Raw genomic sequence first — 142,929 nt, 5'->3', positions numbered from 1 at the left:
CCTTCAGTCTTTCCCAACATCAGGGTCTTCCAATGAGTGCTGTCTTCTCATTATGTGGCCAAAGTATTTAAGCTTCAGCCTCAGTATTTGACCTTCCAATAAATAGTCTGAATTAATTTAGAATTCTAATGAATGAGGTCAGCTGGTATTTAATAATGAGCATGCATAGAGTGCTTTAAGTTTAGCAAAGCACTTCCCATTGCCTCCTTTGATTCTCACGAGGGCCCTGAGAGGTAGATGCTATGATCATTCCTATTTTAAATTTAAGGAAACTAAGTGACTTGTCCAGAGTCACGCAGCTAGTAAGTACCCAGGATCAGATTTGAACTCAGGTCATCTGAGGTCCAAAGCTTGGGAGGCATGGCAAGAGAGGCATGGCAGCCTGGATACAGTGGGAAGAGAGGGGAATTTGGAGTGAGAGCACCAATTCTTGTATGACTCTGGAAAAGTTATTTCACCTCTCTGGGCCTCCGTTTATTTTCTGTCACATGAGGGGGACTTGATGGTTCCTTCCAGTTCTAAATCTGTGGTCTCACGACGTGAGCAGAACTTAACGGCCAGAACACTGAAGGCCTAAAGCCTAAAGCCCGCCGTCTGCTTCTGCACAGCCGCCAGGGACCCTTTGGCTGCTGGGGGACAGGTCAAAGGGAAAGAGCCAGGCTGAGCTAGGCAGCCAGGCACTTGTTCGGTGTACTCATCTGACTAGGAAGGGTACCCCAAGAAATGGCCTTCACCTCATAGGAGCATGCCCTCCAGGGCCCCATCTGGCCCAGGGGCCAAGGAGGATTCCCTGGCCTGCTGGAGTCAGCTAGAGCTTGCTGGCCAGAACCTTTTGCTAAATCTGCAGGGTGAGCTTCACGTCTCAGAAATGGGCTACAAAGAGGGGCTCGATTAATTGTTTTATTGATTTTGGAAAGAATTATGAAAGTGAAGGAGAAATTGTCAGCAACACAGGCTAAACTTTAAAGGATGCCCTATGTCATATTTTTAAGAAAAGCACTTAAACACTTAAACACTTGCCATTACCCCCCTCCTATGCCTCAAACCCAAACTCAGTTTGACTTCCCTCCATCTCACTGAGTTAAGACTTGGTTGGCCGGGGCAGCTAGGTGGCGCAGTGGATAAAGCACTGGCCCTGGAGTCAGGAGTACCTGAGTTCAAATCCGGCCTCAGACACTTAACACTTACTAGCTGTGTGACCCTGGGCAAGTCACTTAACCCCAATTGCCTTACCGAAAAAAAAAAAAAGAAAAAAAAAGAAAAAGAAAAAAAAAAAAGACTTGGTTGGCCACTTGTGGAAAAGGGAGCCTGCCTGCTCAGAATCAAGGATGCCCTCAGACCTTAGGTCTAGAGCTGTTACAACTTCATAGGGGGCCTTTGAGGTCCAGTCTCAATGGCTAGGGGACACATACAGTGACTCCTTGCTCTTCGGCTAAAATCACTGGAGAAACAGGCACAGTAAGTCAAGGGCTAAATTCCCAGGGGCCAAATGAGTGAACAAGATCTCGAGATCCTGACTACCAGCTTCCCCTGCCCATCACCCTACTCAAGTTCATCCAGGCATCCCTGGGCGGACTCTCCTTGCCAGGCCCCTCCTACTTTTCTAGTCATCTCTATCCATTGTGCAGTCCAGCCTGACTATTCTAGTCACTGCTTCACATCTCTGGGGCTCCATAAAGTGTGAGCTATTATTCCAACAGTTCCTCTAGGAGTGAGTTACTTAGAATATTTTTGCCATAGTAGTGGTTCTCTCACTGACAGAGAGGTCCCTGGGCTAGCCTATAGTCGCTTGTTTAAACCACACAGTAGCTGAGCTCATTTCTTCATGAAAATTCCTTCTGTGTTACAGACTGAGATGCCAGGAGCACAACCACCCACCAGTGGTACCCTGGGAACAGGAAAAAGGCCCTGCCTACCTCATAAAGTAAGCCATTGCAACTGCATGGAGCCCCAGAGACTTGCAGGGGAGGATGATAAGAGGAGGAAATGTGTCTCAGGGAATGCTGACATGAATGGCAAGGGAGTCAGTGTTCTGGCCAAAACACCCAGGAGGTGAGCACCGATCTGCGTCTGAACCATTGCTTCCATGTAAAGATTTTCATAAGTCTCAGAAGCAGAATTCCATTAGAAAATACCTCAGCAGTCTCTAATCCAGCCCATACCTGAAAGGAATTCCCACTATAACCTACCCAACAAGTAGTCACTGAGCTTTTGCCAGAAGACCTCCAAGAAGAGGGAATTTACCAACTCTCAAGTCATCATTCCAGCACTGGACAGCTCTAAGTGTTAGGAAGTTGTTCTAAACACCAAGCCTAAGGACTCATTTTAATCTTCCCCATTCTCACCAGTTGCATCCTCTTGCCAAACAAGACCAATCTAATCCCCCCTCATGACAGCCCTTCAAACCAGGGGTTTCTAAGAGATGTCTCAGAAATCTCCCATAGGTCCCCTTTCTCTAAATCTTGAAACATTGTGAGTCTGCTATTGGAGCATGTGGGCAGCCCATTTAGTTATTCCCTGTTCTCATTACACAGCCAGTCTATCTCTTCTGGTCATTCATCTCTCTAATGACATTCTTTACCTGGCTTCTCATGACTACAGCTAGGTACCAAATGGAATCTGTGAAGTGGTCAAATGATTTGAATTTGTGTTGCGTTTTTCCATTGGATTGGAGCCAATGACGATATATGACATAAGAAATAAAATGCATGTGGCCACTTTGTGGGGGGTTAATCATTCACGCTAATTAAGACCTAGCTGTAATTCCTTCTTCATAAGGTAATTCAGGGGGCAGCCAGGTGGCACAGTGGATAAAGCACCAGCCCTGGATTCAGGAGGACCTGAGTTCAAATCTGGCCTCAGACACTTGACGCTTACTAGCTGTGTGACCCTGGGCAAGTCACTAATCCTCATTGCCCCACCAAAAAAAATAATAATGTAATGCAGCCATCCCACACCCACCATGGACCTCTCCATTGCCCTTTGGGTGATCTCTTTGAAGACTGTGGTACTCTATGACTCATGGCCATACAGATATCATTGAAGGCTTATTGAAATCAAATATATGTGCCTTTGTTTAGGGAGACCTTGGGGTCATTTAAAGAATGGTGCTACCTCCCAAATGCAAAGCAACCCCCTTTCCTGCCTCTGTCCCTCCTCCTCTGTCCATGTACAATGAAAAAGAAAAAAATCTCCATTCACATTTCTGAAGAGGCAGTAGGGCATAATGGAAAGAGTGGTGCTGGAGCCACAAAACCTAGATTTGAATCCTGACTTTGCCACTTAGTAGTTATGAGACCATGGGAAAAATGCTTTTTTGGCTCTTTCAGCCTCAGATTTCTCATCTGTGAAGTGAATATCAAAAAATTCATGCTACCTTCATGAAAGGATTAAAGTAGAATTATGGGAGGATGTGGTGAGTGATCAATATGCCAGAGCCCAGGCAAATACTTCCTCTCCCCTGCTTACAACTGAACCCAAACAAAGAGCATTTATGTTGCAGACCAACTTCCCAATCTCTACCTCCATCTCCCACCAAACAGGCCTTTTAAGAAGCAAGAGCACTGTGGGTCTGAGTTGTGTTCCTCCTGCTTTCTTGCCTGGACCAAACAGAAAAAGATTCAGAAAAATAATAATAATAACAACAATAATCTTTACATAGTGCTCTAAGCTTTGCAAAGTACATTGCCCATGTTATCTCACCTGATCCTCAAAACAATCCTGTGAATAAATAGTAGGTGCTATTTCTTATTCCTGTTTTACAGATGAAGAAATGGAATTTGAGAAAGGGGAAGTGATTTGGCCAGAAATGAGAGGGGGAAGATGATAGCTCTGCTCAAATGTCTGAAGGGCAGTCATAGAGAAGAAGGATGGGACTGTTCAGCTTTGGGGTCAGAATTAATCAATTGATCAATAAACAAATATTTGTATAGAATTACAGACAAAGGGCTGGACCTCTAGGCAGGAAACTTGGTTTTGAGTTCTGTGGGCACTGGGAGCTCTCTGATCGATCAATCATGGGGCAACAAGGTGGTGCAGTGGATAGAGCACCGGCCCTGAAGTTGGAAGGACCTGAGTTCCAATCTCACCTTAGACACTTACTAGCTATGTGACTCTGGGAAAGTCACTTAACTCCAGTTGCCTTAAACATCCGGTGCCATCTCCAGTCATCCCGATGTATATCTTGCCATTGGACCCAGATGGCTCTGGAGGAGTAAGTGAGGTTGGTGACTTTGCACAGCTCTCCCTCAGTTCACTGCGAGTCATGACATTACCCTGATGTCATGGTCCTCTTTGAGAATGAAAGAAAAACAACAACAACAATGATCGATCATGGATGAGTCTCTTAACTTTCAGGTCCCTAGTAAAGCAGGGACCATAAGACTCATATTCCCTATAGGTAGGACAAGTGGTTGTCCAATGCTGCTGACTTGAGCCCTCATTGGTGTATTCCCCACCCCCTAGATGATCAGTTGAGAATGATTTAGTCAACCAGCTTTAAGTAGCTTTTTTGAAAGGGATATTTACTAAAGTGGCTCTGAAACATAAATGGCACAAAGTGTTCCCCCTCCCAAATACTCTGTACATACAGAGTCCAAGGGAATGTGATTCAAGCCACTTAGAAGACACAAAGGGGTAAGACACAGTTCAAAGTCTTTTTCTTCCATTCTTGGGATGCTTGAGAAATTCCCCTTGGGCGTGGTGTAGTCTCTCTTGCTAGGTTCCTCGGAGAGCCAAGAATCCAGTCCCTTCTTGGCTCTTATTTTATAGAAACTGCAGCCAATATAGGGATGCCATTTAGAACTCTAATGAGAAGATGGGAAAAACAACATCCCCACAGACCCTTTGGAGCTGGAGGTCCTCCTGGTTCCAGGTAAGTGGGAAGACATGGAAGAGACTTTACCAAGTCCCAAAGCTGAGGTTTTTGCCCCATCTCCTTCCTTCTCCCAGGAAGTTTCTCCTTAGGGATGTTCTAGAAAGCCACACCCTCCCATTTCTGCATTTTCTTCCCATCCTAGTGAACTGGATGATCTCAAACACTCATTTCTCAATGAATGAAGTATTTATTAAGTACCTACATGTATGCAAAGCATTGTGCTAAGCACTGGAGACACATATAGAGTGCTAAGACATCCTCTGTTCTCCAGGAGCTTACATTCTAATGGGGAAAACAACATGTAGGGAAGGTTTCACTACAAGTCAAATGAAAAGGTACCAAGGCCCTGTGCAACTAAGCACAGCAGACCACCCTAGGAGTTCTGTTATTAAAAGGGGAGGAAGACAGCATGTCATCATTCAACGAGGGATGGCAGGGCTCAAGTGAAGGTTTCTCAACTAGAAATTGGATGCAAACTGAATGTGGCCACTGGGTTCAGCTCTAACTCCAGACTTTTATTAGCTCTGTGACCCCAGGCACATCCCTTAAACTCTCCGAGCCTCAGTTTCCTCATCTGTAAATTTAGAGAAATAGCAACATTTCTCTCCCAGAATGGTTTTGAGTGTCAAGGGAATTCACATAGGTAGTATTTGGCAAGCCTCAGCCATATAAATGGACTGTTACCAGCATGTGCGTCATCATCATCCCACACAATGGGTAATCCAGCAAAGAGACCGCATTTCTGAAGGAAAGATGGCTAAGAAAATGCCTTCCTCCTCCTCCCCCACAGCCCCACAGGTTTAGCTGAAGAGAAACAAGACTCAGTGCGACTAAACAAGAAGCAGCCCCTGCTTGGCTTCCCCCTCACTTCTCTACACCCTCCCCCCATCTTTTCTTAGCCATCCAGCTTTGTTCATATCCTCCCACAGACTGAGCATGAAAACCCCTTGAGGATGGGGGGAAGGGAATTTCCTGCTGCTATGGCAATGGTCACTATGGCAGCAGCTAATTAATTGTATGCTGATGAAGTGGAGGGGAAAGGAAAGAAAGTCAGCCTGAGAGAGATGATTCTTGGGGAAATCAAAGTGTGTGTGAATGATGGATAGTCCATTCAGCAAAGGTCTGGAGGTGGGGGTGGGACAGAAATGCAAATGACCCCAGGGCTGCCAGACAAAAACCCTGGGGCACTGGCGGCAGGCCACCAGGGGAGGAGGATGGTGGGGCTCGGAGGGAGAGAAGAGCTCTCCGGAGCTGCCATCTGCTTGCTTCTTCATTTAACGAATTATTCTAGTTTAGTAGGTCTTAAGCTCTGTAGTTTCCATCTGCTAAGGGCCTTCCAAGCTGTCGGCACCCACAGGGCAAAACCCAGAGCACAGTGCCCCAGGTGAGGATGCTTGACTAGCAGCAGAGGGGACCTTTTGCCCAGCCCAGAAAGGGAATTCCAGAGAATGATCACAGCTTCTGCAGAGCTTACTCCCCTCGGTGTAGTGCCTAGTTGCATTCATACAGAGCTTTAATGTGGAGAAGTGGGCATTGCAGGTAACATTCTCATTTTGTGGTAAGAAACCTGAGAGTTGAGGTGGGCTGCTTATGGCCACGGGCAGGATTAGACCTCAGGTCTTCCTGACTCCTAGTTTGGTCTTCTTTCCCTTCCATCTCTATTACCTCCTGCTACCAGGAATGTGCCATGTGTGAACTCTGCCTGTGTCTCCCCCAGCATCTCTACACTGTTAGTGATTGTCTTAAGTGTTTGCAGAATGAATGGATGGCCCCTTTTCAATGAATGACTCCTTCCTCTTGCTGCTGCCATAAATCAATAGGATAAATACAAGAAAGACCACACGGGGCAGAAGAGCCAGTGTATTTCCATTGTTGCCTCAGTCAGATGCTGAGCATGCCCCTCATTGGATTTTCTGCTTCAGATCACCCATTACTAGTTATGGCTTCCAAAAGAAAAAAGTGGGGTGGGGAGGGCAAGGATCAATGACCTGCTAACGGTCCTGGGGACCATCTGGTCTCACTTGGTTTCCTCCCATTGCCTGGTGGGTCATATGCCTTCTGTGATAGCTTCATTTGTTGTATAAGAGTGAGCCAAGGAATTGACCTCCAACCTAGCTGTGGGAGAGGAAACCTCCAGGGCTCCCCCAATTTGAGGTGATCCCCTGTATGCCAATGTGGACCCCTGAATGGGCAAGAGTAACAATGAGCCCCACTGTCTCCAAAGTGAGACCTGAGATTAAGCAGACGGGCATGGGAAGAAGTCCAGAGCATAAATAAGAGACAGCACTCCCTCCCCACTCCCCCCCTCCCAGCTTGTAAACCCAAGGCCCAAAGCTATAGTTCAGATGGGATTGTTTCCCACTCCAACAGTCAATTATTGAGAGGCTGCCATACACAAAACACTGAACTGTGTCAGGAATACGGAGATGGCAAACAAAATAGAATCTGCCCTCAGGCACCTCGAATTCTCAGTGGGGTTGAGCATCACCAGTACACAGGTAAGTAGAATATGAGATGTGATAAGAACAAAGGAGAGAACAAGGTGATGGAGTAAGATCTGAGGTAAGACAGGTCAGTTTCAACTTACATGAACTGATGCTGAGGGAGATGAGCAGAACCAGGAGAACATTGTACACAGTATCGACAACATTGTGTGATTATCAACTGTGATGGACTTAACTCTTCTCGGCAATACAATGGTCCAAGACAGTTCCAAAGGACTCATGATGGGGGCAGCTAGGTGGCACAGTGAATAAAGCACTGACCCTGGATTCAGGAGTACCTAAGTTCAAATCTGGCCTCAGACACTTGACACATACTGGCTGTGTGACCCTGGGCAAGTCACTTAACCCCCATTGCCCTGCAAAAACAAAAACAAAAACAAAAACAAAAGCAAAGGACTCATGATGGGAAATGCTCTCCACCTCCACAAAAAAAGAACTGTGGAATCTAGATGCAGATTGAACCAGACTGTTTCTACTTTTTTGGGTTTTTCTTTTGTCTTTTTTGAGGTTTTCCCCTTTTGTTTTGATTCTTCTTTCACAGTACGACTAATGCAGAAATATGTTTAATGTGGTTGTACATATACAACCTATATCAGATTGCTTGCTGTCGTGAGCAGGCCGGGAGGGAACAGAGGGAGGGAGAAAAATTCAGAACTAGAAATCTTATAAAAACAAATGTTGAAAACTATCTCTACATGTAACTAAAAAAAATAACAAAATACTTTCATGATGAAATAAAATAAAAAACCAATAAAAAAGACAGGGTCACTTTCCACTGAGCAATTATGAGGAGGTGACACTGGAGTGGAACTGTGAAAGATGAGAAGAATTTCAAAAGGCAGAGAAGAGAGATGGAGATGGTCTCTGCCAGTGGATAGAGGGAAAGGAGGTCAATGAAACCAGGGAACAAGTGACTTTAAAAAAAATTTTTTTTAACAAGTGGCATTTAAACTAATTCCTCACTTTACTCTTCTTATGATGGTATTGGGCTGGGCCCTGGATGATCTAGAAGTGCCTTCTAGTCAGTGATTAACAACCAGGGGGAAAATGAAGATGGATTTTTTTTCTTTTTTTAGTTTTTTTAAATTAAAAAATTAATTTTATTTTTTTTAGTTTTTATTTATTTATTTAGAATTTTTAGTTTCCTAAATTATATGTAAAAACAAATTTTGACATCAATTTTTTTTAATTTTGTGTTCCAAATTCTCTTCCTCCCTCCCTCCCCCCCCCCCCAAGAACTCAAGCAATTCAATATAAGTTATACATGAGGGCAGCTAGGTGGCACAGTGGATAGAGCACCAACCCTGAAGTCAGGAGTACCTGAGTTCAAATCCGGCCTCAGACACTTAACACTTACTAGCTGTGTGACCCTGGGCAAGTCACTTAACCCCAATTGCCTCACAAAAATAAAATAAAACAAAACAAAAAACAAATAAGTTATACATGAGTAATGAAGATAGAATATTTTAACATTTATTATGCATTATTACAATTTTCTTAATTGCTTTCCCAAGTCTAGACCATAAACAAAACAATAAATCAAAGTCTAATTGATGACATTTGAGATTTCTGAGGTGTAAATGCTCACACAGAAAATTTAACAATCAGCTCCAGCACATCCCTAGTTTGACCCTAGCATTCCCTCTCCTAAGGTCAGTCAGTTAATAAACACTTATTAAATGCATACAAAAGAGGACAACTAGGGGGTGCTGGCCCTGGATTCAGGAAGACCTGAGTTCAAATATGGCCTCAGACACTTGACACTTACTAGCTGTGTGACCCTGGGCAAGTTACTTAACCCTCATTGCCCTGCAAAAAAAAAAAAGACATACAAAAGACAGTCTCTGCCCATGAGGAGCTAACGATCTAATGGGAGATACAGTGTATAGACAGCTATGTACCAGCAAGCTATGTACAGGATAAATAGGAAATAATCCACAGAGGGAAGGCACTAGAATTAAGGGGGATTGGGAAAGGCTTCCTGTGGAAGGTGAGATTTGAGCTGGGACTTGAAGGACGACAGGAAAGCTGAGACAGAGGAGAAGAGTGAGAACATCCCAGATATGGGGGACAGCCGGAGGAAACATCTGAAGCCAAAAGATGGTGTTTTGTTTGGGGAGCAGCAGCCTGGGGGTCTCCCCCTCCACAGTCCATGTTCTAAGGACCCCACAACATTCTAATGCATGCTTTCAAAAGGCATGACATTCTATGTTCTATGTTCAAAGGTCATTCATTCTAACATTCTCTGTTCTAAGGGTCTTTCATAGCTCTTATGTCATCCATTCTAAGGTCATTCCCGGTTCTAACATTCCAGGTTTGAAGTCTCTCTGATGGCTCTGTGTCTAAAAAAAGGAATCAGAATTTGTACCCCCCAGTCAAGTATGTGAATATATAGGTCACAGGTGAGTCTAAGATGGCCCAAGTTTCCTGGTTTAGCACATATGAGAAGAGAAACTGGGAGGAGGAATGTGGGCAGAGGTAAGGGCTGTGTAGGAAGCTTGAAGCCACACTTCACAACGTTCCTCTCCAGTTGACAATCTTGTCCCAGATGTTTGCTGTACAAAGTTATGCAAAACTAAAGCAAGAGCATGAGTTTGAGGGCTGAGACCATTGCCACAACCTCTTCATTGGTGTTGTCCTGTTTCCTCTCTCCCTTCCTCAATCCATGTTTGAGACACCTGACAAAATGATAGTTCAAAAGAATGGACTGTGCTACTCCTTTGCTCTAAAGTTCCAATGGCTCCCTATTACTTTTAGGATAAACTACAAACTTCTATGTTTGGCATTACATTGGGGGTGCATCCTTTCTTTCCAGGTTTATTTCACATTAATCCCTGTTCTTTACTCTATATTCCAGCCAAGTCAGTTTGCTCTCTGTTGTCTGTACATAACAGTCCACCTTCCTGCCTCTGTCTGTGGCTTTGCACAGGCTGTGTTCCATGCCTGAAATGCTCTCTCCTCATAGCTTCCTCTAGGGATCTCTAGTTTCCTATTGTGCTATAAGAAATGACCAGCAAGATGATTGCAGAAAAGCTTGAAAAGACTTGTATGAACTGATGTATAGTGAAGTGAGCAGAACCAAGAGAACACTGTGCACAGAAACAGCAATATTGTTTGATGAAGAACTGTGAATGACTTAACTAATCTCAACAATAGAATGACCCAAGACAATCCCAAAGGACTAATAACGAAGCATACTATCTACCTCCAGAGAAACAACTGATATTGATGGAACACTGATTGAAGCATGTTACTTTTCACTTTCTTCTATTTTTTCTTTTATTCAAGTTTTCTTATACAAAATGAATAATATGGAAATGTTTTACAAAGTTTTTTGTTTTTGTTTTGTTTTGTGGGGCAATGAGTGTTAAATGACTTGCCCAAGCTCACACAGCTAGTAAGTGTCAAGTGTCTGAGGCCAGATTTGAACTCAAGTCCTCCTGAATCCAAGGCCGGTGCTTTATCCACTGCATCACCTAGCTGCCCCAGTGTTTTACATAATTGAAAACATATAACCTATATCTGATTGTCACCTCAGGGAGGGGAAAGGGAAGAGAGGGAAGGAGGGATAGAATTTGGAACTCAAAATTTTAAATAAAAATGTTTATTATTATTTTTTAAAAGATTCAACTCGAGAATGACTTAATATAAAAAAACTTTCCTGATTCCCCCAGTTACTAGTGTTGCCTGCCCCACATTATATGTCCAGGGACTGGACCAATGATCTCACTTGTCTAGGGAATTCTCTGGTGAGGAAACTCCTACCAATACAGGTAGGAGCCTTCTCTGCAACTTAGAGGGTCTTAAAGAGTTATCTAGGCTACAGGGAGGTGAAGTGCCCAGGGTCACATAGCCAGGATGCATCAGAATTAGAACTCAAACCCAGGTTGCTCTGACTCCAAGGCTGGTTCTCTACTCACTATGCCATATATCCCCAAAGTTGTGTGTGTGTGTGTGTGTGTGTGTGTGTGTGTGTATGAGAGTCCTTCTGACTCCAGGGCCAGTGCTCTATCCACTGTACTACCTAGCTGCCCCTAAGTCAAGTGGTAGGTTTGTGTATTGTTACCTTCCCAATAATAATAGTTAGAATTTATAAAGTGCTTTGGTATTATCTAATTTGTTATACTATTTTTGTCTGAACATAAGCTATTTCTTTTAAAAATGAGGTTTCTTTGAAAAGAAAAAGATATTCTGAACTCCTGTTGTGGGATGTTTGCCCATCTCTTGTAAGAAAATGGTGTGATGGGGGGCAGTTAGGTAGCCAAGTGGATAGAGCACCAGCCCTGGAGTCAGGAGGACCTGAGTTCAAATCCAGTGTGACCCTGGGCAAGTCACTTAACCCTAATTGCCTCACAAAAAATGGTACAAGGATAATCCCTGGACCTGTAGTCAGAGACCTGTGGTCAAGTACCAGTTGTCACTTGTGTGACCTTGGAGGTCATCTGTGTGACTTTGAACAAGTTTTTCTACTCTCTGGGTCTAAGTTTCCTCCTTTGTTTAATAAGGAGGTTGGCAATTCCTGACAAAGAGTCAGTGGGCTACAAGGCAGAATGAGACATATATTTTTTGACATGACGAACATACAGATTTGGTTTACTTGACTATGATTATTTGTTACAAGCATTGTGCTTTTTCTTTTTCATGGGGGGGGGGGTTGAAGTGGGGGGAGAACAAGGGAACTAGTGACAGTGTTGCCATAAAAAAACCAAGGAAAGAAAAGAACATCATTGGAGGATTTTTTAAAATGCACAAAAAGAGAGCAGAGGAAATTCAGAAGGAAACAGAAAGCAGGTCAGCTTTGAAAGCAATATACTTAATGTATTGTATACTTTTAAAAAAGTAATCTGTATGTAATGGAGATTTCCAGTCTCACATATAATCTCCTTTTTCAACTCTATTTTGTGTTTGGAAATTTTAGTCTTTAATGGTGTTTGTTAAATGCAAGATTTAAAAGAAAATGTAAGAAGAATGTTAGATTGGATGGTCTCTGGGATCCCTTGCAGGTCTAGACCCTCTGGTCCTATAAAAGGAATCCCCAAATCCCAAACTGAAAGGATTCAAAGTAATAAAAAAATCATACCCAATCAATGTATCAAAACCTTTCTTTCTTGTCAGGGAGTGGCCTTTGGTTTGGTTTGTACATTGATTTCAACTCAAAGAAAGTTGTTTTCTTGTTTTTAGGATTTCTGCTCTGGGCTATCCTCACTCACATTGCTCTCTTTTACCTAAAAGCCCTGCTATATGTTGTACTCTGGTCTTCTATAAACCAGATTGGAAGAAGTCCTTAGTTAAACCAATCTGCTGTCCAGGGTCCTGATGCTTAGTGAGAAGACTAAGCACCAAGGCCAGTGCTCAGGGAGCACATTGAGTCATCTACTCCAGGATCTGCTTCTCTTGGGGACTACTTGAAGCCCAGCACTGGCAGAAAATGATGGAGGATTGGGGAGAATCTGTGCCCAACTCCCAAATGCCAAGTATTTCTGTGTAGCCTCGTTCTGCATGAGCTCTGAGCTCTGACTGGGACTTACAGAATCTCCTCAGATACCTGCCCTGGACCATCCTCGGTGTCTGCAGACAGACATCATTCATCTCACCACATGGTTTTTCTGTCATGATTTGATTCCCTAATCAAGTTTTGACAGATTTGTAGCCCTTCTCTGCACCATCACCACCCTACCACCTTCACTCGCAATTCAATCAAGTCTCTGTAGATTCATTTCCTATTTTCTCTTAATAGAGTTACTCATTTTACCAGTCCCTACATAGTCATTTCCTGGCCTCCAGCATAATTAGTCACTGAAGAGCGTTGGAATGGCTCAGTTTTCTAATCTGCAACCCAATACTCCCTTTCAGACCCAGGTGGAACATAAACAGATTGAAGTATATCAATATTTTCAGCACCATTTAAAAATATGACTGCTTATCAGGATTCCTCCCTTGGTGAAACCAAAATTTGTAGGGAGTTCCCTGATTGTGCATTCACAAATAAGTCTAAAGAGGCTTATAATATTTAGAGCTGGGAGAGACTACAGAGATAATTGGTCCAACCCCTTCCTTCAACAGAGAAACTGAGTCTCAGAAAGGGAAGTCACAGAGGTATTAAAATAACAGAATATAAATTTGACTGAGTTCCTCTGACACCAAATTCAGGCCTCTTTGCACCACAATCCCCAGTTATAGAACATCATTCAGATGCTGAATAGTCATTCTAAGCATGCCTGGCTCTTTGACTCCAATTCTAAGAATCCCAAACTTCCTTCAAGGCTCATTTCCCACCTGGCTGGAACTTCTGTTAGAACTTCTGTGAAAAAAAAAAAGAAGAACTTCTGTGGCTGCTCCACTAGCCCCCAGGAACTTCATCATTGGGAAGACTCATTATCCTGAAAGACCAGATCAACCTTAGAACTCACACCTCATCACTGTCCTCGGCCCCTCTGACTCTGGAGGTGTAGCCATAAATGGCAAAACCTCCATTTAAGGGGAGAGCTCAACTCAGAACATCTACTCCTTGCTCACCTATCATGTCCCTGAGCCTTGGCTATGTTCCCCTCTTCCCCGTTTTTTAGCATCGTTTTGTGTGGTCTTCTGTCATTAGATTGGAAGCTCCCTGAAAGTAAGGGCTGTCTTTCTTTTTTACATATTTGTGTCCCCAGAGCTTAGCACAGCTCCTGTCACATAGGAGATACTCAATAAATGTTCACTGACGATGACTGTGACTATCATTCCCATGTGCCACCAAAGAGTCACCAGAGATGTGCCTTTCCAAAGTTCCCAGAATCATCGTAACCAGCATCAGTAATTACTGCTCTTTCTCTCCTCAGATTACCTTGTCTTTGTCTATCATCACACATGTTCAGTTCTTCCCTTTGTCTCATAAGAAGTAAGCTCCTGGAGAGCAGGGATTGTTTCTTTTTTTCTTTGTATCACTAGCACCAAAGAAAAGTACCTTGTATACAGTAGGTGTCTTAGACTTGCACTGAAATGAAGTCTAAGCACTCCTCAGCATGTCAGGTCCTAGTGCTCCTACCACTGACCATAGAACTCAAAAAGACTTCCACTAAGATGTTGCAGTGGGGCAGCTCGGTGGTGCAGTGGATAGAGCACTGGCCCTGGAGTCAGGAGGACCTGAGTTCAAATCCTGCCTCAGACCCTTGACACTTACTAGCTGTGTGACCCTGGGCAAGTCACTTAACCCCAATTGCCTCACCAAAACAAACAAACAAAAAAAAAGATGATGTTGCAGTAAAGAAATTCAAATACAAAATATATGTGAGACAATGTAGACACCTAAATCATGTAGCCTGAAACCGTGACTGTGTTTTTTAAAACAAAAAATACTTTTCAAAGTCTAAGAAGTCCTTGAAATATTTATCAGTAAACCCACACAATTATGGATATCACAACAAAAATCAGAGGAGAATCCCAGAATGACTGAAGGATAAATTCTCAACAAAAATATTAACACACTTTAAGTCAGTTATTACTTATCATTAAGATATTAAAATAATTGGTTATGTACACTTTAATAATTGTGATGGGAATAATCTAATTAAGAATTTTGTTTAAAACATATATTATTAATAACATAAAAATGAAAGGATTTTCCCCATTCTACTTCTCCCTTCCCTCTTCTCTCAATTCATCCCTCATTCTCATGCTTTTATTGTTTTTGGAGATAATTCCAACATAATTGACTCATATGCATTCCTTCTCTCTATGTAAACTCTTTTTAAATACCCTAATAATGAAAAAGTTCTTAGGAGTTATATGTAATTATCTTCATAGAAATGTAAATAGTTTAGCATTATTGAGATGCTTATTATTCTTTCATGTTTACTTTTTTATGCTTCTATTGAATCTTGTGTTTGAATGTAAAGCTTTTCTATTCAGCCCTGGTTTTTTCATCAGGAATGCAAGAAAATCCTCTATTTCATTAAATATCCATTTCGACCTGAAGGATTTCACTCAGTTTTTCTGGGTAAGTTATTCTTGGTTGCAATCCTAGCTTCTTTGCTTTCTGGAATATTATATTCCAAGCCCTCTGCTCCCTTAATGCGGAAGACACTAAATCTTATGTGGGGGCAGCTATATGGCACAGTGGTTAAAGCGCTGGCCCTGGATTCAGGAGTACCTGAGTTCAAATCCAGCCTCAGACACTTAACACTTACTAGCTGTGTGACCCTGGGCAAGTCACTTAACCCCCATTGCCCCGCAAAAAAAAAAAAAAATCTTATGTGATCTTAACTATTACTCCACAGTATTTGAATTGCTTCTTTCTGGCTGCTTAAATTATGTTTCCTTTGACCTGGGAGCACTGGAATTTGACTGAAATATTTCTAGGAGTGTTTACTTTGGGATCTACTTCAGGAGATGATCAGTTGATTCAATATCTATTTTATTCTCTAGAGCCGAGATATCAGGGCAGTTTTCCTCAAAAATTTATTGGAATATGACATCTACACTCTTTCCTTTATCATGGCCTTCAGACAGTCCAATAAAATGATCTCTCCTTGATCTATTTTTAGGTCAATTTTTCCGATAAGATAGTTCACATTTTCTTCTATTTTTTTCATACTTTTGACTTTGTTTTATTGTTTTTTGCTGTCTCGTGGAGATATCTTTCACTTGCCCAATTCTAATTTTTAATAAATTATTTTCTTCTATGAGATTATGTACCTCTTTTTCCATTTGGCTAATTCTGTTTTTTAGGGAATTCTTTTCTTCAGTGAATTTTTGTGCCTTTTTTTTAAACCATTAGGCCAATATGGTTTTTTAAGGTGTCATTTTCTTCAGTGTTTTTAAATTTCTCTTTCACCAAGATGTTGTCTTTTCATAATTTTCTTGTGTCACTCTCTTTTCTCTACAACATCATTTTTCTACCACTTTTATCTCTTTCTTTAACCCTTCCAGGAACTCTTGTTGGGCTTGGGTCCAATTAGCATTTTTCTTTGAGGTTTTGTAGGTGTTTCTAGGAACCAGACAACTAAATGGGACATCCGTTACTCAAGATTAAATGTTCTGATTAAATGGACATTGGGAGTAGGTTATCAAGTTATAAGAAGACTTGATATTATTTAACATTGATGATCATTATTGTATTACTTTGGCTTTTTGTTTCATGGTGTTTATGTTTACTGAGGTTTCTCAGTGACCTTGGTGTGAATATGTAAATCTTCCTTCTCAAATTAGTACATGATGAGGCTCCAAAGTGGTTTAATCTGTAACCTGACTTAGTTTACCTTTAGAGACAATTTAACAACTTTTGTCTCCTTAAGGGATATATGAGGTTATGGCTCTGCTTAACTAAGTTTGTTTAACTTTTATAGCATTGAAAGAAACTTGGGATTATGATTTTGTAATATTCATGGCTTCAGGATACTTGTCTCCTGTTGTAAATTTAAATCCTCTACCTTACAGGCACTACAGTTTACTCAAATTGATTTGGCACAAGCAGCAGAGATTAGGATAATGCAACTGAGGCTAGAGGCACAATATAGATCTGATTGTGGTACTGCACCATAAACATGATTAGCAACAAAGGAGGCATATTGTGAAAAAGCAGTCACAAATGCAGTCATTCTGAAGTGACCCAATGTTTTAGCCTTGCTTGACTTTGGGGAGGGTGGTCCTGCAGGAGAGGGCAGTCTTCACGTCCTCTAATTATATATCCTTGTTGCTAATCCCATCTGCTCATAATGAACACAGAGAGGAGCTAAGAGGGCATTAATCCATTCAAAATCCCTTACATGGAAGATGCTTACTCCTGATTATAAAAGCAGTGCTAAATTCAAATTTCATATTGTCCCCAGCAGCCTTGGTGTGTTAATAAGCTCCTTTTTAACTTTTTCTTCCTGAGTTTTGCCTCTTTAATCAGAGAGAAGGCCCAACCATAGTATCTTCCTTTTAACAGTAGCTGCAATTCTCTTTTTAGGGATATAAAGCAAAGCAAAAGACAGTCCCTACCCTCAAGGAGCTTACAGTCTAGCGAAGGATACAACAGGAAAATAACCATGTACAAATAAGTTGTCTACAGAGAGCAACAGAGTAAAGAGGTGGAAGATTCAGGGCATAGTAGGTAGAATTGGGGTGGAGAAAAAGGTTTATCCTTCCTTCTGTTTCTCTGAAAAGTCTTCAGAAATAAAGTGGACTTGTGACCTGGTCTAGAAACATAGGAGAAAGTGGATCATTAGAAGGGGCGTCTTGATTGACCCATTCCTCAGGATGGCATGGGCAAAAACCATAGAGGAAGAAGTCCATGTTCTGGATGCCTCATCTCCAACCTAGATTCCAAGCCCCTGGAGATCAGACACCATCTCTGGGATGGGGATCTATCAGCTCTCAACCTGAGCACAACCAAGGTTACTGGAGCATTGGGAATGCAGGTGGAGCTCCAAGAGAGAATCTAGTGCCCAATACAATGATTCAATTCACACCTTTATTAAGGGCCTCAATGTTACAGCACCCTACAGGAACTAACACACAGACAGCTAACCCTGGCCTTGAACACCCAGCTCTGACAGCTGTGAATCCCTCAATAAGTTACATAATTTCTAAGGATCTCAGTTTTTTTTGTCTCTAAAATGGGGACCAGATTCAAGCATGCAACAGGTATTTATTATGTTTCCTCCAATAAAATGCACAATGTCATTTGTCCAAGGTGGGAACATTTCCCAGTCTGGCTCACAACTCATCTGTAACTTATAGTCTTAGAGGGTTGGCTGGGCAACCTGGATACTAGTCATTATTTCCTAGCCTAGATAGGATCTTCCCCCAGGACTCTACCCAGGGGACTCAGGGCACCGTGTCTGCTCTATTTCCTTTAATATCCACATCTTCACTGCTATACCAGGAGAATCTGGTGTCCTGTGCAGAGCAAGCTAAATTGAATAGCCTTGGAGAGCTGTGAGCTAAAGGCCCCTGCCCCTGCCTCAGAATATTTTCTTCCTAACTCAGAAGAGGCCAAGGCAAGAAAGACATTAATCTAGCTGAGGAACAGTATCCCAGAAAGCAAAGAAACAAAAAGAGTTTTCTGCTCAACCCTCAGTTAACAAAAAATATTAGTTCATCCAAAATAGCCACAGTCTTGGTTCAGCAAGCTCTGTTCAGAGGTGTCCTCCAATGACTCCAGGCCCCCTTCTCCCTGGCAGCCCGTGCAACTTTGTCCCATAATTCTGGGCCAATTTTACTCAAGGCTGACTTCTTTCTTCTCTTCCCATCCCCTTGGGCTCCATCTCTTGAAGCCTTTAGAAGTGGTGTTTGTTGACTGACTGACTGACACTCTCATATGACATGGCCTTGAGGTTCTTCACAATGATGATTGGCCCTCTCTGGATATTTCAGTTTACCAATGTCCTTCTTAAACCATGGCATGTAGAACTAAACTGAACAAAATACTCTGTGTCTGAAGAGAGAAGAATAGAGTGGGACCACCACCTCCCTGTCCCTGGAAGCCATGTGTGCCTTTCCTAGAGAAGTTTGAGACTGAATTGGCTTCTTTTGGTCTTCTTGGGTTGTTTTTTTACATATTGCCTACCAGAATCTTGAGTGGGAAAGAATTTAATGTCCTTATTTGGAAGGCTAACAGGAGCTGCTGCCTCCCTGCTCCCACAGCTCCACTACCCTGCCTTCCCTGTTGTCCTAACTGTAACCAAGTTAGCAAAAGATGTCCTAGTTTCATACACCACTTTTCTTTTGTTGTTGTTGTTTCTTTCTTTTTTATGGGGCAATGGGGGTTAAGTGACTTGCCCAGGACCACACAGCTAGTAAGTGTCAAGTGTCTGAGGCTGGATTTGAACTTAGGTCCTCCTGAATCCAGGGCCAGTGCTTTATCCACTGTGCCACCTAACTGCCCCCGTTGTTTCTTTCTTAAATTTTTATTTATTTTATTTTTAATTTATGGAATAAAACAAGCATTTCTATAACAGTATAAAAGAAAGATTGCTCATAAAATTGCAAATCTAATATATACAACTTGCTATTCCTTTGACATCTATAAGCTTATCATGTAAATTTCTCTTTTTTCTCCTTTTTTTTCTTCCCTTTCCTGTCTTCAACCTAGAGATAGCTACCATCAGACACAAACATGTGTAAATAAAATCAGTATCTTAAGGGGCAGCTAGATGGCACAGTGGATAGAGCACCAGCCCTGGATTTAGGAGGACCTGAGTTCAAATATGGCCTCAGACACTTAACACTTACTAGCTGTGTGACCCTGGGCAAGTCACTTAACCCTAATTGCCTCACACCAAAAAAAAAATCAGTATCTTACACCATTTACCAAGATATGGTAAAAATGGATACATGACCTAAATGTAAACAGAGATACTACCAAAAAAAAGAAAAGCATTTTTCAAAGTTTGATGGTATAATATTAATTGAAAACAATCATCCATATGTCCTCACACACACACACACACACACACACACACACAATTATATATTAAGGGTGATGTCAATACCAGAAAGAGAATGAGATTCTTAGTTCAGCTGACTTCAGGTTCTATGATTCTGCCTCTTCATTCAGAGACTTAATCTGGAGTCTCTTATTCCATGATAACAGCTCATGTGTATGGGAGACTAATGACCCTGGGGAATTTATGTAGCCAAGAAGAACCAATGATGTCATTTTGTCATAAATAAAAGTCACTTTCCCCAAACAACACACAAAAAAGAAATCAGAAATCATGTAAATGATTCTTTTCCAGACAAAACCATAGATAACACTTTTAGAAAATAGCTGATTACCAAGGGTGAACCAATGAAAACCCAGAATTCCAAGAGGAATATTTCCTGAATTGAATTGAACTAAATGTAACGGAAAGGAATGAGGTGCTCTATCTATGCTGCTCATTCACCAGCTTTTGCCGGACAATATAATGTAATCCTAATGAAATTCGTTCCCTGATATTTTCCAATTATTCCCTAAAGTAGATTATCTGGCATCATTTTGAAAATAGAAAAACAGAGCTTAGCCATTGCAAGTCTGTAAATGCTTTTGTTGACATTTTAATTCAGGGTCTTGTGTCCTGGTGTGGATTATAAGGTGGCCATTTTCAGGGTGCCTCTTCCATCCTTTCTGCTTGGATAGCCACCACTCTAGTCCAAACCCTTGTCTCTCTTCCCCCAGACTAGTAAAATGGCTTCTTAAATGGCCTTTCTTCCTGTCTCCATCCTCTTACCATCCTTTACATGTCTGCCAAATGTCTTCATCATGTGCTTTTTCAATCCTGTCCTTCCCCTGCTTACAAAACTTCAGTGGTTCTCTGCTGTCCACTAAATGAAATCTAAACTCCCTAGCCAGGCATTCAAGGCTTTCTGCCCTCTGCATTCAGTTGACCTTGCCAGTCCTATCTCCCATTTCCCCTTCTATGTGCTCTGTATATGGACTAGACTTGACTAGTGACTTCCCTTAACTCACTCTCTAGATTTCTCTCCCTCTGTCTGCATGCTTGGAATGTTCTCTCCCAGATCAGTACCTTCAAGACCTAGCTCAACTGCCACTTCTTCCATCGGGCCTTCCTCTTCTAGGAGTTACTGTTCCTTCTTGGAAGGACCCTAAAGCTTTGAGAGTGGCAGCAACCTTTCGGAGGTGTTGTATCTTCATTCATTCTCTCCTCCTTAGTAAAGATAGGAGCACTGTGTGAGAGACAGGCCTCCATTTTGCTACCTAAAGGAGAGACAGGAAGCAGAATGGACCAGGAAAGCCAACCCACACCCCACCATCCACCCTCAGAAGCTGACAGAGACCTCCCAGAAGCTCTGAGAATAGCAATGCTTCCAGCCCATGCCCTCAGCCATCATGCTGGGAAGCACACCTTGGGAAGATGTAGCCCAGTCACTGCTCCTGCAGAGACTGCAGTCACAGTTCCTGAAGGCCCAGAAAAGAAAGTTGTTGCCACCACATTCCTCGGCCTTGTCAAATTGTCCAGCATCAGAGGCTGATGTGATTTTGTTTTGTTTTTGCGGGGCAATGAGGGTTAAGTGACTTGCCCAGGGTCACACAGCTAGTAAGTGTTAAGTGTCTGAGGCTGGATTTGAATTCAGGTCCTCCTGAATACAGGGCTGGTGCTTTATCCACTGCACCACCTAGCTGCCCCCTGATGTGATTTTTTTGGTGGGAATGAGATGAAAGAAAAGGCAGGACCATCAGCTCGGTGGCTGTGGCCCAGCCCCAAAGACCAAGGGATCTTTCCATCTCCCCAGGGCCATCTTTCCATTAAAATGTGTGACTCCCCAGCACTTAGCATAAGCATTTGTATATAGTAAGTATTTAATAAATGGTTGCGGGATGGATGGATGGTGATAACTGAAAGGCACACTTAGTGAGATTTGCAGAGGACTCCTCACCACCCCCAGGCCAGAGACACAAGGACCATTGTCTTCATCTTCACTGGGTTTTAGGTGCTCTATGGTTAAAGAATCCAAATGGAGGAGGGGGGATATAGGAGGGCAGCCAGTCCAATACCTTCATTTTGAATAATAAAACCTAGCATTTCTCTATCCCTTTAAAGTTTGGAAAGCATTTTCCATTGGCGATCTCATTAAATCCTCACAATGACTTTGAGAGGTGGGTGTTAACTCCATTCTGTAGAAGAGGTAACTGAGGTAGAAGGAGGTTAAATGACTTGCCCAGGATCACACAGCTAGTATATGTCTGAGGCAAGATTCAGATTCAGGTCTTCCTGCCTCCAGGCCTGGCACTCTATCCACTTTGCTATCTTTCGGCCCAAGGAAGAACAATCCAGAAGTGCACAAGTCAAAGCAATTCAACTCAAAAACATCTGTTAAGCCCCTACTATATACTAGTTGCTGGGGATGAAAAGACAAAAGTGACATAAGCCCCTTAATAAACAAGCACTTTGAGGGGATCCTAGAAGGGACCTGAGGGGCCCTCTCATCCAAACTGCTTGTTTCCCACCTGGGAAACCCACACATCAAGGATGTCCAGGATGGAAATATGATGCAGGAGCAGGCAAGCTCTCTTTCACAGGTGATTTTCATTTTTAGGCCATGTCTTAATAGGAACACAGCACATTGTAAGGAGCAGAGAATCCAAGATTTCCTGGCTTACTGTCATTACCACTCAAAATCTCATTTGACTGCTAAAGCACACCAAATATTCTCCTCCAACATGGCATCTTGAGTGTGTGTGTGTGTGTGTGTGTGTGTGTGTGTGTGTGTATTAAGGATCATAGCAGTGTCCTTGACAGAAATAATCATACTAATAATTATTCAGTGAACCTCCCTTTAATGATTAGTACCAAGCAAGGCTTACAACAAGGAGATTGTGCTTGCCAAAGGCCCTCACCCCACATCAAGGAGGATATCCAGGTCAGAGTTCAAATAGACAATGGATTCCCTGTGGGTAGTGACAACCTCTAGAGGCTCCTGGTTTGAGGTAACATTGTATTGGTTGCAGCAAGTCCCAGGAAACTCCAGTAAGATTTGCAGCCACTTAAAACAACTCAAACAAAGTGGATTGTTCTTGTCTTTTGTCCATAAAATGACATACAGTAACACACACACACACACACATCTAACTACCTGTGTAGTCTCCCTGCTAAACTGAAAACTCCTTGAGTGTTAAGGTTGTTTCACTTTGTATTTATTGGATTGTATTTTGTATACTCAAAACCAATCACTGGTATTTCGATAGATAGATAGATAGATAGATAGATAGATAGATAGATAGATAGATAGATAGATAGATAGATAGATAGATAGATAGATAGATAGGTAGATAGGTAGATAGATAGATAGATAGATAGATAGATAGATAGATAGATAGATAGATAGATAGATAGATAGATAGATAGATAGATAGATAGATATAGATAGATAGATGATAGATCAAATGCTCTGCAAACCTAAAAGCACTCACTGGATCTGGAGTCAGGCAGACTTGATTTCAAATCCAGGCACTTCCTAGATATGTGACCCTGGACAAATCACCTAGCCTCTATCTACCTTAAGAGGAATTAAATAAGAATTTATTTAACACCTACTATGTTCCAGGTACTGTGCTAAGCTCTTTTTCCCCAAATATTCTTTCATTTGATCCTTACAACAACCCTGGGATGAGGGTGAATTTCCTCAACTATAATATAGGGCTAACAGTAGCACCTACCTCCCAGGGTTATTGTGAGGATCAAATGAGAGAATATTTGTAAAGTGCTTTACCAACTTTGAAGAGCTATTTAAATGTTAGCTATTATTATTATTATTATTAAATAATTATAACTATGGATGAATTAATTAATTAGAGTGACTGTAAGGAAAAGAGTAACTTGGACTACATTTGGGAAATTATCCAATCCTTTCCTACGAAGGAGACATCAACCACTCTCCAGAATTGAGGTACATCTATCCCTCTGTAAGCAGTCAAGTCACTCTATGGTTGTTTGCTTCAACAGACAAAAGTAATCGATAGCCCCATTTCACTACATGGACTACTGTTCTTCAGCATGGCTAAATTCCTTATTATAGAAGACATGAGACACACATACAGAGATTTTGTAATATATATTTTCAACTCGGGAGAGTTTTTACAGAACAAATTGCATCTGTAGAGCAAAGGATGGATTCATTTTCCTTGTGTTATTGCAGTCTTCTTCCTCATTGGAGTCCTTAAGCTCAGCAACAGGCTGCTCTAGGGGGAGAAACACCTCCTCAGACCACTCATCATGCCAGAGTCAGACACCTGGAAATATTTCCAGTAATGAAGCCTTCTTCCTGGGGTCATTAAACCTCCACTCCATCAGGCCACAGGAAGCTTCTGGTGTTCCTTTGTTACTTCATGACTTCTCAGGGAATCAAAAGGAAGCAAACAGCTGTAACTCATGTCACCCATCCCATTGTACCCATCAATTAACTAAATGCTCCCAATTAAATTTGTGGAGGATTGATTACTTAATTCAAGTTACAAATCATAAGCTATTAGTGGTGCTCCCATTAAGCTGTACTAGGTTCACAGCACTTCACTCAGCTCTTAATTAGTACCTGATGAATTTCTGTTAAAGTACTTTGTCCTCCTATTTGTTTTATGGGCAGAATTCGCTGTGCATCTTTCTGCTCTTCTTATTTCTTTCCCAAATGGTAAAAAGAGCTTAGGGCTTGGACTCAGATTGTAGCTGAAATCCCAGCTCTTTGACCTTGGATAAATCACTGAATGACTGGAAGCCTCAGTGTTCTCATCTATAAAATGAGGATGATTGTACTAATTCTACCTACTGTTGTGAGGAAAGCACAAGGTGAAGGTTTTTTGGGGTGGGACAATGAGAGTTAAGTGACTTGCCCAGGGTCACACAGCTATTAAGTGTCAAGTGTCTGAGGCCAGATTTGAACTCAGGTCCTCCTGTATCCAGGGCTACTGCTTTATCCACTGCACCATCTAGCTGTCCCCTACAAGGTGAATCTTTTTTTTTCATAAAAGTATTTTATTATTTTCCAGTTACATGTAGATATAGTTTTAAATATTTGTTTTTATAAGATTTCTAGTTTAAAATTTTTCTCCCTACCTCCCTCCTCCCTCCCCAAGACAGCAAGTTATCTGATATATGTATAAATACATTAAACGTATTTCTGCATTAGTCATGCTGAGAGAAGAATCAGAGCAAAAAGAAAAAACCTCAGAAAAGAAAAACAAAAAAATAGAAATAATATGGTTCAATCTGCACAGGTTTTTTTTTCTGGATTTGGAGAGCATTTGCCATCATGAGTCCTTTGGAACTATCTTGGACCATTGTATTGCTGAGAAGAGTCAAGTCTATCATAGTTGATCAACATACAATGTTGTTGATACTGTGTACAATGTTCTCCTGGTTCTGCTCATCTCACTCAGCATAAATCCACTTAAGTCTTTCCAGGTTTCTCTGAAATCCACCTGCTCATCATTTCTTACAGCACAATAGAATTCCATTACATTCATATACCACAACTCGTTCAGCCATTCCCCAATTGATGGGCATCCCTTCGATTTCCAATTCCTTGCCACCACAAAAAGAGCACCTATAAATATTTTTGCACATGTGGATCCTTTCCCCTTTGTTATGATCTCTTTGGGAAAAAGACCCAATAGTGGTAATGCTGGGTCAAAGGGCATGCACAGCTTTATAGCCCTTTGGGCATAGTTCCAAATTGCTCTCCAGAATGGTTGAATCAGTTCATAGCTCCACCAACAATGCATTTGTGTTCCAATTTTTCCACAGCTTCTCCAACATTTATTATTTTCCTTTTTTTGTCCTATTAGCCAATATGATAGGTGTCAGATGGTACCTCAGAGTTGTTTTAAATTTGCATCTCTCTAATCAATTGTGATTTAGAGCATTTTTTCCATATAGCAACAGATAGCTTTGATTTCTTCATCAGAAAACTGCCTTGTTCATATCCTTTGACCATTTCTCAATTGGGGAATGATTTGGATTCTTATAAATTTGATTTGGTTCCTGATATATTTTAGAAATGAGACCTTTATCTGAAACACTGGCTGTGAAAATAATTTCCCAGCTTTCTGCCTCCCTTCTAATTTTGGATGCATTGCTTCTGTTTGTACAAAAACTTTTAATTTGATATAATCAAAATCATCCATTTTGCATTTCATAATATTCTCTATCTCTCTACAAGGTAAATCTTAAAGAGCTTTATAAATGTGAGTTCTTGTTATTGATAGCATTTCCTATTTGGTAGCAACAGGAAGTCTTCATTTTGTTCTTTCATAGGTCTATTCATCCAAGGATTTCAAAGCAGACAATCCTGGGCCAGCTGTCCCTCCAGCTCTACCAGGAAACCCTTCTTAAGATTCTTTAAATTTCCAAAGCTTCTCAAAAGGAGATCGGAGACAGTGACTCTTAAGGGGATTCCATTCAGCACCATGGTCAGCGGGCAGCAGAGAAGGTAGGCACGCCACTGGGTCAGCACCTTAGCCCTGGAAAGCAACCATTATCAATCACTCAACAATAATGTGCGCCAGGCACCATGCTGGACACTCAAGTTAGAAAGATGAAATGGAATAGTCTGTGCCCTCAAGGAATTTACATTCTGTCAGGGGAGACAATATATCCATATACAGGGTGTCCCAAAAGTCTTAGTGCAGTTTAAAGCTATTAAAGTTTTCAGTATGAGTTAGTAAAACTAGAGGCAATCAGGTGGTTGACAGGAAGACCTGAGCTCAAATCCAGCCCTGGAAAAGTCAATTACTTTCTGTCTGCCTCAGTTTCCTCCGGTGCAAAATGAGGACAAAAACAGTACCAACTTCCCACAGTTGTTTCGGGGGTCAAATGAGGTAACATTTGTAAAGTGCTTAATGCTTGGCAATAGATATATTTACATACACATATATTTGTGCATATATTCAGATATGTATACATACATATATAAATACTTATTCCTTTCCCCAAGCCACATATATACACATATACACATGGATATATATGATATATATCTCTGTATATATGTATATATACAGAGTATTCCCTTCCCCCTAAACTACACTAGGATTTTTGGGGTGCCCTATAGAAGAATTAAGGACCGGACCTGTGCTTTTAGTTATAGAGGGAACTCTCAGGTTATGAACAACCCTCTTCCAATGGAGTTTGCTACCTGCTCTAAAACTTAGTCTTGGAAAGTTGCCTATAGCATTGGAGGTTAAGTGACTTGGCCAAGGTTACACAGTCAGCATTCGTCAGAGACTTGCCCCAACTCCCTAGTGACTATTCCTTGCTGCCTCGCTGTATATAAATATGTGCAAATCAATATCAGTAAATTGGGGGGGGTGCCAGCTGTCAGAGGAGGGGATATGGAAAGGTTTTGTGATGCTGGAGTAGAGTTTTGAAGGAAGCAAGGGATCTAAGAGATAGGAACACATTCCAGACATGAGAGACAGCCAATGGAAAAGCTCAGAGATGGGAGACAGGATCATGTATGAGAAACAGCAAGAAGGATGGCTGGACTGAACAATGTAGGAAGGGGAGTAAAGTATAACAAGTCTGGAAAGGTAGGTTAGGTCCAGATTGTGAAGAGCTCAGAAAGTGATGGTGCATAGCTTATATTTGATCCTAGAGGCAATAGGGAGCCATTGGAGTTTATTGAGTAGGAGAGTGACATGATCAAACCTGAGCCACTGTAGGAGGAAAAGACTGGAAAAGGAAGAGACTTAGGAAAGGGAGCCCATTGCAATAATCTAAGCAAGAGATAAGTGCTTGAACTAGGCTGGCAACTGTGTGAGTAAAGAGAATGGGATAGTGAGTGGGAGAGATCCTATAGGAGAGATATTTTGTAAGAGTGGAGGAAAAGAGACTTTGGGTTTAAGGTTGTGGATACTGGTATTCCAGAGGTTAAGGTCACTCATATAGTAACCAAATTAGTTTTAGCATTCAGGTCATGTGGCTTTAGAGCCAAAAAGTACCTAAAATCATTTGGTTCCATCTTTTTGCAGATGAAGGAATGAGGACCCAGAGAGGCAAAGAGACTTGTGCAAGGTTAAACAGGAAGTAAGAGCCAGTCCCTACTGTAGCTCCATACCCAGTGTTCTTCCCCTTAGATTCAGCACTTCACCAAAAAAGATGATAAATATTGCAAACCAATGAGCAGGCCCCTCGGCGTGAGGGTTTTTCCAGGGAAAGCAAAAAGAGGAAGCTTCATCTTGTCAAGATCATGTTCAGAGCACAACAGCCAATAGCTGAGACTCATTAAGTCAGGATGTGGGCAAGGGAACCATGCAGCTCACTGCTGAGGGAGTAACATGTAAAGCTTGCAAGGTGAAATGTACCTTCTGCAGCACCAGGTTCAAGTCTCTAATCTGCGTCCCCATAGCCCCCAGTTAGAAGCCCCAGAAGTCAACTCTGCTCTGCTCAGTCACTCACCCAAGGACAGCCAACCCCAGCCTGATCTTAGAAATGGTTCCTGCCTTCAAGGTTCCAGGCTCTCCTTCTGCTCTTCCCTCTAGAGATCCCATCTCCTTGGCCAGCTACAAGAGCAGCTCCTGGAACCAACTCCCTTGGCTCTTGGCTCTGATACAGGATAGCCATGCAACCCAACTCAGTTTCACCATCTGTACAATGGGCGGGTTGGACTAGATGAACCCTAAGGTCCCTCCTACCTCCAAGTCCTATGATTCTAAGAAGTAAAGTTCTTTTTTTCCATTTTAACCTATAAATGAGACAGATCTAGCTATTAACCAACACAAGAACAATATGACCACTTCAAACAGCAATGACTGTCTACAAATTTCAAGTTTATGAGCACACTTTCTACAAGCACAGATTGCAACTCATCTTCCTTTTAGTAAACAATTCCATCCATGAATTACTGTGGATAAAGAAATGCCTCCACCAGGTGATAAACCAAGGAGTGTGCTGGAGCCAGTTCTCCTACATGTGGCTTACAAGAGGCCCTTGTTAAATATTCAGTGTGAGCATTTACACTTCAGAAATCAGCAAATGTTGCAAATCAGGGCTTGGGTTATTGTTTTGTTAATTGTCTAAACTTAAGAAAGTGAAGAATCAAAATGTTAATAACGCATATTAAACTTAAAAGTATGTTTCTTGGGGCAGCTAGGTGGCCCAGTGAATAGAGCACCACCCCTGGATTTAGGAGGACCTGAGTTCAAATCCAACCTCAGACACTTGACACTTACTAGTGATGTGACCTTGGGCAAGTCACTCAACCCCTCATTGCCCCACCAAAAAAAAAAAAAAACACAAAAACATGTTGCTCTTTTTTTTGAAAGCTGGTTGTTAGACATTTATCAGTACATCTCTGTGATTAACCCTCTGAAGATGAACTGCTTTATGCTTAGCTGGTCTGCTTTTTAGTCAATGAGACATCATTGGTTCCTGGGAACTGCATAAAAAGACCCAGATCTGCAACCAGAGGACTTGGGTTCAAATTTCAGTCCTGCCACTCACTTAACATAAAAATCTGGGCAAAACACTTAAACCTCCCTGAGCCTCAGTTCCTCCTCTGTAAAATGAAGAGATTAGACTAGATAGCTTCTGAGGTCCCTTTAAGCTGCTCACTCTAATCCTAGCTTGATAACACCTGACAGTCTGAATTCCATTGATACAGTCTTCTAGAGTCCCAGGTCAGGCCACTACCATGATGAGGCATCAGAGGACTTTCATTGAGGAAAAAGACAAAATGTTTTGGGGGGAAATCTCTTTTTCATGAAAAATATCTTCCTTTGAGACACATGCTATTCATCTCTACCACCCAATCAAAATCCTGATCACAGTGTCTACAGACCTCCAGTTTACTCCCCTTCCTTCCTCAATGAGTTCAATGCCTGATTTGGGGCAGCTAGGTGGCACAGTGAATCTGCCTTCATATACTTACTAGCTGTGTGACCCTGGGCAAGTCACTTAATCCCAATTGCCTTAAAAATCCAGGGCCAGGGGCAGCTAGGTGGCACAGTGGATAGAACACCAGACCTGGAGTCAGGAGGACCTGAGTTCAAATCCGGCCTCAGACACTTGACAAATTACTAGCTGTGTGACCCTGGGCAAGTCACTTAACCCCAATTGCCTCACCAAAAAAAAAAAATCCAGGGCCATCTCCAGTCATCCTGATGTACATCTTGCCACCGGACCCAGATGGCTCTGGAGGAGAGAGTGAGGTTGGTAACTTTGCACAGCCCTGCCTCACTTAAATCCAATTCACTGCAAGTCATAACATCACCTCCCGATGTCGTGGTCCTCTTCAAGAACAAAGGACAAACAACAACACTTGGCTCCTGAGTTGCTTCTCCACTTAACCTCAGCCACACACAAAGATGTTCTTGATCTTTCCATCTTTCCAAATGTTGAAGAATTCTGAAATCCCCTCTCCAATCGCAATTGGGTTTTTTTCTCCTCTCTCTAGGCCTTGCCTTATAAAACCCTTCTCCATCCACACCATGACCTCCAATCCCTTAATTCTTCAGTCCTCCCCTAGGTCATCTCCCCTACACTAGCTACTCTCTCCTCTTCTCCCCATATTGACCCCTTGGTGAACAAATTCAACTCTACATTGTCCTCCCCTCTAGAATCCCCAGCCCCCTTATCATCTTGCAATTATACCCAGCCAAGCCTCAGCCTTAGTCACTGCCCCACTCATCACCTTCATGCTCACACAAATGCTCCTGAATGAAGGTGGAAAAAATTACACAGCCATTCTGACTGGGTCCATGACAAATTTATGTTACTAACCTCAACTGGGCCCTCACTGCTGCTTGACGATCCTACTATACTTCACATCATCTCTCATTGCCTCTCACCCTCCACAGCAGCTCTTCCAAACCTTTTCATCCCTCTTCGAATCTCCCATAGCTTCCTCTCCCCAATTCTCTCAGCCGAGAACCCAGACTGATCTTTTACAGAAAAATTGAGGCCAGCCACCAAGAACTCCCTTTTCCTCATCTCCTATCAACCATATCCCTCATGCCACTGTTTCTTCCTTCACCCCTGTCTCACATGACGAGGTGCCCTTACTCCTTATAAAGGCTAATTCCTCTACTTGTTCAAGTGATCCCATTCCATCCTGTCTCCTCCAACTGATTGGCTCTTTTGTCATCCCCACTCTCTCACTTAATTTCTCCCTGTCCACTGGCTAATTTCCTAGTCCCTACGAACATGCGTATGTCTCACCCATTCTGAAAAAAACCCTCACTTGATCCATCTTTGTTAAGTATTATCCTATATTTCTCCTGCTTTTGTAACCAAATTCCTCAAAAAATCGACTATACTAGGTGCCTCCACTTTCTCTCCTCTCACTGTCTTCTCAGTTCCTTAGAATCTCACTTCCAACTTTATCATTCCATCAAAACTGCTCTCTCCAAACTTACCAATGATCTCTTAGTTGCTAAATCCAGGGGCCTTTCCTCAGTCCTCATTCTCCTTAACCTCTCTGCAGCCTTGGACACTGTTGATCACTCTCTTCTCCCTGATAGTCTCCTCTCTCTAGGTTTTTGAGACACCCTCTCTCCTGGTTGTCCCCCTTCTCTGTATCTCTTGCTGGATCTTCTTCCTGATCATGCCCTTTAACTGTAGGTATTCTTCAGGATTTTGTCCTGGGTCCTCTTTTTCCTCTATACTGCTTCACTTGGTGATCTCATCAGCCCCCATGGATTTAATTATCATTATGCTGATGGTACTCAAATATATCTATCCTGTCCCAATCTCTCTGCTGACCTCCAATCTCACATCTCCAACTGTCCTTCAGACACCTCAAACTGTATGTCCAGTAGACATTTTAAACTCAATATGTCCAAAACAAAATTCATTATCTTTTCCCCAAACTCCATCTCCTACTTTCCCTGCTTATTGTAGAGTGCAACACCATCTTCCCATTCCCTCAGGCTCAAAAGCTAGGAGTCATCCTGGATTCCTCACTATCTCTTACCCACCCCACCCCCAAGGCAGGAAAGTAGAGATAATGATGAGGGAAAACATCCCAAAGGTTGTTCTGAGACTCTCTGGTTCTCTGATTCTCCTGCTTTCAAATTCTGAGTACCGTGGAGGGAGAAAAAGAGCCTTCCAGCACAAGATCCAGACCTTGGGTCCTTTTTCCCCTACAAGGTGCTCAGTGAAAGTTCCTGAGGCTATAGATTATTTCTCTGCAGGATCCTTTAAAAAAACATTAAGCTCACTTACTCTCTTCACAACGTAAAAACCTCTTTGAACCCTCTGCCCCCAAATCCTCAACACTATGATTCTTCACAACTCTGAAGCCCAAAGCCTAAAGCTTAACTTCAACTGGCCCACATCCCTCCTTGGGGTTTTGGGTTCACCCCAGCTGAAGCCTCGGATAAAAATCCTTTGTTCTCCAAAGCTTGTAGGCATGCCACCCTTCTGCACTGAATTACCTAAAAGGAAAATGACATACAAGTCTTTAGAATGTAAACCCTGATCCACTGAGGGGATGTGCATAACACATAGACCATTTTTATTTGACAGCAACAGGCCTATGGGGCTGCTTCAGGCTTTCTTGAAAGATATAGTCCTCACAAAAGTGGCAAAAAAAGATAGGGTGAGCAAGAGTAGCCCTGCAGCTCAGTGGCCAGTAGCCCTGCCTCCTCCCTAGACATTGTTGCCTTGACGATGTGCATGTCAACACATCTCTACAGCATCTGTACTGCAGGACTCATTGACGTGACAAGCACCTATGCAGAACCTGGCTGTAGATCACATGTTCAGAGTGAAGAGAAGAGGATGTGGCCCTATAGATAGGGGTTTATTTCTAAAGATGACTGGTGAGGCTCACTGTAGCCTCACTTTCCTAAGCTTCCCATCACCGGGGAGCTGGAGCACAGGTCCATGGGAAGCTTGGCTGGCAGACCAAGCCGGCTGGTAGCAGTGTTCTTGGACCTGGCCATCCTTGGCCTTGTCATGATTTGGCTACTATCTGGCCTTGGACATGTGGCTCGAGGAAAGTAGATGAGCTCAAGATTTTATTTCTGAAAGTTGAAATTAACCTAATTAACTTATTAAGCTTCCTTATGTCCATCACTTACATATGTTGCAAACCCAAACTGGAAGGAAAGCTGGAAAATGGTTAGGCAAAAAGTTGGCTTTGGGGCAGCTTGGTGGCACAGTGGGTAGAGCACTGGCCCTGGAGTCAGGAGGACCTGAGTTCAAATCCAGCCTCAGATATTTGACATGTACTAGCTGTGTGACCCTGGGCAAGTCACTTAACCCCAATTGCCTCACCAAAAAAAAAAAAAAAAGTTGGCTTAGATCAACATCTCACACAATATACCATCACAAGCTCCAAATGGATATGTGACTTCAATTTAAAAGGTCACACAACAAACAAAATAGAAGAGCAAAGGAGGAGATAGCATTTCACAAATATGGGTAGAGGAAGAGTTACTGACCCAACAAGAGATAGAGGGGCTCACAGGAGACAAAACAGATCATATTTGTATGAAGTTGAAAAGGGTTTGCACAAATGAACAAAAAATTTAGCTATAATTAGAATAGAAAGTTAACTAGGGAAAATATTGGCATAAAAATTCAAAGAAAAAAATCACTAAATTCACTGTAAAAGATCAGGAGAAAGTGATAAAGAGATTGCCAATATGAAAAATATAGTCACTTTTTTTTATAAGTGAGACAATTGGGGTTAAATGACTTGCCCAGGGTCACACAGCTAGTAAGTGTTAAGTGTCTGAGGCCGGATTTGAACTCAGGTACTCCTGACTTCAGGGCTGGTGCTCTATCCACTGCGCCACCTAGCTGCCCCCCAATATGGAAAATAACAGAAAACCTTGATGAATTAACAGAAACAGGTAATAACAATTTGATTATACCAAATAACAGACTTGCCAATGGACACCAAGTCAAAATAAAGTCTCCATAAATCACTGAATTATTGAAAGAACTGGCAAACTTGAAGAGTCAGATAACAATCCTAGGAGACAGGCTATAGGGAAACCTTGGGATTACTGACCTCCCAGAAAATCAGGGAAAAATAAAAGAATCTTAATCATCTATTCAAGAAAACTTTCTAGAATTAATACACAAAATAGAGTCTGGATTTTTTTTGTTTTAAAATAAGTTTTTATTGATATCCTCTGTTTTCTATATTATCATAGCTATGCCCAATATCCTTCCCACTTCATGTGTCTGAAAGCCATTCAATAAAACCAATAGTACTTTTTTGTTGTTTAATTTTTTTTTTTTTGGTGAGGCAATTGGGGTTAACTGACTTGCCCAGGGTCACACAGCTAGTGTCAAGTGTCTGAGGTCAGATTTTAACTCGGGTCCTCCTAAATCCAGGACTGGTGCTCTATCCACTGTGCCACCTGGCCGTCCCAACAAATAGTACTTTTAAAGAGAAAAAAAACAGCTCAAATTATTGATATGTTGAAAAATTCCGAAAACATGTGTAATGTGTAACATCTGTGATCTCCCACCTCCACAAAGGGGTGGGTTCAGGGTGTCTTGTCCCAGCTCTTCATTCAAGTTATGCTTGATCTCTACACTTTTACTACATTCACCTTGGATTTCCTGGTATGTGGTTGTTCTTTCCATTTAAATTGTTGTAGTCACAAGACACTCACTAACTCCACGACCCCAGGCATGCCACTCAATCCTGACCACCCCAGAAAAAATACTATAAACAAAAAATAAATGCTTTACAGATATTATCCCTTCATAATCAACTCCCACCTGTGCCCTCTGTCTAAATTTATTCCTATCATCTGCCCTAATACCGAGAAAGTTCTTATGAGTTAGACAAGAAAGCATCTTCTTCTTCTTCATTTGTGTGTTTGTTTGTTTATCTATTTTTTTTTTGCAGGGCTATAAGGGTTAAGTGACTTGCCCAGGGTCACACAGCTAGTAAGTGTCAAGTGTCTGAGGCTGGATTTGAACTCAGGTCCTCCTGAATCTAGGGCAGCTGCTTTGTCTACTATGTCACCAAGCTGCCCCATGATGACATCTTTAGTGTAAAATTGAGGGGGGAGAGGATTGCAGAGGGGGAGGAGGGGGAGAGGTAGAATGGGGTGAAATCTCACATGAAAGAAGCAGGAAAGGGCTTATGGGGTGGGGGAGAGATGAGGGAGGAGTGGAGCAGTGAATGAACCTTCCTCTAATCAGAGTTGGTTCAAGGAGGGAACAACATACACACTCAATTGGGTGGAGTAATCTCTCTAACCCTGCAGGAAAGTAGGAGGGAAGGGATAAGGTGGGAGGGATGAAAGAAGGGAGGGCAGAGTGGGGGAGGGGGCAGTCAGAGGCAAAACACTTTTGAGGAGGGAGAGGGTGAAAGGGGGAGGGAAACAGTTAACAAAAGTAACTGAAAAAAATTTTGAAACAGAGACAAGAGTAATGTAAGAGGAGGAGGAGGAGGAGGATTGATGGATGGATTAATGATGACTGGATGAAGAGGACGATTGATTGATGATGGTGGCAAAATATATGGTACTTACTTTGGGTTCACATCCAAGTCTTTTGCCATTTCAGTTCACTAGCCCAGTCCATCATGGTTCTGGATGTCAAAGAAGAAGGGGACAAACTAGTGAGTAAAGTAGAGAATGAGGTCGGGACGGGAGGGAGAGATGGCTAGAGTTAAGGGGGTGGATTCAAACCCACAGGCAAGTTAAAGCACCTATCGTGTGTCTTGGTTCTAGACACTGGGGATCAAGATAGTCCCTGACTTCAAAAGGCTTCCAGTCTAGTCAGAGGATAAAACATGCACAAAATAATCATGATCTAAGTTAGAAAATGTTCATCTGTCTGCACGGGAGAAACCAAGGATGCAAGAGGATTCTTCTAGTCATGCAATAAGGGAAAGGGATAGGGCTGAAGACTCAATTGCCAAAGCCCACCAAGGTCATATCTGCTGTTGGTGCCCCAGTCTCCGGTCTGAAGGTTTCACCATCACCTTTCCAGCCAGTCAAGGCCCCTCTAGAGAGAGAAGTTCAGGGAGTTGGCTCTTGGCCACCTGGCTGCCTCAGTCTCTCTCATTCAGTTGCCCCTCCCCTTGTTTCTTGGTTCTGCCAAGGCCCAGAAAGAGGGGCCAGGAATTTAGTTTGGCAGCTGTCCTTTCACAGTACACCCTGGTCCCATTTCCTTCCTTTTCGTGTGTGTTTGGCACCTCCTGGGCCTTTCTGGGCCAGCTCCCCAAAGAATTTTGCCTTTGTGTCTGCCCAGTGCGTGTCTGGGAATGAAGGCAGTGTAGATGTGCCAGTCACCAGACAACCATATCAGTTACATGTTTTCTAGGTCAGGGAACGGAAAACTCTCAGGATGGTCATCGTCTCATTCTGTAGCTTGCAGAGACAGTGTGCAGAGTGCCAGGATAGGAGGAGGCAGCGCCAGGCAGCCAAGCCTGGGGGATCTGACCCATTTGGGAGCACCTGGAGCCCCCCACACACACACACAGGGTGATGTTGGGTTCAAGGCACTTGGTCAATCTGTATCAACTCAAAACGTGACTTCTGAGCCCCAACCAATGGCTGCAGCCAGAGCACATGTGAATTCAAAGTAAATGACATCTAACCAAAAAGCATCTCCCCACATACCATGAGCACAGGGAGAACACTCTCCCAAGTTGCCCATCATCAGTGGAGAAGGGCACAAACATGATCCATGTGACCAGAAAGTGTACACGAAGAGAAGCCACACATGGAGGGATTGTGTGGACAGTTGAAGGCTGTCAGTCATTCCCATCTCCAACACCACAGAGCTGCTGGTCTCCTCTAGTGTTCTGTCAGGTGTGCTGGATGCTGAACTCCCACCATGTTGTCTCCTCTGCTGGGTCAGGGTCACTACTCTCTGCTACCATCTGCTGGGCTTCACCTCTCCAAGACTGCCCTCCCAGACCAGAGCAGGCTAATGCCCTTTGAGGGCATCAAAGAGACTATAGACCACTACACTCAGCAGCAGAATGTTCCAGACTAAGATAGTCTGACATCTTTCTGACTACATTTGTCTTGGACTGAGACAAGATCCTTGGTCCCAAACAATTATCTGACTTAGTTTTAGGAATTTTCATGAAACAGACACTAGGTGTCTGAGCACAAGCCTCAATCCTAGAAATCTATTCAGGGGCTTCTACCCCCACCAAAAACCTCGCAGGTGCTGTGTGGATGCCTGGTACTGAGGTGGGCCTCCATTATAAGGTCCCCTCAAGTCTCTTCTAGCTCTAAATATGGGAATCTGCCAATGGAGGACAGAGGGAAGCTCTGATTATCCAGAGAGTACGTCATGCTGAAGGATTCCTGCCCTGGAAGTGAGACTCCAAATGGCCCTATGGCCCTGGGGTGCTGGGGAGTGTGCCGTCCCATGTGCCCTGCTCTGGCATTCAGAAATGCCTCTTCTATGATGCTGGAGGGACATCATAGCCTGGAAGGACTCATCATATCCCATTAGGCAGCAGGTCTGTCTCTGACTGTGATCTACAGCAGGTCCTTCTCTCTGGGACTCAGTTTTCTTGTCTGTAAGGCCAAGGGCTAGGCCTACATGTTCCCCAATGTGCCTCCTAGCCCTAACTCCCAAGCACCTATGCAGTGGTTACAGGATGTCATTCTGTATTGCAGAGGGCTCTCCAAGCACAATGGGTAAAACTTTCTATTATCTGTACTTTATATTTAACTGAGATGGTTGAATATTCCTTTCAAAAGCCTGTTTCTTCCCCTCTAATGTCCTGCTTGAAAGATGCCCTGAATTCATTTATAGAGGACTCTCAACAATCAGTTAATCAACCAGGATTTATGAAATGCCTCCAATGCCCCCAGCACTGTGCATGGGTACACCGGCACACAGGTACAAAGACTGACCCAACCCTGCAAAGACTTTGCACATGGATGGGCCCACAGGCATGGAGGGCAGGAGTTACTGGTGTTGTCTCGGTCACCTCTGGGGGCATTTACCGGGTCCAAGACTCCTTCTCCACCTCTGGTACCTTCCCCTCCTTCAGATACCTGATGCCCCAGCACTGTCTCTGCCCCAGCATGGACCGTGTCCATGCATCCTCCTTCTCTCGTCTGGAGCACAGGAGGACAGATCCAGAGGGGATGCTAAGGGGCTTTGAGATGTGGAGGAGGGAAGAGGAAGCTCATAGTAAAGGCCAGCTGAAGATGAGGGCACAACGTGGTAGCCCCAGGAGCCCAAGGGCCTCCCTCCTTTAAGAGCCTTTAACACCATGCTCTGGTCAAGGCCCTGCTGCACCAGCTCTCTGGGAAAATCTGCATGACCATCGCCACCTCTCTGGGCCTGCAGTGCTCTGTGCCCCACCCCACCCCATTACTTCACCCCCAAAGCTAAGGGGAGAGCCTTGCAGTGAGAGTCTTTTAAAGGGCTCAGAGAAGGCCTTGGCATCAAGGATGCAGTTCTGGCCACTCCCAGAGTTCGGCCGTGGAGTCTTGTTGCCCTCTAGTGATTAAAAAAGACAATGGACATAGAAAAAATGGATTGGGCAGGAGGACCCTCAATCTCACAGTCAGAGAAGATGCCCAGAGCAGTTCTGTATCCTTCAAGTTGTAAAACACTGACCACTGGAGATGGTAGGCTCTTCAGAGACCTTCCTCACTCTGGGCTCAGAGCTCCATCCATGCACCCACCCCCAGCTACCTCTAATAACAGAGAGGACAATGGGAAGGGTGTATATTAAGGTCCAAAACATCAATTACAGGCCTGATGGTAGTTCATGAGGAAGACACCCCAGATCCCTTTTTTCAGAACTCAGCGGCCTCAAACCCCCAAAACACTAGAGTGTAATCTCAAGCCCTTTCCAGGTTCCTCATCCTCAGCCAGCCTTTAGTCAGGGCTACAGAGCCAGCCTCAGAGCCTGAGGAGACAGCTCCAGCCCTGCCTCTTGATGCATCCTGGCTGTGGGACCCAGCCCTCAGCTGTGTGCCAGGCACACAGTGGGTGCTTAATAAATGTTTATTGAATCGAATTGAGTTCAGTTCACCTCTCAGGGATGTAGGCCACTTTCTAGGACTCCACGTAGTGACCTGCATTGGAAGGCGTGGCTTCTTCTGGGAGACCCCTAAACCAGTGAAGTCCCTGTCCGAGACTTATCTCTATAGAACCAATAAAGGGAAAGCACACCCTTGATTGACTTTGCCACAATCCAGAACTCTGAAGTGCCTTTATTGGACTGTAACCACTGGTCCTTCCAGCCCTCCCTGTGCTTCACCTCCACATAGATCTATTCTCTGTCCTGACTGCACCCAAAGGTCCCTCCAGGGCCTCTCTTCTCTTCAAAATCTCAATCCTTTAGTTATCTGGGTAAACGTGGGAGTCCCCCATGCTTTCGTCTCCTATAACTGCTCATCCCTTTCCAGACCCCACCCCTGTATTACTTCTAAATCTACCTACTCTACTCTAGGTCACATGGAGCAGGATGGAGCAGGTGGAAGTTATTCTACGATGACCACCCATTCTCAGCTGGGTCCTCACCACTGTAGGGAAATCCTTTTATTCATCCCTGATCAACTCTCTCGCAGCTCCACAGGAGCACTTCTAAATCTCTTCTCTTTTTTACTTTATTAAACAAATTCATTATTTAATTATTTTAAACTCATTTTGGGGAAAATTTTGAGTTCTGAATTCTCTCCATCTCTCCCACCCCTCCTTCACTCATTGAGAAGGCAAGCAATGTGATATCAATTATATTTGTGATATCATGGAAAACATTTCTATATTAGTCACAATGTAAAAAAATAAAGAAAGTGGGGGCAGCTAGGTGGCGCAGTGGATAAAACACCGGCCCTGGATTCAGGAGTTCCTGAGTTCAAATCTGGCCTCAGACACTTGACACTTACTAGCTGTGTGACCCTGGGCAAGTCACTTAACCCCCATTGCCCTGCAAAAAAAAAATTTTAAAATTAAAAAAAATAAAGAAAGTGAAAAAACATATATTTCAATCTGCACTCAGAGTTCATCAGTTCTTTCCCTGAAAGTGGGTAGCATTTTTTATCATGAGTCCTTCAGAGTTTTCTTGAATATTACACTGATCAGAGTTTCTAGGTTTTTCATATTGTTGTTACTGTGTACAATGTTCTCCTGATTCTGCTCATTTCACTTGGCATCAGTTCATATATCTTTACAGGTTTTTCTGAAACCATCCTGCTTATCATTTCTTGTAGCACAATATATTCCATCACAACCAAATACCACAATTTGTTCAGCCATTCCCCAATAGATGGACAATTCCTTCAATTTCCAATTCTTTGCCACCACAAAAAGTGGTACCAATATCTCTGATAAAGGCCTCATTTCTCAAATGTATAGAAAACTGAGTCAAATTTATAAAAATACAAGTCATTTCCCAATTGATAAATGGTCAAAGGATATGAACTGGCAGTTTTCAAACAAAGAAATCAAAGCTATCTATAATCATATGAAAAAATGCTCTAGATCACTATCGATCAGAGAAATGCACATTAAAACAACTCTGAGGTATTACCTCACACATATCAGAGTGGCAAATATAACAACAACGGAAAATATTGGATGTTGGAGGGGACGTGGGAAAGCTGGGATGCTAATCCACTGTTGGTAGAATTGTGAAAAGATCCAACCATTCTGGAAAGCAATTTGGAACTATACCCAAAGGGCTATAGAACTGTGCATACCCTTTGATCCAGCAATACCACTGCTAGGTTTATATCCCAAAGACATCCCCAAAAAGAGAAAAAGACCTATTTGTACAAAAACATTTATAGCAGCTCTTTTGTGGTGGCTAAAAATTGGAAATCAAAAGAAAGCCCATCAACTGGGGAATGGCTAAACAAACTATAGTATATGATGGTGATGGAATATTATTGTGCTATAAGAAATGACAAGCAGGATGACTTCAAAAAGGCCTGGAAATACTTTATTAACTGATATACAGTGAAGTGAGCAGAACCAAAAAAGTTGTGCACAGAGACAGCAATATTGTTTGATGAAGAACTGTGAAAGACAACTATTCTCAACAATACAATGATCCAAGACAATCCCAAAGGACTAATGATGAAGCATACTATCCACCTCCAAAGAAAGAACCGATATTGATGGAACACAGACTGAAGCATGCTATTTTTCACTCTCTTTCATTTTTTTTCTTTTAATCAAGTTTTCTGCGGGCAGCTAGGTGGCGCAGTGGATAGAGCACCGGCCCTGGATTCAGGAGTACCTGAGTTCAAATCCGGCCTTAGACACTTAACACTTACTAGCTGTGTGACCCTGGGCAAGTCACTTAACCCCAATTGCCTCACTAAAAAAAAATAAAAATAAAATCAAGTTTTCTTGTACAAAATGACAAATATGGTGATGTTTTATATAATAATACATGTATGATCCATATCTGATTGCTTACCATCTTAGGGAGGGGAGGAAAGAGGGATTAAAAACTGGAACCCAAAACTATAAATAAAAGTGTTTATTACAAAAAAGAAAAAAAATTAACTGGAAAAAATAAGAGGTGCCATAAATATTTTTGTGCACACGAGTCCTTTTCCTTTTTCTTTGATCTCTTTAGGTATGGACCTAGTAGTGGTACTGCTGGGCCAAAGGGTATGGGCGGTTTTGTAGCCCTTTGGGCAGTTTCAAATTGTTCTCCACATCGCTACAACCCTTCTCTTGTCAAGTTACCTACCCCACCTCTTTCCCCTTCCTATTTCACTCCAAAAAGACCATCTGGGGCAAGCTCTCCCTCCTTCACAGTCCCACACTTGAAATCACCTCAACACCATCCCCCCTTCTCCTCTGGTCCAGCCTCAGAGGATGAGGTGACCCTTCTCCTTGAAAGCACTAACCCCTCAAATAGATCCCATCCCCACCAAGATCTTGCCTTCTCAAAGTCATCCCTTCCTCTGTAATTTTCAGCCTCTCTTTAGCCCCTGGTTCCTAGCATGCTTTCTACAAACAGAGCGTCATAGTATTAGGGGTGGAAGGGATTTCAGACGCCCTAGAGTCCTACTGTTTCATTTTACAAATGAGGAATCTGAACGCAGGAGGACTACGTAAGTTACCCATAGACAGTAAACCTCAGAAATGGGATGCCTGGCTTTCGCCCATCCTTAAAAAAACCTTTGTGTGACCCCACCACCCCCTCAAGTTCTCGTCCTATATCTCTCTTCCCTCTCACAGCCAAACTCCTGGTCAAAGCCATTTGTCCTCATTGCCTCCACCTTTTCACTTCCCAACCCTCTGCAATCTGACTTCTGTCCCCACCACTCCACTGAAACTGCTCTCTCCAAGGAGGCTAATAATCCTTCATTGCTAAATAGGATGCTCCTTTCTAGTTCCGCATCCAGTCTGCTGTCTTTAATGCTCTTCAATAACTTCTTCCTTCAGATACTTTTTCTTCCCTCAGTTTTCATGACACTGCTCCAGAGCTATTTTATTCCTAGGAACCCTTCCTCTGTATGTGGGTGTATCCTAGGGCTCAGTCGGTCAGGCAGTCAATCTGTCTATTTGACTGTCTGCCTCTCTCCTCCCCCTTCCCCTCCCCCTCCTCCTCCTTCTCTCCCCCTCTCTGTGATTTTATCAACTCCTATGGTTTCAGCTATCATCACTATACAGATAATCCATAATAATAATTTATGTAGCACTTGAAGGTTTGCAAAGCACTTTAATGTGCTATTTCACTTGATCCTCACAACACTACAATGATATAGATGTTGTTGCTATTTTACAGATGAGGGAAGTAAGGCTGACAGAAGTTATGAGTTCAAATCTAATCCCTCTCCCTAATTTCCAGTCCACCAGACATCTCAAGCTCAATACCCCAAAGAAAACTCATTATCTCCCTAACTAAATCCACTCTTCCTCCCTTTCTGATTTCTCACCACTCTTTGAGTCACCCCCTTAGGAGTCATCCCTCTCCCTCAGACACCATTATTAGCTCAGTTGCCAAGTTTTTTGGCTTCTACCTCCTCAGAATAATTGCCATTGATTCCCCTCTCCCTCATCACTTTTATCTCATCCAGACCTCCAATTTGGTCTCCCTGAATCAGTCTATGACTCTCTCCAAACCAATCTGCTCCCATCTACTACATTGATATTCCTAAAGCACTCATCTGACCATGCCCCCTGGGGCTTCTTGCTTCCTTTGGAATGAAATTCAGGCTCCTCTGGCACTTACAACTCTTCACCAGTTTGATTCCAGTCTATTTTTCCAAGCTGATTATAGATCACTCCACCTTACACCCCTGATGCCTGGCCCATTTGGTTTTGCCTGTGCATATTATTCCATCTCCTACTTCCATACCTTTGCAGAGGCTGTACCTGCCTATGCCCCTGCCTAAAATGCCCTACCACCTCCCCTCTGCCTCTTGGAACTCCTAGCCCCCTATGTGCTCAGCTCAAGGACCATCTCCTTGACTGTGCCCTTCCTGATTCTCCTCCTCAAAATAACTACAAGAAAACCACTGCTTTTACTTTGTAGGAGAAGCTGAACTCTTGGAGGGCAGGGATGGCCTCATTCTCACTTGTGTATCTCCAGTGTCTTACATGCTGCTGCCAAGTAACAGGTACTAAATAAATGTTCACTGACAGATGGGGTAATACATCCACTAGACTCTGCCCTGGCCAACCAAAGTCAGGGGCACCAGGCACTATTCTGGATACCACTATCAACAAGGGGCATTAAGAAACAGCATTCTGTGCAGAGGTCACACTCTAATGAGGAGGGTCTGGAAGCCTCCCCTGAGCAGCAGCTGAGGGAGGTTGGCTACAGGTGAATATGGAAGTTATCTTCAAATATTGATAGGGAAGATGGGCTCAAAATGGGTTACCCTGGTTCTGTGTGGCTTCTGAAGGCAGGACCAAGACCAATGGGTGAAGATGAAATGTACATCCACATTGGCTTTAATGGCGATAATTGTCCAACAACGGAATGGACTTGCCTCACCAATAGGGAGCTTCCAGAGGCCAAGGCACGCCAGCTTTGTGGAGGAGTTTGGGCAACATGGCCACAAAGGTCTCTTTCACGCTCAAGAGTCTCTGCTTGAAGATGTATCCTATAAAAATTATGGATAAATTGTTTTTATAAATGAGATCATCAAGTAGAAAAACTCATCCGAAGGAATCCTTTTGTGAAATGAGAGATCATCCCCTAACCACAAGGCCTCCCTCTGATGTCCCATGGTGACATGAAGGCAACCTGAGCTCACAATGAGTTTGCCAATGGGGACCAGCTTGGATAGGTTCTGCTGGGCCAGAAAGTGTGCAATCCTGCCAACATGGTATGTGTGTGTGTGTGTGGGGGGGGTCTTCTTTCTGAGGACCAAGGCCTCATCACCAGCAGGCTGGCCACTTAGCAATGCCTCCTTTGCATACGGTGATCCATGAAACATAATTAAATATTAAATTTAAAATGAAAATTTAAAATCTCTCACTCTGACACAGTCTTTTTACTTATAAGGTGACTGTAGCAGAAAAGGCAGCTCAAAGTGTTCAACGGGCAGTTTTCAGATCACCAATAGCCCTGACTTAACTGCGGGTCCTCTTAGTGTGAGATCTCTGCCTAGCAACCAAGGAATTGGCATATTATTAGATTAACTATACAGTTTAGATAGACAGAGAGGACTGAGTCAAATATATAAAAATACAAGTCATTCCCCAACTGATAAATGGCCAGTTTTCAGACAAAGAAATCAAAGCTATCTATAATCATATGAAAAAAAATGCTCCATCACCATTGATCAGAGAAATGCAAATTAAATGAACTGAGCCATGACCTGTCTGAACCAAGACAAATGAAACCAGAAGCCCAGGGGGAGTTGTGGCTTGGAAAGGACGGCTCGTAGGTTCTCCCGGGAGACAGAAACAAAGGAGTTGGTTCCATCAAGCACCCAGAGAACAATTTCTATTTGACAGTAAATGTTTACTCCTTTCTCCCTCCCCATGACAAAAGGATTTGATTAGGAGATCATAACATTCCTTCCACCATGGAATCTCATACGTGTTATTCCATGATTCCCTGACAAAGGTAACCACATGGAACTTTTCAGTGGCCCTCTGTGATCAAGAAGGACATAAAAATGGTAGCCAACAGTTATGGAGGATGTCTTGAACAAGGGCCTAATAATGGAAGAGTCTTTACATCTGGAGAGGGTCTTCAGATGCTCATTTGTGGAAGATACAAGACCTCCCCAATGAGATCATGAACACTCAAGATTAGCCTAATGGCTAAAACTAAATGAAGAGTACCCACCATCTAGATCAGTGGTTTTTTGTGTCATGGATCCCTGCACGGGCAGGGTGGTGAAGCCTGTGATTTCTTCTCAGAATTCAGTAGGTGAATATTCATGACTGGATCACCAGATTCCAAGTTCTTCCTAGACAACTGTCTGATTTGTAGGACATTATATATAGCTAGAGCTGCTTAGTGGCTCTGGGAGGAAAGGTAGGAGCAATTTACCCTGCCGCTCACCCCCTGCACTGTGGGTCCTTATTCAGATTCTGAGGGCCTGTCAAGCAGGGCTGCCTGGTCCCAGCCGCCAGGAAAGCGGGGCCAGTCCCATGACTGGCACAGGTCACTGCTTTAGGGGACACCTCCTCTTCTATCACCCTGAGGCCTGCAGAGCATTTCCCTTCACCTCTATTGTACAAGTTGGGGAAACAGATCATAGATTTACAGCAGAGCTACTTCATTTCTCGGCATCCATCTGAGGCCCTGGGAAGTCAGTGATCTGTTCAGGGTAACAAACAGTAGGCACCAGGTGTCTGCCAACTAATCCTGTTTCTTCCCCAGGACCCCAGGAAGCATTGATATTTGTGGTTTCATGGACCCCATCAGACTATCAGCTGCACGAGGGCAGGCTTCGATCTCACGGCCATCAGGACCAGGACTGTTGGCCTCTAGGGATCCACAAAGTTCGGTGTAAACTGAGGCGGCGTCCCACCTCCCAACTTCCCTCCCGGCCATAAACAACAGATACCAGTGGGGATCGACGGGAACAAAGGAGCCAGGCACTCTCCCTTGGGGCCAAGCTTAATTTATTGAAGTTCAAGAAAGGGAAAAAGAGCAAAGATATGTCTTACAGAACACAACACGAACAGAACAAGCACAAGCAGCTGTGGGCACCACCAGCAAAGACACAGATTTAGAAGGGAATAAACATCCGAAACACCCTCGACACCAAGCCAACCAGAGCAACAGCAGCAGCAGTGGGAGGCGCTTCGTCCCCACCCCCTCCAGCCCTCCCCTGGGGCAGAGCAGCCTTCCCTGATGGCCCCTCCCCCTGCCAGCGCCCACCCGCCCATCCCTCCCTCCCTCCCTCCAGTAATCCTTTTCATCGTCCACACTTATGCTATGTACAAGCTGCCTCCTGTTGGAATGAATGTAAGCCCAGCGAGGGCACCCAGCACAGTGCCTGGCACAGATATGCTAGATTGATCTATTGATTGGTTGGAGCCCTCAAGTTTCCTGAATAGCACCGTGGACAGCGGTGGTGCATTAGGAGGACTGGGCTTCTGAGGGCAGAGGTGGGAAGCATGCAATTTCCAGACTTAGCAGGTCCCCAGTCACCCCTCACCTAGTACATGCTCACAACAAGCCAAGGACTCCTACTCTACCTCCTCACACAAGCAAACATGGACCCCAACGAGCTCCTCACTCTTCTCACCTGAAAGACAGCTGCCTAAGACCAAAGAATCCCCCGTGCTTGAAAAACAAAACAAAGCACACACTCCCTGCTCCTCAGGGACTGAACAAGCTCACTCCAGCAAAGGAAGGAGGGCTCTTCCGGATTCCAGCTCTGCCAGGGAGGCTGAGATCCTCCTAGGTACACTCCCCAGCGACCCGCCTCCGCTCACACTTAAACAAGGGAAGTCCTTGAGAAGTAAGTAGGGCTGCTGACGGAGGTCTGACTCGGCTGTCATGCTTGCCCTGTCTCTCTGGACAGCCCAGGGAGGTCGGTCCAGAGGAGACAGCAAGCATGGGCCTGTCAGAGGCTGTGAGCACACCACCTTTCAGAGCCTCCTGCTCCCAGGCTGCGGCCTGAGAAACTGTCTTATAATGTGGTGGGGGACAAATGGCTGAAGGAAGCAGGCCTGGGGCGGGGAACAGTCCAAAAGGGACTCTTGAGAAAGAAAATGGGGATCGTAATCCACTTCTCAGCGGCTCAAATGGGACAACACACTTCCCCCGGGCGAGGGGCTTCATCCCTTCAGCTGACGCGGGCTGCCCTCAAAAATCCCCCTTTCTAAGGTTTGCTGTTGGCACCCCCACCCCCAACACACCTACCAGCTTCCCTCTGTACAGACAAGCCCCAAGCTCTCGAAGTGCTTGGAAAGCCTGCCCCCGTCACCCAACCCTACGGGGCAAAGGAAGAAAGCTGTCTACTGGGGAGATGGGGTCTTGGGGCCAGTTTCCCATCGACCGTTTAGAGTAGCCCCTGGCTGTGGAAGCTGAGCTGGAGAAAAAGCGTCCCCCCAGCCCGCACCTCGTCAGGGGCTCAGTGGTCCTCTCTGTGGCAGGGATGCACACAGGAAGAGGGGCAGGTGGAACGCAGACATTCAAGGGGCCAGGGCAGTGCGCATCCTTCAGAAGCTGCCAAAAAACCGCTTGCCCGTGGCGGCCAAAGGTCGCCAAATCTACCTCCAGCCCACTGACTCTTAGCTATATTACAGAACTGATGACGAAGAGTGTTACGAGCAACCATCCGCCTCTAAACTTGAAGACGTTTTCTTCCCACAGTTCTTAGTACATAGCTTTTTAAAGAGAAAATGACCCCAAAATAAGAAATTTGCGTCTGAAGGTTTTATTCATCCACCTTGTCTTCTTAACGTCTTTTGGTGGTGGCAAACCCTAGAAGGGGAAGAACAAAAACTCCATTAGGTTTATCCCAACCACTTCGGGCAACAGCTCAGCAAACCAGAGGCAGGATGTAGGGACGGGGCCAGCTCCAAATGGTGCAGAGGTGGCAGGCATACCACACCACCTCGGGTCAAATTATTTTTTCCCAAGGTCAGCACCTTCGGGCTTCTATCAAGTACTCCACAGAAGGCAGAACTTCAATTTTCTATTCCTCATTAACTTGCTCCTCATCAGACCCGAGTCTGAGACTTGGTTCTGGTCACTTCTACCTGTGTGAGCCTGGACAGGAGGGTGCCCACCTCCATCGGTGGGAGGGGATCGGACACCATTTCCTAGACCAGTCATGGGAGTGGCGATCCCAGACCCACTCAGTCCGAAATAAAAAGGAAGGTGGAGGCAGGAAGAAGGGTCTGGGCTGACTCTGGTGACCCGTGCTCTAAGGACCACCACTGGGGAGGGCCAGGCACAGAAGGACGGCTGACCACCAAGGCTCCAAACTCACCTGACGTGGTCCTCGTCCCCGTTTTGGAGCTCGAGGGAGACCCAGAGCTCCGGGAGTTAGCGGCAGCGGACGGGGGCACCGGATTGTTCCACGTGTTGAAGTACGGGGGAGGATACGCAGGATGAGTCCAGGTGTTTGACAGGGGCGTGGCCCTGGAAAGCAAGAAGGGGCAAGAGAGAAGGCTCAGCTCTGGAGGTTTGGCCTCTAGTGAGTCATTCAGGCCCCATTTCAGAAACAGCACAGGTTTTAGATTTCACACGAAGATCACCGGCAGGGGAGGTGACCCAATGTTTACTCAAGAGCAGGTTCAGAAATAAAATCCAAGCCCAACAGCCTTGGGGCCCTGCTGCGGCTCATTCTGTTTTCCCTGAGATCCTAGATCTCTGAAGCTCCTGCAGATGGACTTCACGGTGACTGTGTCTAGTGTCCTCAGGGCTCCACCCTGCGGTCCTACCGACACGGCATAACTCCGCTGTTATTTGAGTCATTTGGTATTTCCTTGTTGGGTCTGTTTGGAGACCAGGTTTAGCAGCCAATCCCAGGCCTGACCTCACTGCCCATCGGCACACCTGCTCCACTGCCAACATGGGCCAGCCTTGGTGGCCCCCTGGCTACTGGGGGCTCACCATACTGGTGCCCAACATGGTGTAAATGCCTGACGGCTTAGCCCACTGCCACCAGAGCTCCCCAGCTCAAGCAATCCACCAACCTCAGCCTCCCTAGAAGCCAGGATTACAGGAGCGCACGCCTTCCTGGCTTAAGGAGCCTTCTGTAATATAGCTAAACAGGCACCAAGTGTGCCTGGTAGAGACCGACTCCCACAAATCTGAGGCATTTGGAATTATTCTGAATAATTGGGCTTCCTTCTGTATTCCGCTATCATGTCAAAATACTGCTGGTTTTCATGTGTTTTGATCGCAGTGCTATGTTCAAGTCAACCAACTTAGCTGCCTCTCCGTGCCAGGCACTGTGCTATTAATGCCTGCCAATTCCTAGCCTCAGCGATCCCGAGGTTTCTTCAGCTATTGCATTTGAAGCAAAGAAAGGCAATGTGCTCATCTCTTAGCCCACCTGCAGCCTTTATTTCTTTCTCTTGTCTTAGCGCTCCTGTCAGCATTTTTACAACTATGTCAAGTAACCAAGAACAGGAGCCTCACACCTATATTTATAGGGAGAGTCTGACCCCAAATCCTAAGCTTTCTGCAGTACCAATTCTGTTACCTTCATGAAACGAGATGAATACAGTTCAATTCACTCCCATTAAAATCCTGAGATGGGGGCAGTGGATAGAGCACCAGCCCTGGATTCAGGAGGACCTGAGTTCAAATCTGGCCTCAGACACTTGACACTTACTAGCTGTGTGACCCTGGGCAAATCACTTAACCCCAATTGCCTCACCAAAAAAAAAAAAAATCCTAAGATGGAGTCAAAAGCTAAAAATGAGTCCCAGACACACAGCCCAAAGGGAAGGGGAGGAAGGAACGAACACCGGGTGGTGAAGCATACCTGCTGTTTCCGAACAAGTAGCCTAAAAGGCCACCAGTCCCCAATCCAGTCCAGAATCCAGGGCCAGATTGGCCAAACGCTTGGGGACCCGTGAAAGAGTTGCCAAAGCCCCATCCGGGGGTACCCGATGCTAATGCAAACAGCAGAGACGAGTGTTAGCGCAGAATCCCCTTCCCAGGGGAGGCCACCCCAGGCCAGGCCAAGCCCCCCAGCTCAGGAGGAGGCTGCCTCCACACATTGCCTAGCCAATCAGCTCTTAGAACCTCCCCCCCCCCCCACCCTCCAGAGCCAAGGTTCTCCATGAAAACCAGGCTCTCAGGACAAGACTCAAAGGCAGGCCCTCTGACTTCCCATCCCCTGGTCTTTCCCCTACAGTAGTACACAGTCCCGAAGAGGCCAGTTCTCCCCTCTCCAAGACCCAAAGGAGAAATTTCCAAGTAAAACCCAACGTGTCTTGGTTCTCCCTGTGTCCCCTTGCCCCCATTTCTCTACCCCTCTTCACCAAGTCCCCCCAATCAGTGGCCTCCTATGCAGGTCTTCCGGACCATCAAATTCTCTAACTCGGCAGAGTGAATTAAGCTGGGCCTCAGTTTCTTGATCAGCAAAATGAGGGGTTTGGACAAAACCATCTGCAAGGTCACTCCCCTTTGGATTTCACAGGATCATGGGGTTACTGCTGTACCTACTTTACAGATGAGAAAAACAATCACCACTCTGGCGTGGCAACCTTTGTTGTCGTTCAGTTGTCTCCGCCTCTTCACGGCCCCATTTGGGGCTTTCTTGGCAGAGACACTGGCGGGGTTCGCCATTTCCTTCTCCAGCTCATTTGACAGATGAGGAAACTGAGGCAAACAGGGTTAGATGACTTGCCCAGGGTCACACAGCTAGAAGTGTCTGAGGCTGGATTTGAACTCAGGAAGAGAAGTCTTCCTGACTCCCGGCCCAGTGCTCTATGCACCTCACCACTGGTGTGACAACACAGCCAAGCCATATAAACACCCTAAGTCATGGCCAAGGTTTCAACCTCCCTACAGTCCTGCTTTTAACCCTAAGCTTTGTGGGGTCTTCAAAATGCCCTAGAACCCACCCCAACCCAGCAAGCTCTGGGGGGATGGTGACAGGGACACAGCAGCAGTCACCACACTCACAAGAGACACCGGAAGCCATCCCTTGGGGGAGAGTAGCCATAGCAACATACCTGTGAAATAGGACTTGAAGCCTGGGGGAGGAGGAGGCGGGGGTGGGGACGCCTGGAAGAACCTCTGGTGGTCCTGGGGATGCTCAGTGTAGGGCGGGGGGAGATCCTCATTCTGGGCTTTCAGAAAGAGCTTATAAACGCCCAAGGCCAGCACCAGCAGGACGACGACGGCCAACAGGCCCCTGGTGCTAGAGGGCACGGGGGAATCCATCTTCTCAACGTACCCAGGGAAGTAATTGGAGCCGTAGGTGTTCCCGTGGCTGCTGGTGCCGCTGCCGCCGGCCTCTTTGTATTTCTTCCGGCCTTGCTCGGTCAGCTCCAGGTTGAATTCCAAGCCGCAGGAGCCGCGGAGCACGTAGGGGTCGTCGGGGTAATCGTAACCTTCGCAGCTCACGGCGGTCTTGCCGAATCGGTAGGACGTGTCGAGCTCGGCTTTACATTCCCACTGCAGAGGGCACAGAAGAGGCAGCTGCCTGCTGTCATCCCACGGAGGGGACAAGCAAGCAGCTGCGTGCAGGGCCGCCCTCTGGGCCCCCAGGCCTGCCCCTCCACGGATGGAGGGAACACCCTGGACTCAAGGATCTCTCAAGGCCAACGATCCTGGCACTTCCTCGAGGGAGAAGCAGCCCAAACGGCCTGATTCTGCAGTATATGAAATCTAGTCTGCCTTTTTCTTGGGGGAAGGGAGGGAGGGAAACCAGACCCGGTGATCCCAGGGAGGAAAAGGGGGCACCACCAAGAAGTCCCATGACCTCCCCAGGGTCACACCACAGTACATATGGGTATCACGGCTCGAACCCAGGTCTGAGGGACCTCATCCAAAGAAGACTGACTGCTAGGATGTGTTCTTTCTCCTGACGGCAAATGAGGTCAGGTCATCTCAGGCTGAATGGTCACAGTACATCAAGGCAAGGAAGGGACTCCCTGCACGACCTTGAGTAAGTCACTGCCCTTGAGACCTGAATTTCTGCCTCTGTGAAATCAGGCAGTCTCTCCTAAAGGAGCCCGCCCAGACTCCTGGACAGGGTCCCTACCAATGCCGGTACCTGAACGTCAAAGCCATCCCAGCCCTTGTTGCGGCACTGCACGACTTCGGGGATGTGGGCAGGACACCCAGCAGAGCCGCCGAGGCACTGCAGCTGAGGGATGGGCGCAGTCCTCCGGGCAGTGGTGAAGCGGTCCCGGTGGAGGGTCAAAGCCTGGATGTCCCGTAGCAGAATTTTCTCTACAGAGCAAAAGAGATAATATCAGCATGATACAGACAGAGGACAAGAGATCGCCAGCCTGGCTGCCGCCTGGAGCAGCTTCTCAGTCACCACTGGCTGCCTCCCTGCGGCCCAGACCGGTTGCCAGGCTGAAATGAAGCTTGTGGACATAACCTTACCAGGTCAGGAAGGCAGAGGAGCTCCACTACAGGTACGGGAAAGGACGTGGGGAGCCACAGACCTTATAAGGGCCCAGACCAAGGAAGATGGACAACAATGAGGCCAGGCCAGCTGGAAACCCACGGACCTGGGCAGCTAGGTCAGGTTACAAGCAGGGACTGGGAGAGGCCACCCCAGAAGCTGCGGACCAGCACAGGCACTCACCTGACTTGACCTCACACAAAATAAAGCATGGGGTAGAATGTTCTGACATGAAAAATGTGCCTTTAAAGAAAGTGTGATAAAAAGTGTCTCCTGAAAAGAAATGTAAAAACTACCTATGAGCAAGGTTCCCTTCCAAAGGAGAACAAAAGTTCAAATGAGGCTTTGTGAATGGGATGCAATAACGTTATGCTGTGAGAAAGGACAAAGGCTGGAAAGCCCTGTGTGAGCCGATGCAGAGGGCAGAGAGCAGCCCCACAATGGGGAACTCTAATCCACACGGTGACCAAGGACTGCTCCAGAGGGCTCAGGAGACAGCATGTACTCACCTCCTGACAGAGATGGGAAGGCTCAGGGTGCAGAAAGAGACCAGTGGCCAGGGCAGGCATTTGTTTTGCTTAACTATATTTATCACAAAAGTTTTGTCTTTTTTTTTCTATTAGGGAAGCAAGAGGTAGAAAGGAAAGAAAATAAATGCTTATGGACAGAAAAAAAAAATTAGCTTCAGAAAAGAAAGAAAAAAAAGAAATGATTGATGGGGTAGAAATTATGGGAACTCTCTGGGGAAGTAACCACTCCAGCCTATAGTCTGAACAAGGAGAACAGCACAATCTAAAATGATACCAAACTCTGGGCAAACAGGGAAGAGCCCATGGACCAAGATGCTTCAGAAGGAGATGCTCAAGCATAAAATGCTGGAGACACAAAAGGATACAATTTCAATGAGGAAGAAAAACGCAATTTGTTTACAGAGGCTGATGTGGATACACAGGGAACTCACCAGCCAGCAGATTTTAAAAAGAAATGTACAGAAGATGGAAGCAAGGCCAGGAACAGGAGAGGAATGTGAAAGTCTGGCACAGTCCTGCAAGAATGTTCTCAGGACAACTAATGGCTTTGACAAAGTTACAGGCTACAAAACATACCCTCAAAAAATCAACAGCATTGGGGCAGCTGGGTGGTGCAGTGAATAGAGCAGGAGCCCTGGAGTCAGGAGGACCTGAGTTCAAATCCGGCCTCAGACACTTGACACTTACTAGCTGTGTGATCCTGGGCAAGTCACTTAACCCCAATTGCCTCAACCCCCCCCCCCCAATCAACAGAATTTTTATAGAACGATAACAAAATCCAAGATACAATAATAAAAAAGAAAAATCCCATTCAAAATAACTACAATTTACATAAAGCAGCTAGGGGACTGATCTAACAAAGCACGTCTTCTGTACAGATTCAAGTATAAAGTGCTTCTTAATAAAAATCAAGTACAACTTATTAAACAGTTGGAGAACTATTATCCAGGGCTCATGGGGCTGGGCCAATGTAAAATTTGTCAAAAGTACCAAAGTTAATTTATGCTTTTAATACATCAATCAAATTACGAAAGGGATATTTTATAAAATTTGATGAAATAATAAAAAAATTCATGTAAAAAAAATAAAGAGATGTAGAGTATCATGTGAAATGATAAAAAGCGGTAGGGATTGGGGGTGGGGTGGGGGAGGGAGAGAATAATAGCACTCCCGGACTTCAAGTTATACTATAAAGGCGTCATCAAAACCATCTGGGGCTGGTTAGAAAAGAGAGGCAGCTCAGCTGAACAAGCTACACAAGAGAGAACCAGAAACAAGAGAACTAAATAATTCAGTGTTTAATAAACTGGAAAACGGACTAGTTAGGAAAGAACTCCTTATTTGTTTAAGAAAAAAATCTCCTGGGAAAATGAAAACAAATATGGCAGAAATCAAGCTTAGATTAACACCTTATAAACCAGATTCCACATTCTAAATGTATATGTGACCTTAAAGATCAGACCATTTTTTTAAAAAGCTTGAAGAACGGATCATATGCTTTTCACAGTTCCCTTAAACAAGAGATGGAAATAATTATAAAAGAAAACTGATAATTCTGATTATATCAAAATGAAAAGCTTCTATACAAACAAAATTAACACACAGAATAAGGAAAGGGGTCAAATGGGGGAAAAACATTGTATCAAATACTTGCTTGTTTGGTTTTTGTTTTGGGGTTTCTTTTTGCAGGGCAATGGGGGTTAAGTGACTTGCCCAGGGTCACACAGCTAGTGTCAAGTGTCTGAGACTGTATTTGAACTCAGGTCCTCCTGAATCCAGGGCCAGTGCTCTATCCACTGTACCACCTAGCTGCCCCTATGTTTTGTTTTGTTTTGTTTGTACCAAATACTTGCAATAAGGGTTGGTTCATAAAACAAAGACAAATAATTCCATTTCAAAAGAAGAAACCTGAAGCTATTAACAGCCATAGGAAAATGCTCCAACTTACTAACAGTGACAGAATTGCAAACTTAAACACCTCTGAGGTTCCACCTCACACCCGTGCATTGACAAAGATGACCAAAAAAATGAAAAAGGACAAATTTCTGGAAGAGCTGTGGAAAAACAGGGACCATGATGTAGTTCAGCTACTCTGGAAGTCAATTTATAATTATGTCCCCCAAAATCAAATGTGCGCAGCCTTTGACTCCTCAATTTCACTATTGCATATCCCAAAAGAAAGAGGTAAATACAAAGATATTTATAGCAGCTTTTTGTTAAAGCAAATGATTGGAAACAAAGTGGGTCCCCAACAGAGGAATGGATGACCAAATGATGCATATGATCATAATGGAATATTACTGCACCCCAAGAAATGATGGAAGGGTTGGTGGGAAGACTTGCATGAACTGATGCAAGGTGAAAAAAGCAGATCCAGAACAATTCACACAATGACTACAGTAATGTAAATTCCAAAGGCCCAACAGCAGAGCATACAGCCCACCTCCTGAGAGAAAGGTGGTGGACTGGAGGTGCACACTAGTACTTACCTTCCCAGATATGGCCAAGTAGCGAGCAGAAGGAAGTTCAGGAGAGGACACAGACAAGCACTGCCATTATGCTGTTACATTTAATACACACTTTAAAAAACCAAGCTGTATCCAGCAGAAGTTCCTGTTTCCACAAGCACTGTGAACACAATCATCTTTCCCTTTTTTCTTTTTCAAACACGACACTTTTTCTGTTCTTTTTAAATAGAAATGTTGGTGTTTGTGGGTGTTTGTTTTGTATGTGTTCACCTGCCCCTGTCATCTCTCCTAGAATATAATCTCCTTGAGGGCAGCATCAATCTCATTTTTCATTTGGGTATCCCCAGCACCTAGCACAATGCCTGGCATGTAGTAGACACTGATAAGCACTTGATTGCTAAGTTCACTGGACATTTACGAGCTATGTGACCCTAGATGATCCCCTGGACTTCTTGATTTCCTCATCAGTAAAATGAGGGGGTTAGCCTCCTTTACAACTCTAAATTTATGAACCTCTAAGCCTCAGGAAGGTGCTTTGTAAATCTTGAAACGGAAATGACAGTGCTTGAAAACAGGCATACATATCTATTCAGACTTCTTCTATGTGGGGTTGTTATTAAAAAAAGAAAATCTTCCTATAATAACAACAATAATAATTGCTACAGAGAGCTTTGAGGTCTGTAAAGCATTTTAATTATTATCTCATTGTTTCCCAACAACAACCCTGAGAAGTACTAGCTATTATCATCTCCAACTTACAAATAAGCAAACTGAAAAAGGGAGTGGGTAATTGCCCACGGTCACATGGCTAGAAGTATCGAGTCCAGCTTAGAACTCAGGTCTCCCTGACCTGAGGAAGTGGCTCTACCCACTACACTACATGAGAAGGTGCTGGATTTGAAATGAGAGGGCTACTGAGAGCACTGAGAAGATGGTGACCCAGAATGACTTTTGAACACAGGAGGCTGCCAGATTCCTGGTCAGAAAAGGAACACACCAAACAAAAACTAACAAAAAATGTATTTGCCAAATTTACTTAAAAGGACCTTAAACCAAAAAGGATGGAGCCAAAGGAGAGGAATGTCTGTATGTCTCTCCCTCCAAGTGAGATACTATAGAAAGTAGCCACACGAAGGAGGAAAAATAACCCTGAGCCACTCAGAAATTCACAGAAGACAAAACGCAAGAAAGGAGTGGTAGAGTAAATGCAAATGTCCAAAGTTTAGGCAAAAACAGACAAGAGTCCTCACAAAAGGGGACACATGTGATCTCATAAGCATTACTTATTTGATATGACAAGGTAGATAAAAGCAGGGGTAAGATAGGAAGATGTACTCATGGGAGGAAATTCAGGAACCAGAAGGAAGAGGGAGCATGGTGGAGATGATTTGGGGAAAGGTCAAAGGAGAAAAAGGACTTAATATGACACTGGAGTATGCCAGAGACCACCTGGCCAAAAGGAAGAACTAGATGAAGAGACTGCAACAGATCCCAAGCCTGATACAAAGGCATCACAGAGGAGTGATGGGGGACCATCTGTTGGAACTGAAAAAAGGTGAGCCACAATCACCTTCTTGGGTTGCCTTAGTGATTATTTCATCCTTCAAAAGGGGAAGGAACCAAAAAAGGGGAAATGATTCTTGATCTGGTTCTCACACATAGGGAGGAACTGATTGCTGAGATAGAACAGGGGGGGGGGGGGAGTGACCACACAGCAAGACATAAATCTCAAATCAAGAGAAAACAGATTTCAAAGAGTTCAGAGGGAATATAGGCAGATAAGGAGGATCCCATGGATTAAGATGCCACAGTGAAAGTCAGTCCAGGAGGGTTGGGAGAGTCTCACAGATAAAATTTTAAAGATACATGGAAACAATTCCAAACAGGAAGAATAACAACTAGCATTTATACAGCACTTTAAAGTTTGCAAAGCCCTAACATCTCATTTGATCCTCATGACACCCTTCAGAGGTAGCTGCTATTATTATCCTCATTTTACAGCTGAGGAAAATGGGCTTGCCCAGGGTCACAAAGCTAAAAGACCTAAACCCCAAATGCTGGAAGCTGGGTTTGAACTCAGGTCTTCTTGAGTCCAAGTATAGTGCTCTCTCCATTATGCCACCTCAAACTGAGATTTGTCTGAGAATGATGTGGATGCAAAGGGAACTCCCAAGCTAACTTACATATTAATAATAAGAAGAAACATAAAGAAGCTGAAACCAAGGTCAGGTAACAGAATAACTACAAGAGTATAGTATGGGGGCAGCTAGGTGGCGCAGTGGATAGAGCACCGGCCCTGTAGTCAGGAGTACCTGAGTTCAAATCCGACCTCAGACACTTAACACTTACTAGCTGTGTGACCCTGGGCAAGGCTCTTAACCCCAATTGCCTCACTAAAAAAAAAAAAAAAAAAGAGTATAGTATGGGGGAAGCTAGGTGGTACAGTGGATAAAAGCACTGGCCTGGGGTTCAGGAGGTTCTGAGTTCAAATCCAGCCTCAGACACTTGACATTTACTAGCTGTGTGACTTTGGGCAAGTCACTTAACCCTCATTGCCCCGCCCTCCCCTCCAAAAAGAATACAGTATGGTCTCATAAAAAAATAGTATCATTAGGGTGATGCAGTTACATTTCTAATTCTACTTACTGATGCTAAAGCACAGAATGTGCAGAGGCTAGCAAAGAAAGCTAAGGTCAATAAAAAAGGATTTTAGGTATACTGAGAGAAATGAGAGGATTGGAGACAGGCCCCTTGCATGGAGTGGAGAGGATGACAACTGGCAAGAGAGAGCAAGCATTCTTATTTTGTTTGCTTTTCCCACAAAAAGGACTGGCCTGGACACTGTGAATGACAGAATAAAAATGACTAATGAAGAGGAGATGCTCAAGATAAGTAAGGAGATGGAAGAAAACAGTCAGCTGCCCTGGGTGAATTTAAATCACTTAGCTCTGAAAGAGCAGCTGACATGGTGGCTGAATCACTGTCAGTGACAGTTCAAAGAACATGGAAAATAGAACAGGTGCCAAAGGACTGCAAAAGGGCAGGCATCGTCCTCATTTTCCACAAAGGGAAGGCAATAGTCATCAGACTATAGGGCCAGTGAGCTTGGCCCTAATGATCCATTCTAGGGTTGTCCTAGGAATCAAAAAGATGGCTGCTGCATACCTAGAGAGGGAAGCAGTCACTCCAGAGAGCCCCCCTGGTGTGTCATCAGGTACAAGTCATGCCAGACCAACCTCACTTTCTTTTTGGGACAGGATTACTAAATTGGGTGGATTGCAAACTTTTGAGAAAGTATCCCCTCCTATGCTTGGGGACCAAATGGAGAGGCATTAATTACATATAATACAAAGTAGGCCAAAAGTCATGAAGGGTTTTCAATATTAATGACTCCTTTATTTTTTGTTTTTCATTTACAATACCATAGCATCATATACTGTATATATAGTAAATGAATTTATATTATGTGTGAAAAGTTAAATCTCATAAATAGGAAAACTTAATTTTCAAAAAGTTGTTAAACCATGGTGACTTTGGGCCCATCCTGTACAAACAAGTGAGATGGCAGGATACAAAGAGCAGCTGTTAATGGTTCAATGTTAGGGTGGCAGGAATGGCCAGTAGAGTAGTAGTCCAGCAGGCTGTGCTTGGCCCCGTATAATGTGCCATCTTTAACAACTTGGATAAAAGCATCAAGTGTGCCAATGACACCAAGTTGGGGGAGATGGGATGGCTAACACATCTGATGGTAGATTCAGGATTCTAAAGGCCCCTGACCACTTGGAATACCGGGCTAAGGCTAATGAAGGGAAATTCAAGAGCGATCAATGTAAAGTCTTGCACCTGGACTCAAAAAAACCCCAATTTCACAAATATAAGATGGGGGAGGAGTGGATAAAGGACAGTGGTTCTGAAAGAGCTGGGGAGTTTTAGGGGTCTGCAAGCTCAATGAGTCAGCAGTGTGATGTGGTGGCCAAAAAAGCTAATGGGAGCACAGCAGAGTTGTCAGGAAGAGGGAGATGATCATTCCCTTTTGCACCCAACTCATGTAAGCCCTCATCTCAAGGAAAACATTCTCGTTCTGGGCACCACAAATTTAAAAGGGTGTGAATAAGCTAGCGGGTACTCAGGGAAGGGCAATATGAAGGCCTCCAGTCTGTGTCATGAAAAGTAGCTGAGGAACTGCTGAAGAGAAGCCTGGGGAGAAGAGATGAGCCCTAAAGACAGGATCAGCAGCAGTGGGTAGACAGAAATTGCAAAGAAGCCAGTTTAGGCTTGCTCTCCAGCTTTCCCACTCAAAGCAGAATGGCATGCTACCAACCAGAAGTGGTGAGTGAGTCAGAAATCTGTCGATGCCCCTTGTCATACTGGGGGTTCCTCCAACACTCGCATTCTGTGACCCAGGTTCACATGCCTAGTTCTCCCATTGGTGGAGGGAGGCTCCTCAGCCAATCAAATCGAAGGTCCAGCCTGACCCGGGCCCTCTTCCAGCTGTATACCTTTCTCACTTGGCAAGCTCATCAGTGTTCATCTCTTCCATGCAGATTGACATCCAGCTCGAGCCTGTCTCCTGAGCGACAAACCAGCAACTGCCTCATGGGACACGGGTCCCACAGACAGCACAAACTCCAAGAACTCATTCTCCTTCCCCCCAAACCAACCCCTGTTCTAAACTACCAAGGGTACCACCATCCTCCCAGTCACCTGGACTCCTAGTCAACCAGCTGCCACATCTTGTCTTTGGGTTTCAGAATACCTCTTTTATGCATCTCCTCTCTACTCACGTCAAAATCCCAGCTCAAGACTTCATCACCTCTTGTAATAACCTTCTAATTGGTTTTCCTTCCTTGAGTTTCTCCCCTCTCCAACTCATCCTCCACTCGGCTAGCAATGTGATTTTTCTTGGTGATTTACTGACTGGCCTATAGGCTTCTCACCAACCACAGCCATCCTTGGACCACCACAGAAGGTAGAGGCCCAGGCTCAAGAAAGGTTCTGGGCTACGAGTGAGCAAATGACCAAGCACTGTGACCCAAAAGCCACAACGTGTTGGCCCAGACAGGCCACATCAAGCTGTCACCCAGCAGGAATGTCTGTCTAGGGGCCACTCAAGCCAACATGGCCTACAAATTTTGCAAAAACAGCAAACTTCCACACTGCACACACAGACTTTCCTGCCAAGAGCCCCAAGCCAACTCTGTTAAAGAGGTACTGAAGGTGTTTTTATCCCCATTCGACAGGTGAAAAAACTGAGGCACACAGAAGTGAGGTGAGTGGTCCAGGATCACTCACATAAGAGTATGAAAGATAAAGGGGGCTTAGTCATCCCTAGTAACCCTTTAATGGGTAGTGGTAATTCATTGTGAAAAACCAAATAATCACTCTACCTTCAATTTAGGTGACATTAGAGGGTAAGTACCCTGAGGACAGGGACTCTATTTGTTTTTTCTGTGCAATCCCAGTGGTTAACAGTTTCTGGCATCTAGTTAACGCTTAAAAAATGCTTGTTGCCCAATTGAATTTCATTCTGGACACAAGTGGGGGGGCCACAAAAGCTTCTGAAGAAAAATATTCTATCAGCTTTGTGGAGGATGGATAGAGAGCAAAGTTCATTCAATCAGGAGGACCTGAGTTCAAATCTAGCCTCAGACCCTTACAAGGGGTGTGCCCCCGCTCAAGTAAATCACTTGGGCTGTCAGCCTCAGTTTCCTCACCTGTAAAATAAAATAACACCTACTTCACAGGGCTGTTGTGAGGATTTAAAAATGACATCATATCTGTAAAGCAGGAGCCACTATCACCCAGTGCATCCAGGAGCAGCAGTCATTCCAATGAGCCTTTACACTAGGCAGGGGAACAAAGACAAAGCGCCCCTCAGGGAAGTCCCGGGATGTGCCCGTTCCCTCCAGTGTAAAATGAGATAAGGAGACCGGGTTCAGGCAGGACCAGGTGAAACGCAGTTTTAAAAAGAAAAGGCTCCGTGAATCCAGTCCGCAGGCGTCCCCGCCAGGCTGCGCCCCCACTCGCCCTCCCCTCCCCCCTTTCTCAGACAAAGGGTTTCTGGCTGGTTTCATCAGCCAGCCAGAGACAGGTGAACCCCCGAGGGGCCGAGCCACGAGATGCCGCCCGGGGGGCTCACGGCTCGTGGGGGACGGGGGGAGAGGGGGTTAGGACGGGAACATGGAGGATCAGAAGAATGCGCATTATGGCAACGGAGGACGAGACCCCACCCCCCTTCACCCGCAGTGGGGGGGCGGGATTAGGGAGGAGGGCGAAGGGATGGAAGAGAGGGCGGCAGCCACAGGGGAGGGGGCCCAAAGAGGAGGGGATGGGGATGCTGGCAAGGGAGGAGGAAGAGAGGGGGAGGGGGACAGACTAAAGACGTGGGAGGATGGAGAGAGGAGGGGAGGAGGGAGAAGGGAGGGGGTGACAGGGAGGATGGAGAGAGGAGGGGAGGGAGAAGGGAGGGGGTGAGAGGGAGACAGGGAGGACGGAGAGAGATGGGGAGGAGGGAGAAGGGAGGGGGTGACAGGGAGGACGGAGAGAGATGGGGAGGAGGGAGAAGGGAGGGGGTGACAGGGAGGACGGAGAGAGATGGGGAGGAGGGAGAAGGGAGGGGGTGACAGGGAGGATGGAGAGAGATGGGGAGGAGGGAGAAGGGAGGGGGTGACAGGGAGGATGGAGAGAGGAGGGGAGAAGGGAGGGGGTGACAAGGCGAGGGGGGCGAAAGCAGAAGAGGGGGTCGCCTCGAGAGGAGGGATGCAGCGGCCTCCCTAAGAAGAGGCCGGGGGTGGGGGCAGGGATGGAGGGGAGCCTTCGAGAACAGGGGGTGAGGAAGGGGCAGGCGTGACGGGGCTCCTCGGGGGAGGAGGGGGCCGGGCCGGGGGCCTCACCCGACTGGTCCCAGGCGAGGGCGGGGCTGGGCCGGGGCAGCAGCAGCAGCAGGAAGAGCGCGCCGAGCAGGGCCAGGCAGCGGCGGCCGCCCCAGAGCGCTGGGGCCGGGGCCGCGGGCGCCATGGAGGCGGCGCGCGGGGGTCGGCGGGCGGGCGAAGGCCGGGCGGGAACGCAGCGAGCTCGGACGTTCGGGAGCTGCAGACCTTCTAGACGGCTGCAGCGGACGGACTGCGGAGACGGGCGACGGGAGCGCGCTGCGCTCGTCTCCGTCCCGAGGCCTGCGGCACTGGGGCGGTGCCACGTTGAGGCCGCTGACTGGCTGCTCCCGCCACTCGCCCCGCCCTCGCCCCGCCCCTGCGCTTCGCGCCTGCGTCCGAGAGGAACGAGGCCTAGCCAGAGCGCTCCGCAGCTACGCGAGCCGGCGGCCACTGCGCAGGCGCATAGGGAAGCGGCCGTGCTCTCCACCCCGCCCCTCTCCACCTCCCACCATTCACCCCCCCCACCTTCCCCGCTCCTGTACTCCCCCGGCTCCTACGCCCACACGCTGAGCATCCTCAGGGCCGGCTGAGCCCAGTAACGGGAAGCTCCCAGCCCTCATTTCAGGGGCGTTCTTGGACCCACCCCCATCCTTCTCCGATCTTTCTGTTGATCCATCCCTACGCGCAGGCACCAGCATTTATCTATTAACCACAGCCAGCGTCAGTAGAGACGGCGCTTTGGGGCTGCGGCTGCTAACATCGCCCAGTTTTACTGATAATACTCATAACGTCAGCTAGCATTTCTAGAGCTCTTTGCGAAACGCCTTACGAATATTATCTTATTTGAGCCCTGGGAAGTAGGAACTAGTGTTGTCTACTTTTTACAGATGTAGAAACTGAGGCAGGCAGTGGTTAAGGGTCTTGCCCAGGATCACACAGCTAGTAAGCGTCTGAGGCAGGATTTGAACCCGGGTCTTTGTGTACTCTACCATCCGTACCTGCCTTACTTAGCGCCTACTATGTGCAGGGCAACTATGTATCCAAAGACAAAGTGAAACCATTACTGCCTAGAGTCTTGTTAACTGGTGGTCCCCAAAGTCTTACTACAGTTTTGAACTATTAAAGCTTAAATAGTAATTAATTATGAATAAATGTATAATTATATCAATGGAATTTATTTTACATTATTTTAGAATATATATAATAGATTATTATATTGTATATTGTTGTTGGACCATGGCATCATGACTTACACTGAATTGGATTTAAGTGAGGGAGGGCTGTGCAAGGTCACCAACCTCAGTCTCTCTTCCAGAGCCACCTGGGTCCAGTGGCAAGATATATATCAGGACGATTGGAGATGGATGTTTGAGGCAATCAGACTTAAGTAACTTGCTGCAGGGTCACACAGTTAGAAATATGTCATGAGGGAAATAGGTGGTGGGGGTCCTTAGGTATTCCTCTGTAAAGAACTCCACTCTTGAAAAAGTCCAGTTAGAATAAAATGGTCTTTTATTTGGATGCTAGAGAAAGTGACCTAGAGGGGAAGGAGATGGCTGAAAAACATTCTCCTCCTCAACAGAAGAAAAGCCAAAGCTTTTTTTTTTTTTGCAACAAACATTTATTTTATTTTCTAATTACATGTAAGGGCGGTTTTCAATATTCATTTTCATAAGATTTAGAGTTCCAAATTTTTCTCCCTCCCTTTCCTCCCCCCTCCACAAGATCACAATCAGGTTATATATGCACAATCCACAAGTGTTCTTTTTATCAGTTCTTTCTATAGGGGTGCATAGTAAGCTTCCTCATTAGTTCCTTGGGATTGTCTTGCATCATTGCACTGCTGAGAGTAGTTAAGTCATTCACAATTACTCATTGAACAATACTGCTGTCACTATGCACAATGTCCTCTCAGCTCTGCTCACTTCACCATACATCGATGTTCATTAGTCTTTCCAGGTTTTTCAGGGATCATCCTGTTTGTCATTCCACTACAATCATATAACACAGCTTTTTCCATCATTCCTCAATTGATGGACATTCCCTTGATTCTCAATTCTTAGCCTCCACCAAGAGTTGCTATCAATATTTTTTGTACAATTTTCCCCTCTTTTCTCTTTTTCATGATTACTATTGTTACCTGTTTCCCTTCCATCCTATTCCCTTCCCCATGATATTTATTCTATCATCCATCTTCTTTCATCCTATCACTCTTCAAAAGGGATTTGTCCCCTCCCCCACTCTGCCCTTCCTTCTTTTGCCCCTCTCTCTTTATCCCCTTCCCCTCCTATTTTCCTGCAGGGTTAGAGAGAATTCTAATGAGATTGAGGTCTTTGAGTCAATTCTGCTGAGTGTTAGGCTCATTTACTGCCCAGGTTAAACAGATTACTCCACCCAGTTGGGTGTGTCTATTAGTCCCTCCTTGAGACAGCTCTGATGAGTTTAAGGTCTTTGAGCCTTTTCTGATGAGTGTAAAATTCATTTACTGCCCTGCTCCTCTCCCATCTCTTCCCCCACTCCATAAGCCTTTTCCTGTTTCTTTCCTGTAAGATTTCACCTCTGCCCTTCCCCCTCCCCCAGTGAATTCCCTTCACCCCTCAATTGAACCCTAAAGATGTTATCATCTAGTTAAGTGACACAGTGGACAAATCATCACCCCTGGACCCAGGGGGATCCCAGCCAAAACCCTGCCTCAGACACAAGATAGTCGCCCACTGTACAACCCCAGGTATGTCCCCCAGCTCCAATTTTTTTATGGTTCTCTAGGGTCTTGTATTTGAAAGTCAAATTTGCCATTCAGTTCAGATCTTTTCATCACAGATATCTGAAAGTCTTCTTTTTCATTAAAGTTCCATTTTTTCTGCTGAAAGATTATGCTGTTTTGCTGGGTAGGTGATTCTTGGTTGCAATCCCATTTCCTTTGCCCTTTGGAATATCATATTCCATGCCTTCCGGTCCTTTAATGTGGAAGCTGATAGATCTTGTGCTGTTCTGACTGGGGCTCCACAGTACTTGAATTCTTTCTTTTTGACAGCTTGCAACATTTTCTCCTTGACCTGAGAGCTCTGGAATTTGGCTATAATATTCCTAGGAGTTTTCCTTTGGGGATCTCTTTCTGGAGGTGATCAATGGATTCTTTCAATTTCTATTTTAGCTTCTTCTTCTAGAATTTCAGGGCAATTTTCCCTGAGAATATCTTGGAAGATGGTGTCTAAGCTCTTTCCTTGATCATGGTTTTCAGGTAGACCAATAATTGTCAAATGATCTTTCCTGGACCTATTTTCCAGTTCAGCAGTTTTTCCCAGAAGATATTTCACATTGCCCTCTATTTTTTTATTCATTTGGATTTGCTTTATTCTGTCTTGATTTCTCATAAAGTCACTGGCTTCCATTTGTTCAATCCTAATTCTTAAGCAATTATTTTCATCAGAGAGCTTTTGTACCTTCTTTTTTCCATTTGGCCAATTTGACTTTTCAAGCTGTTGACTTTTTCCTCATGTCTTTCCTGCATCACCCTCATTTCTCTTTCCATTTTTTCCTCTACCTCTCTAACTTTATCTTCAAAGTCCATTTTGAGCACCTCTATGGCCTGAGACCAATTCATATTTTTCTTGGAAGCTTTAGATATAGGGGCACTGATGCTGACATCTTCCTCTGAGGGTGCCCCTTGGTCTTCCTTGTTACCGAAGAAACTTTCTATGGTCCTCACCTTTCTTTGTCAGCTCATCTTGCCTTTCTTTTACTTGACTTTTAGCTTCTTAAAGTGGGGCACTGTTTCCAGGCTGCAGTATCCCAAGCTTCAGAAGTCCCAGGTGGTATCATTTAAGGAGGATCAGGTTCTTCCCTCGCCCGGCCTGTTTCCTGGTCCTTAGATGACCCCAGACCAACTTGCTAATCAACCAGCTTTGTGTGTTAGCTCCAATGAGCCTGTGCCCCATCCCCACCTGGGCCTCTGCTACTCGAGCCTACCTCCTGGTTCTCAGCAGGGTTGTAAAATCCAAGTTCTGCCTTAGCACCAGCATAGACCCCTGTAGTCTTCCCCCTGCCCAGGGCTCAGCCCACTCACCAGACTGTGAGCTTAGTTCCAGATAACACTGGTGCTTCAGCTGATTTAGAGGCTCTGTGGGTCTGCTTCTCTGGTGAGGCCTTCCTGGGACTGGATCTGTGTCAGGGTGACTGTGGGGTTGGTCCCAACTCCTGTATCAGCACAGCAGCTCCCTCCTTCTGACCTTCCAAGCCATTCTTGGTTAGAAGATGATTTCAGCACATTCTTCTGTGAGTTTTGCTGCTACGGACATTTTCCTATGGCTTATTTGGATGTTTTTTGGAGCGATGGTGTCATGAGTTCAGGAACTCACTGCCTTTCCTCTGCCATCTTGGCTCCAGCAGTTTTCTTAATGCTGGGAATCACAGATACCAACCTCAGTTCCTCTAGACTACATAGGCTTCTTGTCCCAATCTCTTCATACTGACATGAGAACTGTATGTTGACATGCAGACTACATGGGATATAATCTAGAGCATGGAATATTCTGCCGAGGGGACTTGGCCTTCCATTCTGCTGTCCACGGGATAGAAGATCAAGGCCAAAACTTTTTATAGAGGATAGGTGGGGATCACCACCTTACAATGGAAAGTTCTTTTTGGAGGTGGGGTGGGGGGGAAGCTTGAATGAGGGGTCCTGGTCCTGGCTTCTGGAGTTCTCTTTATCCCCTGGCTCTGCAGAGCTACACCTGACACTCTGCCCTGATTAATGACCTTATTTTCTCCTATATTGTTTCCTTCATTTCCAGGTTAACAATAAGATACAAATTAAATAAGGGAACAATGGGGAGAAGTCACCTAATGGCTAGAAGAGGGACATCCAGGGCCATCTCCAGTTGTCCTGATGCATGCATGCACACGCGTGTGCGTGCGCATGCACACATACTCACACACACACAACCTTTCAATGCCATGGTTCTCTTGGAGAACCAAAGGACAAGCAATAGAAGACAGAAAGCTTCCCTTAAAAGTGGTGCTTGAACTGAGCCCTGAGTGAAACTAGAGATTCTTAAGTGATATTTCCTTTCACTCCTTCCTCTCTGGCTACATCCCACAACAACATAAGACCTAAGAGCACACCACACCCTTTCCTCTACCCTATCTCCTCCAGTTCTAGAATCTAAAACTAGAAGTAAATCAATTCTGCCAGGGGCAGCTAGGTGGCACAGTGGGTAAAAACACTCGTCCTGGATTCAGGAGGACCTGAGTTCAAATCCAGCCTCAGACACTTGACACTTACTAGCTGTGTAACCCTGGGCAAGTCACACGTTGCCCTGCCAAAAAAAAAAAAAAATCAATTCTGCCATTGTTCCTGGATGAGGCTTGTTAACCTATTCAACTCTTTTTTGGTCCCTCTCAAGATCCCTTTAAATTCTAGAATCAGATTACCCACTCCTTGGACACTACTTACCTATGTATATTGTTTCTCCATTAGAATGCAGACCCCTTAAAAAAAAAAGAATACAGACCCCTTAATTGGCATTATAGGACTTGTCTCTAGCACTTAGTATGATGCTTAGAACACAGAAAATGCTTTAAAAATACTGTCTCAGGGCAGCTAGGTGGCATAGTGGATAGAGCACTGGCCCTGGAGTCAGGAGTACCTGAGTTCAAATCTGGCCTCAGACACTTAACACTTACTAGCTGTGTGACCCTGGGCAAGTCATTTAACCCCAATTGCCTCACTAAAAAAAAAAAAAAAAAAAAAAGAAAGAAAGAAAGAAAAATACTCTTTCAGGGCAGCTAGGTGACACAGTGTATAAAACACCAGGGCCTGGATTCAGGAGGACCTGAGTTCAAATCCAGCCTCAGACACTTAACACTTACTATCTGTGTGACCTTGGGCAAGTCACTTAACCCTCATTACCCCACCCCCAAAAACTAACTAAATAAATACTTTCTCATTCATTCTGATGGAGGTGAAGACAGAGTGTATTCCTGGCACAGGGTAACAGCCAAAACAAAGGCAAACAGGCAGAGATGGAGTGCCACCTGTAAGGAATCCTAAGGTCAGTTTGATCGGACTTCTGTGTGTGTGTTAAAGCAGCTAGTATGTTGGAGCCAGGTTGCAAAGGGCCTTAAATGCCAAAGGAATTTACATTTGATCCTAGAAATTTTGGGAAGGCCCTTGGATTTACTGAGGAAGGGAGTACCATGGTCAGAGCTGTGTTTTAGAAAAATCCACTCTTTCAGCTGTGTGAAGGATGTACTGGGAGAAGAGGGACTTGGGAAAGGATTGTTGTGTCAGTGTTCTATCATGCCTGACTCTCTGTGACCCTATTTGTGGCTTTCTTGGCAAAGATATTGAAGTGGGTTTGCCGTTTCCTTCTCCAGCTCATTTTTATAGATGCAGGAACTGAGGCAAACTGGATAAAGTGACTTGTCCAGGCTTACACAGCTAATAAGAGTCTGAGGTCAGATTTCAATTCAAATCTTCCTGACTCCAGGCCTGGTGAGCTATTCTCAGAACTTGTACAATGCCTGATCCTTAGTAAGCACTTACTAAATACTTCTTGATTTGGTTTGTCATAATGGGGAAATAGCTTCCCCAAGCCTCAGTTTGTTTATCTGTCAAGTGGGGCTAATGATTTCACAAAGTGACTTGCCCAGGATCACACAGCCAGTAAGTATCAGAGACCATATTTGAACTCAGAAAGATGAGTCTTCCTGACTCCAGGCCCAGTACTCTATCCACTGTACTACCTTTCACTCCTTCCCTTGGGGAGGGATGGCCAATTCTACTTAGGCTACTGCATTAGTCCAAGAGTGAAGGCCTATACTGGGGTGGCGGCTGTGAGAACAGAGAGAAGGGAGGTGTACTTATAAGAGAGCTGTTAGGAAAGTCGCCAAACAAGATTAGGCAAGTGATTGGATATGGGAGAGGGGGTGAATAAGAGTGAGGAGTCAAGAATGACACCTGGGTGACTGGAAGCATGGAAGCATGCTTGGCAGTAACTGGGAAGTTCAGAAGGGAAATGGTGATGAGTTTGAGCCCTGTCAACCCTGTGAGGGAGGGAAGAGAGCCCTAGAGTACCATGGCCAGCATCTCTTCATCACCAAATGGGAGATGGGAAGAAGGAGTGGAGAAGCACCAGAAAATCCTGGGGGGACAGTGCAATAAAAACAAGCATAATTCCAAAAGCACACACCCCAGCCTCAGCACACAAATGCCTAGCTCTAGTAAGAGTTGTACATAGCCCTTGTATCAGGATCCACACACCCAAATGATTGTGGGAACTGTCCTTCAAACACACAGAGTATTGGCACCAACTCCTCATATACACTAGAAGAACCAGAATGTAAGAATCGCTTGAAGCACCAAGCTAGGCCAATTGGCACAGCACATTTTCATATATATACTAGAAATAGTAGGATGAAAATGCTTTTGTTGCAAAGTAAATGTATAACATATGCTTGTATTTGCATTTAAAGTGCATTGTACAAATAGGAGAAGTTATTAATAATGATTCTTTAAAATTCTTGGTTATTTTGACACAATTGATGTGTTTTGTCCTTCTATTAGCACATAGACTCATGGGGCTCAAAATATAAACAAGTTTATTCAGGGGCTAAAGGAAACCAGAGACAATAGAAAGGCATACAGCAATTAGAGTCAGAAAGCCATTGACAGCTATTGGAAATAACTCTGCTGCAGCGGCTTGTGGCAGCAACAAATCAAAGTGGAGGGTCACAATCTCAGAGCTGGAAAGGGCATCAGGAGCATCTGGTCTTGCATGGGATTAAACAGAAATACCCTCTTTAATGTATCCAAACAGTGGTCCTCCAGCCTCGACTAAAAGACAGCATGTGAGGGCTTCTGGATTTAAAGTTGGGATCTCAGAAGTTATTGGCTCAGAATCCTAGATCTAGAGCTGAAATGTCATCTAGTCCAGCCCCTTATTTTACAGAAGAAGAAACTGAAGCCCAGAAAGAGTAACTCCTCCAAGGTCACACAAATAATAAGAGGCATAATCCAGACTTAGGTGACAGTCTTCTGACCCTGAATCCAAGCAGTTCACATCTACTTTGGGACAGTTCTACTTGTTAGGGGGTTGTTCCTTATAGATGCTAACTCTGCCTCTCTACAACATTCACCCAGTACACTTAACTCTGCCTTCTAGGGCCATACAGGACAAAGCTTATCCTTCTGCTGGACAGCTCTTTGAATACTTGAAGTCAGCTATCCTGAGGGACTTGGTGGCAGCACTTTCACCTGGGTGACAAAGACTGGGAAAGTTGGTCTAAAAAGCAAACCAATCCACCTATATGGTCCCCGCTACGTTTTCTCTTTTCCTGTTTCTTCAGCCAAGGCAATGCTTAAACATTCTTCTTACCCTTTTCTGCATGTCATCTAACTTCCTAAAATGTGGTATACAGACCACATCTGGTATTCTAGATATCGGCTGAGCAGGACAGAATGCAAAAGAACTATGACCTCACCCTCATTCTGAATATGACTCCTTGCCTCTCTTCATGAATGAAGGAGAGGGGGATGAGATACCTTGAGGTCAACCCAATGAGACTTAGCAACTGAGAGTGCAAAGGGTGAATGAATGGGTTCTAGAAGGCAAAGGAGCTAGGATTACAACCCAACAAAACTGCATATAACCCTTCAGGGGAATAAATGGATATTTAATGAAATTGAGGACTTCCAAGCTTTCCTAAGAAAAAGACCTGAGCCAAACAGAAAACTTGGCATGCAAAAACAAAACTCAAGAGAAGCATAAAAAGGTAAAAATGAAAGAAGAATCATAAGGCATTCAATATGGTTAAACTGTTTATATTCCTATATGAGATGATGATACATGTAACTCCCAAGAATTTATTATTATTATTATTATTATTATTATTATTATTATTATTATTATTATTGAGGCACTTCAAAAGAGTCTACAAAGCCCAGAGAGCATAGGTGGGAGTCAATTATGTTGGAATGACCTCAACAACAAAAAGTGAGAAAGAATGCACCTGGGAAAGGGTAGGGGAGAGGAATAATGAGGAAAATTATCTCACATAAAAAGGCATGCAAGAAAAAAAGGCATGCAAGGAAAAACTTTTATAGTGTGGGGGGGGGGGCAGGGAGGTAGCTGGCAATGCTTGAACCTACTCCTCATCTGAACTAGTTCAAAAGGGAAGAATATACATATACATTATGAAAATCTATCTTACCTAACACGGAACTAGGAGAAGAAGGGGATACAAGAAAGGAGGGGGTGATAAAAGGGAAGGTAGATTAAGGGAGGATGCGGTCAAAAATAAAACAGATTGAAGAAGAAGGACAGGTTTAAAAAGAGAAAGAGAAGGATAAATGAAATAAAATAGGATGGAGGGAAACACACAGTTAGTAATCATGGCAGAATGAATTAGAAACCAGAATCCGACAATATGTTTACGAGAAACACACATGAAACAGAAAAACACAGAGTTAAAACAAGAAGCCACAGCAGAATCTATTGTGCTTAATCTGAGATTAAAAAAAGACATGAGTAACAGTCATGATCTCAGACAAAGCAAAAGCTAAAGCTAAAGCTAATTGAAGGAGATAACATGAAAACTACATTTTCCCTAAAAGGTATCATAGACAATGAAGAATTATCAATACTCATTATATATATGCACCAAATGACAGGGCAATATAATAAAAATAACAATTTTATCTAAATTAATTTACTTAATTCAGTGCAATACCAATCAAACTATCAAAGAATTATTTTATAGAGCTAGAAAAAATTATGATAATTTATCTGGGAAAATAAAAGGTCAAGAATATTAAGGGAATCAATGAAAAAACATTAAGGAAGGTTACCTAGCAATACCAGATTTAAAATTATATTACCAAATGATAATCATCAAAACAATCTGCTACCAGCTAAGAAATAGAATGGTATATCAGTGGAATAGCTTAGGTACGCAATATACAGGGGTAAATGACTATTGTGTGGTTGTGTTTGATAAAACCAAAGACCCAAGCTTTGGGGGCAAGAACTCACTATTTGACAAAACTTTCTGAGAAAATTGGAAAGCAGTCTGGCATAAAATAGGCATAGAGCAACGTTTCATATCATGTACCAAGATAAGGTAAAAATGGTTACATGATTTAGACATAAAGGGTAATATCATAAGCTGTGGAAAATTTTACCTGTCAGATCTATGGACAAGGAAAGAGTTTATGACCAAACAAGAGATCGACTCACAGGAAGATAATTTTAAACAGATCATTTTAAACAAAAGCAATGCAGCCAAAATTAGAAGAAAAGTAGGAAACTAGGAATTAATTTTACAGCAAGTTTCTCTGACAAAGATCTCACTTCTCAAATATATAATTGAGTCAAATTTATTTTAAAAAAGAGCCATTCCCCAATTGATCAATGGTCAACGGATATGAAGTTTTCAGAAAAAAAAATCAAAGCTATCAATAATCACATGAAAAATGCTCTAAACCCTTATTGATTAGAAAAATGAAACTTAAAACAACTCTGAGATACCACTTCACACCTATCAGGTTGGCTAATGTGACAAAAAAAGAAAATGGCAAATGCTAGAGAAGGTGTAGAAATATAGGTACACTAATGCACTGTTGGTGGAGTTGTGAATTGATTCGATCATTCTAGAGAACAATTTAGAACTATGGCCAGAGGGCTCTTTTTGTGGTGGCATAGAATTGGAAATGGAGGGGATGCCCATCAATTGGGAAATGGCTGAACAAGTTGTGGTATATGAATGTAATAGAACACTATTGTGCTGTAAGAAATGATGAGGGGACAGATTTCAGAAAAACCTGAAAAAGACTAACATGATGCAAAGAACCAGGTGACCATTGTACACAGTAACAGCAACACTGTACAATGATCGATGGTGAATGACTTAGCTGTTCTCAGCAATACAGTGATCCAAGACAATTCTGAAGGACTTAGGACAAAAAAAAAAATGGTACCTACTTTCAGAGAGAGAGAGAGCTGATGTTAAAGGATGTAATGGATGGACATTTTGAAAGTTAATGCTTACCAAAAAAGCACGTTTTTCTATGCACTGCTGATGTGTGTGTATGGAGAAATACACCTTTTAGATGCGATTTAGGACAGTTTTGGAGAGAAAATTATTTCTGGTGCGCATTAGAGAGCTGGGGCTGCTGGGACAGTTAGAAGCAGTCTACTCAGAAAAGGCTTCAGTTGAGTGATTCCTGATTGGTCAAAAAGAGCCCCAGTAATATTTCCCTCCGGCTCCCCCTAGAGTTGCAGAAGGGTAACGCTTTGCCTAAGAGCTTGTTGCTCTCTGCTTGTTGCCTCTGGGAGGGCTGTGAGCTTCCTTCTGATCCCATGAAGCAACAAGCAGGTGAATGAATCACTGACTGGGCATAGCTGGTCCGATGAGCCTGGCATTTCTTTAGCTAAAAGAGAACTTGTATTCATATTCATAGCTAATGCCTTCTAAAATTCATTTTAAGGGTGATAGTCGAAAGTGCTTATTCAGGCTGCATTTGAGGAATGAAGAGATTTCCCTGGGCTGAAGACGGGTGAGCGTCAACAATCAGTAATAAGCAGAGAAGCACCAACGACATTCCAGCCAACAGCCCAGAGTTGTGACTTACATGAGTTTTCCTCCCCTCCTGTGTTTCCCTGTTGGGTTCTTTATAAATAGCTATCGAGGGGCAGCTAGGTGGTATAGTGGATGGCCCTGGAGTCAGGAGTACCTGAGTTCAAATCCGCCCTTAGACACTTAACATTTAACTAGCTGTGTGACCCTGGGCAAGTCACTTAACCCCAATTTCCTCACTAAAAAAAAAATTTAAAAAAAAAATAAATAAATAAATAGCTATCGAGTGCATTGATGAAAGGATGCGGTCTGGGTTTATAGTATATGGTCATGTCTTTATTACTTATTCATTTGCTTTGATATTTTAGTATCTATGATATTATTGCTCCTTTTGCATTATTATTAAGTAAATGGTTATGTTATAGACTTTTAAATGACATTATTGTGAGTGGCTGGTTGTATGACAGAAAACCTATTGGGCCTGACATAGAATGATCCCAGCTATTGGAGAGGCTGAAGGGCTAAATCTGGTCCAATGTCATTGTCAATAGGGTGAGCCTTTGGGAGCAGTGGGCCACCAGGCTACCTAAGGGAGGTCAAACTAGCCCGGGTTGGGAACAGAGTGGGTTAAAGCTTCCTTGTTGATCAATAGTGGTATTGGGCCTGTGAATGAATGCCTGCTGCACCTTCCACCTGGGTAAGATAAGGAGATCCCACTGAAAAAAAAAGGGAAGGGAGGAAGGAAGGAAGGAAAGAAAGAAGGAAAGAAAGAAAAATGGATTTGGGTTCAAGAGCTAGAATGGTGGGTGTGGGGAGTATATTTCTTCTCAATAGTGTTACCCCTAGAACCCTGAAAGAGTTTGAATGTAATAGTGCTGTAGTAGTGGTCAATCACTGTAGATTTAGACCTGCTAATGGTTGAGAAGTGAGCTAAACCCAGAGAAAAGTGGTCTGTACACCTGGGTGAGATAGATGCAGCTCCCAAGTACTATGCATTATGAGTGTTGATTATACCCTACTGTAGTACCCCATTTGCCTTTTTACATTTTGGGAGCACTGGAATCACCACAGTAGCAAAGAATTGGAAAGTGAGGGGGTGCCCCTGAAATGGGGAATGGCTGAACAAGTAATTCTATATGGATGTGTTGAAATACTATTGTACCATATGAATGATGAAGGGGATGGTTTCAAGGAAACATTGAAAGATTCATATGAACTGATGCAGAGTGAAATGACTAGAACAAAGCATAATTTATGCAACAACTTGTTATTGTATATTGTAAAGACAGACATTTTGGAAAGACTTGAGAACTCTGATGAACACAATGAATGAACATAATTTCAGAGAATTCATGATGAAACATGCTGCCCATCTTCAGTTAGAGAGGTGAAGGACTCATAGTAAGAAAGATTGAAATTAAGACAACTGTTATTTTGTTTTGCTTTTTGATGTGGCCAATGAAGGAATTTGTTTTGCTTGACAATGCATGTTTATAACGGGGATTATGTTTTTCTTCCTTTCTCAATGGAGGTTGAGAGGCAGGAAAGTTAGGAAGGGAGAATGTGGTCTTGAAAATAAAATAAAATTGAATTGTTAAACCTGACTTCTTTCTCATCGTGGACTCTGATCCCTTCTTTTTCTCCCAGCCTGTCTCTTCTACTCTAGTTTCGATTTCCTTCCTTCATAGTCTTGACATTAATCGGTATCTTCTACTCTAGTTTCACTTTCCTACCTTCATAGTCTTGACAATCATATTTTTTAAGTGTTGTTCTCGGGACAGCTAGGTGGCACAGTGGATAAAGTATCGGCCCTGGATTCAGGAGGACCTGAGTTCAAATCTGAATTCAGACACTTGACACTTACTAGCTGTGTGACCCTGGGCAAGTCACTTAACCCTCATTGTTCCACCCCACCCCCCAAAAAAGAAAAGAAAACAGTATCAAAAATTAATATTTAAAATTGTTTTTACATATAATTGGGGAAAAAATACTAAATAATTTTTAAAATCTTGTACCAGAATGGCTAAGCCAAATAAAGATTTTTTAAAAGGATTGTTCTCCACCCCCAATCCTTCGCTCCCTACTGCTCATGCTCTGCCAATCCTCAACCTTGGGTCACCCCTAGCCTCCAACTTCTGTGGTAGCTAACAGAGCTGACCATAGTGACTGAGACCCCACATTGGGCCTTCCCTGCTGCACAACAACCCTTCTTTCAGCTTTCATTGACTATCGAATTCCTTGCTGCATGGCCAGGCCTTACTTCATCTCTGCTTGACTATCACACTCCAAGCAATAGCTGTTCTGAACTTATTGCCCATTCCCTCTGTCCTTCTACTCAGCAGGTGATGTTGCTTTGCTGCAAAAACCAAGTTCATCTCCTGATGAATTAGCTGCCTTCTCCAGACCTCAAACCCCACCTACAACTTCATGAATTTTCTCCTCCTTCCAGCCTTTGAGGAAGAGGTGGCTCTTCTCCTTGAACCTTCCCCACTTCCCCTGTCCTTTGGGACCTTGCCCATCAATCCATCTCTATCTCCAGACTTTCCCGATACACTGAGGCCAACACATTCAGTCCATTACCAGGTGCATCCCGCTTTTCCAGTCTGGCAGGGACTTGTGTTTCATTGGTACAGCTTTGGGAAATCCTGCTGAGGATTTTGGGTAGGCAGGGTACCCTCAGTCTTAAAAACCTGCCACCAGATGCTGTTGTTGTTGGCCATTATCGAGGACCAATGACACCAGGAGGGCAATGTCTTGACTGGCAAGTGAACTGGATTTAAATGAGGCAGGGCTGTGCCAAGTCCTCAGCCTCACTCTCCTCCAGGGTCGTCAGAGTCCAGGGCAAGACATAAGTCAAGATGATTGCTGATGGCTCAGCTGCTAGTCATTCAAACTACCTTTTCCCATCATTCTTCCTCCCTTGAGACCTCAAGGTTGTCCACAGTCACTGCCTCTACTTCCTTGATAATTTACATTTCAAGCTTAATTTCTAGTTTCACTTGGGTGGGGCAATGAACCAGGCAGATGAGACAGTTGTGAAGTCTATCAGGGCTCTTCTTCTCAGGGTCTCCATCTCTGCCACAAAGGCACTCCATTGCTAACCCTAATGGTCATTTCCCAGCCCTCATCTCCTTTCACCTTTCTGAAACTCTGCCTTGCTGACCACACTTTATTCCTACCTTGACTTCCCCAACTCTCTCCTGGTTCTCCTCCTGCCTGCCTATCATATTGCTCCTTCTCTATTATTAGGTCATCATTGATCTCCCCCTCCGTAAGGATGTGACTCCCCAAGGCTCTGTCCTGGACTCTCTTTTCTTCCTTCTCTAGCCCTTTTCCCTGGGCAATATTAATACATATGCATTGATGAATACTAATGTATTGCTAATACATGCTTATTGAGGAATACTAATACATATTGATTGATCTCATCAGCTTGCTAGGATTTAATTATCATCTCTACACAGAAGACTTTTCTTTCCTGAAATCCTGAACCTTTTGGACATCTCCACTTGAATGTACTATTGACATGATGAGCTCAGCAAAGAATGCAAGCTTCCAGTGGATGTAGGCTGTTTCTATCTTTAATAATATGCTCTCTAAGGGGCAGCTAGGTGGATAAAGCACCAGCCCTGGATTCAGAAGGATCTGAGTTCAAATCCGGCCTCAGACACTTGACACTTACTAGCTGTGTGACCCTGGCAAATCACTTAACCCTCATTGCCCCGCATAATAATAATAATAATAATAATAATATCTCTAGTGCTACACCCCAAATTTGCATTCCTAGGTTGTGTACCCACAGGGACAAATGCTACCTAATATTCCAGGAGTAATCATACTGGTAGCTACTTCTAATATTATAGCTCTTTAGCCCCTGTGGTATTCTCTCTATCAAAAATCGGCCAGTAGGGGGCATCTAGGTGGCACAGTGGATAAAGCACTGGCCCTGGATTCAGGAGGACCTGAGTTCAAATCCGACCTCAGACACTTGACGCTAGCTGTGTGACCCTGGGCAAGTCACTGCCCTGCCCCCCCCCCAAAAAATCAGTCGGTAAACAATTAGCTTTTAGCATAGCTAAAGGTGGTATAGTAAGGTAGTATCACTGTTAACATAGTAAAAATAGTAGGTACAACCCCACCAAAAGCCCTCTAAGGCACACTGTCTGGCAAACACACACAGGTCCATGGGAATGATGGGCTTAACAGAGAGTAAAATGGCAGTGAGACACCAACATGGCAAAGTGATCCCTTACAACTCCTGGCACTGGAAGTCCTTTTCTTTCTTTGGAGAGTCCTCACAGAGACTTCTTGGGATGTTGCTCTCCATTAGGCAAACAGCTCAGCTAGGATCCGATGATTTATGCTTTTCTTTGAGTTTTTTTTGAGGCACTTGTCTCTGCCACAAGGAGTCATGTTCCCTCAAGATGCTTTTCTCTACTGGCATCTCTCCATGGTTCTTCAGTATGTCTCTCCACTCCTCATGTGGGTGATTCCCCAGCCACCAGCCACTGCTCCCCTGGTGACATCACAGCTACTGCTTTGCAGGCTTCCCAAGATCACCAACCCTTTCAGCATTCCCAAGATCCCTTGCCAATTCCAACGTAAATAACAGTTTACCTAAAAAAATTAAAGAATAAACACAAATAAACAGAGGTTGCCGTGTGTTCGTGGACACATGGTGGTTAGGAAGGGGAATCGGACTAGCTGCCTTTTTCTCACTAGTCTGTTGGGAGGCAGCTCACAGCAGCCCTGATGCTTCAAAGCTAAAAGGAAAAGAGTGAATGGAGGGGCACACCACTCCTTTACCATATACCCTGAGTTCTAGCTCGGCAGCCAATTAGAGACTTTTTCGTCACCGAGTGGCAAACCCCTGAATCATCCATCCCTGGTCAGAAATAGGCTCCCCTCGGTATTTCCACGCAGTGGCCCGACAAGCAGAAATCATCTTCCAAAGTTCCACCCAATCCACCAGGAACAACAAATCCAAGAGTGCCCCATGAGCCCCCGTTGCACTATGAGCTCTGGTATGTCACAAAGTATCTGACACCCTCTTCTCCCAGGCATTGGAAGGCGCTTATTTGCCATCTTTACCGTTCAGAATCCTTCAGCTCAAATCCTTTCTCCGTGAAGCCTTCTCTGAAAATACTTTCTCCCTCCTCAAATATTGTTTGTGGAACCTTTCCTTTGCCCCCTCTTACTCCCTAATCAATTTATCTACATACGGGTCCCCCCTCAGGAGTGGTGTCTTCCAGAAGTTGGCACGCCTGTCTTCCTAGGCTTTGTCCTTCCTCCCCTTTGGGGGGAACCAGTTAAATTGGGGTCTTAACCTGGGGCTTGAGAACTTGCTTTTGAAAAATATTTTGATAACTATTTCAATGTACTCGGTCTCCTTTGGAATTCTTTGTATTTCATTTCATCATCTTAAAACAGGATTCTGAGGAGGGGGCAGCAGCTAAAGGGCGCTCCGACACGAAGAAGGGCGCGCACCCCGAGTTCAGTGATTGCTAGGACTACTGAAAAGGACTCCGCAGTTTATCGAGCGCACGCGCCCTCGTTTCAGAGAATAGCAAGGCGCCTATATGCATGCGGTAATTGTCGGGTTCCCAGGGCAGAGATGTCACACACGCGGTCCCCTCGCTCGATCCGCACGGCGGTTCTAGGGGGCGGGTGCTCTCGCGTCCTCCTGCAGATGACGAAGCTGGACTCAGAGCAGTGGGGAGACTCGTCCCGGGTCACTCCTCTCGCCAGTGTCCGGGGCTGGGTTTGAACGGGAGTCTTCCCGACACCCAGGCCAGCCCTCTCTCCTTTCTGGCCAGAGAGGGGGCGTGACCCGGCCCGAGTCACACTCGAGTAAGGATCTCGGGTGGGCTTCGAAGCCAACTCTTCTCCTACCAAGGCTGGAAGCGCTTTTCTCCGGCACCACTGAGGATGGATGGACGAAGGAAGGAGTGGGAGAGTGAGTGAGCCAAGGCACGGAACAGCGAGGGGTCCCGCTCCGTCGGGACAGACTGACGGCCCAAGATTAAAGCTGCGGAGGGCCGGCCGAGCCAGCCCGAGCCTGCGTGAGAGTGCGGGGAGCGCAGAGGACCCCAGGCTTTCCCGCGGCCCCTTTAAGAACAGGTGCTGCCCCTAAGGCGGGGAGGAGCGAGGGGCGGGTCTGAAGGCGGGGCCCTGGAGGGGTTGACCAATCACAACGTGAGCTCGAGGAGGCCGCAGGGAGAGGGCGGGCTCGAGGCGGAGCGCGCCGCTCTGACGTCAGCGCGCCCCACCGCCCCTCTCCCACCCGGCCGGCGGAAGTGCTGTGTCGGGCACTTCCGCTTGTTGTCTGGCTGGTCGTGCGGTGACTGCGTGGAGGCTCTCGGGGCGTCGGCGCCGCCATGGCCGGCATCAAAGGTGAGGGGGCCGGCAAGCGGCTCTGCCGGGCGGGCGGCGGAGGGGCCGCGGGCTCGGGGCGACAGGACAGGCGGGAGGGGCCGGGGCCTCGGCCTCCTCCAAGCCCACTTCGTTTCTCTCCCTCCCTCCCCCCCGCCTTACGTCGCTGCCCACCCATGTCCGTCCCCCCCCCGCTTAGTGTCGCCCCCCCTCCTGAAGTCCATGCCCCCCCCGCTTCATGTCGCACCCCCCTCCCCCGCTTCACGTCGCGCCCCCCCTCCCCGTCGCTCCTTTCCCTCATTTCTCTTCTCTAAATGAGACCGTCTTTGTAAAGCCCCTGGCACACAGTAGGTGCCTAATCAATGCTCGCCCCCCCCTTGCCCTCATTTCCCCATCCCCCTCGGCTAGCCGGTCGCCGCCCCCATTCCACGGCTGAAGTTCAGGGAACTTGAGGGATCCTGAGATTTCTCTTTTTAAAGTGACTCCGCGGGGCGGGCGCCTGCCCCCCACCCCAGCCTCTGGGGTCACCCTGCCGGCCTCAGTCTCCTCCTCCGCCCTCCCTCCTTGAGGGCCGGCCCCGGTCCGCCTGCACCTTGACCCCTGCGCCCGGAGCCCCCGAGTGAAAGGGCCGGGGGTCCCCCCCAAGCAAGGGTTCCAGGGTGGGGTGTCCCCGAACAGAAGGGGCTCACCCCGCCTCTGGACGGCTCTTACGCCCATACTGCTCCCCCTGCCCAGGCGCCGAATTGGCGCCGCGGGGGGTCGGTGTCGGTCCGGCTCGGCCTCCCGGACACTGAGTGACTCAGCTCGTGGCCCGCGGGCAGAAGCCTCCGATTCCCGGGTCCTCTCCCAGCTCTTCGGGTTCTGGGTTCCAGGGTCGGTAGCGATCATTAGGGGCGAGCGCCCCACCCCCTGGGGAGGGGAGGCGTCCCCGCCCGGCCAAAGTTAGTTGGCACTTTCCTTCTATGGTAGGGTGACAGCCGGCCCGAGGACGTCCGCGACGGGCGGCTTGGTCCCCTGCTGGAGCTGCTGTCCGGGGGAGGGGGAGGCCGGCACTCGGGAGTGGAGGCTCGCTCTTTGGCGGGTCTTACACGGGCTTTCGGGGCTTTCGCCCAGGCCTGGTTACGCGTCTTTGCCGAGGTTTAAGAACCCCAGTGCCCACTTTGAAGGGGGCTTGGGGCAAGGGCTTGGAGGCAGGAAAGCGTTTGAAGCCTGCCTCTGACTCTTCGCATGCGAGCAACTGGACTAGCCGCCTAACCTCTCCCAGCCTCAGTGTCCTCATCTGTAGAATGGGCTTAATAACAGTAGCACCTACTTCACAGGGCACTGGTGAGGATCTAAAGAGCCATCGTGCAGACCATGCGCGTGCTCCCTGTTGTTAGAAGAGGGCAGTGACTTTTGTATCCTCTGATTTCCGATTTTGATAAGTAAACAAATTATCATTTGGTACTCGTATAATCAGTGTCTCGTCTGTAGATACTTAGTGTTTAAATTTTCTGTTCCAGCCGTCACCGAGATAGAGGCTTTGGAAGTAAACCAATCACATCTGCATTTGTGCATCGTTGAGTTGTAATAATGCATTGTTAGTGTTCTAGTATTATCGAGGCAACGGTTTTACCTATCAGTGTTGCTTCAGCGTCAGCCGGGTTATCTAGTTCGGGATGACCGTTTTGCCAATCTTGAGAGGAACTACAATTCGGACAAACCTCTGGCATTTTTACAGGAACCTGTTATTTACCTGATAAAACGGAGATCTTGGGTTTAGATAGTGAATTTATTCCAGTTTACTGTTGAATTTGCTAAAACTTGAGGTACTTCCCATGGAACTATTGCTTAATGGGTCACATGCTTCTCTGACTTCTTAAACATAGTGTATACCTATGTTTGATGTTATTGTGTATATTTAATGTATATCAGATTGCCTGTTGTCTAGGGGAGGGGGGGAGGGAGGGAGAAAAATTTGAAATTTGAAATCTTATATAAGCAAATCTTGAAAACTAGTTCTATGTGTAACTAGAAAATAATAAAATACTTTTATTTAAATAAAAAAATAAATAAAAATAAAAAGAATTAAAAAAAACATAGTGTATACCTAGCAGAATTTAACCTTGTACTGTATTAGAATATGTTGGTGTTTGTAGCTTTTAAAAGAGAGAGGGAGATTTGTGTTGTCATTCTTTCACTGTATTTTGGATTTGACTCAGCAAACATTTCATTCCCTAAAGGAAAACAAACAAAAAGGTCTACCCAGAACTGTGGCCTTGGGTTCTATGAAATGGAGTCCGTACAATCCAACAAGGTGGAAGTGAGGCTTATGGTTAGTTGTTTGTGTCCCTTTCAGAACTTCTGTGTCCATATGCTAACTTGGCTCCAGATTGCTTCGCTTTTTGAGTGTTGTGTCCTGGCCAGCTTGTAAGTCACCGAGTCTTGAGGGACTACTTTGTGCCAGGCACTGCTGTGCCCTACCAATACACGTACAAATGAGAGTCAGCCTCAACCCTCCACCAGCTTCCAAGGACTGCTACGACATGCTCCCAGTGGAGAAAATATACAACCTGCAGAATAGACAGGGAATGCCGGGGGTGGAGAGGGGCATGTCAGGAGGAAGACTCCCGGTGCTAATCAGGAAAGGCCCCTGACCTTAGCCTAGAAGGGAGTGATAGGGATTCCAGAAAGGGAAGGGGAAGAGGGAGAAGAATGCAGGTGTGGGGACAACCTGCAAAGTAATGGGGGCAGGAAGATGGAATGAAACTCCTTGGACAGGTTTTATTGTTTTATAACATCGACACACCCTCAGTTTCACACTCATGATCTTTGATATCATGCCTAAGCTTTTTAGATTTTATTTTTTACTTTTGTAAAGTAACATGATATAAGGAATATAATTGGAGCTATTTTCAAAATTGTGTAACTTAGAAATAAACATAATGTGGCTGTACTGTGGGTTGTATGGGGAAGAGCAAGTGGGCCATACAGATGGGAGCACAGTGAGGTGCTGGTAACCGTCTAGTTAGCCCCAAACGACAAGCCAGAGCCAGATTGTGAAGCTTGTGTTTTATTCTAAAGGCAGGAGGGAGCCACTGAAACTTCGTGAGCAAAGCAGTGACACGGTCAGACCAGTGGCAGCCGTGGGCAGGCTGGAATGAAGAGGAGGGAGCGTAGATTCTAGGAGGCCATCACAGATAGCCCAGGAGAGAGCTGATGAGGGCAGGTGGTGGTTATGATTGGAATGGTGATAGGAATAGAGGTGAGAGATGTGGGAAAAGAAGAATTGACAAGACTTTGCAATTCTGGGCTATGGGGAAATGAGGGAAGATTCGGGATCAACCTGTTGGTTTACCAGCCTGGATGATAGGAACGGACAGTCTAGGGAAGTTAGGAGGAAGGATGGGTTTAGGTGGAAAGATAATGACATACAGAGTTTGAGATACCTGTAGGACATCCAGCTGGCTGTGGTAAGCAGGCAGCTGGCAGTGGGGGCTAGCACTTAAGAGGCATGAGGGCTGGACGTGGTCATTTGGGAGTCCTCTGAGTAAAGGTTATATAGAAAATAGGAGAGGTACCATAAGATTGGAGAAGTGCAAACATCCAGATTTTCCTCAGAAAAGTATGTACTGGTGAGCTTGATTTCAATTTAGAGGAAATTCTAAAGCAGATGGTTAGTGAACTTCTCGAAATGGGAGTAGTGATCACAGAGAGCCATCTCGGCCTCATCAAGAACATACTATTGCAGACTAAGTTCATTTCCTATTTTGACAGGATCACTAGATTAGTAAATGAGGGCAGCCATGTGGATATAGTTTTTTATCTATATTTTAGCAAAGTGTTTGATAAAACGATGTTGTTCAGTGGTGTCCAACCCTTTATGACCCCAATTTTCTTTCCATCTCTGGCTCATTTTACAGATGAGGAAATTGAGGCAAATAAGGTTAAGTGACTTGCCCAATGTCACACAGCTAGTATGTATCTTAGGCCAGATTTGAACCCAGGAAAAAGAATTCCTGACTCCAGCCTGGTACTCTGGTACCACCTAGCTGCCTATTTGATAAAATTTGTTGTATGTCTTCTGCCAGTCTGATGGAGAAGATGAAGATCATTGGGTTAGATACTAATACGATTAAATAGTCAGAACTGTTTGATTAACTGGACTCAAAGAGTTATTGTTTCAGTATGAAGTGGCAAGGAGTCCCCAGTGGAGTGCCTCAGGGCTCTGTGTTTGGTCCTGAGCTGGTTGATCATGGCAGAGATGGGACACTCCTCAAATTTGTAGTTGACACAAAGCCGAGAGGGATCACTGGCACTGGATGTGACATCTAGGGTTCAAAAAAAAAGGGAGCATTGGGCTGAATCTCACAAGATGAAATTCAGTGGGAGTTTGAGTCCAAGAAATCAATTTCACACGTATGGGGGGCGGCACTATGCCTAGAGTCTGTGGGGTTTTCTTATTTTTTGGAGTTGGGTTTTTTAAGTCTTTGCCCTCAAGGAGCTTATGTTATGATGAGGAACAACAACCCATGTAGGGGAGTGATGACCTGAAAGAGGGGTATTGTTTTCTGGAGAAGTTGGAAGATGGGGTGCATGGTGAGCAGAGACCTAATGAGGTGGAAGTGGCCTGGGTAGATGAATGCAACGTTTCCAAACAGAGGGAGGTTAGAGTCCCACTCCACTTTGGTCTTCTTCTCAGACCGCATCTGGAGTATTGTTTGGGATCCATGCTTTCAGAAGGTGTGCAGAGAAGAGCCGCCATGATGGGGGGAGCCTTGAGCTTATATCATATGACTGTCAGTTGGAAAAACTGAGTGAGCTTCTACTGGAAAGGGGGAAAGGAGAAAGGAAGGGAATAAGCATTTGTGGATATAGTGCCTACGTTGTGCTAAGCAGGCACTGTGTTAGGTACTTTACAGATATTTCATTTAATCCTCACAACAACCCTACAAGTTAAGTGCCATTATTATTTCCACTTTACACTTGAAGAAACTGAGACAGATAGATGTTAAATGACTTTCTCAAGGTCACACAGCTGGTAAGTATTTGAGACCACATTTGAATCAGGTCTTCCTGACTCCAGGCCTAGCACTCTCTCTACCCACCTTGGAGAGGAAACAACCAAAAGGGTCATAAGATCTGTGTTCAAATGTTTAAAGATCTGTCGTGTAGAGCAGAGATTAGGGTTATTGGACAAGAACAGCAGATGAAAAGCAAATTTAAACCTTGCTACTGATTACTACTGTCCCACAGGGGAATGAGCTACCTCTGAAGGTGGTGGATATGTTAGTGCCAATTTCTTTCATGTATAGGCTGAACTGTATGGTCCCTGCTGGCCTTCCATGGCTGAAACTCTGTGATTCTGTGAATCTGTGGGAACAAATGAGATGGCAGGAGAGTGTGGAGGGAGAAGAGGCAGGAAGGGACCCATGACAGCTTGGGATCATAGCTGCCCTAAATCTTGACACAGAGGCCTTTGTGTGATATGGGGCAAGTCTATGCACTTTGACCCTGTTCCCATATGTACCGCTCTCAGTGCAGTGCCACCTCACAAAGCTGCTGAGAGGAAAACACCTGGTATACCTTAACAATGCTCCCTACATTGAAATTGTGGAGAGGTCACAGACTTGTAGAATGGTGGGGCCAGAAGATGCATCAAACACCTCCTAGTCCAGTGCCTTCATGTTATGGTTTGTTTGGTCAGTGGAATCCTGACAAGAGCAAGAGACAACCAGCGAGTAGCCCAAGTGTGGGGAAGGCCCCAAGTGTTGGCTCACCTGGGGCAGCACAAGTGGAACATGTGGAGGAGAGTGATCTTGGATGGCCAAGCGGATGCGTCTCAGGCAGCATCAGTGAAGGGAATGCCACATCCATGAAGTCACAGATCCATCCATTGGAGGTCATGGTGCCGACTTCTGTATCTCTGGAGCCACCTGGAACACTGAGCTACAAGAGCAGCATGAAGGCCCAAAAGGATGGGAAAAACCAGAAATGAGAGATTCCTGAGCCACCTCTGGCTCCCAGTCCAGTCTAATCCAGCCAGCGGCTGCCAGGTACTGGGGGCAGGAAAGAGCCCTGCTGAGGGCCAGGAGCACAACTCATTCGACAAGTGAGTGTTTATTGTTCAGTGCAACCAGTGATGGAAATAAAATTGAGGATCATTCAGACTGATGTAAGCCTGCGCGTGCACACACACACACACACATACATACATACACACACACACACACACACACCCCACCACCACCACCACCACCACCCAGCATTTCAGGTTGATTTTGCTCCATTCTCATGAAGCTGATTTTTCCACCTCCCTTGCCCCCTCCCCCTCCCCCAGCAGAAACCTTGCTGAGGTGGTCGTGGTCAGCCCGCTCCAGCTGCAAGGAATCCTTGGTGAGTTGGGCCATCGGAAGCATTGTCAGTTTTCACCATTGTGGGTAAGGGAAAGGGAGATTAAATAGGGTGTGTCTGGGTGCTGGCTTTGGGAAAACTCAGTGGTCAGATAACCTCTGTTAAGTCCTTACTTTGCTGCAGGTTCGGTGCGGTGTTGTTCAAGGACGCTTGAGGGAAATCAAGAGATTCCTTGTTAAAACACCTCTTTAAAGGGGGCTCCCTAGATCCTGAGGCAGCAGTGGTTATGGGGACAGTGAGTGACGTGGAGGCAGGAGAGCTGGCTTCCTGTTTGAGCTCTACAACACGCTAGGCCACTCAAGCCTTCCAAGCCTCAGTTTCCTCCTTAACTCCATGCAGAAATTAAGAACTTGTCCTACCTGCTTGACCTAGTTCTTGTAGGGAGAATATTTTGTAAACCCTGCCTTGAGGCCAGGGACTGTCTTTGTGCCCTAGTTGCCTAGCACTTTGCCCAGTATGTAATAGGCAAATGCATATTGAATTCTGTATTAAACAGGTTAATTTATTATGCATGTCTGTATTCTGTACAAAACTATTTATAAGTCCTTAGTTAAATTTCCTTCTTAGTGTAATGGAATGCCATCCACCTCCTGACAGAAGCAGTACATGTGCAGACACATTTCTGAACATGACCAGACATGGAGATTTGGTTTTCCTGACTATACTTTTGTGTTATGTGGCTTTTGTTTATCTTCTCTAATATTTAGTGGAGGTAGGAAAATGGGCGGAAGAAAAAAATGTTTTATAATTTAAAAAAATAAAATTTAAGTAAAATAATCTGTTCTTCATATCCCTCAATCCAAGGATGACCCTGCTAGACATAGGCTCCAGGTAGGTCGAGGAAAGAAAGCTAGATGCCACGCATGCCCCAGACTGTTTAGAGTAGGAAAGTGGAAATAGTCGACCAGAGATAAACAAGACAGCTTTGTAAATGGCGTGTTGGATTTGTGGTGTGCCTGAAGAGAGAAGAGAGTCAGATACAGCAGTGCAGATTTGCATGAGATGAAAAATGCATATCTTAATTGGTCCTTGTGACACAGAATGATGAGGCCACGTGAATACCAGTTGATTGGAGCACGTCTGAGCAAAGCATGATCCAACAATGTAATGACATTTGATTGTGCTGTAAGAAAGTGAATAGGAAGAATTCACAGGAACATGGGGCATTGTGCAGACCGATGTGCACAGGGAAGTAAACAGAACCAGAGAACGGAACTAGACGATGACGACAATGACATAAAGGGAAGGGAAGTGAAAATAAACTATGAACTTCCAATGACCAGGCTTGTCTCCAGAAAGGAAATGAGAGTGCACCTCTCCTCCTTTCATTAGAAAGTTAGGCACTTAGACTGGCAGGCTCTGCTGGTATATTGCCAGGCTGCTTTTTTCTTCTCTTGTTACAAGGTACGGATAGCTAGCTAGTTGGTGGGAGCAGGGAGAGAATATATTTGGAGATGAAGGTGATGTGTGGGAGATATCAATAAGGGATTAGGACCCCAGAAATATGTTGGACTCTAAAATATGAAATGAAAAGTTTTAGTGCTGGAGGGAATTCGGACATCATTTGCTCCCTTCATTTCACAAAATTGGAAACTTCATAACCCAGGAGTTGAGCAGCTTGTAAGGTTACATGGGAATGCACAGCCGGGAGTCAAAGGCACGTCTCTTGGTTCAGCATTCTGTCCATTCGTTCTACTGAGCAATTTGGAAATGTTAATGTTTCAACCTCATCTAAATTCTTACTTTAAGTAACCCTACATTGGGGAATGAAGATGACCTTGGGTTCTAAGGCTATGCCGGTGATACGCAAGCTCAGCAGACTTTGAGAATGGCGTGAGGCAAAGCTGTCTAGTTCCCAGAAAGGCTCATGACCCCCTTTGATGGTTTTTGTTGTTGAGGTTAGCTTGGCATATAGTAGGTGCCTAATAAATACTTGTTGACTTGCTATTTTTAAAACCATGGTAGACCGAATTCACATTCAGCTTCCTTAGCGATAGTGGCCAAATGACAACAAAGGAGACATGAGTGGAGAGACCATCCAGACGGATGGAGTCAGGCACTCAAAGCAGTTTTTTCAGACCCATTTTCATTAATGAATATGGTGATTGAGGAAAGTACAGGCTATGATGAAGCTTGTTTAACTGGCCAAGTCTTGTATCACTACTCTTATAGCACACTATTAAGCATTTGCTTTACATTTAAGAGGTGAATAGTATAGTACTCATCATTGGGAAGGGAAATTCCTCAGCAATAAGAATAATTGGATTTTGTTGAATTTATAACGATGCTAAAATTCAAATTTAGTGAGTGAAAATATTGATTTTTTTAAAATGTAGATTATGGTGTGAAATTTGTCTAAATGCATAATATTGGGTTCATAACTCAAACTATGGGTATGAGATAACAGGAGACATGGATAGATGTTTCCTGTGAAAATGATTTGAGGGGTTGAGGAGACTTGAAATTCACTGTGGGTTATCTATGGGACATAACAGGCAGATAGAGACAGTTAATGATCTTGGGTTGTATGAACAGAGGTCTGACATCCAGAATAAACAAAGTCTCCCCTTGTCCAACACCACTTCTGGAGAATTGTGTTTGGTTCAGCTGTCCCATTTAAAGAACATTGACAAGCTGGAGGGTGACTAGCAACCAGGTGGGGAAGAGTCCTTGAGAGTATTCTATCCAAGGATAAGTGGATAGAATAGAAAAGAACTGGGAAGGTTCAGTCTGTAGAAGAGACTATTTAAGGCATGGATCAAATTTATAATAACAAGAGCCATTCCCCAAGGAGAGAAGTGGTCAGAGGATAAGAACAGGCAGTTGTCAGAGGAAGAAATCCATGCGACCAATAACCACATGAAAACAAAACGCTCCAAATCCCTAGTATCCAGAGACATGCAAATTAAGGCAACTCTGAAGTAACACCTCAAACTCTTAGATTGGCGGAGTGACAAAAAAGCAAGATGGCGGTTGTTAGGAGGGCAGTGGGAGGACGGGCGGCACTGTGGGTGGAGCTGGGAATTGGTCCAGCTGCTCTAGAAAACTACTTGGAACGGTGCCCCAAATGTCACCAAGCTGTGCACATGCCCTTTGATGCAGAGACACCACTGCTGGGTCTGTGGCCCAGAGAGGTCAAAGGCAGCTCTTTTTGTAGTAGCAAAGAACAGGAAAGTAAAGGGGGGCCCATCCGATCCCCTTGGGAAAGGTGGAACAAGTTATGCTGTAGGATGGGAGGGAATGCTTTGGTATCGTAGCAAATGACAGAAAGGTCACTTGCAGAGAAAACTGGGAAGACTTGTATGAGCTGATAAACAGGAGGAAAGGAATAAGCATTTATTAAGCATCTGCTATGTGCTTAGTGCTTTACAAAAATTCTCTCATCAACACAATAGCTGTTGTCACCTGTCATCAGCGGTTGCCTTGCTCCAAAGGACACAATTAGGGACCAGAGGTAGGAGTTACAGAGATTTCAGACGGGTCCATAATTATAATGGGTGCTGTCTCAGCAGGAGGTCTTTGCCCTATCACTGGAAGTTTTGAAGTACTTGCTCAATTATCACCTTGTAAAGAAGATTCAAAAATTAATTAATAATTTCAGCAAAGTTGCAGTATATAAAATAACTCCACATAAATCAGCTTTCTGTATGTTGACAAAATTTAGCAAGAGGAGATCAATTCTAACTACTGAATTATATAAAATACTTGCAAATTTCCTTAGCATGACATACACAGGAGCTATATAAACACGACAAATCATTCTTTATGGAAATAAAGGCAAACCTCAGATGGGTAATATTAATTTTCAATTTATTAAGGCACTTAGGAACAATATGAAATACTACAAGACACTTAGAGAAATATTCATTCTCATAAATAGGCCAAGTCAATATAATAAAAAATAACACTACTTAAATATACTTATTCAGTGCCATACCAATGAAACTACCAAATGATTACTTAGAGCTAGAAAAAAGTAATGGTGAAATTCGTTTGGGAACACAAAGAGTCCAGGCATCTCAAGGGATTTTTTTTTTCAGTGTGAAGGAAAAAGGTCTAATAATACTACATCTCAAACTGTAATACACAGCATTAATCATCAGAAATATTTGGTACTGATGAAAAACATCAATCAATAGCATAGATAAGGAATCCAACATATCAAAGTGAATAAAAAATATCGTAATGTTTGACCAACCTAAAAAATCCCAACTCCTGGGGTAAGGACTCATTCGACAAAGACTTCTGAGAAAAGTAGAAAGTGGTCTGGTAAAAATTAGTTTTAGACCTACCACTTCTATACTATGTCCCAAGGCAAGCTCCAAATGGATACATAATAATGGCATTTATGTAACACTTGAACATTTGCAGAGTGCTTTGTAAAGTTCTCATTTTATCAATATGATATTCCTAGAAAATAGGTGCTATTATTTTCACTTTACAGGTAGGGAAACTGAGGCAAATAGGCTAAGGGGCTTGTCCAAGGTTAGGCCCATACGCATCTGAAGCTGGATTTTATAAACAGGCAGTTTTCAGAGGAAGAAGTACAAGCTTTTTATAGCCATCTGGAAAAAATGCTCCAAATCACTAATAATTAAGGAAATGCAAATTCAAGTCATTCTAAGGCTCTACTTCATACCCATCAAATTGTCAAATATTCCTCCCAGAACGGAAGATGACAATTGTGGGAAGAACTATGGGGAGAGAGCTACGATGTTGGACTGTTGGTAGAAGTCTGTGGTTACAGAAAGCGAATTGAACCATGGACAGACTGTACACCCTTCAACCCAGGAAAAGAGATCACACAAAAAAGGGAAAAGAACCCATACATACAAACAATTCTATACCAGCCCTTTTTGAAGTGGCAAAGATCATCAAGTAAGGGATAATTGACTGTCACACGAGTATAATGGAATATTATTTCATAATAAGAAACCACAGAAAGGTGGTCAGAGAAACCTGGGGACACATGTCAACTAGTACAAGTGAAATGAGCAAAAGAACAACATTGTACAAACAACTTTAAACAACTTCAGAACTTTTTTAAAAAATTATAAATGTTATATTTTTTCCTTCTGATTAACACAATGAGCAACCACGATTTCAGAAGACGAATGGAGCATTCTACCCACCTCCTGACAGAGAATGCACTCATGGTGCATGGTCCACTAATAGTGGAGTGAGAAAAAATCCATGTTAATAGAAGATTCAGATTGAACCCTAGGGCCTGTGAAGTTACTTCTCACTTTGATTCTATGTAATTTAGGATTAAGAAGAGCTTGATTTTTAACACGCTGTGCATAGTTTTGTTTTTTGTTTGTTTTGTTTTTGTTTTTTGCAGGCAATGGGGGTTAAGTGACTTGCCCAGGGTCACACAGCTAGTAAGTGTCAAGTGTCTGAGGCCAGATTTGAACTCAGGTACTCCTGAATCTAGGGCAGGTGCTTTAAGCACTGCGCCATCTAGCTGCCCCATTGTTTTGTTTTAATATTTCTTGCCTAGCATGATTGGGTTTTGGACTTTAGTGATGAAATGTTCATTGTAATACTAGTCTCTGGGGGCAGCTAGGTGGTGCAGTGGATAAAGTACCAGCCCTGGATTCAGGAGGACCTGAGTTCAAATCTTACCTCAGACACTTGACACTTACTAGCTGTGTGATCCTGGGCAAGTCACTTAACCCTCATTGCCCCATGTCTCTTACGTGCAAACATCAAATGATAAGGAGTTGGACCTCTACTCTCTGACCTTGCTTCCTTGAGAAAGAAAATAAGCTACAGTGTTATGTTACTGATAAGAGACTCATTAAACTGCAGCTAACCCTTACTCAAGCAGATGGGCTAACTCTAAATCAGATAGGATACTTGTTACTTATTAAATAACCAGGAAATCTTTTAAAGGTCATTGTGAGTTTATGGATCATCCTAGGGGGGAAACACCAATGTAAGTTAGGAGAACTAGTTTTTTTGGTCTTACCTTGAATGCTCATTTGATTCCTAACCTTTGGGGCAAATATTTTAACCTGTTTGTTGTGTTTCATTGGCTGCCCTTTGGGAATGTTGTTGAGGGGAACATGACCATTAGTATTATGGGACTTTTCTTCCTTGGTAGATAAGATGCTATAAAAGCTCAGGGTGATGTAGTAATAATAAAATAAATGCCATGGGGGTGGGTTTTTCCCAAATATTTTATTTTTTCCCAATTACATATAAAACTTAATATTTTTTTTTTAAATTTTGAGTTCCAAATTCTCTTCCTCCCCTCTCCACCTCATCGAGAAGGCAAGCAATTTGATATAGTTTATACATGTGCAGTCATGCAAAACATTTCCATATTAGTCATGTTGTAAAAGAAAACAGACACCCCTCCCCACCAAAAAAAACCCAAGAAAAATAACATTTAAAATGTCTCTATCAGCATTTAGACTAATCAGTTCTTTCTCTGAAGGTAGATGGTATTTTTCATCATAAGTCCATCAGAATTGTCTTGGATCATTATATTACTGATAATAGCTAAGTCATTCATAGTTGATCATCATAAAATGCTACTGTTACTGTGTACAATGTTCTCCTGGTTCTGCTCGCTTCTCTTTGCATCAGTTCATGTAAGTCTGTCCAGATTTTCCTAAAGGCATCCTGCCCATCATTTCTTTTATATAGATATATAGATATCATCATTTATTTTATACAATATTATTCCATCACAATCATATACCATGGTTTCTGTAGTTATTCACCAGTTTATGGGCATCCCCTCAATTTCCAATTCTTTGCCACCACAAAAAGAGCTGCTATAAATATTATTTGTACAAATAGGTACTTTTCCTTTTTCTTTGAGGTACAGACCTGGTAGTAATGTTGCTGGGTCAAAGGGCATACACAGTTTTATGGCCTTTTGGGCATAATTCCAAATTGCTCTCCAGAATGATTGGATGAGTTCACAACTCCACCAGCACTGTATTAGTGTCCCAATTTTCCCACATCCCCTCCAAGGTTTGTCCTTTTCTGTCATATTAGTCAGTCTGATAAGTGTGAGGTGCTTGGAGTCAGGAAGACCTGAGTTCAAATCCAGATTCAGAAACTTCCTAGCTGTGTGACTTTGACCAAGTCACCTAACTTCTATTTGCCACTGGAGAAGGAAATGGCAAACCACTCCAGGATCTTTGCCAAGAAAATCCCAAGGACATAGGATCACAAAGAATCAGACATGACTGCAATGACTGAACAAGAGGACAAAATCTTAATGATACAGTTCTCTCTTTTCTTGAGACTTGTGGAAAGGATGGAAATGTTAAGTAAAACATTCTTTATCGTGGCACAGTTTGATTATATCACTGTTACTTACATGCAGTATTATCTCAGTGGCCCAGTAATTTTTAGATGTTAAAAATATTACCAGTTTGGGGGGCAGCTAGCTGGTGCAGTGGATAGAGCACCAGCCCTGGATTCAGGACGACCTGAGTTCAAATCCGACCTCAGACACTTGACAGGTACTAGCTGTGTGGCTCTGGGCAAGTCACTTAACCCTCATTGCCCCACCAAAATATATATATATCGCAGTGGGTAGAGCACTGGCCCTGGATTCAGGAGTACCTGAGTTCAAATTTGGCCTCAGACACTTGACACTTACTAGCTGTGTGACCCTGGGCAAGTCACTTAACCCCCATTGCCCCACCCAAAAAAAAAATTACCAGTTTTCAGTTTTCTCCTAGGCTAGTTGGCCAAGTTTATAAGAAGACAAACAGATCTACGCCCCCTTGCTATTGTGGTTATCAGGTATCACTTATATTTCCCCACCCCATATCCAATTTATTGCCAAGGCCTGTTGATTTCACCTTGTAATACTGCTAGAATGTGCCCCCTTCTCTCCTATGACAGCCACCACCCTGATGCAGGCCCTCATCACCTCATGCCATGATTATTGCAATAGCCACTGGTGGGTCAGCCTGCCTCAAGTCTCTCCCCACTCCATTCCATCCTTCATTCTGCCACAAAAGTGATTTTCCTAAAGCACAGGTCTGACCATGTCATCCCCTCTTCCCTTGTATGATAGTCTCCAGTGTCTCCCTGTTGCCTCCAGCATCAAATAAAAAACGCTTTGTTTGGCATTCAAAGTCCTTAATAATCTAGTCTCCAACCTTTGCAGTCTTCTCACACCTTACTCCCCCAAACACTCTTCCATCCAGTGACACTGGCCTCCTTGCTGTGGGCATTCTCACTGGCTGTCCCCTATGCCTGAATGCCCTTTTCCCTCAGCTCTACCTGCTAACTACCCTGGATTCCTTTAAGTCCCAACTAAAATCCCATCTTCTACTAGAAGCCTTCCCCAACCCCTCTTAATTCTAGTGCCTTCCCTCTGTTGGTTATCTCCTATTTGTCCTGTCAATAGCTTGTTTATAACTAGAAGTTTGCATGTTGTTTCTCCCTTTCGCCCCATTAGATTGTAAGCTCTTTGAGGGCAGGGACTATCTTTTCACCTCAGCATCAGTCATTTCCATTGCTGTAATCAACATGTCATAGCCAAAGCCTTGGCTAATTTTCTGTTATATAAGAATGTCAATAAAGAACTTTATAGCCATTGTAGATTCATTTTGCCGAACAGGCTTTCATAAAACCAATGAGGAACATCAGGTGTGATATGCCTGTGTAAAAATTGCACATTTTTAAGCCTTAAGTACATTGTCGATGTTATGCTATTATATTTCAAGAAATATGCTGATGCTCAGTATTGTCCACAAAACGATTGTGGATGCAAGACGTTTTCCACCTTGAGACACTTGTTAATTCTCCTTTTATCTTCAGACAGTATAATCTGGTGGTTTGGGAACTACATTTCCTTTTTTTTTTGGCGGGCACTGAGGGTTGAGTGACTTGCCCAGGGTCACACAGCTAGTAAGTGTCAAGTGTCTGAGGTCTGATTTGAATCAGGTCCTCCTGAATCCAGGGCCGGTGCTTTATGCACTGCACCACCTAGCTGCCCCTGAGAACTACATTTCCAACCACCATTAGCCATCACGTGATGAGGGTACATCCTGCAGAGTTCAGTCTATATTCTATTAAAGAAACTAAGTGTCTTGTTGAGCTGCATGTGTGATTACACATGTAAAAGCCATTGGATTGCTGTCTTCATGACTTCAGAGAGCCTCCTGACATTACTTTTTTTTTTGTTTTTGAAGGTAAGTTAAGTGACTTGCACAGGGTCACACAGTTAGTAAGTGTCAGGCTGTATTTGAACTCAGGTCTTCCTGACTCCAGGGCCCGTACTCTATCCACTGTGGCACCTAGCTGCCCCTGACATTACTTTTCAGAGGATTTTTTTTCATGTATTGATTCAGTCAAAGTCAATTCTTTAACCTTGGGTCAAAGTTGGGGAGTGGAAAGGCCATCAGGGAAGGCTTTTTTTTCTCTTAGGATTGGGGAGACTTGATCATATTTGAAGGCAGGGGAGAAGAAGTGGGAAGAGCCAATGGAGAAAGGATCAAAGGCCACTGAAAGAAATCAGTTGACTGCCAGAAGAGAATCTTGAAAAGGAAGCAGGAAAAAAATGCTGTCTAAGCCACATAGAGAGGAATTATCTTTAGTGAGAAATAATCATTGTTGGCAGGGTTAATGTTAGTGATGTAGGGCAACTAGGTGGCACAGTGGATAGAGCACCGGTCCTGGAGTCAGGAATGCCTGAGTTCAAATCCGGCCTCAGACACTTAACACTTACTAGCCCTGTAACCCTGGGCAAGTCACTTAACCCCAATTGCCCCGCAAAAAAGAAAAAAAATATATATATATATATATTAATGATGTTAATTGTTTTCCTAATGTTGAACCAGTCCTAAGAAAAATCCAACCCACTCCTCATGAATACTTTTGGAGATATATATTATATATAGTATTATAGGGGTTTTGTGGGAATTTTATTTACAATTTTTTCATTAATATTCATTAGTCACATTTGTTTATATTTCTCTTTCAAGTACCCCCCAAAGAACATTTCTATATATCTAGTAGAATAGAAAAATTATTCTCTGCCTGTTTTTATAAAAAAGTCCAATTAAGTCTCCATTACTTTAAAAACTCTCCTTCTTGTCCAGGCTTCTCTCCGAATCTTCTGCTTTTTTCTGTGCATTCCTAGAAAAGTTCCTTTTTGGCAATCACTCTTGCTAAACCTGCTTCCCCTAGAACCTTTCTCCTCCCCCACTCCCTTGAACTCCAGTTAACCATCCGTCAAGTAACCTCAGTATAGAACATTGAGATTTGTTATGCTCTGATACAGTTTAATAGTTTGGAATAGAATACCAAAATTGAAGAATGTGGTGCTATGCTGTGAATGTTTTGAAAATCAATACCACTTTATCTTTCAAAATACTGCAAGAGACCATTATTTGGAGACTAGATGATTGAGATACTCAATTCCATATTTGGCTTAGTTTTCATGCTGTGTGACCCTGTGCAAGTCACTCCCCTTTTAAAAACAGATTTTTTTTTGCTTACAGAATTACAAACTATACCTTTTATAATAAAGCTCAGTATGTTCAATCATCGAATAGTACTGTTGAAGCTGTGATTTCATTTTGAGAATGAATATTTCTATTTTGTGTGTTTTCCTTGCAGCTCTAATCAGTTTGTCCTTTGGGGGAGCAATTGGGCTCATGTTTTTGATGCTCGGATGTGCCCTTCCATTATACAAGTATGTATGAACATTTTCTTTTGGGTTGTGTTTTTAGGGATCTGATGTTGGGATCAGAACCTCTGCTTTTCCATGCCAGCCATTGTGCCAATTAAAATACGGGTGCCTGGGTTCCAAGTCACCAAACTGAGCTAAGTCCCCAAGCGTTTGGAAGACAAGTCTCCCTGCAGGAACCTTTTGATAGAGACAGATGATACACTTATTAAAGACACTGTGCCAGTCCCTGGGAGTACAAATAGAAGCTGCCCACAAGGAGATTACATGCTGACATGGGGTGGAGAAGGGAGGGGCCTTCATGGAGTCAGGGAGGCAGAGTAGTCTGGAGGCGGGTGAAAGGATGGCTGGGCTGGGGGCACCTCTGGGGCACAAGCAGGGGCTGCCCTTCATTAGAGTGATGAGAAGCCCGCCCCTCTGCTTTTAAACGGCTCCTCATTGTTCAGAAAATTTTTTTCAACCTGAAATCGGCCTCTGCAACTAACCTTCATCGCGCCAGCACGAAACAGAACGAGTCTGATCACTCCTGCATGTGACGTCCCTTTGCCAGACACTTGGAGGAGAGCTTCTTGGGTGCCATGTCCCTCTAAGCCTTCTCTTATCTGGGCCCAACATCTCGTCTTCCTGGTAAACTCTTTCCTAACACGTGGGACCGGCCGGTGCTCAGCACTTGAGAGATGACCCCGTTAGGGCCAAGGGCAAGGAGGAGGACCCTCTCTGTCTTCCTGGATGTGGTGTTTCTCATTATGGCCGAAAATCACACCGGCTTGTGGCTGATGGATCACTCCTGTGACAGCTTGCAATCCCCTCAAACCTTTTTTGAAACCAAGTAGAAGATTTTACATTTATCCCCAGGAAAAATACACTCAGATTCCTTGAGATGCTGCCCCCCTCTCTGGCACGTTAGCTCTCCCACTCAGCTTTGTGTCAGATAGGCCAGCTGCGCCTTTATCAAAAGCATTGGTGCTGATCATGACTAGGTTAGGCTCAAAGGCAGATTTCTGAGGGGCTTCAGAGTGGCATTCCTAGGCTTGGCCAGGTAATCACGACTTGGGGTCTCCTCACCCAGCCATTCTCTGAATCAGAGATGGGACGGGGACTCGCTGGAATGCTTTTTTAGGACTGGCAAGACCTGATCTTGTGGGCTGTCCTAGGGAGGGTACTTTGGGGGCTGGAGGGAGGACTGAATGGCTGCGAGGCCCGATGGATTCTCTGTTGGGAGGATAAGAAGTGTTGGGATGGGTGGGCTCAGAGAAGGGATGAGGGCAGAAAATGTTTCCAACAGTTAGCCTTGGGAAAGAAGAGAAGGGGTAGGGGTAGGCTAGAGGGATCAGCAAGGAGCAGTGAGGGCCTAGCAGACGTCTATAGCTGGACAGGGGGACGAGGAATGCTGTGTGTGAGGCCTTAGAATGACTGGTGGCCACAAGTGGAGAGTCAGCCTCCCGGAACTGGAATGGGACCTTCAGGAGAGTCTATAAACATGATGCTTCTCCCACTGTCGAAGCTAAATAAGGTATCACCCATCCTCAGCACCTTACTTGCTCATAATCAGAAGTGGTGCTGATATGGAAAGGGGTGGGGGGGGCAGTGCATAGGAAGGGCATGCAACCTTATTTGCACAGGAATTTACAGTGATTAGATCCATTCAATCAGTTATTGATTGGGTGCCTGTTAGGTGCTTGGGAATTGTCAGTGAGGTCTCCATCCACGGATAGAGCTTAGTACCTGCCCCAGGACTTGATGTGAGATTGTTTCTGGGGCACCCAGAGCTGAAATGACTGGCCACGGTCACACAGCTCAAGGTGAACTTTGGTTCCAGGTCTTGCCCCCACCCCCCAGCCAGCAGCCTCCTAGACCTGTTGGCTAGACGGTGCCAGGCCCTGTGAGCACTCTTGACATGTATAGAAGTATGGAGAGGGGAGAACTCCCTGGGAGCTGGAGAAGTTCCGGGAGACTGGAGAGACAAGTGAGCCCTGCAGTCTGAAGAATCACAGGGGGAGGCAGGGGGAGCCCTGCAGAGACACAGAGGCTGGGTGTGAGGGGAAGGTGGGAGCACAGAAAGGACACTGGCTGGACTGGAACAGACCCTTTTCTGTGCTGGGTGGTGGGAAGTCAAGCCAGCAGCAAATCGGGGCCAGATCAGGGGAGTTCCTACTCCATGGAGCAGGAAGCCCCAAGGCCCTGTTGTGGTGGAGCCCAGCGGGGCAGTGGGAATGGGTCTGGCTCTAGAGCAGCACTTCTTCAACTTTTCACACCTGTGACCCCGGGCATATGGGTGTATAAAATAGCTAAACATAACCTTTCTTGGCCCTCACATTCAGTTACGTGACCCCATGTGGGGTCGCAACCCACAGTTTAAGAAGCTCTGCTCTAGTGTATGATCCATAGAAGAATTAGCCCACTGGGAGCTTTGTCCAACACCCTGTGCTGAGATGAGCTAGGTGTGTGGGCCTTCAGGGGCAGAGATCTAGATTCTAATGCGATGTCAGATGTTTGGGAGCCCTCAGTTCCCTCATCTGTAAGATGGACTTAATACCTGGTGCTTTGACTCTTCCACAGGCCTCTTGGCAGACCTTAAAACTGCTAGATGAACATGAGCCACTATTAGAAGGATCTAGGTAGGAGGGTAGCTGGGGAAGAAGAAGAAAACAATGAAAAAATGCCCAGATGCTCAGGTATCAAGAAAACTGTCCTGGGGGGTACCCCTAAAGTGGTTAATTAGGGCCTGGAGACCAGGCCTTGTGAAGATCCATGAAGGGAACTGAAAGTTAGTGACCATGGAGAAAAGGTGTTGTAGTTCACAGGGCATGGATCCCTGGGGATCCCTGTGCTCTGTGAACTTAGGTTTGCTTTGGGTTTTTAAATGCTTTGATAATGATCTTTCCTTGTTTCCTTTGTAATCTGAGTAGGGTCTCTGGGATTTATCAGTGCTGGGCAGGAGCAGCCTGAAAAACACCATGGAGGATTCAAACACCAACTTAGACACTAGATCTGTGATCATAGGCAAGACAGTTTTCCTACCCGTGAGATGGGGGTGATCCTTATCCTACTGGATCCCACAGGGTTGCTCATAGGAAAGCGCCTTACAAACCCTCAAGCATTATTTAGATGGGAGGTATTTGACAGGCTTCGGAGAACAGGCCTGGAAGCTATGGCTCCTGTCTGGGAGAAGCTTCTTCTGCAAAGCTGAAGACAAGGAAGAACTAATCAGGGACCTTCACCTACTCTGTTGTTACTGTAAAAGTTCCCTTGTCTTATTCACCTTGTCATTTGTGACTTCACACGGAGGATAAAGACATGGAGTCTTGGTCGTTGAGATTGTAAAACCTCCCTGTTTTTAGCAAGAAGCCACCTCCTTGACTGTGATCCAGGGTGTGGGGCGTTGAAAAAGTTAAATAGGCTCACCTAGTGTGTGCAGCGCGCCAGGCCCTCTCTTAAGGAAAGCCAGTGTCCTGTTGTGTTTGAAAGATACATGTTATTCTACAGTTAGAGTAATGAATGACTCGGATGGCAGAAGCTTGAGTGATAGCCTCATTTTCCCTCTCTCTCTTTTTTTACAGCCAATACTGGCCTCTGTTTGTTCTGTTTTTTTATATCCTTTCTCCTATCCCATATTGCATTGCAAGAAGATTAGTGGATGACACAGACGCTATGAGCAATGCTTGTAAGGAACTAGCCATCTTTCTCACAACTGGCATTGTTGTCTCTGCTTTTGGACTTCCTATAGTATTTGCCAGGGCACATCTGGTAAGTGTGTAGTACATAGCTTTATTTGAATGTGTGTGTGTGTGTGTGCGTGCGTGCGTGTGTGCGTGCGTGCGTGTGTGTGTGTGTGTGTGTGTGTGTGTGTGTGTGTGTGTGTGAGAGAGAGACGGGGATACAGAGACAGTGGGAGAGAGAGAGGGATGGATACATGGGTGGACAGATGGATGGCTGCGTGCATGGCCAGTACTCCAGGGTTGCCACAACCAAAGACTTCATCCCTTGGTGCTGGCCCGCTGCTGGTGGGCCTGTTGCCAGGACCATCCTTGAGGCTTTTCCAGCTCAGTGAGACCCGCCCAAGCTTGGGCCCCAGCAGCCCATCTGCTTTGATGAGGCATCAGAGAAGCACGTGGTGAGGAGAAGCCATCTTTCGGGGAAGACTAAATGCTATCATTGGTGTTCCGGTTAATGATGCCCGGCGTAGTCTCTTCTTCTCTCCTCCCCCGGCTGATACCTTCCCCATAGCATGAGGCTTCCAAAGTGCTTTAAAGCATGGTCACTTGTGAGCCACACAGTCCTCTTATAAGACAGGCACTGCAGATGGTATTCTCCCCATTTTACAGATGAAGAAATGAAGGCTGGGAGAGCTTAAGTCACTCCCACAAGGTCACTCGGGATGGGTCAGCAGAATTTGAACTCAGGTCTGTCCTGACTCCCAAGACTTCCCACTGCACATTCCTTGTCCCAACCATCCCAGACTCCTCTCATCTGCCCTCATTGAAGCTTGGATACATTGTGTTTTTCTTGTTAATTAAACATGATTTAAGGTCCATGCCTTTAGAAGCAGACAGGAGGTCTCATCCCATTCTCCATCACTGAGGGACCAAAATTAGGTGAGATCAGCCACCAAACCAGAACCTCTGGTTTCCGACATCTACGGGGTGTGTGTGTGTGTGTGTGTGTGTGTGTGTGTGTGTGTGTGTGTGTGTGTGTGTGTGTCTGAACTGGCCCGGTCTGAGGGCCAGGGAGCAGTTGCGGCCAAGGGCATCAGAGCTTGCTGCCTTCTGGCTGAAGTAACTCAGTGCTCTTTCCTTATCTCCCTAGATCGAGTGGGGGGCTTGTGCCCTGGTTCTCACAGGCAACACAGTCATCTTTGCAACCATCCTTGGGTTTTTCTTGGTCTTTGGCAGCAACGATGACTTCAGCTGGCAGCAGTGGTAAGAAGGAACTCAGTTACCGGACTCTCCTAATGCGGACCTCTTGTCATTTGATGACCATCCGTGCCACCCAGAAGCTGGCCGAGAAGAGGAGATGGTCAAGCAGGCCCCGGGCGGCTGGTCTTCTGGGGACAGACTCTTCTCCCTGCTGCTGGGTGGACTTGCTAAGGGGCTCACAGACTTTTGTTTTTTTCAAAGCTAGGGTGGATTCCTTGCTTCTCTGCTTTTCCCAGGGGCTTTGCTGAGGTGGGGCATCCATCTTAAGGTGTGGTCCCTATTCAGCATAGCTCCCTAGGTTATGCCCTGCCCCCTTTTTAATGGAATAAGTACCATTTGAGTACACCAAGGTAAAATCTGTCCTCCAATAGGCCTCCAGAAATCATCTCTGATTCCCAGCCTGGCTCCCGCATTCTATAAGTGATGCACTTGTTCAGACAGGATGACAGTTCCCATTGCCAAGCAGCTGTGTTGATGGTGACATATGTGGAAGAAAACATGGCAGATGCCAAAGAATCTGCAGCTGGCCATACCTCAAGGGGACTGGTGAGCTTTAGGGCCCATGAAACATCATTTGTGGAGTCACTGGGAAGGAGTGTTTGTCGCTCTGTTCATACTTTCCTTGTTGAACTTCTCTGCTGGACTGCAAGATGCGAGAAAAGAGATCTTTTCTGCCTGGTTTTTGTGGGTGTTTCTTGTGCTTACAAATGGATTGAGCTACATTGTGGGGAGCAACTGATGTTGCGATTCCATTTTTAAAGGCCTGTTTCTATTTATATGTAAGATTTTTGATCTTGTCAACAGCCTTTCATGTTTAACTCTAGGTAAGGTGGACATTTCTGGCACTACTGATGAGGAGAAGCTTTGTGTTTGCAGCATCTAGAAAAGAAAGCCTTCTCTCCCCCATGTCCCTTTTACAATTTATTTTATACATAGTGTATCTTAACTAAAATAACTTTTCAGATGTAGTTAAATAATACTGAATGACCAGCATTGCTGTCCTGTGCAGTCAAAGCATTACATTTTTTTTCTCCTTGCAAGTCTTGAAATGATTTCCCAAGTGATTTGTTCATCTCACAGCTCTCGTGTTAATAATCTTCGCGTTTAGTCAATGACCACTGTAGTTAGTGTTCTGTAACCTTAGGTCACATGTAACTTAATCTTTAAGACAAGTCTCCTGCATCCCTCTCAGTGGTCTGATGGCCATCCTGCCCGACCTGCCCTTTCCTTAGGCATTCGTTTTGATATGGATTCAATTCATGTAACGTCATTGGCGGCCTCTGCTGCCACTTGAGACACCAACCTGACCCACAGAATGCTCAGCTGCATATCTCGCCCTTAACTGAGCACGATCCAATTGTGTGTGTGTGTGTGTGTGTGTGTGTGTGTGTGTGTGTGTCTCATTTATACCTTTGGGTGTACCTGATGCCTTGGTACTAGGCACATCATAGTCACTGTTAAATCAAACTCGAAAACTTCCAGTTCGTCTGACTATTCTGTTAGGCCTTTGTTTGTTTTGTTTACTCAGTGTACTGATGTATATACATAAAAATGGGTTCATTCTTAGACAATGGTGAATGATCATGATAGTTACTATTTGCTTTTTTATCAATTTTACTCCTAAACGAAGTGGGAACAGATGTTGGACACGTCCAACTTATTCTTATAGATGTGTAAAATCACCCTACATTGTTTTTCTGGCGAGGATCGTAGGGACAGCTGATGGGAGGTAGACTATGTACCTAGCAAGTTTTCATGTGGCTTCCTGCACCTTCCATATCGTGTCCCCCTCCCCTTCAGTGGGGCTGAAAATGACCTGCAATGTTAAAATGCCTCTGACCCATACTAGTCCCAGTATGCTGAGTAAATATGCATTAGACAACTGTGGATGTTATTGAAACCTTGCCTTGCCTGTGACACCCTCCCCCCTCCCCCTCCAGTCTGTTAGGTCGTGGCCCTTGCCCATTTTCTGTTGTTCTTCCTCTTAGGTGAGGTCAGGGCAGCTTCTTATTCCCCCCTGTTTATTTCCTTGTCCAAACATTCTTTTTTCTACCTGCTGCACACACTTGTCATATTCTAATTGCGGCAGCAGTGGCATCATTGTGTCTCAGAGCTTGCCCACTAGTCTTGACAGAGTGCCGCTGCTGCACTCTAGTTTCTGGCTAAGATACTTAACATGTGGCTTTTCCATAGAATATGCATTGATAAAGCATTGCTGTCCAAGAGAGGGAAAACATTTGATGACAAAACAATAAAGATTTTAAGTTCTTGTTTTTGCTTGAGATACTCTTCTTTTTAGTTAACACATAAGACATCTCGTCTTTTGTTTCTGAGGCACTTCTAGTCTTGAGGAAATCCAAGAGTTAAAGAAGCACTTGACACATTGATAGCATGACTGCCTGGTTAATGGTAACCTTGCAGTGCAGTTTTGTTTCCAAAATTAAGATGGAAACCATGGTAACAAATGTCCCTTTCTCCATGGTTGAGACTCCCTGATTTGAAGCATTAGTGAATGGAGCTGATGAGGTTGGGAAATGACATTTCGCCTCCTGTGTTTATCCATGAGTCACAAAAGGCAGGTCTCGGAACCATCTCAGAGCTCAAGCTCAAGGCCTTTTTGCCGTAAAATGGCTGCAAATATAGTTCATGGTCCTATTTTTGTGGCACAGTGCTCCTGGTACTGTCACTTCAGTTGGCTCTGTTTAAGCAAACATCAAAGGCTATTTCTCTCTCTATGCTAAAAAGGTCTATGTATTGGCATTATAACTATAAGTACTGCACTCGTGCTCTGGCCAAGTATGCATTTTGTTGCAAAATAATCTGAACGATACATGAAACTCCATGTTTTCAGTACTGATTGTTTTCTCTACACCTGCTGTTTCAGTTTTTGTTGGGAATATTCCAGAAGGTCAGACTGTAAAGGTCACATGTTTGGCATTCCCTTTGAGGCCCCCTGGGTGACAAGATCTGACCACTTAGATAACTTCATCAGGGCACCTTAATTTAACATCTAGTCGTGCACTTTATCTTGGGATACAAAGGGTCTCAGAACAGACCATAAGCCAAACACGAGAAAAGCAACATATAGGAATAAAGTTGGACGAAAATTGGTGTCTTCCTCTACAAAAGAACAAACCTTCCTTTTAAAAAATCTTATAACAAAACTTTCTAGAGGGGGAAAAGTAGTTCAGTATTATCAACTAATATTGAACGTATCTCACAGTCTATGCAATATTTTTCACCCATAATCCCCCACCTCCTCAATGAAAGGAAAGAGTTAAATTTTCTCAACTTAATTGTGGGGTGGGCTTCATCCTTATAATTAAAACAGGGTTCATTCGTTGGTTCTTTCCTCTTAACTTTGTTGTCATTTTAAAAAATATTTTTATTTATTTTGTTAAATATCTCCCAATTACATGTAAAAGTTTTCAGTGATTATTTTTTAAAGTTTCAGAATTTCTCCTTCCCTCCCATTCCTCCTTGAGAAGGCAAGCAATATGATACCAATTAATACTTGTGAAGTCATGTAAAATGTTTCCTTATCAGCCATGTTGTAAAAGAAAATGCAGACAAACCCCAAGAAAAATAAATTAAATAAATAAGGTATGCTTCAATCTGCATTGGGAATTTATCAGTTCTCTCTCTGGAAGTGGATAGAATTTTTCATCATGAAGCCTTTCAGATTGCTTTGAATCATTCATTGTCTTGATCAGAGTAGCTGAGACTTTCACAGTTGATTATTATGACAGCATCCCTGTTACTGTGTCCAATGTTCTCCTGGTTCTTCTTCACTTTACATCAATTCATCCAAGTCTTCCCAGGATTTTCTGAAACCATTTTGTTTGTTATGTTGTCTTTGTGTGTATTGTTTATTTCCACTTATTTGGCTGCTTCAATACAGAAAGTCTTCTCATGCTTCTCTGAATTCTTCATATCATTGTTTCTTACCCTGCAGTAATGTTTGATTTATTTAGATATCCCTCACTTTTAAAAAGACCCACAGATGGTTCAGTGAATAAAGCACCAGCCCTGGATTCAGGAGGACCTGAGTTCAAATCCGGCCTCAGACACTTGACACTTAATACCTGTGTGACCCTGGGTAAGTCACTTAACCCTCATTGCCCCCCCCCCAAAGACCCACAGAAATGAAAACTTCCAAAACAAAGGGCCCCGAGTTATGAAAACTCTCTTTCATAATGAAGTAGAGTGTTTGGAATTTGTAACACATCTTTCCATAGAATCGGCATTACTAGTGATTGTCGGGAGCCCAGACAGGCCCTGTCATATCACCAAACATTGTTGGTACTGGTTCTTATAACTTGTCTTTTTTTTGGTAGAAGTACACTCGGGCTCCTAAACTGATGAAACCATGGGTCCTGGAATGATGAAAGACATTGGGAAACACTGCTGTTTTTTTATGCAAAAATCTCATATTTTTTTAAATGATATAATATTCAAAGTTGTCATATGATGAACATTTTAGAGGTGGGAAGACCCTCAGAGATCACCTAGTCAGAAACTACACCAACTCAAAAGATCAAGGAAAAATTCAGGTCTCCTGTCTGTGAGAAAAGGTTGAGTCAGGAGGGCTCCATTCCAAGGACAGTCAGACCCTAGGGTGGTCCCATCTCGGCCCTTGTAATCCCACCAAAGCCCACCACCTCCACAAGTCGGGAAGCTCTCAAAGATGCCGGCAAGGAGTGAGGCTGGGAGGTGATGTGAGTGCACAAGGTAGCAGAGTGTCCTGCAGGCCGTGAGAATGGGGAAGGACTGAAATCTGGACACACCTTCCTCCCTTCAGCGGCAAGCCCACCACGATCTCGGGCAGCTCTGCCCCAACTCAGCTGGCCAGCACACCTCGCTTCCCTCTTCTTGGCTTTTTTCGATGGCCTGTGCTTGCTTCCCTGGTCTCTCTTCCAGGTCTGCCTCCATTCATCCCCACTCAGCCCACCAAAGTAGCTCCCCCTTTGACACTGTCTTGTCACTTGTCTCTGAGGAGAAGGTCATAAACGGTCCCCAGTGAGACCATAAGGCCCCCTCCGGGGGCAGGGACACCAGGACAAGGCCCCTTTATTGGGTGAAAGTGGCTGGTGAGGCTCCTCGCTTTCTTCTCCTTGCTAACAGAACCAGGCACACACAGTACACCAGGGGGAAGAGACTGTTGTAGGAAGCCCCCAGCAGCCTGAGAGCGGAGAGGCTCCTGAGCTCCACAGCCAGTAGGATGTAGGCGATGATGAGCTGTGTGTGGGCCCAGCTGACAGCCCTATAGAGCAGCCTCCCCGGCCAGGAGCTAATCAGCTCCTTGGCGCGGCCATGAATCAGGTAGTCGGCTTCCACCATCATCGCCCAGCACAGGAAGCCGAAGACCTGGCCCGGATGGAGCCCGTGCCACCAGGCAGAGAAGGCAAATGTCTGCATCAGCGGCCAGGCCGTGGCCCTCGAAAACACGAGCCTCCGGAGCCACCTCGTAGTGCTCTGATTCCAAGTCCTGGTGAACAGGGAGATCCTGTGAGTTGTCTCCAAGGTCCAGATGTCTGCATCTGAGACATCCCCCTCCCCACGGAGGGGAGGTCCAGAGTCCAGCCCGAAGCCCGCTGCCCAGAGCAGGGACTCATCCAGGATCCAGTGAGAGTAATAGGTCAGTTTGTAGAGCACAGCAGCGGTCCACATGACAGAGATGCAGCCAAGTCGGTGGCAGCTGGCCAAGCCGGGGCCTGCCCCGAGCATCCCCCTCACCAAGGTTTTCAGCAGCTCCAGCCCCAGGAGGAGCAGACCCTTCCTGGCGGCAGGGCCCAGGGACAGCGGCCTCCAAAGTGACTCTGGCCTGTTCACTTGAGCCTGAAACCTCTGGAAGGAGCACAAAGGGCCACCGAGAAGTGCCGGGAAGAAGAGGAGGTAGCTACAGAAGGACAGGACGCAGGGGCCTCCCCAGGCCTCCTTCACCACCACTTGACCTTCGCAGATGTCTAGAGAGAGCCAAGTGACTCTCTGGGTCAGGAGCATGAGGGAGGAAAGGGTGATGCAGAACCTGAAAGAGAAGGAGAAAGCAGGCCTGGGCAAAGTCTGGCCCATTTTTCTCATCACTGCCTCCAAGCGTAGACTGATTATCTTTGAAGAGGTGAGATGAGGCCTGACCAGCACAGACCCAGCCGCCCCATCTGCTGAGAAGAGCAGACAGCTGAGAGCAGGGAGAACGTCCGAAATGCTCAGCTTTCACTCACTTCCTGTTTGTTAGCAGGACATAGGGCAAACCCTCTGTGACCGAGGCTGAAAAATCAGCCCTAACTCCCTCCAGAATAACTGGCCCCATAGCAGGTGGGATCTCTAGTATTCAGGGCCAGATGCTGACTGCTCAAGATGAGGCAGAAGTGAATCAGGCCTTTGGAGAGTTCTTGCCCAGCACCTGGCATCAGAATGACCCTCCAGGCGCTTCAAGTTGGACAAGATAGGAGTAAAACTCTATTCATGTCCTGTGATTCCCCTCCCTCCTGGATTGTGGTAACCACATACATCCAGAAATAGATTTTTATTTAGAATAGATTTAGGAAACAGCTAAGATTTCTAGACACAATTCGAACCATCGGTAAACAACTTGGATAGATGTTGTATGACACCATAAAAAAATCACTGGGTTCAGTAGATCGAAAGTGTGTCCTCTCCCAGGTTCTCATCCCAGAAATGAAAACGTAGCTGAAAATTGGTTAGATGCGCTTTACTATAAAGTATGTCTTGACTATAATTATGGTTTGGGATTTACATCTGATATTCTAGCACACTGCTAGGCATGTACTAAATGCTTGTTGACTGACTTATTGATGCCTTCTATGCTGGCAGACTCAGTGGGCTGAATGTGATAGAGGCTCTAGGACTGGGAGTATAACCAGCAGTCAGTCAGTTCCTGGGCATGTGACCGAGCTCCTCCTGTTCTAGTTTCATAATCTCTAGAATAGGCCCATCTCCCTGCCTTAGTTGTTGCCAGGGTAATTAGAGGACATTACAGTTATTCATTCTGAAAATGGGAAGGTCAGGCCGTCCCAAGACTAGAGCAATGAATGTTGGTTCCCCGGCCCCTTTGGCGTTCCCATCTGTGTGCATGTGGATTGAGCTCCAAAAGTCTAGCTCTTTCTCTTCACTTCCTTCACCAAATGTCATCCATGGCTGTTCTCTTCATCTTCCTCCATCAACCCTAGCTCCAGCCTCTAGTCCTTGTCCTTCCTGTTTGTTTTTCTGCCCCCTACTCGGCTCATTCTTCTGATAACAGCTCTGACACACTCCCCTCCTCCCCCTCCCTGCAGCAGTCACTACATAGTACCTACTTCCTGGAGCCGGGAGTGGGGCAGGGCAGTGTGGTCCTTGTCCCCAGCTCCATCCCAGAGTGTGCTTGCTTCTCCCCACAGCTGTCACACCCCTGGCTTCTGGCCAACCTTCTCTGCACCACCCTTCCCCACACCCCTGCCCCCAGCCCTTCATTAGCAGGTGTTATGGGCCCCGGGTACCTCAGAAGTTTTCCCCAGAAATTTATCCATAAATCAAAGAACCTTCTTCTTGAGAAACTAAACCAAAGAACAGACACACCTAGAGATAAGTGTCACCAAATGGGGACTGGGTTAGCTCCAGGACCACCACCCTTCATTCGAGTCTCCCCCACCCCTCCAGGAGATAAGATTAGGTGTGGCTGCTGCCTTTATGACAGTGAAGGGGAGAGATCTGGAGCCACCCCTCACCCAACTTCCTCCAACTACTACCAGTGGGGGATGGTCCTCCCCCAATAAGGGAACTTTCCATAGTCAGATGATCGATCACCTCATCAGACCACCATCAGACCTCTATAGAAGTATCTGCCTGTCTCCTGCTCAGGGAGATAGGTATCTCAGAGCCACACTCTGTGCCATGCCTTCTCCCCATGAGAAGAAGTCCAAGGATTTCTCTCTTGGTTTCCTTTCCCTAGCACCTAAATACATTATTTTACTCCAATTGGATTTGTGTGCAAGAGTGTGTGACTCTTTAAAGAGGAATTCCCAAGGACCCCTATCCCAAACCCCAAAACAGCAGGGAAATCTCAGGATGTCTTGGGACAGGCTTCCTTCACTTTCTCCCCACCACAAGCCCTCCTCCTGGCCTCTCCTGCACCCGTGCCAGGAAAGATTTCCCATTCGTGGCTCTGCTGCCCCCACTGCCCATCCCAGCTAGCAGCACTGTTCTTTAGGTAAGATGGCCTCCCTGGAGGATTGGCGGAGAACAGGCAGTAGTAACAAAGGAGGTGTCTGGCTCTGGAAAGATCACCGGGAAGGCTCTAAAGACAGTCCCTGTAAATGCCACTGCCGGACGGGCCAGGTGGGGCCCCTCTTTACCTCACACAGGGAGGTTCTTGAAGGTAGTACTCAGTGTAGTGAAGACCCAGGTGGCAAAGGGTTTGCCAAGTCATCTGGAAAGAGAATGTCCAGCGGTGAACCTTCTCTGGGCTGACAGACTGGAAGAGAGCCACAGCACAGAAAGCAGGGATGAAGACCAGCACTGCATACTGGGCCATGGCCATCCAGGCGAGCAGGCAGCCTCCCAGGAGGAGGAAGGTGTGTCTGGAAGAAGAGAGAGGTCTGCAGAAGCCTTGTGAAGGTAGGGCCTGGGACCCCACTCAAGATGGGCATTGAGGCACAGCGGAGAGAGTGCTGGAGTTGGAGGCAGGAAGACCAGAGTTCAAATCCTGTCTCAGACACCAGCTGTATGGTCCTGGACAAGTCACCTAACAACAAGAATGATTTTGAAAAATAGCATTTGTATAGCACTTCAGATTTACAAAGCACTCTACAAATAACTCATTGATCCTCACAACCTGGGAAGTAGACACTTATTATTCCTGGTTTACAGATGAAGAAACTAAGGCAGAAGGGGGAATTTAAGTGACTTGCCCAGTGTCACACAATTGGGCATATCTGATCTCAGAAAGATGAGTCATCTTGACTCCAGGCCTGGCACTCTCCACTGCAGTGCCACCTAGCCACCCCACTAAGGATCTACTGGCATTTTTAAAGTAGAGAAGTGGCATGGTCAGCTCTGTGCTTTAGGGAAAATCTCTGACAGCTGAGCAGAAGAGAGAGATGATGCTGGGACACCAACCCAAAGCCTGTTGCAGGAGTCCAAGCCTGACTTATGGTGGTTGGGGGCATAGAAAGGCAGGTCTGCCCAGCTTGCTGACATAGAAACAAGGCAAATGGATACCTAGGGTTGAGGGAGAGTGAGGAGATGGGGATGTCTGAGGTTACAAACCTGGGTGATGGGAAAAATGGGGCTGCTCTTGGAAGAAACAGGGCAGGTTTAGAAGAGAGGTGGGCTTGGGAGGAAAGAGAATTTCTCTTTTGAATGAGTTTGAGATACCAAGAAAACATGACATGGTGATTTCTTCAATATACTCTTATATGGCTCTTTAAGGTTTGCAAAGTGCTCTATAAAAATTATTTAATTTAGTCAACACAACAACCCTGGGAGGGAGGGGCTATTATCATCCCCATTTTCCAGATAAGAAAACTGAGGCAGACATATTAAAGAATTTATCCAGGGTCCCACAGTTAGTGCTTGAGGTCAGATGAAGATATGAGCTTGAAGCTGAGGAGAGAACTTTAGTGAACTTGCATTAACTTGCATAAATAGTATGGTGTGATGGCCAAAAATATTCAGGTACATTAAGAGAAGCATAGCAACAAGCATTTTTTTTGGGGGGGGGGGAGGCAATTGGAGTTAAGTGACTTGCCCAGGGTCACACAGCTAGTAAGTGTCAAATGTCTGAGGCCGGATTTGAACTCAGGTACTCCTGACTCCAGGGCTGGTGCTCTATCCTCTGCGCCATCTAGCTGCCCCACAACAAGTATTTATTAACCATCTTTTATATACCCAGCATGGGGATACAAAGAGTGAAACAATTTCTTTTTGTTAAGGAGCTTATATTCAATATAAACAAGATGGAGGAACAGGGGAGAAAATACCTCCCACTACTATAGACAGGAGAAGAGTCCTTAACCAAACGAGATTTTTTAAAATCACAGGAGATACAACAGATAACTCTTATTACATCAAGTTGAAAAATTTCTGTACAAACAAAATACAACTAGAAGGGAAGCAGTGAGCTGAGGGGGGAATCTTTGCAGCATATTTCTCCTATAAAGAACTTGTATCCAAGATATGTAAGGAATTGAAATCTATAAAAACAAGAGCCCTTCACCAGTAGATAAATGGTCTGAGGAGATGAATAGCCAGTTCTCAAAAGAAAGCTATCAACAATAATGTGGAAAATGCTCCAAATCATTCAAAATTAAAGAACTGCAAATTAAAAAAACTTTCAGCTTCTACTTCATACCCATCATATGGGAAACAATAAGAAAAAGGGAAAATGGCAATTGAGGGAGAGCAGTTACAATAATGCACTGTTAGTGGCAGTTGTCCAGCCATCATGAAAAGCAATTTGGGGGGCGGCTAGGTGGCGCAGTGGATAAAGCACCGGCCCTGGATTCAGGAGTCCCTGAGTTCAAATCCGGCCTCAGACACTTGACACTTACTAGCTGTGTGACCCTGGGCAAGTCACTTAACCCCCATTGCCCTGCAAAAAAAAAAGAAAGAAAGAAAAAAAATGTAACTATGAAAAGAATATTGTATAATGCCTGAAAAACTGTGTCCCCACACACCTGAAAGAGGAATTAAAATAGCATGTAGATTTTTAAGGGGCAGCTAGGTGGCACAGTGGATAGAGCAGGAGGACCTGAGTTCAAATTCAGCCTCAGACACTTACTAGCTGTGTGACCCTGGGCAAGTCACTTAACCCCAATTGCCTCACCAAAAAAAATTTAAATTTAAATTTTTTTTTAAAAGCAATTTCGAAGTACGCTTCCATAGTCACTAAACCATGTAACCTTTTTAACCTGGCCATCTCAGTAATAGATTCATACCCGAAAGATATAAAAGAAAGGACCAATTGTACAAAAAAAATTATAGAAATATTTTTTGTTGTAGCAAAGAAACAAAGTAGGTGCCCATCAAATAAGGAAGACAACAAATTATGAAATATAAATATAATGGAATATTGTTACACCATAAAAAAATGACCAAAGGGATGAATTCAAAGTAACCTAGAAGACTCATATAAATTGAGGCAGAGTAAAGTGAGCAAAACCAAGGTAACCACTGTGTACCTTGACTACTACATTGTAAAGGAAACCATCCTTGAAAAACATAAGAACTGGTTAATGAAATGATTCCAAAAGACTGCTGTCTACCTCTTGGTGGAGAGAAGATGGATGAGAGTAGTAGTGCTTTCACAATGAGGGTTTAGATAGTTCCACTATGTCTCCCCACCCACCCTTTTGTTACACATCACTTCTGGAATACCACGTCCTGGTCTTGGCACTACATTTTCAGGACATGGATTAATTGGAGAGTATATTGAAGAAATCACCATCAAACTTCCAATAGGGCAGAGCCAAGATGGCAGAGTGAACCCAGGAAGCTGCCTGAGCTCTCCCAAATTTCCCTCAGAAACAATATTAAATTAAGCCTCTCAACAGATTCTGGAGCTGTAAAACCTGCCAATAAAAAATAGAGTGAAACAATCTTCTGACTTAAAATAACCTAGAAAATCTTCAGGAAAGGTCTTTTTCATCTGTGTAAAAAGGGAGCCCAGTTGAGCACAAAGGGTGTCTGGGTGAGCCAGCAAAAGGCTCTTAGTCACAGCACAGATCAGCAGCTCAGGAACTGAGGTTCTAGCTTAGCAAGCTGGTGGCACAGCAGGCCAGTTGTAAGGCCTCCAGCCTTGTTTGGTGCTGATGTCTCAGAGCAGAAAGCTGGTGACTCAGCCCCCGATCCCCAGCAAAAGAAGCTCTGGCCAGTGCATGCTGTACCCCAGGAGCAGAACTCAACCTTAAAAGGCACAAAGGAGGCTAAAATAAAAATATGAATAAAAAACAAAAAAGAATCTCACCATTGACAGTTACTATGGTGACTGGGAGGATCAAAACATAAACTCAGAGAAAGACAACAATGATAAAACTGCTACATGTGAAGCCTTAAAGGGGAAGAGGAATTGGTCTTGAAACCAAAAAGCCCTCCTGGAAGAACTCAGAAAGGATTTTATAAACCAAATAAGAGAAGTAGAAGAAAAATTGGGAAAAGAAATGAGAGTTATGCAAGAGAAAGGCAATAGCTTCAAAAAGAAAATAATGCCTTAAAAAATACAATTGGAAATTTGGAAAAGGAGAATAACTCCCTAAGAATCAGAATTGAGGGGGCAGCTAGGTGGCACAGTGGATAAAACACCAGCCCTGGATTCAGGAGGACCCGAGTTCAAATCTGGCCTCAGACACTTGACACTTACTAGCTGTGTGACCTTTGGCAAGTCACTTAACCCTCATTGCCCCGCAAAAAAAAAAAAAAAAATCAGATGAGTAGATGGAAGCTAATGACTCAATGAGACAACAGGAAGAAGTAAAGCAGAATAAAAAGAATTTAAAGTAGAAGAAAATGTAAAATACCTTTTCAGAAAATCAATAGACCTGGAAAATAGATACAGGAGGGACAATATAAGAATAATCGGACTATGTGAGGGCCATGATCAAAGAAAGAGCCTAGACAGCATATTTCAGGACATTGTCAAGAAGAATTGTCCCAATGTCTTACAATCAGAAGAAAAATTAGTCATTGAAAGAATCCACCAATCACCTCCTGAAAGAGACCCTAAAAAGAAAAGGCCAAGGAATATCATAACTAAATTCCAGAACTATCAAGTACAGGCGAAAATACTGCAACCAGCCAGAAAGAAACAATTTAAATATCAAAGAACAACAGTAAGAATTATACAACATTAAAGGATCAAAGGGCTTAGAATATGATATTCCAGAGGGCAAAGGAACTGGGATTACAACCAAGAATGTAATACCCAGCAAAATTTATCATATTCTTTCAGGGGAAAACATGGATATTCAATGAAATAGGACACTTTAAAACTTTCCTAATGAAAAGCCCAGAACTGAACAGAAAATTTAATCTATAAAAACAAGACTCAAGAGACACATGAAAAGGTAAAAAGGGGCAGGGGGAACATGTTATTCAATAAGGTCAAAATGTTTGCATCCCTACATGGGAAGAAGATATGTGTAACTCTTGAGAACTGTATCTTCATAAGGCAGATAGGAGGAGTATACACAGACAGAAGGTGTAGGTATAAGTGGATTCTGATGTGATGATATTTTTTTTAAAAAAAGACCTTAAGGGGAAACAAAAAGGATTATACTGGGAGAAGAGGAAAGGGAAGGCAAAATGGGGTAAATCACATCACATAAAGAGGCACAAAAGACCTATTACAATAGAGGGGAAAGTAGGGAGGTGTGAGTATTGTTTTTACCTTACTTTAATCTGATTTGGCTCAAAGAGGGAATAACATACATACTCAATTGGGTATAGAATTTTATCTTAACCTATAAGGCAGTAAAAGGGGAAAGCAAAGGGTAGACTGCTGATAAAAGGGAGGGTAAAACTAGGAGGGTAAAGGGGAAAAGACAAGAAAGGAGGTGGTGTTGATAGAAAGGAGGGCAAAACTAAAGGAACTGAAAGGGGAAAGGAAAAAAGGGAGTTGGGGATGATAGAAGGGAGGGTAAACTGAGGTGGCCAGAAGAAGTCACCATAAAGGATGGTAAGGAGTCTCCAGCCATGCCAAACAAGGATTGGTTGGACTGGGGATAATAAGCCTGAAACAGAGACGGAGGAGGTACATGACAGCCTTTAAGGGCTAGTCTGTGGAAAAGGGAACTCAATCTGATGATCTTGGTGCCAGAACCAGGAATGGTGGGTGGAAGTTACAGAAAAGGGGCCTTGGACTGTTATTAAACAAGAAGAACTTATAATGACCCAAGCTGTCCCAATGTGGAATTGGGCTGTGCCAGGAAATATGGGCAGTAGTGAACTCCTTCACCACAATCAGGTGCTTCACTAGGAGACTGCATAACTAACCTTTGGGAATATGGGTCAGATCAGATGGCTGTGGAAACCCCTTCAAGCTCTTCAATCAGTGATTTGTGACTTATTGATGGAGGAGGCTGAAAAGGGTTAACAGATAACCTAAGATCTGAGCTCTAATCAATAGTAGCTAAAAGCATTAAAAGAGAAACTAAAGTTTGTGTTCTTATCAACAGTACATTCTAACGTGGAAATGTTTTGCATGACTGCACAAGTATAACTTAAATTGAATGGCTTGAGTTTTTAAGGAGGGGTGGGGCAGGAGGGCAGAAGAGAATTTGGAACAAAGTTTTTTTAAAAATCAATGTGAAAATTTGGTTTTACATGTAACTTTGGGAAAATTCTAAAAAAATAAATAAAATTTATTTTAAAAAACCAACAACACAGTACAGTAACAGAGGGTTTGAGTCCCTGTCAACCAATATGCTCAGCAGAAGCCTAAGAACACAGTAACTAAGGACTGTTAATCATTACTAGCCATCAATTCCTAGATGACAGGAAACAGAGCCTGCACCTAGAAACCAGTTCTTAAAGAGATCTCCTAAACAGAGAGACCCTCTGGCTCTTACAAGCTTAAGCATGTCTATGAATATGCACAGAAAGACCAAATGTGTCCTTAGGTTCACCTTAGGATGTTTAAACCCCCAAAACACAACCCTAGGCAAAAAGGACATCTTAGGACCCCAGGAAGTCCAAAATAGGATATGAACCTCCCACAAGGAGTAGATTAAGATAATGAAAAAGTAACCCACATTTTTCACTATAAATATAACCATTTTCCTCTCCCTATTTGAGATACCTTCTGGTGTTCTCCTTGCGTCCACCAGTCTTTTAATAAAACTTGGAAACTGAGTCACTGAATCTTGTAATTCTTTGGGACACCTCTTGGTCAGTTTGATCAATTAAATCCATCCCCACTTCACTATGATGTCACATGTAGCATCAAGAAATCCCACCTGACTCAAGGTGGTGGGTGAGGTATCTACATGCAAGACCCCATGTCATTTCTACAAGTCCCTCCTGTGACTATTGTCTCCCACCCTCGTGTCCTTTGGCCAGTGAATGCGGCCCCACTCAGTGCCCGTGGGGAGCAGACCCGGGATGGGACCCTGCAGGAGGGGAAGCCCGATGCACTGCCACTGAGGCCAGGCCAGTCCTACCTTGGCAGCTTCCCAGCTTGGGTACTTCAGCAGAGCTTCCAAAGACACCTAGGTGGCGCCACCCAGACCTCATGCCTTTCCATGTTAATTGCTGACTTTAACCATGGAAGATGCAATCTAGGGCAAAACAAGATCCTAGCTTGTCAGCTTTTTAATCTTTATTATGGCATTTTGTACTATGTACATTCATGGAAATTTGGAACAAAAGAAGTTTTAGTCAAACTCGCCGTCTTCCTCCAGCCTAGAATGCTGGGCCTGGGGTCAGGAAGAACTGAGTTCAAATCCAGATTCAGGTATTTCCAAGCTGGGTGACCCTGGGCAAGTCACTCCACCTGTCTGCCTCAGTTTTCTTATTTGTAAAATGGGAATAACAGCACCTGCCTCCCAGGGTTGTTGTGAAGATCAAATTAGTACATACACACACACACACACACACACGTATATTTTGTTGTTTTCAGGCGTGTCTGACTCTTTATGACCCCATTTAGGATTTTCTCGCAAAAATCCTGGAGTGGTTTGCCATTTCCTTCTTGGGGGGGGGGGGTGCATTGCAAACCTTGAAGTGCTACATAGATGCTAGCTATTGTTATTGTTATAATACATATAATTATATATTTTATAATGTAATAACTATATATGGTTATAATATTATTATCCCTCCCCCACCAATTATCACCCTGAAAAACAAGAGGTCATCCCCAACACAGGCCAGAGATGAGCCCTTTCATGTGCAGGAGGGCAGGCTGGAAAGGCCACTGCATGCATATGACCTGCCATCCCCTCACTCCAAACTGGGTAGGCTTGGAGAGTCCCAGCAGCACCCCTCCCCCCGCAGCTGGCTATAAAGAGTGGCCCTTAATAAACACATTTGGACACACTAAGTCTTGCGCTGGGTCTTCTCCTTTGCCTTCTCTGTGCAAATGCTCATTTACTACAAAATCACTCACTTGGACAGTCCTGTCTTTGTCTCCAAATGTAGGAGTTGAAAAGGGGTGGAAGAAACTGATGAAGTCTCATGTTTGAATTCCCAGGACTTGGTACAGAGCCCCTATTCAAACTGCTGTTGGGAGTGGCCCCAGCACTGGGAGGGGGGAGGGGCGTTGTGTCGCAACAACTCTTGAAGACTGTCTCCTAAGGCTGTCAGAGGGAGGGAGGTTGGAAGCAGGTCACAGCACAGGCAAGACAAAGTTCCGGGTCCTTGGGAGTCATAGGCAACAAGCTGGGCTGCAATTAAGAGCAAGCCTGAGCACGTCTCAGAAAGCCAAAGACAAAGGTCCTTGACTCTCCAAAGAGATCAACTAGGGAGTGAAGATGTGCAGAACAGAAGGGCTGTGGGCTTCCTTAGGGGATCCATCACAGCGCCCTGAAATCTGTTTAAATTATGATCCAATTGAGAAAAACATGGGGGGGGGGCATGTGCACCTCATAAAGGTACCCTTTCTGGGCATTCCTCAACTTCATTTGTCATTAGGGATCTCTGACCTTGACCAAGTAACTTTCCCTTTCTGGATCTCCCTTTCTTTATCTCTAAAATGGGGCTGATTTGATGGCATCCAAGGTCTCTTCCAGTTCTAAATCTCAGAGCCCATGATCTTTTCCCTAAGCATGTTCAACAAGTCAACAAGCATTTATGGAGCACCTACTGTGCACCAGGCACTAGGCTGTGACAGGAATAGCAAAGAGAAGCAAAAATAGCCCCTGCCCTCAAGGAGCTCACAGTCTAATAATGTTTTTAGCTCTTCTGCACACAATACTCTTGGCAATTTACTTCAACACACATTTATGAAATCACCTACTGTGTGCAAGGCAAACTAAATGGATGAAAAAAGACAACCTGTTGCCTAGACTGATGGCCAGTGGGAAGGCCAATCCATTAAGATAGCATGTCTGGGGGCAGCTAGATGGTGCAGTGGATAAAGCACTGGCCTTGGATTCAGGAGTACCTGAGTTCAAATCCAGCCTCAGACACTTAACTAGCTGTGTGACCCTGGGCAAGTCAGTTAACCCTCATTGCCCTGCAAAAACAAACAAACAAACAAAAAGATAGTGTGTCTGGGCAGCTAGGTGGAGCAGTGGATAAAGCACTGGCCTTGGATTCAGGAGGACTTGAGTTCAAATCCAGCCTCAGACACTTGACACTTACTAGCTGTGTGACCTTGGGCAAGTCACTTAACCCTCATTGCCCCACAAAAATAAAAATTTTTTAAAAAGATAGTGCGTCTGTATGGGACAGACCCTTTGAATGGCAATGAGTTGAGCCCAGGATGGAGTAGGAGGTAGAAAGCAGGTACGGTGGCATTTAGGAAATTGCACAATGAATATCATGTTCCCCACCTGCTACAAAAGCTCACCAGCTTCCTTGTCAACACAGAAGTTCCCCTGCCATCGCTGCTAGGTGGTTCCAACTCTCAAAGCACCACAATCCACTGTATAGCTGGAAGAGACCTCAGAGCTCACCCAGTCCAACTCCCTTATTTTACAGAGGAGGAAACTGAGGCCCAGGGAAAAGGGATTTACTTAAGGTTACACAGCCAGTTGGTGTTAAAGTCCTCACAAAGATGTAAGGAAAAGACTCCCAAACTTACCTGGCTGTGATGGAGAAAGAATCCATGGCACAGAGGAAATTAAACAGAAGAGCAAAGGGAAAAGCGACCCCTTGGTAAAAAGTTACAGGGTAAAAGTAAAAGAGTGGTACCCCATCCATTGGGAGTTGGGGGAAATGGCCAGGTCCTTCTTGAAGTCTCTTCTCTACAATTGAGCAGTCCCTAGTCTGGGTCTCTGGGCTTTTTATATGGTCCATGTGCCAGGCTGGAGGATTGGAGATAAACAGCCTCAGTGGGATTCTCTGCACTTGGAGACTGAGACATTTGAGGAACTTCCCTGCTTAGCAATGGGGGAAGAGGGGAAAAGCACCTGGCTATTTTCAGTAGCCGCCAGCTGGGCTCATTGCAAGCACAGCTTTATTTGCCTTTCCTACAAGCACATGGCCATATTTCCCTCACTAGGTTAATATAAAAGTGTTTGCCCTGTATTTAAAATAAAATGGGGGAGGGGGCAGCTAGATGGCGCAGTGGTTAAAGCGCTGGCCCTGGATTCAGGAGTACCTGAGTTCAGATCCGGCCTCAGACACTTGACACTTACTAGCTGTGTGACCCTGGGCAAGTCACTTAACCCCCATTGCCCTGCAAAAAATAAATAAAATAAAATAAAATGGGGGAAAAAACCCTTCCTACAGAGACACAATTCCTAGGATATGGAATTTGGACAGGGAAGGTGGCCTGGGAACAAGGTGGGGCAGTGGTGCAACAAGAGGAACATGAAGATCCGTGACATGGAAACAAACAAGTGGGCAAGCACTTTCCCTTGTCCAGAATCGTTTCCTCACTGGCTCTGGCCACGAAGAAGTTAGGGAAGCGGGGTCCGAGGTGTGGCGTCAGGACCAAGGCTAGCTCTGCACCGGGCCCTGGGAGCCTCACTCTCACAAAGGGGACGTGCCTCGTCCAGATCACTTAAGGGGCAAAGAGCGAACCACGATTAAACCCCAGTCCTGAGTCTAGGTCCAGGGCTGCTAACTACAGCGAGCGGTGACAGCTTCTTCTACAATCTGTACCATCCTTGGAGGATGTTGTGGGTAACCGAAAAGATCCCAGTTCCCCTTAGCTCTACCCTTGCACGAGCGCTGCCACCTGAGTCCATTTCCCCATCTGGGTGGGGGCGGTGTATCCCAAACAATAAGGCTCTTTTACTGCAGTCCCCCCTATTGATTGGCTCCCCATTCCTTCTGTCCCTTGGCTCATGAAAGCAGTAGAGAACCGAAAGCCAAGGCCTTGCGCTTCTCCGAGGCAGAGAAGCCTCTGAGGTTGGCATCCTCCGCAGCCGAGGGCGGGGTAAGCGCCTCGGTTCCCCGCAGACCTCGGGGCGATGCGGGGGCTCACTCAGCGGGCTGGGGGCACTAGGGTTGCAGGGGCGCGGACAAGGAGGAGGGCAGATCGCTATTGGGAGCGCCCGGGGCGCCGGTTCCTCATCGATCCGCTCTCTCCTGGGAAATGGACCCGTGATTGTGCCCCCGTGTTCCTCCACCCTTCAGACTGAGAGGGACACAGGATAACGGGGTTCTAGGCCTGGAAGGGACCCCGGGGACCAACGAGCCGACCCTTTCACTTGAAATAGGAAGCTGCGGCCTAGAGAAGGGCAGGGCTCCCGGGAGAGGGGGGGCAGCCACCATCAAGGCTCCCAGAGCTCCCTCGTCAGTTGCGCAGTGCCCCCTGATGGGGGGGGGCAGAGGGGAAACTGAGGCACACAGTAATCTGGCCGGCCGCTAGTGCCTCCCGAGGGTCTCGAGAGAAGAGCCAGAGGGACCACGAGCTGCTGGAGGAGGAGGGAAACTGAGGTACCGAGGGAGGGGCCCAGCTCAAACTTTGGGCGGCCCTAGGGAAAACTGCCCGCACATGCGCATTTCTCTCCGCGCACCCGGCAGCACCAGGCCGCACCCCGCCCCGCCGAGCATGCGCTCTTGCACGCTGCCTGTCAGTCTAAACAATAGAGCTAGGAGCCCACTGCATCCACCGCGCACGCGCCCTCCTCCCCACCCGAGGCTGACTAATCGAGCGTGGAGCTGACCCCACCCACACTGGATGCAACTGCTGTATCTGCCCCGGGAGTGAGGGAAAATGACTGAGAAGATCTCGAAGAGGTGAGTCCTCTCAGCGTTGCCCTCCCTCCTCATTCCGCCTTCTCCCTAGTGCCCCACTGGCTGTGGCAGAGCCAGGCGGAAGATCGGCCTGAGACCCCTGCTAACCCTCCCCCTGCCGCAGGCTGGGAAGGCCGGGAGCTGGCGCAGGGCGGGCCCTCGTCTGTGCGCATGCACCTGCCCAGGGAGGCCGGCCTGAGTGTGCGTGCGGAATCCAAGGGCTGGGCGGGGCCCGGGAGGGAGCGGTGCGTCACGTGGTCCTGGTGGCTCCTCCCCCTTGGACTGAGTGACGGCCCGGTCCTGATGGGGGGGGAAGGGTACCCCGGGAGGATGGAGAGGAGGGGCGTGGGGCCCTGGGGAGCCACAGGAGACGGGGGAGGAAGGACCCCAGGGACCAGGGCACCTTGAGAAAGGGAGCCCCCAAATATCGTTGTGTTACCCTTTCAAGAGCTGTGCTCAGTATCCAGGGGAGACAAAGGCTTGAAACAGACAAAGCGGGCCCGCCCTTATCGAGGTGTCTGCCGGAAGACCTCGGACGTCGCTAGCTGGGTCCCGTCACCCCTGCGTCTCTGAAATGGGGCTCACGCTCGCAAGCGTGCTTGGAGATGGAGGGGGAGCTTGCGTGGGGGGCGCTCCCTAAATGTGGGCTCCAGAGGTGGGTGACGCCCCGACGTGGGGTGCCTGCTTACTCCCGCATTCCATAGCCCCGGCCAGCGAGGCCAACTAGAGCCTGCTGCAGAGGGGTAAAAGCATCCCCCCCGTTAGCTCCGGGGGATGCCCGCGGGCTACGAGCTAGGCTGATGTTCAGTTGTTTCAGTCCAGTCCCACTCTCTGTGACCCCATTCGGGGTTTCCTTGACGTGGTTTGCCATCTCCTTCTATTTTGACGGGCGGGGAAACTGAGGCAGACAAGGCTAAGTGACTTGCCAGTAAGCGTCTGAAGGTGGATTTGAACTCAGGGAGATGAGTCTTCTTGACTCCAGGCTCTGTGCACTGTGCTGCTACCCTGCCTTAGGGTAAGGAATGTGAACTTGCCATTTCTTAGATAAGACCTCCCTGGTGCTTTGTGCCTGAAGCATTGATTCAGCTGACAGGCCTGGGAAGGTGTCCCCTGCTTCCAGCTCCACCCTCTCCTGGAACCCTAACAGAGGTCACTGTGGCCCAGAGGTGCCTGGCAGCCCTCCAGCCTGTGCCACCAGCGCTGTGGGGCTGGCCTGCCACCCAAGGGCGCCCCATGTGGTTGTCATACCAGAAACCCCAGACCTCAAAGCCCCCAGTCAGCTCCATCACTTGTGCCCTCTTTTTTTTTCTCCTTCCCTTGCTTTATTTTTTTAATTAATAAAGTATTTTATTTTTTTTCTCATTACATGTAAAGATAGTTCTCAACTTTTGTTTATACAAGCTTTCCAATTTCAGATTTTTCTCCCTCCCTCCCCTCCCCTAGACAGCAGGTAATCTGACATAGGTTATATACACACATAATAACATTAAACATATTTCTGCATTAGTCATGTTATAAGAGAAAAATCAGAGCAATGACCACAAACCTCAAAATAGAAAAACATCAGCACCAAAAACAAAAGAAATAGTATGGTTCATTCAGCATCTATACTCCACAGTTCTTTTGTTTTTCCTGGATTTGGAGATCCTCTTCTATCATGAGTTCCCTGGAACTCTTCTGTACCATTGCGTTGGTGAGAAGAATATAGTCCATCACAGTAGATCAACACTCAATGTTGATGATACTGTGTACAGTGTTCTTCTGGTTCTGCTCATCTCACTCATCATCAGCTCACGCAAGACCCTCCAGGTTTCTCTGAACTCCTCCTGCTCATCATTTCTTACAGCACAATAGTATTCCATTACATTCATACCACAACTTGTCCAGCCATTCCCCAATGGATGGGCATCCCCTCATCTTCCACTTCCTTGCCACCATGTAAAGAGCAGCTATAAATATTTTTCCCTTTCCATGATTTCTTTGGGAAAAATACCCAAAAGTGGTATTGCTGGGTCAAAGGGTATGGACAGCTTTATCGCCCTTTGGGCATAATTCCAAATTGCTCTCCAGAATGGTTGGATCAGTTCACAGCTCCACCAACAATGCATTAGTGTTCCAATTTCTCCACAGCTTCTCCAACATTTATTATTTTCCTTTTTTGTAATTTTAGCCAATCTGATAGGTGTCAGGTGGTACCTCAGAGTTGTTTTAATTTGCATCTTTCTAATCAATAGTGATTTAGAGCATTTTTTCATATGGGAATAGATAGCTTTGGTTTCTTCATCAGAAAACTGCCTGTTCATATCCTTTGACCATTTCTCAATTGGGGAATGACTTGGATTCTTATAAATTTCATTTAGTTCCCTATATATTTTAGAAATGAGGCCTTTATCAGAAGTACTGGCCATAAAAATTGTTTCCCAGCTTTCTTCCTCCCTTCTAATTTTGGATGCATTGCTTCTGTTTGTACAAAAATGTTTTAATTTAATGTAATCAAAATCATCCATTTTGCATTTTATAATATACTCTATCTCTTGTTTGGTCATAAATGTGCCCTCTCTTATAGTGTGAAGATCGCCCCAGGAGCAGTCGTGTGTGTGGAGAGTGAGATCAGGGGAGATGTCACCATTGGTAAGAGGCTGGCATGGGGAGGGGACGCTGTGGCACGTTTGTTATGGCCCTCTTCTCTAGCATTGGCAATTCCAGGGGCTGACTCGGGGCTTCAGGAGACCCAACCCATCCATTTTAGGGATTAGAAGGAGACTGGGGCCTAGGAGAAGAAGTGCCCAAGGTCATATGTGGCAGCGCCAGGATCAGGGCCCGGGTCTGCTGACTCCAGACTGACCGGTGTCAGACTGAGGTCCGGCTCCCTTTTCTTGGGGAGGGGGGAGGCGAGATGAACGGCCCAGGGAAGAGCCCTCACCTGGTGTGTCTCCTCATGGGCCCTTTTCCGGTCTCAGGGCATCAGTCAGCTGTCCTCATGGCCTTCAGTATTCTTATGCCATTTCCTTGTTTGGTCTTAACCTTTGCTGTGCTCATGGGCAGATGGTCCGATGCCTCCAGGAATTTCCTGTTGCTGATGATATAGTCAGTTTCAGAGCCATGGAAGTGCCGCCAGGGAGGGTTGTGTCATGGAGTCTGGTGCCAGCCTAGGCTCCCCCTGCCTGACTGCCGCCACAGCCCCTCCACCCCAGTGTACCGTGACCACCAAAGACGGGGAGCAGGCCTGACTCTTAAAGTTGTCCTTACCAGGGACTCTGGCACAGGAAAGAGGCATTTTTCTGCCTGGTTTCACTGAAAAGGAGTTCAATCTACAAAGGCCCAAAACTTGGTGCTTCTTCCCTTTGTCCCAGAGGCCAGTACCTTATCTTCATTTGAAGCCCTTTGGCCTTAGTTTAATCAAGTGGCTGTCTGGATTCTTCACTTATCACTCACTTTCCACCAGCCAGGCCTGTGGCGCTTGTGGGCCTGACCAGATACAACAAAGAGCACTTTAGCAAGGCACTAAAATACCCTGCTCCAGAGCAGCTTGTAAACAATTTATCCATCTCCCTGCTCTCCATATCTGGAAAGCAGCCTACAGCAGAGAGAGTGGAATTTAAGAGCTTCAGAAATAGCCACTGTTTGGAAGACAGTTTCTAAGACAGGCCTGTGTGATGGGATCGATGTCCTTTATGGGGGGGGAGAAAGAGAAGAGTCCCGAACATTTCCGGACCTGAGGATTCATTTGGTTGTTCCTCCGGCTCGGTGCCCAGGGGGTGGGGGGGGACCCCCTTGAGGAGCCTCCTTGCAGCAGGACCAGGCAGCTGGAGCCGTCACACCACTTAGCACTTAGGCAGTGATGTGTACAGTGCTGGGAGGGGTGGGCGGTCCTCACCCTCGGCCTCAGTTTTCCTCATCCGTACCTGAGGGTGATATAGCTCCTGCCTCCCAGGCTTATGAGACTCATATGAGATGTGTGTAAAGTGTCTGGTATATAGTAGGTGCTGAATAAATGCTTTTCCCTTGCCCTCTAAGGGAAGGCCAGCTGTTTCCATTCATTAGCGTGGGGTGTATGTTTCTGACCTGTTGCTACAGAACTGGCATCCTTCAACGAGAAACAGTGCTCTTCCTCACTCTCTGCTTGGATGAACAGTTTTAAGAGGAGGCAGAGGGCAAAGTGGACTGGGAAGGGGCGTCGGGGCCCAGAGGAGGCGCCGCTGTCAGGATGCACTGCCTGTGCCCCGTGACTTGGGCACAGATCCCTGCTGGGGTGCTGCCCAGTCACTGAGCACTCTGGGTGTTTTACTGGTATCTAGACAACTCAGGGATCTTTCCATTGCCCGTGATGCGTTTGTTTAAAAGGAAGAAAGATTTGTTTACAACATTCCTCAGCAACCTAGCACCTGGCATGGGCCAGCCAGATGTTTGCAGCAGAGGACGGGCAGAAGGCCCCAGCTGGGTAGATCCCAATCCTTGGGGGGGGGGAAGGGCAGTAGGCATTTTGCATTGTTTCCTGAAGCTTACTGGATGGCGGAGCTGCTGGGCATGGGGAGGGTCTTGTGGGCCTGCCCGAGGATTTGCCTAGTGAAGAAACGCAGGCCCAGAATGCATTTGTCTGGGGTCAAACAGCCACTGAGTGGCACCGTGATACCCCAAGTGTCCAGAGCCTCCCCCACTCCACCCTGTGAAATGGTCTTTTTGAAATGATCATTTCATTTTCCTTTGTTTGTGAACTTTGCAGCACAAAATTCTGGTAAACAACAGAGCAAAGAGATGCAGGCTCTTGTGTTCCACACAGCCCAAGGTATTTCCTTGGCTGTGGTCAGTGAGTGGGACTCCCTGCTTTCTGTTCAGCCCCCTCTGGCCCTGGGGCACAGCTGATCCCCATCTGCCCTTTGCACCCAGTGGTCCGTCCTTCAGTCAGCGTTACGGTCCTGTGTCTCTGGCTCCATCTCCCCCATGTTCTCTTGCATCAACGTGGCCAGGACGTCGTATTGTCCTGGGGCCTCTCTCAGGCCATGGTGGTTTCTTCTCTTTAGTCCTGTCTGTGGGCTTGGTTTCTGTATTGGGGCTTTGTGCCAGCCCTCACGCTGCCCCCTTCTTTCTCTTGGATGGTGAGCAGACCGGCCCTGCTGGGTTCTCAATGAACAGCTCAGACCAGCTTCTGCCTGGGGCAGAATTCCTGGGTTTGGGCTCAAGCTTGCTTCCACCCTTGTTTGCCTCTTCTGTGCCCGGCCCCACTCGGAGCTGGCTTTTGATCTTGTTGCCATGCGCTAACAGGCCTGCCTATGCTGGAGGCCTCGATGCCCCAGGGACTGCCCAGACACTTCCTCTGCTGGGGCTCGGGCAGGAGGTGCCCGGGTGCTGGGCTTTCCAGGCTCTGGGCCGGCCCTGTTCCCTGCTGTCTCCGGCATGGGTTGCCCGGTGTCTGGGCTGGTCCTATCTCCTGCTGTGGCTCCTGATGTGGGCAGAGGCGGCCTAACTTGGGGCCCTTCCCTCCCCCAGCCCTCCTTAATGCTGCAGGTCATCCTGACACTGTGACCCGAGGCATTCACAGCCCACACAGAGCACTTCTCTTGGGCCGTCCTTGCTGCCCCGTGTGCCCAGATGCCCAGGGAAGTCTTTATTGCAGCAGTGGATCGGAAGCCTTTGAGCTCTTGGCCAGTAATTTCCAACATATACCATGCCACTGTGGCCAGGCAGAAGGAGACCGGCTCTTTACCTAATATAGGCAGTGGGAAGTTGCTTGTCAGCAATGCCAAGGCCTGCTATCTCAGCAAAAGGTGCCAGCTTACTTCAGCATATTTGGGAAGAAAACAGATCCACTCTCCTGCATGTCCATGCACGGGTGGGGCCGACTCCCCCTGGCAGACTTCACCAGGATGTTACCCTGGTTCTTGAAGCTGGCTTCTGCCCCCCCACACACACCCTTGGGATCTGGACCTGGCCTAGAATCAGCATAGGCCAGGCCCTCTTAGCCACGGTCTGGGAGCCTTTTATAAATAACTTCCATGACCACCTCAGTAGAGTTGGTTCCCCTGTAATTCTCTGTAATTTATTTCATGCATTTAAAAACAGGATTCTGATAAGGCCTCACGAGATGCGCCATGGCGTCCAGGATTGAAGAAAGGTTAAGAATCTCTGGGGTCAGTGGTTGTCCAGTGCCGGCAAGGATCGATGGCCAACCTCCCTGGGCCCAAGGAGGAGCACAAACCTGACCCTCTCTAATAGCGGGCAGAATTGGAGGGTGCTGGGTGCGGATCCAGTCATGGAGAATGCTCAGGGAGGGGAAGCGGCCAGGCAGGCCAGGGGCTGATAAATACGGACAGAAAGAAAGATAGAGCCTGCCCACCCTCCCATTCTACCCCGGGAGCCGAGAAGCAGGGTGCAGACCCGGGACAGGCGGGCTTGGCCTGGTAGCTGTGCCTGTCTTCTGGTACCCCTCCCCCACAGCGCCCAGCGGCCCTGGACAAAGAAGGCCCGGCCATCCCCCACCCAGGAGCCCACTGGCGGGTACATCCCCAGGGAAATGGCGGTGATGAGAGCCACTGTGTGGCAGGGGTGAGGGCCGGCGCTTCTGCCGGATGTGGAGGAAGCCCTCTGTTTGACAGGGGTCCTTTGTGTTCAGCCCTCTGGTCGCCATGGTGACCCACCCTGACATCCCTCCCAGGGATGCTCCTTTCATCTCACTGTGTGTGGAGGGGGGATCTCAAGGCCCAGCGGGATCGGGCCTCCCTTGCTCATTCAACCTTTTTCTTCCATTCTTTTGGCATCTTAGCTGGGGGCCCGGAGTCCCCAGCCCTTCTTAGGGGGTCTGTGTGTGTGTGGGAGTGTGTGTGTGTGTGTGTGTGTGTGTGTGTGTGTGTGTGTGTGTGTGTCTATGCACGTGAGTGTGTGTGTTTGTGTCTCCTTTCAAACAGATTTAGCTTCAGAGTGCTACAGCAACTCCAGGGTCTGGGGCTGCCTCTCTTTTCTCTGCCCCATCCCAGCAGGGCTGTCTGAGCTGGCCAATCTTCCTTGGATCTGGTCTCTCATTTCCTTTCCTCCTTGGCACAATGCACCTCTCAGCTCCAGTGGGATCCCCAGAGGTGCCCCTGGGTCTGATTTCCTGATTCTGAAGGAGGCATTTCCTGCCCCTTGAGGAAGGGAGGAACAAGGCCTCTGGGCTTATTTACTAGAATAGGGACCGACCTGATTCAACTCTTTTGTTGTTTGGGTTTGGGGGATTTTATTGTTTTTTTATTCTGAAGCTAACAGATAATGTAAGCATTTTCATTAGCATAGGAGAACAGGAGAATTATACAGGAAACTGTTCAGCTCCATTGTGTCCACCGGGCCTTTGGGAATATAACAATAAATGCAGTGTGTGCCTTCCAGAGCTACTTCTCTGTGATTCTTTCCGGCCTTCCTTCCATTTCCTCCTGTGCCTTTAGAGAGAGCTTCAATCATGACCTTCTTTTCTTTTTCTGTCTTTTATTTTTGAAGAAAGGTGCCTACCCTATCCCTGGCTTCCCTCTCCTCCCCGACCCCAATAAAAAGAAAAAGAAAGTCTCTGTGGCAAATATGCATAGTCAAGCAAAACGAATTTCCACATGACCCACATCCAAAAATGTCTGTCCCATTCTGCCCCGGGGGCCCCTCACCTAAGATCAGAGTGCCGAGTCTCTCAGAGTAGTTGTACAATATTCTCCTGGTTCCACTCACTTCACTTGGCATCAGTTCATGCAGATTTTCCCAGGTTTCCCTGAAAATCATCCCTTTTGTTGTTTCTTATGATATCATATTATTCTCTTATTCAACAATTCAGTCAACAAGCATTTATTAAGTGCTCACTATGAACCAGACGTGTTAAAGGCTGGGAATACAATTATCAGCACAAAGAAGGATAATCCCTGCCCTCCAGAGCCTCTGTTCTATAGGAGGAAGACAACGAAGAAAAGGAAGATGAAAAGGGGCAGCTGGGGGTAGAGTAGGGAGATGGAGGTGCCCAGGGAGAGGGCCTGGAAGGGAAGGTTGGGAACAAAGCCTGCAGGGAAAAAGACCTTGCTGGCCCGCTGTGGGGCCCACCTTCCGTGCAGGTCCCTCAGAGGGAGGAGCCACAGGGACCAGGATGCTCCCAGTGCATGTGGGGGGGGGCCTGGGAGAGCAGCCGGGAGAGGATGGAGGACAAATCACTTGGTTAAGGCCCGAGGACCCCAGAAGATGCAAACACTTCCCGAGTCCTGTTCACAGAAGGGCTGCTCTTGGCTGATGCCTAGGCAGCTGTGGTGCCATGGTGGAGAGAGCTTGGGCATTTTGTGGGGGTGATGGGACACTGATCTAGAGCCGCGGGGACCTCGGAGCCCATCTACTCCAGGTCCCCCATTTTACAGAGGAGTAAACTGAGGGCCAGAAGGGTAAGGGACTCGTCCAAGGTCACACAGAGTAAACTGTAGAGATTTGGGAATGGGGATTTGAACCCAGGTCCCTTGCCTTCCCCTGAGAATGGTCTCTCCCTGATTTATCTTTTGTATCAGTGCCCCAGCTCTGCCCTGCAGGGCTATTATTAATAAAAGGGCATTGTTGCTAAACATGCTTTTCCCCCTTCACAGGGATGCTGGTGGTCCTGTCAGCACCACGGCCAGCGTGCGCCCCCATCAGGGAAGCCTGGTCATGCTCACTGATACTTGAGCACATTGGCCTTTCTTGTCTTATTCCCTCCTTCATCAGAGGCTGTATCCTGAAAAATACATTTCCATTTGTCTGAAGGGCCTGCACCTTGTCTCTCCCCAAAGCCTACGTGTTCCTGTCTGAAGCCCCAGAACCTCAGCTGGTAATAACCTCCTGTCCTCCTTCTTCCCCAGGCCCTCGGACAGTGATTCACCCCAAGGCCCGGATCATTGCAGAAGCTGGCCCCATAGTGATTGGGGAGGGCAACCTCATTGAGGAGCAGGCCCTGATCCTCAATGGGTGAGTACAGGTGAGGGGGACGGGGGTCAGGCTGAGGGCACCTTTGCCCAGGTAGAGGGGGAACTTTGAGGAGAATCCGAGGAGGGGTGGGATGCGTTCAAAGGTGATTCTGGGCAGAGATTGTCCACGTTGGGTGGGTCTCTGCCGCTTTGGATTTGTCAACACAAATGCTGGCATTTAAAGAACAAAGGAACTGGTCCTCAAAACTTGGCCTTGGGCCCGAAGCACAGAGACTGACTTTATTCCTCCATCCTTGAACCCAGGACTTCAGGGCCCGATCCTCTACATCTTGCTGTCTCTCAATGCTTGCCTCATGATGGTGGGATAGAGAGCCATGCTTAGAGCTTCCCCCACTGCTCCACCCTGTCTCTCCCAGGCTCCTAGTGGGGAAGTTTAATTCTAAGTTCATTTATACCCTTGCCAGCTCTTAAAACTGTGTTTCAATGGCTTGGGGATCCCTATGAAAAATCATTCATGTTTGGACAGAGGGAGGCCCTCTTCACTAGGATATATGCGAAAGCTCTGTGATCTTGTCAGAATGGGGCAGCGCCCTCCCTGAGGCAGATAGCCATCTCTCTGTGATGCCACCAAGCCGTCCTGGCATCCCTGGTCAAGATCCAGGCTCAGAGAGGTCACCTCTGGGGCATCCACTCCACCTAGTGTCAGAAGAGGGATGGAGCCCCAACGTCCTCCTGTCTGCTCTGCTCTACCAGGTGGCCTCCCGTGTTTGTTGGTGTCTGCTTGTGCACAGATGTGTGATTTATTCACAACCAGATTTTGTGTGCTTAATGTTGAGTCCAGGCAGGGCGGGGGCCACTGGGCTTGGAGCTGGGTGGCCTGCAATTACTCCTGGCTCTGCCATTGATGGAGCCCTTGGCCATGGGCTGGCCTTCTCCTTGATAGCGGTGGCACATGGCACGTGTGCCCCCGAGCCTGGAGAGATGTCCAGCCGGGATGCTCAGGGTGCCACTTGTCATTTGGTTTTCCCTGGCATTTCTCAGGGTAGGAAGCAGCGTGTTTATATCTTGGACAGCTTTCATGCAGTCCAGTTAACAGTAGCCCGTTAATCAGTGACACACAGCTAGCCTGCCTTCAGAAAACAGGCTCTTTGTCTTAGGACCACAGACTTCTCATCTACCAATCAGCACTCTTTGTACTGAGCTCATTGTTTCCATCTTGTTTACCCAGAGAGCTATTATTTCTTTACTTTTTCCCAACATCCTTTTTTAAATTTTGAGTTCTGACTTCTCTCCCTCCTTCCCTCCCTCCCTCCCACCTCTCCAGCCTGTTGAGAAGACAAGAAATAGGATATCTTCCCTACCTGTGGAGTCATGCAGAACACCATGTTAGCCAGATTGCTAAAAATAAAGAAAATGAAAAACAACCAGCTCCAGTCTGCACTCAGAGTTCACTAGTTCTCTCTGGAGGTGAAGAGCATTTTCCATCCTGAGTCCTTTGACAGGGTCTTGGATCATTGTATTGCTGAGAATGCCTACGTCATTCACAACTGATCACCACACTGTGTTCCTGTTAGTGTGTACAGTGTTCTCCTGGTTCTGTTCACTTCGCTTTGCATCCGTTTGTGCAGGTCCGCCCGGGGTTTTTCTAAAATTACCCCCTCGTCATTTCTTACACCATAACCGTTTTCCGTCACAATTGTACACCACAGCTCGATGGGTGTCCCCTCCATTTCCAGCTCTGGGCTACCACAGAGAGAGCTGCTGTCAACATTTTTGTACAGATGGGCCCTTTCTCCTTTTCTTGGATCTCTTTGGGACACAGAGCCAGGAGTGGGATTGCTGGGCCAAAGGCTAGGCTCAGTCTGATCACCCTCCTCTCCCTTCACTTCCTACCTGTCCTGTCCCATGCATCCTCCCCGGGGTGTTTTCTGAAGACTCGTTCCATCCTCACTTACCTGGAGTCTCAACAACAGCTTCCTTCCTGCCTCTTCATTTGAAAATTGGAAACACCTGGATCCAGAATCGACCATTTGTGTGATTGGAGTTTACTGTGGGGAAACATTTGGGATTCAGTGAATTGGGGGGAAAGTGTGTTCAGTTAAAGCTTTTTGAAAACGTGTTTGTCCTTCCCGCAGTTACCCTGAAAACATCATTCCTGATTCGGAGGATGTGGAGCCCAAGCCCATGATCATCGGCACCAACAACGTGTTTGAAGTTGGCTGCTGTATCCTTTGTGGTGAGGACGCCGCCCTGAGGGTGGCCACCTCTCTCCTCTGACGCTCACGCCTGCCACAGTAATGTTTACACAGCACATGGGTCTGGGGCTCCTTCCTAGTCATCAGCCAGGCCTGACATTCTCCTCTAAGTCCTGGTGGCCCAGGGGAGGGGGCTGCCGGGGTCTCAGAGCCTGTGTCTGGCAGGCTGGGCTCACGGTGAGCGCCTGGGATGGGCATGGGTGGGTGGCAGCCCCACACTCCCGCTCTGAGCCTGAGCTCCCGGCCTGATTGCAGGATGCAGACCCAGCCAGCGCTGCCCTCCTGCTCCTGCACCAGCCATGTCAGCTCATGGCTTCAATGGGAGATGTGCCAGGCTGGAGGTAGAGGGGGACCTTGGGAAGGGGAACCTGCAGCTGGCGGCGGGCGTCACAGGGGCTCAGTGCTCACCGGGCCTTGCTCTCCCTCCTCTCAGTTTCCCTTATGAAGTTTACAGCTTGTGGCCCAGTGGACGGGACACTAGTGACTTGGGAGTTGGGAAGACCCGAGTTCAAGTCCGGCTGCAGACACTTCCCAGCTGGGTGATACTGGGCAAGTCACGTCCCCTCTGCCTGCCTCGGTTTCCCCATCTGTGAAGTGGGGATGATAATATGCCTCTCAGGGTGGTTGTGAGGCTCGGCAGCGACTCGGCAAACCTTGAGGTCTTGTAGAAATGCTCAGCATCGTCAGAATCGAGGGGGCGTGACCTCCGGATGGGGGGAATCGTGCCTCCTTTCTGGGCTCCTGTTGGAGGAGCATGTGTGTGTGATTCTCCTCCTCTGAGGCCTCTCTACTGGGCCTTTGGGGCCCGAGGCAGAGCCACATTCTGTGAGCGCCCTGCCCCCCCCCCCCCAGCTTTCCTCGAGCTCCTTTTCAGAAGGCAACCTCCCTGTCCGCAAGCGCACATGGTCCTGGGCCCACGTCCCGCGTCCCCCTCCTCGGCCCGCGCTGCCTTTCCTTCAGTTCTTTCCGTTCTTGACATCGTCTTGTACTTAACTCTCGTCTCCAGACTCTGAAGCCATGAAGATGGGAGACAACAACGTCATCGAATCCAAAGGTGAGCGTCAGCTACCAGCGTTCATTCAGCGCCAGCTGTGTGTGGAGCTCGGGGGTCGGAGGACAGAGGAGGCAGCCACCCGTGATCCCAGGGGCTTCCTCTGCAGAGGGCCTGTGAGGGTAGACGCAGATGCAGAGCGTAGAGACGTAAAGCCCATCACTGCGAACCGTACAGAGCCGTCGGAAGCAGGGCGCACCAGGAGACGGCGTTGGGGGGGTGGGGGGCGTTGGGAGGGGCTTTCACGATGGTCAGAGCGGGGAGTGAGAGGAAAGGCATCTCTGGGGAGGGAGAGGGCTGAGCATCCGGGGCTGCCGCTGGCGTCTGGGCGTGCGGCGATGAGGGCCTGAGCTAGGGGGAGCGCGGGGTGGGTAGACGGATCAGAGGTTCTGGGGAAGGTTTGGGTGAGAGCGGGCGACAGGCTGGGGGAGGGCGGGGGAGGCCTGGGGGACCAGTGACCGAAAGAGGGGAAGGTAAGGGTTTGTGTGGAGGTCACAGAGTCTCTGGGACGTGATCTGAGAGACGTCCTTCAGGCGCGAGCCACACGAGGCCAGTACCCAGGGGAGAGGCCGAGGCTGGCGGAGAGATCAGAGAGGCAGACGCACGGGAGCCGACGAGGTTGTCAGGAGAGCGGGCAGAGAGAGATGAGACGCACCCGCGAGAGAGTCTTGGGGGGCAGTCGCAGTGAGGGACGCGGTGCGGAGGAAGGGCTAAGCACGGAGACTGGCGAGCCAGAGAGAGGATGTGGAGGGGCAGCTGCCGGGGCCTGAGGAAGGGCCGGCCTGTTGGCGCGCAGCCGGTGAGCGATGGAGTCGAGGCCGGGAGCCCCCTCCCACTCGGGCCCCAGCTTCTTCGGGGCTCGGCTCGGGGGCGCCCCTGGCTTGGCTCTTGTCTGTTTCAGCCTGGTTTCCCCAGCGCTCAGTGTCCCACATGTGGCAGCTGTTCAGTAGGTGCTTATGGGACTGACTCAGGTCCCCCAGGTGTCCATGCCCCAACCCCCATCTTCTCACTGCCTCTCCAGTGCAAGTGCGGCCCCCCACCCCCACCCCCCGGAGCATTTGGGCTTCCAGGCAGCGTTCCTGACTGTCCTCTTCCTGATGTGAGGGAGGGCGGCCTGGCCTCCATCATGCCTCCGATGTAGACTCGTCCTCCCCCCACCCCACCCCCCGGTGCCCAGACAGCTCTGCAGCAGCTGCAGGGGCGTTGGTGGAGGGCTCAACCCCCAACCCTCCTTCCTGTGCTGCTGAGAGACCCCAGCAGGTCAGGCTGGGGAAGGGGATGGCTGGAAGCAGGCCTTCTGGACGTCCGGGAGCTTTGGGGCCCAGCCCAGGACAACTTTGGCACCCCTGCCCCCCACATATTCTGCAGGCGCCAGCCAGCCTGCCTCATGGGCACCTTGCCAGGCGCTGGGGTGGCCATCTGCTCAGGTATACTGGGGAGAGCCAGGGGCTGCCTCGTGGCCCACAGTGGCCCACAGCCATGGCAGTGACAGGGAGAGCACCCCAGGTGCCAGGATCCATCTCCAGACCAGGAGATGCCCTCCTGCTGCCAGGCTGAGCTGAGCCAGCTCTGCTGCCCCCAGGCCTGGCACCAAATATGGCCACCAGCCCTGCAAGGAGCATTCTTCCTGATGTGAAGCACTAACTGGTCAGTAAACCTTTATCAAGCACCTACTGTGCGCCAGGCACTGTGCTAAGAGCCGGAAATGCAGAGAGGCAAAGTCCCTGGGAGACCGAAGCCCACAACTGTGTCCTGACAAGGAAGGACAGAGGGAGGGCCAGGGATGCAGAGGGGGTGGGGAGGCCTCCTGTGGGAGGTCGGGGAGAGGCTTCCAGGCCCGGGGAACGGCCAGAGGACGCCTGAGCCCAGAGACGGGGGAGGCGGGGGGGCTTGTTGGAGCAGCCAGGAGGTGACAGCGGCATCACTCAATGGAAGAGGACGCACTGGGGAGTGAAGTGGAAGGAGGCTGGACAGTCAGGAGGGGCGGGGGATGAAGGGCTTCGAAGGCCACAGGACACTTTGTACTGGATTCTGGAGGCCATAGGGAGCCACTGGAATTTACTGAGTAGGGGGTGACATGATGGAGGATGGACTGGAGGCAGACAGACCCCTGCCTCCCCTCCCCAAGCTTTGCAGTAGTCCAGGTGGGAGGTGATGAGGGCCTGGCCCAGGCTAGGACAATGTCAGAGCAGAGATGCTGCAGCGATGATATCGACAGGCCTTGGCACCGTATTGGATATTGGGGGGGGGGGAGGTGAGGAGTCCAGAATGACTCCTGGGTAGTGAGATAACGAGTTCTCTTTTGAATGTGCCCAGTGTAAGATGTCTACTGGACATGCGGTTCAGGATGTTCCGTGGGCATTTGGGGGTGTGAGACTAGAGGCCAGCAGAGTTTGGGGCAGGCCGGTGAGATAGGAGAATCTTCAGCTTAGAGATGGCAGTTAAATGATGGGAGCTGATGAGACCCCCGAGAAGAGGGCCCAGGACAGAACCCCAAGGGATGGCTAGAGTTCGAGGCGTGATCCGGAAGGAGATTCAGCAGGAGACAGAGAAGGAGTGGCCAGAGAGAGCAGAGGAGAGCCGGGAGCAAGGGTGCCCGGACGCAGAGAGGAGAGGCTGGTCAGCAGCAGCGTCTCAGCTGCAGGGGTCAGGGAAAGGCCATTGGGTTGGGTCATCAAGAGCTCGTTGGTCCTGGCGCTGTGGTCCGAAGGGATGAGCATCGCATGGGTCTGCGGACAGGAAGTGCTGTGGGCAGGGCAACCTCACTGGTGCCTGAGGACTTCTGTGGGGGAAAGGGGGAGCGGGCATTGCAGGAGCACAAAGGCAGCAGTGACCAGCGTGGTCCATGATCAAATATGGCCAGCACCATGTTTAGTCATAGAATTCTTCTATTTTATGCCCATTTTCCAGCCTTGTTGCTGAAATCATCATCCGGCCCCTGCCCTTTGTGTGCCCGCCCTGGGACCCCTGCCCGAGTCAGCCCAGGTGGAATCCCGGGCCAGGTGATGGGAGGGTCCTTGGGGGTTATCCGGGCCACCCCCTTGTTTAATACATGAGAAAACTGAAGTCCGGGAAAGGGACAGCATATGCCCGGTCACCCGAGGGCCTGAACTAGTACTCAGCCTCAGCCTCGGTCCTTGCAGGCGGAGGCAAGGGCTCTCACCAGGGCTCCTGCTCGAGGTCATGGGCTCTGCAGGGAGCTGGTGGCAAAGGGAGGCCGGAGGCCGAAGGCCATGGGAGCTGCAGGGCCCAGCAGGTGCCACCGCATGGCCCGGGGGTCCCTGCCTCTCTTTCCTCTGAGATCAGGCATGAAGGAGGGCCGGCTGTGGTCTCTTCTTTGTGGGGCCAATGCCACCTCCAGGGTTGCCCTGGCTCTTGCCCCTCTCTCAGAGAGTCTCCCCCAGCCTCCTCCTGCCTGCTGACAGCCACGTCCTTGCCCGCAGCCCACGTCGGCAGAAACGTGATCCTGACGAGCGGCTGCATCATCGGGGCCTGCTGCAACCTGAACACCTTTGAAGTGATCCCCGAGAACACCGTCATCTACGGGGCCGACTGCCTTCGCCGGGTCCAGACGGAGAGACCGCAGGTGCGTCCAGGGGACCCAGGGGCGCACACTCGCTTCCTGGTGCCTCTGGGCATCCCCCTTCACTTCTGAAGTCAGTGCGCTGGGCGAGAGAGGGAGACGGAAGCGTGGGCTTTGTTGTTCCCAGCATTCCTGCCCCCGGGGGCCCGGAAGGGCTGCATTTGGGAGCCCAGAGCCCACCCGGGGCCGTGGTGCCTCGTTTCCCACCCTCCTCCAGAGGCCTCATAGCCATGTTTGGCTGTGGTGGCTCCCCGGGAGGGGCTTCAGGCCACCGGGGCTCCTTTTGCCAAGGGTGGGTCTGGGGGAGGGTCTGCGGTGTGCCCACAGCTGATGCTCAGGCTCAGGCCCCAGTGCTGCAGGCTCATGGGCTGCTCCTCTCGTCCTCCAGCCTCAGACCCTCCAGCTGGATTTCCTGATGAAGATTTTGCCCAACTACCACCACCTGAAGAAGACCACCAAGGGGGTCGCGGCCCCCGCCAAGAGCTGAGCCAGGGGCGGCCTCCTGAGCCTGCTGCTCTTCAGACCGACTCTCCCTCCCTGGCGTTTCCTCATGCACGTCGGCATGGCCGTGACAGCAGCTGTCTTGTCGTAGGTAACTCGTGCGTGTGTCCTTAGAAGTCGAGTCGCAGAGGCCTGGAAGGACCCAGGCCTCCGGCGTCACTGGTGTCAGACAGGAGCGGGCACCTGCTGCCTCTGGGAGGGGCCTTGAGATCCCTTCTGTGCCCGCGTCTCTGCTCCTCCTCCCATGGTCCCGTGCTCCCTTCTTGTAACAAGCTCCTAAATAAAGACAGTTACACCAACGGAGGATTGTTCACGTGCTTGGCTCTGCCCATTCCTGCTGTTCCCAGATGCTGCCCAGGGTGCCAGCCTCAGCTGACTGCTCAGGGATTGGCCATGACAGCCCCCTGCAAGGCCTCCTCCCCATCAAGGAGGAGTCGTGCTGACCACTGCTCCCACCAGTCACTGCATCCCCAGTGATAACCCTGGAGGTTAGGGCCCGGTCAGGGGAGGGGTCTGTGCCACACGCTGTTGCAGAGATGAGGAAGGCTGGGCCCCGGGGGCCCCACGGGGGTGCTGAGGTGCTCACTTACCCTCCTGGGGCCACCAGGGCAACTCAGGGATGCTGGGCAAGTCCACCTCCAGGGGCAGGTCAATTTAAGACCTGGAGAGGCCTCCTATAAAGGCTTTTCTTTCATTCATTCATTCATTCATTTGATACCACTGCCTACAGATTCAATCTGGAATTATATGAATTTTTTTTAAATGCGCTTTTGAATCACAGAAACCTGTTTGCATCACAGACACCTGTGGCCTTTCCCGTGGGCAGCTGGGACTCATGCTGACCACTGAGCCTTGCGTTTGAACCCCGGGCTGACTTCTTCCTCCAGTGTTTACACTGTGTAAACTCTCTCCGCCCCGCTGCCCTCCCCCCCATCATTTCCTCCAAGTGTCTGAGTTCTTTGCTTGTCCTGCTTTATGACCCGACTTTCATGGACCGCACTTTGTTCGGCCGTTCCCCAAGCATCGAGCACATCTGCTATCATCACCAGGGCGGCAGGACCCCTGGGGGGGCGGCACAGTCCTGGGGTGGGGGGGGGCACTCTGTGTCTGTAAGGCTCTAAGCTCCAGATCTGAGCCTCCTTTCATGGGGGGGGGGGTGGAAACAGAGACCCGGAAACGTGCCGGAAAAGGCCCGATGTCACCCAATCAGGGGTGGAGCTGAGCCTTAACCCCTGCCCTCCTGGTTCCCATTCTGACTCCTCTACCACAGTCAGCCAGCGTGCTTGTGCCCCGTAGGAAAGGGACTGTTTGAATTGAAGAGGGAAAATGCAGGGAAGATGGCAAAGTGAAAGGTTTCCTAGGATCAGGGCTCTTTCCACCCCTATGCCCACAGTAAATAACACAAGTGAGCCCCCAAACTCAGAAAACTCACCAATAGCAGAATGTGCAATAGCCTTCCATTCTTGCAGGAAAAAAGGAACTGAAGATCAACTTACCAGCCTGTTGTGCGAAATCCCTGCCTCTTCCTGCATAACCCACCCTGGCTGGCCCTTCAACCCTTGTGGCTACAGTCTGGGGCACCCACTTTGGAAAGTTCCCAATTCAAGTCCCCCAGGACGCCCTGGCTTGGAGCACCTAGAGGTCTTGCTGCTTCTAACCTCTTTTGCTTTTCCTTTTCCGGAAGGGGGCTTAGCAGGGCCAGAACACAAACTTTACTACCAAGCCAGTCACAAACCAGTCAGTCAATCAATGGAGCAGAGGAGGTCCACAACATACAGAAGCTGGAAAATATAGTCATATAATGTTTGATAGACCCAAAGACCCCAGCTCCTGGGGCAAGGAGCCACTCACTCTCTGAGAAAAAAGTGCTAAGAAAACCAGACAGGAGTCTGGCAGAAACTGAGCATAAACCAGCATCTCACTGTGTGCCAAGATACGGTCCAAACGGATGCTTTAGAAATAAAAGTTCACACAGTAAACACATGAGAGGAGCAAGCAAGAACATAATGTTCACAATTATGGATTGAGAAGAGTTTAGGACCAAACAAGGGATGGAGAGGGACACAGGAGATAAAATAGAACTGATTACATAAAGTTAAAATACTTTTTGCACAAACAAAGCCAATACAGTTAAAATTAGAAGATAAACAGTAAAAATATTTACTGGGGAAAATCTTTGCAGGAAGTTGTTCTCATAAAGATCTGATATCAAGGTATTTAAGGAACTGATTCAAATTTATAAGAACAGGAGCCATTCCCCAATAGAAAAAAATGGTCAAAGGAAGTTCCAAACAGGAAGTTCCGAAGGGAAGAAATGCAAGCTATCTATGGTCATATTAAAAATGCTCCAAGTCACTAACCATGAGAGAGGAGCAAACTGAAACAATTCTGAAGTTCTACCTCAGACCCACTAGGTTGGCAAAGATGACAAAAAGGAAAAGTGACAGTTGTTGGAGGGGCTGCTGGCGGAGCTGTGGATTAGTCCCTCCAGTCTAGAAAGCAATCTGGGACAATACTAAAAATGCACTCAACTGTGCAGACCCAGCAATACCACGACTAGGCTTCTCCCCCAAAGAGATCAAAGAGTGGGGAGAGAGACCCATATGGACAAAATTATCTCCGTGTGATTATTTGTGCCCAGCTAGTGGTGGAGCAGTCCTGGCTTGTTTGTTCTGATCAGCCACAGCTGGACACGCTGTCCCTTGACTCTAACGTAGTGATGTCATTTTGGTCCTCTCTGAGAACAAAGGACAACGAACAAGTTATTTACAGCAGCTCTCTCATGGCAACGTTGGAAGCAAAGGACATAGCTCTCCATTGGGGCAAGGACTGAATGATGGACTGCGCATGGGATGGAATGTGACTGTGCCGTAAGAAGGGATGAAAGGGACGGCTCGGGGGAAACCTGTGAAGAGTTCTATGGACTGACGCAGAACAAAGTGGGCAGAGCAGAGAGAACAAATTGTACAAGGACTTCATTGTAAAGACAGACAGCTTGGAAAACCTTCAGGACACTCTCCCTCCTCTGCAACAACTCCTGGCCTCACTGGTTTCCTTTAAATATCATCTACAGGAGCCTTCCCAGTCCCTCTTTTAACTACTTCCTATTTATCCTGTATATACCTTGCCTTGCAAATATTTGTTTGCGTGTTGTCTCACCATAAGATTGTAAACTCCTCTAAGCAGGGCAGGGATTATCTTTTGTCTCTTTGCATCCCTAGTGCTTCCCACAGTGTCTGGCACATAGTAGGAACTTAATAAATGTTTTTTGAATGAATGAATGAATGAATGAATCAATGAATGCAGAGGACAAATGAAGACACACTGCCCTCCTCCTGACAGAGAGGACGTGGACTCAAGGTGCAGTCATCTTTTAAGCGTCGTTATGGGAATTTGTTTTGCTTGACTGCTGCATATTTGTTCCTGGGTTTTCATTTTCCCTTTCTCACCTGAGGGGATGGGATTGAGAAGGTGGGAAGGGGAGGTTAGGAAGAGAGTTTCCATTGAACAAAGGAAAAGAGCACCGTGGAAGTGACTAAAGCTCTAGGACAGCTTCCCTGTCTTTTAGGGGAAAACCAGCCCAGCCCATGCAGCAGGGAGCCTGAGTGACATTGGGCAGATTCTCCCAGCCTTAGTTTCCTCATCTGTAAGTTGAGGCTGTTGGACTCAATGACCTGGAGATCCATTCAGACTCAGAATCCGTGATCCTAAGAGGGAGAGGGTGCTAATGACTTAGGCCTGGGGTAGAGGAAGACTCTGTAGGAGGCAGCCCCCACACTGTGCCCTAATGAAGAGGGGCTCTGGCGCAGAAGTGGGGAAGGAGCGTTTTCCCAACAGGGAGTGCTCTTATACAGAGCGACAGAGACCTCATTGAAGGAAGACCCTGGAATTCAACCCAATGCAATGACTGCCCAGCCGAGATTCTGGAGGAAACAAGCTCCCGCCCCCGCAGAGATGGGGCCACAATGGCGTCTGCTCTGGGGGACGGTCCCGTGGGCCTTGACTCTGAATATTTGTGATGAGGGTGCTGTGATGGCGGTGCTTCAGTGGGGGAGAGGGGCAGGAGGCAGGGGAGACAAGAGGCACATTATCATGATTGGAATCTTGGTTCCAGGTGTGATGGGAGCAAGACTGGAGAGGCAGTTCTGAGTCACATTGTGGAGGGCTGGGGATGTGGGCACAAGAGGGAGTCAGTGCGTTCTGGGTCGGGGCTGCATGCACGGGAAGATCAGCGTTCTCTTTCTGTCTGTCTTTATCTCTGTCTCTGTCTCTCCCTCTCCCCCTTCCTCCTTCCCTTTCTGTCTCTTTATCTCTTTGTCTGTTTCTCCCTCTTTCTCCCTCTCTCTCTGTATATCTTTCTCTTGCTTCCTTCCTCCCTTTCTCTTTATCTTTCTCCCTCTTTCTGCCTTTCTCTGTGTCTTTCTCTCTCCTCTCTTTCCCTCCTTCCTTCCCTCCTCTCTCTCTCCCTGTCTTTCTCTTTTCTCTCTTGGTCTCTTCCTTTTTTCTCTGTTTCTCTCTCTGATTCTCTCTCCCTCCTCTCTCATCCCTTTGCACATATACACACTCTCCCCTTCTCTCTGCCTGTCTCCTGCACACACACAATGACAGGACCACATAGTGTATCTCACATAGTGATTGATTCAGCAGCGTATGTTGAGGACATTGAGCAAGGAATCATAAGAACAGACCGGTCAAGTCCTGCCTTTGCCCATGACTAGCTGTGTGACCTTGAATAGGTCACTTAACAGCTCTGAGCCTTAGTATTTCCATCTTATAATGGG

At 46.2% G+C, this 142,929-nt stretch overlaps 4 protein-coding genes across 5 annotated transcripts; 2 read left to right on the top strand and 2 right to left on the bottom strand.

Annotated features, from left to right (window-relative positions):
* Window positions 1-45,777: 45,777 nt before the first annotated feature.
* On the bottom strand, window positions 45,778-62,438 carry SARAF (store-operated calcium entry associated regulatory factor). Its single transcript, XM_043969450.1, has 6 exons — window positions 62,120-62,438; window positions 51,869-52,047; window positions 50,823-51,267; window positions 49,625-49,754; window positions 48,119-48,270; window positions 45,778-47,607 (listed from the first exon to the last, which is right to left on the bottom strand). The coding sequence occupies exons 1-6, from the start codon at window positions 62,241-62,243 to the stop codon at window positions 47,582-47,584; spliced, it is 1,056 nt and encodes a 351-aa protein (XP_043825385.1). The 5' UTR covers window positions 62,244-62,438; the 3' UTR covers window positions 45,778-47,581.
* A 17,505-nt stretch (window positions 62,439-79,943) lies between these two features.
* Window positions 79,944-104,307, top strand: LEPROTL1 (leptin receptor overlapping transcript like 1). The gene is made up of 4 exons (XM_043970754.1): window positions 79,944-80,068; window positions 97,040-97,115; window positions 100,670-100,856; window positions 101,916-104,307. Exons 1-4 carry the CDS (start codon window positions 80,053-80,055, stop codon window positions 102,030-102,032), a joined length of 396 nt encoding a protein of 131 aa, XP_043826689.1. The 5' UTR covers window positions 79,944-80,052; the 3' UTR covers window positions 102,033-104,307.
* Window positions 104,308-107,095: 2,788 nt separating this feature from the next.
* On the bottom strand, window positions 107,096-121,684 carry MBOAT4 (membrane bound O-acyltransferase domain containing 4). Its single transcript, XM_043972386.1, has 6 exons — window positions 121,626-121,684; window positions 120,924-121,216; window positions 120,563-120,685; window positions 118,236-118,401; window positions 110,377-110,601; window positions 107,096-108,053 (listed from the first exon to the last, which is right to left on the bottom strand). Exons 1-6 carry the CDS (start codon window positions 121,682-121,684, stop codon window positions 107,096-107,098), a joined length of 1,824 nt encoding a protein of 607 aa, XP_043828321.1.
* A 25-nt stretch (window positions 121,685-121,709) lies between these two features.
* On the top strand, window positions 121,710-138,448 carry DCTN6 (dynactin subunit 6). Of its 2 annotated transcripts, none has more exons than XM_043971527.1 (7): window positions 121,710-121,870; window positions 124,434-124,498; window positions 130,693-130,798; window positions 132,894-132,982; window positions 134,020-134,067; window positions 137,508-137,650; window positions 138,036-138,448. In XM_043971527.1, exons 1-7 carry the CDS (start codon window positions 121,848-121,850, stop codon window positions 138,132-138,134), a joined length of 573 nt encoding a protein of 190 aa, XP_043827462.1. In that variant the 5' UTR covers window positions 121,710-121,847; the 3' UTR covers window positions 138,135-138,448. The 2 variants fall into 2 exon arrangements, with proteins under 2 accessions (XP_043827462.1, XP_043827461.1); XM_043971526.1 differs by lacking the exon at window positions 121,710-121,870 and adding an exon at window positions 122,739-122,882.
* The last annotated feature ends 4,481 nt before the right edge of the window (window positions 138,449-142,929 follow it).

The sequence above is a fragment of the Dromiciops gliroides genome, chromosome 6 (assembly GCF_019393635.1).
Source record: "Dromiciops gliroides isolate mDroGli1 chromosome 6, mDroGli1.pri, whole genome shotgun sequence".
Taxonomy (NCBI): domain Eukaryota; kingdom Metazoa; phylum Chordata; class Mammalia; order Microbiotheria; family Microbiotheriidae; genus Dromiciops; species Dromiciops gliroides.
The sequence above is the reverse complement of the archived record's forward strand: the minus strand, read 5'-3'. Positions and strand labels throughout refer to the sequence as shown.

Excerpts from the sequence above, each read along its gene's own strand:
- MBOAT4 (XM_043972386.1), bottom strand. The coding sequence starts at position 121,684 with ATGCTCGGCGGGGCGGGGTGCGGCCTGGTGCTGCCGGGTGCGCGGAGA. Across the intron at positions 121,217-121,625 it reads GCGCGGAGAGAAATGCGCAT|GAGAGAGCGGATCGATGAGG; the intron begins GTGCGGGCAGTT and ends TCCATTTCCCAG. Across the intron at positions 110,602-118,235 it reads TGGGGCCACTCCCAACAGCA|ACACACCTTCCTCCTCCTGG; the intron begins GTTTGAATAGGG and ends CTCTTCTTCCAG.
- DCTN6 (XM_043971526.1), top strand. The coding sequence starts at position 122,830 with ATGAGTCTTCTTGACTCCAGGCTCTGTGCACTGTGCTGCTACCCTGCC. Across the intron at positions 122,883-124,433 it reads TGCTGCTACCCTGCCTTAGG|TGTGAAGATCGCCCCAGGAG; the intron begins GTAAGGAATGTG and ends CCTCTCTTATAG. Across the intron at positions 124,499-130,692 it reads CAGGGGAGATGTCACCATTG|GCCCTCGGACAGTGATTCAC; the intron begins GTAAGAGGCTGG and ends CTTCTTCCCCAG.
- LEPROTL1 (XM_043970754.1), top strand. Across the intron at positions 97,116-100,669 it reads TGTGCCCTTCCATTATACAA|CCAATACTGGCCTCTGTTTG; the intron begins GTATGTATGAAC and ends CTTTTTTTACAG. Across the intron at positions 100,857-101,915 it reads TATTTGCCAGGGCACATCTG|ATCGAGTGGGGGGCTTGTGC; the intron begins GTAAGTGTGTAG and ends TTATCTCCCTAG.
- SARAF (XM_043969450.1), bottom strand. The coding sequence starts at position 62,243 with ATGGCGCCCGCGGCCCCGGCCCCAGCGCTCTGGGGCGGCCGCCGCTGC. Across the intron at positions 48,271-49,624 it reads TACTTGTTCGGAAACAGCAG|GGCCACGCCCCTGTCAAACA; the intron begins GTATGCTTCACC and ends CTTGCTTTCCAG. Across the intron at positions 47,608-48,118 it reads GGGGACGAGGACCACGTCAG|GGTTTGCCACCACCAAAAGA; the intron begins GTGAGTTTGGAG and ends TTCCCCTTCTAG.